Raw genomic sequence first — 144,179 nt, 5'->3', positions numbered from 1 at the left:
CACCTTTGGACTCTTGAAATGCTCTAGAATGCTTGATCGTTGTGTGAAGAAATGACTTAAGTTTTTCTTTTTTATCGCCAGTAACCCTAATTTTCATTGTCATAAATGCTACTGGAGAATCTGACCGGATCACATAATTTACATATAGGTTCTAATAAAAACTTGAAATCATTTGAGTATCCATCCATAATCAGAATTCCCTGATTATAGACCTAATCCCCCTAGGGAGGAGTGCCTTAGTTACCGGATGAAGTTCCTGCTTTTGGTGCAAGACCTGATGGCTCTACCAGTTGATTTGTCGGTGGAGTATCTGATTTCCTAATCCATCTTCTCTCATGTTGCTTTTTGATATCTTCAACCTTTGCCTTTCCCTTCTCGTTTGAATTTCCATAAGCTACCAGTGGATTCTTAATCTTACAATACTTAGCAATATGTCCACTCTTGTTGCATGCATAACAGACAATATTGTTCTTTTGAATTTCTTTTATGTACCCCTAATTTCCTTGATTTCCTTTTGATCTGCATTCGTTAGCCATATGTCCAAATCTACTACATGCATGACATCTGACATTTACAAGTCCGGTGAATGATGAATTGTTCTGATTATTCCTATTTCTACACAAACTTCCTATACCATATTTATTGCAAACAAAGCATGTACCATTGACATGATTCTGCTTCTGACCGTATGATTGATTTTGTTATGAAGTACCAGAGCTTTCTCCTACTTCATATCCAAGACCTCTCTTATCATCAACATCTCTCTGGCTCTTCAGTAGTTCATCAAGTCTTGTAGAGATGGCTTTGAACTTGTCTTTGTACTCATTTGCAGTGGTCAAATTATCTCTCATGGTTATGATCTATCTCTCAAGTTTCTATACATTATTCTAGGACTGAATCAACTCAAGTTTCAACATGTCATTCTCATGTATCAGTCCATTGCATTCATCTGATCTATCCTTCAAAGCATGAGCTAGGTTTTCTTCATTCTTCTTCCTGTCTTCAATATCCTTGCACATTATCATAGTTAGAGATTGCATTTCATTTTTCAAGGTAGTATTCTCTCAAGTAAGTTTTTCACATTGATCTTTCAAGGCATCTTACTCATCACTATTATGATTTTGCAATTGATCATAGAGTTCCTTCCTCTTGGCTTGAACAATTGATAGATTTCCTTGTAATGAAATGATGTGTTCTCTGGCTTGCCTCAGTTCATTCTTCAATTTATTGTTTTCCATCTGCTCATTATCAAGATCCTCAAGAGCAAGTTGAAGTGGTTACTACAAACCGGTTTGCATTGATTCCAAGTTCTGGATCTTCCTCAAGTTGTTAGACTTCTTCCGAGGAACTATACTCTAATACCAATTGTTGGAATCCAAGAACACTGAGAGGGGGGGGGGGTCAATCAGTGTTCCATCGGTAAATGAATTTCTGAACTTATTTCTTATGGACCGGTTAACAAAAAATAAAATTAAAGAGCATAAACCAAACAACACATAAAGTAGCAATACCATAACACCAATATTTATTCGTGGAAAACCTTGTAAAGGGAAAATCCACGGTGGGGCTGATACCCACAATATCTATATACTTGATCAAGGTATACAAATATTACACAGAGGGGATTACACATGCAATCCAGCTCACCACATAGAGTTCACTGCTCAACAAAACTCTCACTGATTCACAAAACTTTACACAATGATTACAAACAAAAATGAACTTATAAAATGCATTTGACCATGCTGGATAAGTTTTGGTTTAAGCTTTGTCAACCTCCTCCAAACTGGTTTACTGATAATCTGTTCTGCTCTATTATGCTACTGGTTGGGATTGCACATGTGAAATTGTGCACAAAATCTTCTCCTCACTGACCAAATCACATACCATCAATCTCTGACTGATTCACATCCAAAATTGCATAACTCCTCACATGAAATCCATCGCTAAAATCATATCCCTTAAATACCCTTTATCTTTTCACCATGTCGGCCTCAATGAAGAAAAATGAACATGTCGACTGTCGGATCATGAATCATGTGTAATGCCCTGCCAGGAACCCTAAAGGAAAACAACACAACTAGGCAACTAAAGGGTGAAATAATTTTTTTTTAAACACTAAGTGCACTAACTATAACCATTGCATGTTTAATAACACAGCGAAAGTCTAACATATGATTTCCTAAGGGTTACCAATGAAGATTAATTCATAGATTACATTAACACCATAGTTAATCCAATTGTCCATTTAATTAGATAAATTAAATGCTTAAGTTCAAAACTACACATACATCTAAATCTTCATATTGAAAGAAATCAAAGTATTCCAATGCATTTATTTATCCATATTTCATTTATACATAACATCAAAGCAACTGAATCAACATACATTCCACTGACATAATATTACAATATCCATAACTACATGGCTTCCAATAATGCCATAGATTACAAAGTTACAATATCAAGGTTACATAAAAGTCTGACACAATGAGCACAAGGTCTCAACTGAACAATGATCTCGAACAAGAGCTTGTACATGAACCACAAACCAAGAACACCAACGAAGCCTTTCTTCACCTAAAGATACAATCTAGAACATCCGATGGGAAGTGGCACTACCACCTGACCATGTGATCCCGAAATGGAACCACCCCACTGTGCTAGGAGATAGTAGAAAACCCTCAAGCAAGAAAAGTAAGACAAGTACGGAAGGACTACAAGACTCCGCAAACATCCATGTAACTCAACTCACAAAACACTAGTGACTCTCAGGAGAGAGTGTCATTGTATGTCTTATGGTGGATACCATGGTACAACCTCCATAGGTCCCGACCCCCATCCTGGGTTTCTCACGGTAACCTCTCTCGAGCCTCTGGTCCCGATTAAGTCTCATGCAGACCCTACCAATCCTTTCATGAAGACAAGGTGGTAAGTTTGCCATTCCAGGCCTTCTTGTTACATTATGAGCCTTGTACAAGCACTCACCTATGCACAAGATACATTATCTTAATTAATATTTATTCTACCCACCCCCTAATCAATTATTAGGTTATCACTTTTTAACTGACTTCCAATGGGTTATCCTGTCATCCACTTTGGGCATGACCCCTGCTTGAAAGCCACTCTCTCTCATAGGACACTAACAGGAAAGGTCTCTGTATGAGAACTCTATGGTGAAACAAACAACCATAACTAATCCTGAAAAAGCACAGGTGAAGGATACACAATCACTAACCCAAGATTGACCATTTGGACAAACACACACAATGGCTCACATCAATAAGGTTATACAACAACACTTGACCAAGGAGACATAACAACACATGACATAATGACAACACAACCAAAATTGCAATGAAATCAAGCTCGACTGAAAAACACCATTTACACAAGATCCTATTATAGGCAATCTTTTCTCAAAACAACCAAAAGCATAAATTACTTGCAAATAAAGATTTCCCAGAAAATAAGGAAATACAACTATATTAATACAAATAAATCCATCTTGTCATTTGTCCAATAAAGTTAAATAAATTCACATATGAATTAATCTCCTAATGTATTTCCAAACATAAATATTGAATCCAAAATTAGGCTTTTCCTGAAATAACTAAATTCTGAATTAATTATTTATATAAACAAAAATCTTTAATTATCAATTTCTCACATTTATATTTTACCAAGAACTCATTTTAAATCCCAAAACATAAAGAAATTACTTTAATTAAAGATAAGTTAAAGTAAAAACAACTATATATATATATATATATATATATATATATATATTTAAATATATACATATATATTAAAACATTATTATTATTATTATTTTTTTGAAAAACTAAAAATAAAATAAAATAAAAAAAATAAATAAAAATTTAATTTAATTCCTTACCCTAAGGTAGCGGTGCTACCATATGACAACCAATGCTACCAATGGTAGCGTTGCTCCCCTATGGCAGCAACCGCTACCTTTGGGTAGCATTGCTACCCTATGGTAGCAGCCGCTACCGTTAGGTAGTTGCTACGTGGGTAGAGGCAATGCCTGCCGACCTTTTTTTTTTATAATTTTTTTGTAAAACATAAAAAAATAAATTCCAATTTCATTAAAAACTCTGCAACAGAATTGACATAAAAATAAATTTTCCAATTCAATAGAATTCATTCACTAAATTTTATTCCAATTATATATATATATATTTTTAATTAGATAATCAATAAATTTAATTCACAATTAAATTTATTTCTGAAGTAATCAACTAATTTCATAGAGATGCCATTATTTAAAGGACTATCAGAACAAATCAAACAAGAGAGAATAATTTTTCCATAATAATTTTCCCAATGTTCTCAAAATTAAATTACTCCCACACACTAAAAAATTAACATCAAGCAAGAATTTAATTCAAAACCTGAATTAACCAGAAGAGGGTTTTGAAACTGACAAATAATTCACAAACACATCATTCAGAGAAAAATAGAAATATTTTCTAAAAAACCACAATCAAAGAAGTCATCCAAGCTGTTATAGCTTTCCTGGAAGAAATCTGTAGAAGAGCCCTAATCTTTTCAATAAGCTTCCAATAAATTTCTTCACCTGAATTTCCTGACCTGTTTCCTATGTGTTCTAAAATAATGACTTATTCCTCTTTTTAAACTAAAATTCTAGGTTCAATAGCTTTTTCTCAAAAACCTAAATTTAGATTAAAAGTAATTTTATTTTATTTTCTATTTTTATAACAAAAGATAAACTAACATGCAATAATAAAAAATCCTTATTCTTTCTTTTCTTTTCTCATGCAAATTAATTAATTTTCTAAATAAAGAAATTAAAGCAACACTTTAATTCTAATTAATTATTTTATTCATTCATTTATTTATTCTTTTATTCTTTTATTTATTTATAATTCTAGGAAATAATAAATACAATTAATTTGATTTATTTTTCCACAAAAACTTTAATAAAAATATATTTCTAATATCATGCAGCTTGCAACTTAATTTAATAATTTCTTTTAATTAACTAAATTTATAATCTTAATGCATAAACAATTCAACTATGAGATAATACCATAAATTTAATTAATTAAAACCACTAAACACACAAGTGAGCAAATCAAAGCAAAGACTCATAAGAAGATCAAAAAGACAAAAATACGAAGGCCGAACAGACTGACAGGATGACCAACTGATGACACTCACACGAGTATAACTGAATAAAATAAGGTCAACTACTATCTCCTCCACTTCCATTGGAAAATATAAGGCATGCTCAGACCTGTGAAGCCAGGTGGAGACGATACCCCGTACCTACCCGGTACTTCTACCTGCAATATCCTGCATCACCGAACCACACATGCATATATACTATATAGAAGACATGGCATACACATCGATGAAGGAGAATTGCGACGTTGCCTGTCTCATCGAAATGAGTGAAGAAAAATCGTCCCCTTACATCCACTAGAAATTATGTATTTTTTTGTTGAGTATTTGTATTTTTATGATTTTTCCTATCGAGCACATCCTAAAAATTAGGTACCTGTTCATGTGCGAAGTATAACTTACACCAAAACAATCGAAAATGCAATTTTTAATTATTTTTTTAAATAATCAAGTGCACTACAATAATATATCAATTTTTTAAAATTTGGATAATTAGATCAAAAGTTATTAAAAAATGGTACACATATGTCTCTGAGAACTATGGAGACACTGGTAAAAGAAATTCAATAATAATATGTTATTGTTGTTCAAATTTAAAAACAATTATATTGTTAGAAAGCTCAAAAGATGGGTGGAAATATGGTGGCAATTTTAGAAATACCCACTTGATGAAGTGTAAACCTGATGATGGAAAAGTCAAGAAACCAAGTTCATAAAACAAAACACATCAAAAAGAAGGGAAATAAAGGGAAATCAAACTTCCAAACCACAAATTTGTCATCCAAGCCTATTCACAAGCCTAAACAAACAAGAGCATATATGGGGTTTCTTTTGAATAAGAACCGCGTATAGGGTTCATTTTGAATAAGAACCACATACAGAGTTTCTTTCGAATAAGCATCATGTACGCGGTTCTGAGGAGGAAAATGTTGTGTACACGGTTCTGCCTATGATACTCTAACATAAAGAAATTAATGTGTATGTTTCAAATGTGTATGTGTGCATACATATATGTATATGTATAATATGTATATATGTATATATTGTATGTATATATGTATTTATAATATGTGTATATATATACACACACACATATGCATGTATGTGATATGTATGTATATGTATGTAATATGTGTACGACGTATGTATACATATATATATGTTTATAATAAATACATGTATATATATGTATATAATATGTGTACGATGTATGTATACATATATGTATGTTTATAATATATACATGTATAATATATATATATATATATATATATATATATATATATATAATATGTATGTATGTGTATTATCTTTTCATATTTTATGTGTATTATATATATGTGCATGTACATATACATGTATATTGATATATATTGTCTTTTGATATCTTATTTTACATTGTATTCCTCTCCCTCTCTCTCTCTCTCTCTCTCTCTCTCTCTCTCTCTCAGGACCCCACATAACACCTAATGACATCATGTAAGGTCCCTTAGCACACATATGACCCCTTAAGACCATATGATGTCCTAAGGGGTCATATAATTTTCTAATATATGTGTGGCCCCATTATGACCCTATATGACCCCCAATGATTGCATATGACCCCTTTGGACCATATATGATATCTTAAGGGGTCATTTGGTGCCTTAATGGGTCATATAGTGTTGTAACAAATGTGTGGCTCAATTAGGACCCCACATGACCCCTAACGACATCATGTGACATCTCTTCCTCTACCCCCATCTCCCTCCCTCCCTTCCTCCCCCATCTCTCTCTCCCCCCCCTCTCTCTCTCTCTTAGGACCCCACATAACACCACATGACCCTTTAGGAGCATATGATGTCATAAGGCGTTATACAGTGTCATGAGGTGGCAAGATGAACCATTATTACAATATAAAAATCATTGCCAATACTGCTTACAAAATTTGACACCTAAGGGGTCATATGGTGTCCTAAGGGGTCATAGGACACCATATGACCCCTTATAACACCATATGTTGTCGTAAGGGGTCATATGATGTCTTAAGGGGTCGTAAGACACAATATGATCCCTAAGGATACAATATGACCTATAACGACACCTAAGGGCTCATATGGTGTCCTAAGGGGTCACAGGACATTGTATGACCTCTAACGATACCTAAGGGGTCATATGATGTCCTAAGGGTTCATACGATACAATATGACCCATAACAACACCTAAGGGGTCATATGGTGTCCTAAGGAGTCATGGGATACCATATGACCCCTAAGGACAACATACATCCCATAACGACACCTTATGGTGTTGTAAGGGGTCATATGGTGTCCTAAGGGGTCATAGGACACAATATGACCCCTAACGACACCTAAGGGGTCACAAGCTACCATATGAACCCCAAAGACACCATACAACCCATAACAACACCATATGGTGTCCTAAGGGGTCATAAGACACAATATGACCCCTTAGGGCACAATATGACCCCTAACGACACCTTATAACCCTAATGTGGTGCTCTAAGAGGTCATGTGGTGTCTTAAGGGCTCTCTCTCTCTCCCTCCCTTAGGACCCCACATAGTACCACATGACCCTTTAGGAGCATATGATGTCCTAAGGGGTCAAGATGGCAAGATGGCATTACGGTGTCGTAAGGTGGCAAGATGAACCATTATTACAATATAAAAAGTAGTACCAATATTGCTTACAAGAATAATAAACCAGCATGCTCCCTCTCTCTCCCTTCCTCCATACTGCATCTCTCTCTCTCTCTCTCTCTCTCTCTCTCTCTCCTCTCCCTCCCCACTCTTTCTCTCTCTCTACCCCCTTTATCTCCCTTACTTTCCAACCCCCCCTCTCTCTCTCCCTCTCTCCCTTAGGACCCCACATAACATCTAATGACATCATGTGACCCCTTAGCACACCACATGACCCTTTAGGAGCATATGATGTCCTAAGGGGTCATATGGTGTCCTAAGGTAGAAAGATGAACCATTATTACAATAGAAAAAATAGTACCAATACTGCTTACAAAAATAACAAGCTAGCATGCTCCCCCTCTCTCCCTTCCTTAATACCCCATTCTTACACAAACTCAACTTGGTAAATAACTTCTTTATCTGAAAAATTGGATGCAAGCCTCACAAGTTGTTTATAATTGGCAAAAATTTCATTATCACCCACTTTTCTTCTATAGAGAAAATTCAGAAACACTTTCAACCTTTCTCCTCCTACCTCCTCAACTATCACTTCTACTCTTTCGTTCTCCATTAAACCTGCAACGTGAAACACAATAATTTCTCCTTCCACCCCTTTGATCACTATATTTTGTTTAACCATCTCGTTATATACCAGTTGGAACATAATAATCTTATCTCCCACCTCCTTTATCACAATCACTCCTTTCTTTTGAACCATCAGATCCCCTTCAAACATGGCCTGAAAAACATCAGACCTGTTCACCTACCAATATATTATAAAATAAAATATAATGGAATGTCCCCCCCCCCTCTCTCTCTCTCTCTCCCTCTCTTTTCCACCCTCTATCTCTCCCCCCTCTCTCTCCTTCTCCCTCTCTCTCTCTCTCTCACCCGTCTCACTCACTCTATCTCTCTCCCCTTCTCTCTCACTCTCTCTCTCTCTCTCTCACCCCTCTCACTCACTCTATCTCTCTCCCCTTCTCTCTCACTCTCTCTTACTCTCTCTCCCTCTCTCTCTCTCTCTCTTACTCTATGTCCCTCCCTCTCTCTATCCCTCCCTCTCCCTCCCTTTTCCATCCTCTCTCTCTCTCTCTCACCCTCTCCATCCTCTCTCCCACCCCACCCTCTCTCTCTCTCTCTCCTCCTCCCTCCCTCCCTTTACCTTCACATTTTATTTACTACAAGTAACACGCACATGGTTTTGATAAGTTAAAAGCATTTACGTGGTACTGGGAATATGAACATTGGTATGTTGAGCATTTTTAGGGACTAAAAGTGCGTATGGGGTTACTGAGCATACCACGTATGTGGTTCTTGGACATACTTTTACTTTCCCAACAACCTCAATGGACTCAAAAGAACTTTTTGAGGTCATTGAAGGCCCCATTGCAACTGTTACTATGCTTCTGTGATAGTTTTATATGTAGAAGTAAGTGAATTTCTTGTTTTGCCTAATTTCAAATGATTGAATTGTTGTTCTTATTAGTTTGGTCAATGTTATTGTGATTTCTAATATTTTTTATTTTAAAAAATAATGATAATTCTCAATTTTATGGTTATCTGATTGTTTAAGAACTTTTGTTTACATATATATGTAATATGATTCTATTTAGGACAACCAATATTAACGATGGGAAAGAAAAAGGGAGGAACGATAGAACAACGAGAGGCTGAAAAGGAAAGACAAAGGCAACGTATGAAGAAATTATGTGACATAGGCACAATGGACAAGAAGGTACATCATCCTAAACATTTCAATTCAATTTACCAAATGAAAATAATACAATTGAAGAAGAGATCACAATGAATAATCAAACAAACAATGAAGATGAACCAACAACATTTGATTTACTATATGAACCTAATGTAATTGAAGAAGATACCACATTGAATATTTAATAAAATGATGAACATACACAAACTCTATTTTATGCAATGAATTTACCTAATGAACACAATGCACCGATGTTAACACCTCCTAGAATCATTCGTAGGAAACCAAAGTATCTAATTGCCATAGATGAGAATATTTTGAAGCCAATGCCCGATAAAATGAATGAACGAACTTGTAGGAGAATGGTTAAATTAATATGGTAAAACTATTTTGAAAACTTAACTCAAACTGCAAGATGCCAATTAATTGTTGAAATTATTAAAAAAATTGAATTTTAAAGAGAAAATGAAAATTCTAGGCCTAAGATCATCTGAAAGTAATAGAGAAAGAACTATTGTGAGAAATATATTTGATGCATATCAAGATATTGGTTCAAAATCATGTACTAAAGATTCTTTTGTTACTCGACGTGTTATTACATCAACCATAATGAGCAAGAAAATAAAAAAAAGATGATTTGATAAGAAAAACAAGTAAGTCATTAAACATAAGTAGAACAACATTATGTAAAGCATTAGATAGGTGGGAAAAAATAGAGGATCCTAACAATAATTCTCTTTGGGCGTTCTTGGGTAGACTACCATGCAAAGACAGTGTTGTTGTTGATGCACTAAGAACATTAATTGAAACTTTTTTGGCACAAAAACACAATTTCCTTAATTGAACATTAATTGAAACTTTTTATGAAAGATTCCTTCAAAAGCTTCCTCAAATAATAATTAGTCAAATATTTTTTGAAATGGAAAAACCTTTTTATATTAAGATTAATCATGTATGCACCATGTATTGTTGTAGGATGCATATTGAATTTTCCATGCACTATGATATTTATCGTCATATATGTTGTACTTTTCACACTAACGATGTTTTGCAGGAATAAAATATACAACCACCTCCTAAGTCACCAAGAGAATTTATTTCAAGTGTGTTATGTAAAAGAGATGATGGTTGCATTTATTATAAGATGATGTGTTTGAAATGTTCTTGTGCTACATGTGGTCATTTGCAACATTTGCCAAGATGTCTACATTTGGATAGCACACATGAAATTGGTAAGAAAATAGTATCTTTTGGAAAGTACAAGATAGTGACATATGGGGTTAAAGATGGAAATGAATTGAAGAGATGTGAGTTAGTGAAAAACGATATATGTGTAGCTGATTTTATGAGAACGTTTAAAGAGAAACTAGTTTATGAGTACATAATGCATACACATAGAGCTCGGTGGTTAGATGAGAAATTCAAGTTATGAAAGGACACATTTAATCTTGGTACCATTGTCTCTATAGTTCATTTTGCTGAAAATTATACACTACAACCTCAAAATGAAGTGCAATCTATGTATTACCATTCTACACAAGTTTCTATTTTTGTACACATAAAATTCATGCATGTAGATGATAGCACAGAGGTAGATAGAAATGTTGTAAGAGAGTATCACTTCTACATAAGTGATGATCATACACATTCATCTAAGTTTGTGCAAGGATTATTTAAAGTTTTCTATGATATTTTAAGGGAAAGGAAGATACAATACAAGCAACACATAATATGGTCAGATAATTGCACCTCACAATTCAAAAATGCAAGGATGTTCTATTGGGTGAGTAGGATGCATGTGACAAGCCGTGTACAACATTTTTTGAATTTCACTGAGTCTAGACATGGAAAGGAAGGGTACAATGGTGCAGGAGCTTGCATAATAGGAGCCCTAGCTAGAGAAGAATTGAAGTACGAAGGTGGTGCTAAGTTGATAGATGCAACAATAATTATGCGATGGTGCAACTCTACAATGGGACCAGGTAATGTAGGTACGTCAATGGTTCATAGATATTTTTGGTTGATGACTGAATCTGACATTGAAAACTATCAAGATTGTTGTATAGTTATAGGATCCAGTGACATGCACTCATTTCAAAGTTCAAATGCAAGTTCACCGGTAATTTATAATAGACAAATTGTATGTTTTTTCTCTTCATGTATGTATTTTTTTTAGGAAGAATGTGAATCATAAGAGTGGGTTGAAAATGGTCTTGTAGACCATTGGTTCCCATTGATACCTATCAAATTCCTAGAGCACTACAATTGAACCATATGGAAGCATCAGTTGATTTCAATCATGTACTCGACCTAGTGGAACCAGGTGATTTTTTGGGTAAAATTTATTGTAGGAATTTTTTTTGGCTCATTTTATCACATCAAACATTATTTATGGTATTAATTATCATTCTTTAATATGCAGGTCATGTGTATACAATTGTTGCAGAAGAGAACAATGAAGAAGGAACGAATTACTTTGTGTCATTGTATTGAGCCTAAGAGAAAATTGACAACCACAATCATTGATGGAGAGGGTACTGAGTATCCAGTAGGGTCTGCTGTCATGACATGCACATGGATTAGGAGATACCCTATCAAGAATTTCAATGTCTGGTTGTTCGAGGACTTTGAAACACACATACATATTCTTTATTTCTCCAACCTTGTTGTTGCAACAAATATTCATTTTATTAAGTATCATGGTAGACCTCATAACAAGATTTTATGGAAAGTTCGTGAATCTAACCACAAGGCAATACTTGACACAATACGTGTTAGAGCTGATCTAGAAGGCTCACTTGATTTATTCTAGGGTTCACGGTAGAATCATTTTGAGAATTTTTTATATATCATCAGCGAATTGTTCTATATTCATTTTCTGTATATATAAATGCCCATGAGTTGATTCGTACATATTTAGGGGCCTAATTTTGTATATTTATATGACCATGAGCTGATTTGTACATATTTAGATGCCAAATTTTATATATTTAAATGGCGATGAGTTGATTCGCACATATTTAAATGCCAATTTTGTATAAAATCCCATGAGATGATTTGTAAAATATTGTTTGAATATATGTGACTATGTTTTGTGACTATTTTTTGAATATATGTCACTATGTTTTGAATATCTTAAGGGTTTTGAGTTTATGTGATGTGATAGGGTCAATCATGACCATTCTTGATTATACTTCAAGTTGCTCAAAAAACCCGTTAAAGTTTGACAATTTTTTGGACTTAGGGCACTTGAGAGATCGCACCGATAGGGTATAGCTCTCGACGTTCCGATGTGTTAGAAGGCACAATAAGAGTATGGCTAGTGTAAAAATTCCCACCTGAATGCGCTCATGATGTTGGTTTATGCCCACGACGAAAGGAATCAAATCTAGCCTATCTTGAAACTTTGCATTGCATGCCACTGATGGTTTTTGCAGCAGGTGAAAAAATGCTACCATTTGAAAATGGCCCCGAATCGTCAGAAATTGAGATAGGTCATTATAGATGAGTCTCACATGAACCTATAGGTTCAAATGGGTCAATCATATGCATCATGGATTGTGAGAAACTGTCCATCAAAGTTTGACAATTTTTTGGACTCGAGGTACTTTAGAGATCGCTCTGGTAGGGTATGGCTCTCAACATTCCGACGCATTGGGAGGCACAATAGGAAAATGGCTAGTGTAAAATTTACCACTCCAACGTGCTTGTGATGTTGTTTTGTGTCCACAACAAACGAAATTAAATCTAGACTATCTTGCAACTTTGCATTGCATGCCACTGACGGTTTTTGCAGTAGGTGAAAAATGCTACCATTTGAAAATGGCTCCGAGTCATTAGAAACTGAGATAGGTCATTGTAGATGAGCCTCACGTGATCCTATAGGTTCAAACATATTGATCATATGCATCATGGATTGCAAGAAATTGTCCATCAAAGTTTGACAATTTTTTGGACTCAAGGCACTTGAGAGATCATGTTGGTAGGGTATGGCTCTCAATGTTCTGACGCATTGGGAGGCATAATAGGAACATGCCTAGTGTAAAGCTGCTCACAATGAATGAAATTAAATCTATCCTATCTTGTAACTTTGCATTGCATGCGACTGGTGGTTTATGCAGCAGGTGAAAAATGCTACCATTTGAAAATGGCTTTGAGTTGTCAGAATTGAGATAGGTCATTGTAGATGAGCCTCACGTGACCCTATAGGTTCAAACGGATCGATCATATGTGTCTTAGATTGCAAGAAACTGTCCATCAAATTTTGACAATTTTTTGGACTCAAGGCACTTGAGAGATCGTGCTAGTAGGGTATGACTCTCGACATTTCGGTGCATTGGTAGGCACAACAAGAACATGCCTAGCATAAAACTGTCGACCTAGACACACTTGTGATGTTGGTTTGTGCCCATGATGAATGAAATCAAATCTAGCCTATCTTGCAACTTTGCATTGCATGTGACTGATGGTTTTTGCAACAGGTGAAAAAATGCTACCATTTGAAAATGGCCCTGAGTCATTAGAAACCAAGATAGGTCATTGTAGATGAGCTTCACATGACCCTATAGGTTCAAACAGATCGATCATATCTATCATAAATTGTGAGAAACTATCCATCAAAGTTTGTCAATTTTTTGGACTCGAGGCACTTGAGAGATCGCATCGGTAGGGTATGGCTCTGGATGTTCTGATGCGTTGGGAGGCACAACGGGGGCATGCCTAATGTAAAACTGCCCACCCAAACACACTCATGATGTTGGTTTGTGCCCACAAAGAAACTTTGACAATATTGACAACTTTGACAACAATTGAGCAACTTTGACAACAACTGAGAAACTTTTACATCTTTTATCCAAATGACCCCAAACTTTCACAAATGAAAAATGATCATTAATGGTCCCAAATCTCCTTTTAATTACTCGCCCTAAAATTCTATGGACTGCTTGCTTTCATGAATCTTCCATATAGAAGGAGGGTTGTAAAGGGAGAATGTTTCAGGTTGGTTGGGTGGGCCATCATCCCATCTTTGGATAGTAGGGGCAAGTATAGTAGGGGCTAGATCTAGGATAGGGGCTAGGGATGAACCAACCCCACCCCATTCAGTAGATGTTAGGGGCAGGGAAAAGGGCAACTATAGTTTTGGTTCTAGGGATAGTGGAGGGGCTAAAGCTAGTGCAAGTAGGGTTTTAGATAAAACAAATGGAAAACAAGACAAAAACCAAAATTTGACCATTGCGAGCATGAGGGTGCTCTCACACCACTCATATTCACAAATATAAATGAAAAGAATCAAAAGCATCCAGTGATCATTGCCACCGATCAAATTTGACCATTACCATTGAATTTCATTTTGATTGAGACAAGGAGTTTTGTAGGGTTAATTCAATATTTTAGAAAGCTTATTAAATCATATTCCACAATTGCAATTCTTTATATCATACATTCAAATCATATTCCACAATTGCAATTCTTTATATCATAGATTTTTGTTGTTTATATTCATATTATTGATTACATAGGAAAATATTTATTTAACTTTATAAATGGGCAGCCACCAAATACACCAAATAGTTTGAGAAAAAATTAACTGTATCAATTATAAATAATCTTTCATATATATCAAAATGCATAATAATCAACACAATGAAAAAATTCTTTATGTATCGAATATGCCTATCAATATCAATGATATGCACAATAATGAACACAATACACATTTATTGGATCAAATATCAACATTATATATATATCAAAAAAGGCAAATATGCCAAGTCAATACAAGTTTTACAAAAATGTGGCACAGGCCATGTCCAAATCGATATACAATAAAAATGTACAATATATCTACATGTATTGGTCATTCATGACCACAACTAACACTATATGATCCTATACTTGTGGTGGATCATAAAAATAGAGCCTCTTTGATGCAGTACGTGGTTCTATAGATGGATGCACAACCACAATTCAAAAGCCAAGTTAGAATCATTTTGTAGAAAATGATTCACAATTATCAACATATCTATGCATTTAACCATAATTTATTTACAATTGAAATGCATATTACCTCATATGTTGATCTAGGATCTACTGTCTTCTTTGTCTTCTCCTTGTTAGTCTTAGGAGTTTTCTTGAACACAAACTTCAAAGGATCCAAGTTATGGCCAAACCGTGAAGGGGCCCATTGTAGATTAAATACAATTAATACAATGTACTAACATATATAGATAAAAAACACTAGAAGTATACAATATAGAGAGAAAAAGTGTACCAGAGCCTTAGATGCTTCTCCAATAGAATGAGGAGTACGCACCATTCATGGAGTAGTTGTGGCTAGTATGTTGGCAATTGACACTCTACTGGTTAGGTTTCATTATATTGTCATTGATGGCAACATGTTTTTGGGTTCCGACTTCATATGGTGTACCGAAAGGCACTTCACAGACTCTACACCAGCATCGACACCGACAAGATAGAAAATTTCTTTGATCACCGACAATGCAGACCAACATGGTATAGTAAAGGTCATAGGTATTGGAGGCTGACACATCTTGGATCTAACATCAACAACTTGTTTTAATGCTTATTCATTTATGTTATATGGCCGAAATGTAAATGTAATATTGTATATATCCTTGTAAGCCGACATAAGGCATAAATTTGTATAGGGTATATAGGAGAGATTGATTAGATCATTTTGTGAGAATAATGATAGACATGTGGAATGGATATATGGATGTAATGTAATGTGAAATATATCAAAGAGACTACGTATGTGAGGAATTCATTGTAAGGGTTATTCTAGTACTAAGGTTTAGGGTTTTAACCGGAATAGACAGAGCTTAAACCAAAATTGTATTCTAGCATAGGAGATGCTATATTGAGCAGTTCAAACTTCTCCAGATTGTTTTCTAGATTGTTATGTAGTCAGTGAGGCTCCTATTGTGATAAGAAGTGTGCTCTAGGCTGTAAGCCTTCCTGCAAGTGTAGGCCCATCATATATTGTAATATCTCTTCATATGGGCACTAAATTGATACTGTGGGTCACAAACCCCACTGTAGTTTTTCCTCATTGAGGTTTTCGACGTATAAATTTGTATGTTATGGTTCTCAGTTATGTGTTTGGCTTATTGGTTGCATTACTTCTTTCAATTCTGTTTGTATGAATGTTTTGTTAAGGCTAAAATCTTCTATTATGGTATAACACTGATTCACCCCCCCCCCCTCTCAGTGTTATTGATTTCCAACAATTGGTATTAGAGACTTGTGCCTCATAGGAAGTTATAATAGCTTGAGGAAGATCTTGAAACCAGAATCATTGAATATGGCTTTGGAGAAGCAGCTTGAGATGGCACTTGAAGATTATGACATTGAAAGATTGAATAACTTAAAGCTACAAGATGAGTTGAATTCTGCTAAAGAATTTAATCTTGTCCTACAAGAGAGACTATAATCTGTTCAATCTAGTAGAAAGGAAGTTTTGCAAAATTAGGATGATGAAGATGCACTTAAGGAAAAATGTTAGAAATTGAGTTAGGAGAACATGGTTATAAAGAATGAAATGAAAACTATGACTATGAGGTTGTCCAAGGATATTGAGGACAAAAAGAAAAAGGAAGAAAATCTTGTTGTATCCCTAAAGAGAAAATTTGAAGAATGTGGTAGGTTGACTCATGAAAATGAGATATTAAGGTCTAATTCAGTACAATCCTGGAGAAATGAGAAAGAGCTTGAGAGACAAATGACGGTACTAAGAGATGACTTAACTGCTGCAAGTGAGTACAAAGAAAAAATCAAGATCAACTCATCATATCCTGATGAGTTACTAAAGAGATAAAGGTAGATTAGAGATTCTAGTGGACTTGGATTTGAGTAAGGACAGAGTTACGATACTTCTAATGAAGATAAAAACCATAAGGCACCGATAAGGAAATTCAATGCTTATAAATTCAATGGTAGATGTTTTGTTTGCAATATATTTGGTCACATGGCTAGGCAATGTAGAAACAAAGCAAATTAGAATCCTGATTCTGCTCCCGATAAATGTTCTAAGTGCAATAAAATTGGTCATAAGACAAAAGATTTCAGAATGAATGTAAAATTCTATGCTTGTGGAAAATTTGAACATATGGCTAATTAGTGCAGGTCAAGCAATTTCACTTGTTTTAGCAAGGAAATTCAAAAGAACAATGTTACATGTTATGCATGCAATGAAGTTGGACATATTGCCAAGTTTTGTAGAAGAAGAAATCCACTGGTTGGCAATGGAGGTTCAAATTATAAAGGAAAAGAGAAGGTTAGTGAAATCCAACAAGATCATACTCAGATGGGAATGTCATGGTTACCTATTTTGCAGAAGAGGTTGCTCCTGCACCGATAGTAAGCTCATCCAATAACTAAGGCAGATGGCTTAGGGGTAGGAAAATTTCATGGAAGATGATGCATATGCCCCTGGAGGAGATTCTAGAAGATGTACAAGATATTGGAGAGGATTATCCAACATTGATATATTTAGAATGAGATCCGGTATCATTCATTAGTAGTCATTTATGTCAACAGAAATTAGGGTTTTCTTGATGGATAAAAGGTCGATTACACTTAATTATTATTCACCCAACATTCAGAGTGACTTAGTGCAATTAGAAGCTATTTAGAAGCGATTAGATCTCATATTGAATGATCACACCGACATCTGGAAGGATTTGTTAGAGGTTTTCACTGGCAACGATTCAAAGGTATTTTCCTTGAATCATGGAATCAAGATCATCTTCTACTCCTATTTTTGTTGCAAATCCAACTATAGTAGAAGTTAAGGACCATCCCAGGCCAATTTTTAAATGCTATCCACATATGGCTACCAAGGAAGACTTGATTGGAGAATTTTATCATGTCCCAAAGGGAGTGGTATATGTGGAAGATGTTATGGCCTATATTCATTGTCATATAGAGGACTTAGGCACTTCGAAGATCAAAGGGATGTATATGAATGAAATCATGGGAGAATATAGTAAAATCAAACCGGCATATAAACACATCGAAGATCTAGGTTTCATTGATATTCTAGATATTCTGGAGTTCGAGGATGATATTGTTAGATATGTACTGAGCAGAGTACATGGGGAATTCATATGGCTAGACCGACCCTACAAAATCACTAAGGAAGCCATCCAGGCAATTACTGGTTTGCCATCAATAGGGCAACATTTGGATAAAAAAGTATTGAATGAATTCATAAGGATGATCACCGGTGCTACATCAGATAAGAGATCGATGAAGGTGAGCACCATCATCGACACCAACATCAAATTTAGAAGCATGGTCATAGGCTACAAGGTAACACAATCTAACCAGCTGAATTCAGTTTCAAGTTCATGTATTTTGGCAGCTTACAGAATGATGAGAGAAAATATCAAGTTAGATCTTTGTGAGTGGATGCTTGAGGAGTTATTGATAAATTTAGGGAAGATTAAGGGTGAGAAGAAGGGAACCTTCTGGTATGGAAATTTGTTAGTATGCTTAATGTTATACTTTTTGAATGATACTCCCAGTTCTGGAAGGAAGCAATGGGATTTTGAAATCCTAGTAGGAAGACAACTTAAGAAATCATTTGGTGCATTGGGAAGTCTTAGAGATGATAAGGTATGGGGTTACTTCAAGCCTTTTCAGAAATCTATGAGGTCTAGAATAAGGATACCTGAGAAAATAGTAGAGAAATACTCTACCAATATTTGTTTCATGGTTAAGAAGGATGTGACTCTCATGGAGGCATTCAAGCCCTGGAAAATTTGGATAGAGGAAATGGGATATGAGGTGGATGCATTAATTCTGGATGCATATGAAAAAATTCTAATAGATGCAAAAATAGATGAAGTAGAAAAACCTTGTGGAACAACACAACAAAAGACTTTTGAGGTTGAAACTAAGTTCAACCAAAAGAAGAGGAAAAAACAAGAAGGTAAGGCAAGAAAGTTTGTATAGGAAGTTTCTAAGGACATTAAGGCACTCATCGATGTTGTCTTGAAGAAAGGGAGAAAGAGGAAGGATCCGGTAGTTCACATTGAACCTGTGACTGTAGATTCTAAACCTAAAGATGAGACACCATTAGCTTTCAAAAGGGTTGTGAGGAAGAAATTAGAAGAACCTAAAGTGGAACCAAAGAAACAACCGATTAGGAAGGTTACCATCAAATTGCCGGCACAAAAGAAGGTACCCAAGGCTACACAATCAGCTACATCCACTACTACCAGAAGGAGGAAGAAAATTGACATTGATTTGGCACTAGAGACTGGTAATGTAACAATTATTCCACCTAAGACTTGTGCTGAAATTGTAGATGAAATAACTAAGGATGGGATGCTGAAAAATGTTAAGTATTATTATGATACATTTGAAGATGATGAACAGAGAGAGGTAGAGGAAGCAATTCTTATTTATTTAGATATCTATAAGAAAGCATTAATTAAAATAGAAAATGAAATACCAACAGAGCTATACAACATGTTAGATGCTAGAAGGTTATCTGCAATGCAAGAAGATAAACACATTAAGATGCAATAACTTTTAGCTATATGTGTTGCTATAACTCCAGATGAGATGGAGAAGACAATTGAGGCTACAGATAGAAAGGTTTTTAATAGTAAACATAGAATAACTAGCCTAATGTTAGGAAGGATGAATGAGATAATAAAGGAAACATAGAAGGGTTGGATAATTTTTTTAGGAGAGCATAGAGGTTTCTTCACTTCATTGGAGACAAAGACTGATACTCTAGATACACTGGTTGAAGGGAGAGGTAAAGGAATCATGGGTACTCCACCCTCAGTTTTGAAGAATATCAAGATAGTGGAAATTGAGCCACTGGTTAACACAAATGTACAAACAAATATAGGGACACCGGTTAACACAAAGAAAATTGTACAGGATACTAACATTGAGGACACTTGTCCTCCAGATACTAATGTACAGGTTGAGGATAATGTTCCTAGAGAGGAACCGATAGTTGCACAGACTGCACCAAGTGGCGAAGCCACCGATGCAAGTGAGGAAGTAATAAAAGTTAAATCACCAGAGAAAATAGGGGAATCCGGTAGGGAACCAGTTGCTAGCACATCATTATTGACAATTGACACTTTTCTAGTGGAAAAGAAAAACATCAAAGAGATGAGTTCCACATAACTGATAATGATGGCTACTCAGAAACTGATGAAGGAGGCAACCACAAACAAAGGGATTATAGATCAATCCATAATTGTTTTGCACAGATTGGTCCTGGAATGTAAGATTGAGAATGAAGCGAGCCCTTCTGACAAGCTTAAGATAATAACAAAATAGATCTCTAAAGGTTTTCAATCATTATAGGAGATCTCTAACCGGTTAGCACTTGAAAAATTCACTTTGGCTAAGAGAGCCACTTTTGATCAGATCATTGACAGAGAGAAGAAAAGATTGAGGAGAAGATAATTTTGATACAAAATTATTTAAAACAAGGTACTAATATATACAGGGTATGTTACAATACAAGGATTCTTACAACAAAAGTAGATGAAAAGATAAAAGAGGTACAGGACAAAATTTCTAGTATTGATAACTCTTTTGATGGACTAATTTCACTGACCACATCTATTGATGGACAAATTTTGACCTTGGAGAACCAAATTTATGCTCTTGAAAAGGAAAGAGATAAGATCATTCAGAGAGCCAGAAGTCTCAGAGGTTTGGTGAGTCCAAGATTGGATTCACTTGGTGTACATAAGAAGGAATGCATGGATATGCTTGGTAAAGCCCACACCGACAGAAGTTAATGAGAAAGAATCACTTGCATATTTATCAAGTAGACTTGTATCTATCTCTGGCATATTCAAAACTAGTTGGGATACTTATGTGGAGTTATTAGAGAAAGCTTACCCAAAAATCTTGAAATTGGTCAAGCTCCGGTAAAACATTTTTGGAGGTATTCAGTGTACAGTTATCATTCTTTGACATTCTTTTTACAATTTTTGGGCATTGATGTCAAAGGGGGAGTAGTATACATGTGAAAAATAATTAAGGGTTGCATACATTAGGGGGAGTTACATAGTTTTTGGAATTTTGGAGTATTGGAGCATTTTGAATATTCAGCTCAGGGGGAGCAGGGCAAGATGAAACCGATAGTCGAAACCATGACCATTTTTCACATGAGTGTTCCCATTAATGCCAAAGGGGGAGATTATTGGGAATTGACACTCTACTAGCTAGGTTTCATTATGTTGTCATTGATGGCAACATTTTTTTGTGTTCTGACTTCATATGGTGCATCAACAAGCACTTCATAGACTCTACAGTGACACCGACACTAACAAGATAGAAGATTTCTTTGATCATCGACAATACAGGCTGACATGGTATATTAAAGGTCATCGGTATTGGAGGCCCACACATCTCGGATCTGACATCGACAACTTGTTTTAATGCTTATTCATTTATGTTATATGGTCGACATGTAAATGTAATATTGTATATATCCTTGTGAGCCGACATAAGGCATAAATTTGTATAGGGTATTTAGGGGAGATAGATTAGATCATTTTGTGAGAATAATAAGAGAATAAGGATAGACATGTGGAATGGATATTGGATGTAATGTAATGCAAAATATATCAGAGAGACTATGTATGTGAGGAATTCATTGTAAGGGTTATTCCGGTATTGAGGTTTAGGGTTTTAACTGGAATAGACAAAGCTTAAACTGAAATTGTATTCTGGCATAGGATATGCTATATTGAGTAGTTCACACTTCTCTAGATTATTGTTTGGATTATTATGTAGTCAATGAGGCTCCTATTGTGATGAGTAGCATGATCTAGGCTGTAAGCCTTCCTGCAAGTGTAGGCAAATCATATATTGTAATATCTCTTCATATGGCTAGTGAATTGATATTGTGGGTCACAAATCCCACTGTGGTTTTTCCTCATTGAGGTTTTCTATGTATAAATCTATGTGTTATGATTCTCATTTATGTGTTTGGGTTATTGGTTGCATTACTTCTTTCAATTCTATTTATACCTGTATACCAGTTGATGTATGAATGTTTTGTTAAGGCTAAAATCTTCTATTTTGGTATAACACTAATTCACCCCCCTCTTAGTGTTATTGGTTTCCAACATATTACCTATACTAAAAATAATTAAAGAATAAAAATACAATTAATATAATGATAAGTATTGTAGGTTAAAAATAATTAATGCAGTATATAAACAAAAGTGTACTGGAGCCTGAGATGTTTCTCCAATACATGGAGGATGGCTTGCCATTGATGAAGCAACTATGGATATTTCCTGTATGAAAAATAATAAGATCATAATTTCTCACAAGTTCAAATGTACATGTGCATATAATCATAAAATCAATCAAATAAAGTAGAGATACATACCTCTTCCCTCTCTCGATCCTCGGGCGTATCAGTTGCATTCAACAATTCTACAAAGCTCAATGGCTGTTGTATATAAAATAGACAAAAAACACTTATCAATCTAAAAATTCCAATTAAGACAATTTCAACCTTTTCAAACAATTGTACAATTAAAAATATGTTCAATTACCTTCTTCCCACGTTTAGGTGTCGTCGAGGATTTTTTTCGCTGAGGACGAGACCTAAACACAGAGGGGGTACCCTAAAACAAACAAAATTAACACAATAGATATTAGTAGATAATATTAAACATAATTTAACAAATCTAAAATTAAATGAATTGCATATTCCATCAAAAGAATACATAAAATAAGGTATACAAAATATGATACCACATAGCTTTGTAGGCCAAAATCGATCGTTGAGAGTGTGAGATCATCAATGTGGGACATTTGGTCCTCTGTCAACGCCTACAAAACAAAAAATTGTCAAGCATTAAAGAGAGTTGGTATATCTTATAATTTTTTTTGAATTCAAAGTACTATTCTATTTTAACAGGTTACAAAATTTATACCTTAGGCGTCGAAGTTGTAGCTGCAATAACTGCAGGAGGAATATCAGATGGTTTATTAACACCAATTGCTACATCCTGAAATGTATATTGTTTGTATCCATTTAAATTGATCTATAAATGAAAATTTATTTACAATTACAAATTTTAAGTGATTAATAAATAAAATGTTATGAATTCAAATCAACACACCTATGTCTATGGCTGACTAGGAAACAACATGTCCATCAATTCATTCATCAGTGCCATATCCTTAGTCATGTGGGTCTAACATTTGCTCCTGCAAATCATGCACATATGGGATGTGGGAACCATCTACACTAGCCTCAACATCCATCCCTATGCATATGCCTGAGAAAGTGGGACATACATGCTCAATGGGCTAACCAATGCTATCTACCTCAGCTAATGGATCATCATCCGGGCCAAGAGGCTGTGATAACTATGTCCTGTGCTGGATGATCACATCAATCAATGTTGTGGCTGCCTAAGATTCTATAGCTCCGTCGACTCTTTCAAGGCTACTGGGACCGTCACATGCACCTTGGGTTTGGGTACTGGGGGGCGATGACTCAACGGGTCCATTACCCTAAGGGCTCTAGGTCTATCCTAGGCAGAGCCACCACCTCTACCATGGAACTCTCTCATATCAAAATAATTAGGCTGCTCATTGAGGACAAACTCACAATATACTTTCCTCAAAAAATATAATAGAACCTCAAAATTATTACAAGGTGGTTCATCAAAGACCATTCACCACCTATTCCAAAAAAGATTCTTCATCTGCACATTGGTAGACCAATGTATGAGAAACCCCTTTACACTAAGAGGTAAGGACTCATCAGTTCTAGGATCAACAAAAAGCGCACATATGTGTGCTTTACTTATGTTTTTATTTTTCATTGCATCATATGATAACTCATCAACATAATAAGTGTGACACCTATCCCTATAGTTTCCCCATTTTGTAATTTGACTCGAAACTGTAGTGGCACCACTAGCCAATGTTTCTAGGCTAGTGGCAAGGGATAAATGATGCTCAAGCTCAGATGCTTTAAATATATTAATTAGTCTAGTTATTTTAGTAGTGTTTTGCCCTAACTGATTAAGCAAATCCTCCTGTGTAGCTATTGTAGAGTCTAAAGGAGGAGCTGGAGGTGTATCCTGAGGATTTTGCTATGGGTTTTGTTGTGCATCTTGTTGTGGTTTTGGATTTTTGGAATCTGATATTGGTAACAAAAAACAAAAAAAATAATCAAAATCAATGAATTTAAATTGAAAACAAATAAAATTTATCAAATGTGCAAAAAAAAAATAAAAAAATGTGTAACCGACCTCTTTCCATGGTGTCTGGGTGTGAAAATATGGAGCTCGTGCGTGGTTTGCAACCCAAAAACCCTTTGAACTCCCTATCTGCTATTGTAGGAAATAATAACAGTCGACAGCAAATTAAAAATAAAAAATTATTGACAGGGACCGCATACACAGTCCTTTAGGAACTATAACTGCGTACGCGGTCCTTTAGGAACTATAACTACATACGTAGTCTTATTTCCTAAAGGACCACACACATTCTTATTTCCTAAAGGACCACATATGCGGTTTTGTCCCTTTAGGATTAGGCACAACAAACCTAACCATGCATGGGGTTTTTTAAAATTTTAAAACCACGAATGCGGTTGTTGTTTTTTCAACTTTTTTTTGGTGTGCGTCCACTTTTTTGCACACCATCTTGGTGCACACACTCCTATATTACAATTTTAAGAGAGTATAATAATATCAGATGGTGCATGTTATGACAATTTATGACAACATGTAAGAGCATCTTGTGGCAATTGTCATAAAGTTTTAAGTGCAATTATAGTGCTATTTTTGAACTTGTAAGATGGAATATCAATGTTGGGTTGGATGTATTTTTACCATGATTTTTTGGAAGCTTGTTTTGGCCCATGGTAATTTTCTAAGTGGTATTTTAGGACTCCACATGCATATATATTAAGGGATTGAGATGGAGATATTATGGGAGCTCATTCTTGTACATAGGTGCTACTATATTGAAGGTACAAGAGTTTAAGGAAGGAAGAGTTGCATGTAATCTCTATTTCATGAAGATAATACAAGCATTGGTCTCTCTTCTTAGTGGATTTTTTTCCTGAAAGGGTTTCTCCATGTAAATCTTGTGTTGTGAGATGTTCTTCTTGTGTTGTTGATTTCTACTTCATTATTGTTGTTATCTTATGGTGTAATAATGTTCATTTATGTGATATTTTATGTTCATCTAAGATATATTTATTAATCATGTTAAAATGGTGGTTTTTGGCATAACAAAGAAGATGAATATCTTCATGATTTTTTGTATTAAGGCAACTTAATTTTTTAGATTTAAATACAATCACAAATTTTTATTAGATTAATTCTAAGCATTGAATCTCATCAATATTTTTATTGGAATAGATATTTCCAACAATTTGTAGTAATTTTACCAATAGTGGCATCCCACATGGTAGGCACGACTAGGGTGACATGCAAGCTAATTATGTGGAGATAGGTATCTATCTTGGTGAACCCCGCTATGAAGCTAAACTTTTGATATGTGTCATGTCCTAAGATTTATTATGACTACTCATGATATATTTATTGATCAAATTATCAAATGATAGTGTTTACAAATTTACGATAGGTGGGAGCCATTTGATGTGGGTTCATATGTATGCAAGGGGTTTGTATACATGCAACTCTATTACATGTGTAAGAGGCCATATTAATGTTGAGGAATGCATTGGAATTGGATAGGATTTTGACAAGTGGGTTCCAATCACGATAGTGCTTTACATTCAAGGGTGTTGCATCTATGCAAGCATTGTGCATGTCAGGGTGGGATATTTAAGAGCATGCATGCATTTTATTCTTTCCATGTGGAATTCCTTGGCATCCACCTTTTATGTCTTCATATTTTTTTATTTTAAATCCTATATATTATATAATTTTGGTACATATGGAAATTGTATCCCACGCCTACAGATGCAAACTAGGATCTCAAATCTCCATAATATAGGATTCAAACACAAATAGGTTTATCTATTGTAGTACCCTTCCTTGTTTGAACTCATTAGACTCATATTTTATTATTGTTTGTTTTCAGTGGATACATTACCATGATATGTTATTAAGATTTATATCACATTATTTCACAGATGCATAATTTATTTGCAGTATTTCAGTACTTGTGATTTATGACATTTTATGGATTATTGCTATGTACTGACATTTTACTTTATTTATGCAATGTGTAATTATATGTTGTGTTTCTGCGATTGTATTGGATGTAAGGGGACGATTTTCCTTCACTCATTTCAGTGAGACAGGGAACGTCACGATTCTCCTTCATTGGTGTGTATGCTGTGTTTTCTATATTGTATATATATGCATGTGTGGTTTGGTGATGCAGGATATTGCAGGTACAAGTACTGGGTAGATACGAGGTATCGTCTCCACTTGGCTTCATAGGTCTAAGCGTGCCTTATATTTTCCAATGGAAGTGGAGGAGATAGTAGTTGACCCTATTTTACTCAGTTACACTTGTGTGAGTGTTGTCAGTTGGTCATCTTGTCAGTTAGTTCGGTCTTTGTATTTTGTCATTTTATCTTTTATGGGTAATTGCTTGAGAATTGTTTAATTTGAGTGTTTTAGTGGATTAAATTAATTAATTAATTAAGTTTATGGAATTATCTCATAGTCGAATTGTATATGCATTGAGATTATAAATTTAGTTATTTAAAAGAAATTATTAAATTAAGTTGCAAGCTGCATGATATTAGAAATATATTTTATTTAAATTTTTGTGGAAAAATACATTAGATTTATTATATTTATTGTTTCCTAGAAATTTAAATAAATAAATAAATAAAAGGATAAATAAATAAGTGAATAAAAGGATTAATTAGAATTAAAATATTGTTTTAATTCTTTATTTAGAAAATTAATTAATGTGCATGAGAAAAGAAAAGAAAGAATAATGATTTTTAATTATTGCATGTTAGCTTATCTTTTGTGATAAATTTAGAAAATAAAATAAAATTACTATTATTCTAAATTTAGGTTTTTTGTGAAAAAGCTATTGAACCTAGAATTTTAGTTTAAATAGGGGTATAGGTCTTTATCTTAGTTACACAGGAACAGGTCAAGAATTTTTGGTGAAAAAATTTATTGGAAGTTTATTGAAAGGATTAGGGCTCTTCTACAGATATCTTCCAGGAAAGCTATACCAGGTTGGATGATTTCTTAGTTGTGTGTTTTTTTAAAAATATTTCTATTTTTCTTTGCTTGATGTGTGTGTAAAATAATTGTCAAATCCAAAACCCTCTTCTAGTGAATTCAAGTTTTTGTTTGAGAATTCATGCCTGATGTGTATTTCTAGTTTGTGGAAAGGAATTAATTTGGAGAAAATTAGGAAAAATTATTATGGAGAAAAAAATAGTCAAGATCCTCATGATTGTGTGAAAAATTGGAAGGTTGAGAGAAATAGTATTTACTAGGGAAATTATTCTCTCTTGTTTAAATAGTCTTTTAAATAATGGCATCTCTGTGAAATTATATGATTACTTTAGAAATAATTTAATTAAGAATTAAATTTATTGGATTATCTGAAATTTAAATAAAGTATATAATTAGAATAAAATTTTGTGAAATGAATTTTATTGATATGGGGAAATTTATGTTTTTGCTGTCAGAAATTTATAGTAAATGGGGAATTTATTTTTAATGCTTTAAAAAAATTTATATATATATATATTAAAAAATGTGGGGAGGCTATGCCTCTACCCACGCAACAACTACCTTAGGTAGTGGCTGCTGTCATAAGGCAGCAGCGCTACCCAAGGGTAGCGGCTATTGCCATAGGGCAGCACCGCTACCCAAGGGTAGCGTTGGCTGCCATATGGTGCCACCGCTACCTTTGGGTAGTTGGTTGTTATTATTTTTTTATTTAAAAAAAAAAGTTTAATTTAATTTTAATTTTATTTATTATTTTATTTTGCTATTTAGTTTTAAAAAAATAATAAAAATAAATAATAAATAAATAATAATTAAATAATTATAATGTGATATATATATATATATATATATATATGTGTGTGTGTGTGTGTGTGTGTGTGTGTGTGTGTGTGTGTGTGTGTGTGTGTGTGTGTGTGTGTGTGTGTGTGTGTTTTATTTTTAATTATCAATTTAAAGATTTTTGTTATATGAATAAAGAATTTAGAATTTAGTAATTTTAGAAAAAAAAAAAAAAGCTTATAATTTTAAATTAGATATTCATGAGGAAATACATTAGGAGATTAATTCATATGTGAATTTATTTAACTTTATTGGACAAATGACAAGTTTATGTATTAAATGGTTGTAAATTCTTGTTATCTAGAAATTCTTAAATTGCATGTTATTTATGCTTTTGGCTGTTTTTAAGGAAAGATTGCTTGTAATAGGATCTTGTATATATTGTGTTCTCAGTCAAGCTTAATTTCATTGCAATTTTGGTTGATGTGTCATTGTGTCCTATGTTATTATTTCTCCTTGGTCAGGTGTTGTTGCAAAACCTTATTGATGTGAGCCATTGTGTGTGTTTGTCCAAATGGTCAATCTTGGGTTAGTGATTATGTATCCTTCACCTGTGGTTTGTCAGGATTAGTTATGGCTATCTGTTTCACCATAGAGTTCTCATAGAGAGACCTTTCCTGTTAGTGTCTTATAAGAGAGAGTAGCTTTCGAGCGGGGGCCACGCTTAAAGTGGATGACAGGATAACCCATCGAAAGTTGGTTAAAAAAGTGATAACATAATAATATATTTGGGGGGAGTGAGATAAATATTAATTAAGATAAGTGTACCTCGTGCATAGGTGAGTGCTTGTACAGGGCTCATAATGTTACGAGAAGGCCTGGAATGGAAAACTTACCACCTTGTCTTCATGAAAGGATTGGTAGGGTCTGCATGAGACTTAGTTGGAACTGGAGGCTCGGGAGAGGTTACCAGGAGAAACCCAAGGATGGGGGCCGGGACCTATGGAAGTTGTACCATGGTAGCCATCAAGCTATACAATGACACTCTCTTCTTAGAGTCACTTGTGTTTTGTGAGTTGAGTTACATGGATGTTTGCGGAGTCTTGTAGTCCTTTCGTACTTGCCTTAATTTGCTTGCTTGAGGGTTTTCTACTATCTCCTAGCACGGTGGGGTGGTTCCATTTTGGGATCACATGGTTGGGTGGTAGTGCCACTTCCCATCGGATGTTCTGGATTGTATCTTCAGGCAAGGAAAGGCTTCACTAGTGTTTCTTGGTTCGTGGTTTATGTACCAACTCTTGTTCGAGATCATTGTTCAGTTGAGACCTTGTGGTCATTGTATCAGACTTTTATGTAACCTTGATATTGTATCTTTGTAACCAGTGGTATTATTGGAAGCCATGTATTTATGGATATTGTAATATTATTATGTCAGTGAAATGAATGTTATTGTTTTCATCTTATGTTTAAATGGTTTATGGAAATTGGATACATTGGAATACTTTTATTTCTTTATTATGAAATTTGGATGTATGTGTAGTTTTAAACTTAAGTTTTCAATTTATCTAATTAAATGGATTAATTGTGGTGTTAATATAATCTACGAAATTAATCTTCATTGGTTACCCTTAGGAAAACATATGGTAGACTTTCATTGTTTTGTTAAACGTGCAATGGTTTTAGTTAGTGCACTTAGTCTTTAAAAAAAAAATTATTTCACCCTTTAGTTGCCTACTTGTGTTGTTTTCCTTTAGGGTTCCTGGCGGGGCATTACATCTATAGTCCTAATAGGAGAGATGAATGCTTGGATTTTTTTTTTTGTTGCAATGGATTTGAAAAAATGTGAAGTGCGTGTGAATGAACTATCTTAAATGAGAGAAAAATGATGACGTTTAGTGATAATAGTAAATTATACAACAAAAAACCAACATAGTAGGTTAGATCTAGAAAGATGACATAGAAAGGAACCTAGATCTACAATATGGAACTTAAAGATCTAGATTGGTGTGTTGGGCACCCTTTGGGGGTGTCCAAACTAATATAATGGATCAAAATATAGTTATAAGGTTCTACCAGTCTATCTCCCAAAAATCTAGCAAAAAAGTGTCAAACTAGTGTGTTGGGCACCTTAGTCCTAGTGGTTTCTCTAGTTGAAAATTGAGAACTAACTATCATTGTCTTCTTTGCACTCTTGTAATAGTCACTAATATTGGAAATAATGATTGTTTTGTATAAGGGCTTACGTAAGTCAAACCCTATGTCAGTGTTACCACCTCCACAACAACTATGATTGATGAAAAAGAGAGCTTTTCATAGGGAGGATATAGGCTAAACAATAATGGAAATGTTGAAATTAAATGATTATAACTTAAGCATAAAACCCTCTCATGGAATATCACATTTAGGTAGTGATGCAATGCTCTTTAGATAAGTCCCACAAGTGTTAATGTAATAACAAGATAAATGTAAATGAAAAACATGAAATCACAATTGATGTAGAGTGTTCTAGTCTATTGCCCAAAGTTGAATACCCAGATCTGAAGTGCTTGTTCAATAGAATTGTAACTTAGACCTCATGAATGATAGAAGATGTTCTTTATACAGGTTTCAAAAGGTATTTTTGATTAAAAAAAGTTGAGCTAAAATGATCAAGTACCAAAATTAATACCAATTTGAAAATATGAAGGCCAACACTTGCACTAGGTACAATTTTAGGAGATTTGGTGGGACTCAAGAGTTGGGTACCTTGATTTCCTTCAAAAGGGAGTCACAAATGTCAAGGTTTGTGATGTGAAATTAATAATGAAGTTTTAGTGTATAATAGGGTCGAAATAGGCTTAAAATGACCTAGGAAAAATCACACTTAAGTAGGTGTCAAATGGTATGTGAAATTGTATAGGGATACAACTTATGACGCTATAGATTATAAATTTTATGTAGTGATATTAAGTCTTTGAGGATACTATATGCTACCAAAATAATTCCAAAATACTTGACATTTTTGAAGATTCATTTGAATGAGCTCAACTCTAAGATTGTGTTGTAACTACTTTTGATTACCAATAATAGAAAGGGTTTTTCTTTTGGAGTGAGGATTTTTCACTAACATAATCTAGAGTGATATTTCTCATTAGTTTCTAAATGAGTAAGAACAGGATATCCTTGAATGGTTGAACAATGATCTAATTTTGATGGACCCCAAATTAATTCATCTTGCTTTTCTAAACATATTATTTTTTATTTTCTCTAGTGTTGTGAAGGATATTACATTCATCCTATGAAATGAGGTAATGATAAAAAAAAATTCATTTTAAATTTTTCATGACATCATTTCTAACCTCAAAGTAATCCTTAAGCTTACTTCCCTAGACTTCTTTCAAAATAGAGATAAATTCATAGAGCTCTAGAAATTTTGAGGGATGGTGTAAACCTTTCTAGGAATCTTCCAACAAATTTACTTTTTTACCATTATGGATAACCTATGTTAAATAAGGAAGGATAACCTTTCTACAATACACAATGAAATACTGGGACAAACATGAATTATGAAGGGAAATCCAAAAACTATTTATGGATTTATTATCACAGATATAGTCATTGGATTTCCCTTCATAAATCAAGTAGATTTTTTTATAGGTGTCCTACTTTGTCTACTTATATCTACCCTCTTTCTCTCTCTTCCTCTTTACTTCTCTACCTCTCCCTCCATGTCTTATTACACACAAATATCCCTCTCTCTCTCTCTCTAGGCCTCTCATCACTCTATCCTCCTCTAGGTCTCTCACCTCTCTACATCTCTCCCTCCCACCTCTGCATCTATTCTCCCCTTTCTCCCTTCTTCTCTTCTCTCTCTCACCTCTCTATCTCTCCCCTCCCCAATTATCTCCCTCCATCCTTATTTTCCTTTCTAGCTCATCCTCCCTATATAATTACACACATTTATCACTCCCCTCTATATATCTCACCTCACTCACTCTCTCTCACTTGGTTTATCACCTTTACACCTCTCTCCCTTTATCCCTCTTTATTGATAAGAAGAGAGTGAAGGAGTGAGAGAGAGGTGATATAGAAAGAGAGATATATAGACAAATAAATATGTAGGATAGAGGGAGAGGTACATAGATAAGTAGAGTATGGGGGAAGTCTAATAGAGGTAGATAGATATAGATAAATAGAGAGAAAAGGAAAAAGAGAGAGATAGAGAAATAGATAGGGAGGGAGAGAGATGTTGGTTGAGAAAGAGGTAGTAGGGAGGGAGAGTTGGGAGAGAGGTGAGATTGATAGAAGTGGTAAGGGAAGTTTAATGATATATATATATATATATATATATATATATATATATATATATATATATATATATATATATATATATATATATATATATATATATATATATATATATATATAGAAAGAGAGAGGGAGAGGGGAGATAGTGGTAATTTGAGTAAAGGGAAATAGATAGAGAGGTAGAGAAGGAAGGAGAGAGATAGAGAGAGGTGAGGTAGATAGAAGTGGAGGGGAGAGTCAGAGTGAAGGAGCGAAGGAGAGTTATTCAAAGGGAAGGAAGGTAGATAGAGACAATTAGTTTGAGAGATAGAGAGTATGGCAAGGGAAGAAGGGAGGGGGGAGAGAAAGGAAGGGAGAGGTAGGGATAGAGAAAGAGAGAGTGAGGTGAGATAAATAGTAATATGGAGGGAAGGAGATAAAAAGTTAAGCAAGATAATAGTAGAGAGGGATGGCAAGAGAGGTAGGTAGATAGAGGGAGAGGGGAGATAAAAAGAGTAAGAGGGAAGATGGATAGAGAGAGAGGAGATAAATACAGGGAGAGGTGATATAGAGAGTAGAGATAAATAAGTAAGTAGAGAGGTGGAGAGAGATAAGGGTGGAGAGGTATGTATAAAGAGAGGGAGAGGGGAGATAGATACAAGTAGAGATAGAAGGGGAGAGAGTAGGGAACAAGAGATATGTAGAAAAATAAAGGAAGGGAGTGAGAGGGAGGTATGTAGAGAAAGGGAGATAAATAGAGTAGAGAGTGAAGGGTAATAGATAGAGGTAGAAGGATAGAACTAGATCTTGGTGTGGAGAGGAGAGAGGGAGATAGAGAGAGGTAGAGAGGGAAGAGAGGGAGAGTGGTAGGGAGAAAAATAGGTATAAAGCTTGGGGGAGACAAAGAGAGAAAGATAAAGATAAATAGAGAGGGAAGGAGGGAGGGAGGGATGTAGAGGTATGTAGAAATATGGAGAGTGGAGATTGAGGTAAGTATAAAGGGAAAGGTTGAGAGTGAGATAAGTAGACAAGGGGCATGGGAGGGTGGGACATAGAGAAAATAAGGAAGAGAGAGGGAGAGGTATGTAGATAAGTAGAGGCAGGAAGGGAGTAATGATAGGTATGTAGGGAGAGTGAGAGATGAGATATAGATAAGTAGAGAGAGGGAGGAGAGAGAGAGAGAGAGAGAGAGGTGGGGAGGGGGAGGGAGAGGCTAGATGGAGAGGAGAGAATGTGTGAGATATGTAGATAAGTAGAGGTAGGGAGGGAGAGAGGAGATATAGATAAGTAGAGAGAGGGAATGATAGAGAGAGATGTGGGGAGGGGGAGAGAGAGATGAGATAGAGAGAAGAGAATGTGTGAGGTAGGAGAGATGAGAGGGAATGTGAGAGATGAGATGAGATAGAGAGGGAATGAAAGAGATGAGATAGAGGGGAGACACAAATTAGAAGGGTGGGAGAAGTAGGTTTAAATCTTGGGGAGAGAGGAGAGAATGAGATAGAGATATGGGAGAGAGGAGAGAATAAGATAGAGAGATGAGTGTGAGAGGGGGAGAGGGAGAATGATAGGTCTAGAGATCAAGGGAGACAAACACAGTGAAATGGAGACAAAGAGAGAATAATAATAGGAGCTCAGTGATTGTTGAAACTTGACTAATTCTGAGAAATTATAAGATCTAGAGCTTGGGGAGAGAGGAGAGAGTGAGATAGAGAGAGGTACAAAGGGAGGAGAAGGAGAGAGATAAGAAAATGGATAGATCTAGTGCTTGGGGGAGACAAAGAGCATGAGATAGAGAGATAGCAAGAGAATGATGATAGGAGCCTATTGATTGTTGAAGTTTTACTAAGTATGAAAAATTATAAGATCTCCTAAAATCTAGAATCTACATTATGAATCCTAGAGATCTAAAACCATTCTAAAACATATGGCTATTATATACATAAGATATAACTTAAAAGTATTATAAAAGACAAAGAAAATAAAATACAACTTATACCTAAATGTTATATTTTATGTATATATCCTAATAAAAAAAACTAAGGGAAGGGCAAAGTCATTAACATGTTAGACCAAAGACATTAGCATATAGGGGTATGTTCCTTTTCTAGCTTTATGGTAGCAAAAAACGTACATGTTTTTCTTGTTTATGTTAATGCGTACATGTTATAACATGGACATTTTTTTTCTCATAAAAGTATACACATTTTTTATTTTAAATAACACACACATTTTAAATTCAAATAACATATACATATGTTGGCTTGCATTTATCCTTGGATAACAAGCCTTAGTCTTGGAAGCTTCATTTGCCTCCTTTTAACATATTTTCTTCTTCCAATCTGGTTTCTCAACTTCCTCATCATCAGGTTTATATGTTATCAAGTATGTATTTGTAAATTACCACTATAATTTCACACATCTTCTGATCTTTATAACCATATAATTTTTTAAGATTTGATCAACATTAACATATTAATTTTTAATTTCTTTTACCAATGTTTTCATAGTATTTAAAGACATGTGTACATTTTTTTTAATAACTTCTGACCTACTTGCCCAAATTTTAAATAAATTATATATTATTGTTCTACACTTAAATCTTTACACTTTAGAAAAAAAATCATTTTTGATTATTTTGGTGTAACTTAGGTTTCTTGCACGAATACGTATCTAATTTTTAGAATGTGTCCACTTCAAAAAATCATTAAAAAAATACTCAACAAAAAAGTACAAAAAAAACACAACTTCTAGTACTCACTCTTAACTAAATTTCTATGAAAGGATTTTCCAAAATAATAAATGCAACTATAACCTTTTGATCCACACACTAGACACTATGTTATGTTTTGTTGAAAAAATAGGAACTGTTTTGTGTGCAATAGGATATGACCCTCTTAATCTTATCCATTTTTTAAAACAATTTGGTAGTTTAGAAACTATATTTAGATTACTACAATTATTATTCTTTTGGTATCTTCAAATTTTTAGTGCATGGGTCTCAAATTGCTCCTCCGAGTTCAAGTTTAGATGATTTAAAAAAAAAAAAGTGGTCATTTATACCCCCCTTTTTGTTCACCATCTTGATGCACATACCCCTATTTAATTTTTGAAAACGTAGAGTGAGTAACTTTCTTGGAACAATCATTTAGTGGTATACTAATACAAAGACCAAACAATTGATGGGTTTGTTATGCTAGGCCTATACAAGGCATTTTAGGGATGTCCTCAATATTCATAAAGGTAAATCAAACCCAATTGTGTAAAGATGTATATGTATGTATAATGATCCAGTATGAGAGGGTAGCCCATTCTTCTCCACTTGTTTAAGCTTAGTTCAAAATGAGAGTTATACCCTTATAGGAGTCTTTCAATTCTCTCCATTATTTTGGTATCCAATTAGAACACATGGGTTTGGTTCACAAATTTGTGGTGAAATCCAAGAAATGATGGTTAAAAAGAAACTAAAATAAAATGATTTTCCATTTTCTATTTCCAAGATCATGTTATGACACGAGGAAAGATCATACACAAATTGACATTTTGAAGAAAAATAAAAAATTACAAAAGGAATATTTTGTATCTCCAAAATAACCTAGTGGTGTGAGGGAAGAGTATACACATTCTTAAATCATGTAAGCATGAGAAACATTTCATCAAGGTTTAGAAAATGAAATGTAATGTGTGATGAGGATTATGTACAAGTAGTATTTATTTTTCCAAATATCGCCTCGCTTTATAACAAAATAGCATATAGACTATTTGGGGTAATGATCCTAGCAAAAAAGTTAATTTCCTTTAGAAAAAGTAAATGAAAGATGTCTTAGCCAAATGAACATACAACACATGTTTAGTTTTGTAATAGTCTTCCTCTAATGAACCTATAGAATGGTAAGAAATATGAAACTAAAGGAAAAAATGATCTCTACAATGATGTGTGTTATCACCAAAGAACCAAAACTTAAGCAAATGATAAATAAAGTGGGAGTGTGCTATTGCATACAATGTATGCACCATTAGAAGTGTGTATACACATTTGATAGAGAGCTTGAAATTGTCAGATAAATGTTGGGTTTTCTTTAATATAGAAATACTACTCTAAGTGTAGAAATGATAATATAATTGTGCATATGCTAGAAAAAAATTCACATACACTATACTGAAATAAAAAATAATAAAAATATCCTAAAAGTGCTAAAATATAGAAATAAGGAATAGAGAAGTGCATGCACCACAAGTGAGAACACTCATGCTACTAGGATTTGTAGGTGTGTCATAGAGTGATAGGACTAAACCAAAATCAAGTCAAGGACCCTTTATTTATCATGTGTTACACTAAATATCCATATGCTATATATTGATGGAGATGTGCTATTCTATAAATTGTCTACACTAAAAGCTAAGGGTTTAGGGATTTAGGTCTTTTAATTATTGTTTAAGGTGAAAATGAATCAAGGTAGGATTAGGGCCAATTTCTACTTTCACAAAAAAATAGGAATACGAAGCCACAATAAGTTGTGATTGAATTTGACTAACTCTTATCAAAGAGAGTCAAATGGTACCTTAGGGATTCTATTCCTTTGCCGCTTTGTAAAGTGTGTGGATTTGAAATGATATTGAACTAGGATGTAAGTATGATGTAAATGAAAGATTAAAAGGTTGTAACAGACTGATGCACAAACTGAATCTTTGTAACATGTATAGAATTGAACAAAAAACGTAGAGGTACACATGTGAGTGAAATCTAGGACCAAATTTGTTGGACCATATCACCCAAAGTATTTTGGTCTTCTAAATTTTTCTCACAAATTCAATTGTGACTTTCTGAGACCCTACAGTCTGCTCTTCCCAAATATGGTGCAGACTTCTGAGGACTAAGATGCCCAAAGTACCTTGGTCCTAGATAAGAGGACCCAAAGCACCCTAGTCTAGGGTTTTTCTATCTTGGTTCTGGGTACTAGTTTGTATTCGGTTGCTGATGGTCCACATGTCTTCCTATCTTTGTTGAAAACTTGTAGCTACACACAAGAGGAGAAAAATGGTATTTGGGTGATTTATAGGGCTTTGTCACTAGTCAAACCCTAGGTTTGGAATTAACCCTTTAATTGAATTGGAAGTTCTTAAATTGAAATGATTGATTGAATTGATTATACCTTCAATTGGTAATTAATGCAATGCTCTTAGGACAAGTCTTCCACATGTTGATGAAATAACATGATAAATAACATAAAATCCATCATAAAATTATAATAAAAATATAACTAAAGGTGCCTTGATGTAACTTGTTGCTCCTTGAATTAGATCTACTTGTGGAGAAGAAAAAATGCTCTTGAATTGGAGTGAAAATGCCATAATGAGATGAGAGAGTGAAATAAATTGAGAGGGATGCCTTATATAGGATTTTAATAATAAAATCACCTTTAGGCCAACTTAGAATTATCATATTTTCACATAGAGCAATATTTAAATAGGATAGGAATGTCTTATTATCCTCCCACAATTTAGAGAAAATAGCATGGGACTGAGATGCCTCAACCTGATAATTTCATCTTGACTTTTTAGGGATGTGAGATAATAGGATCCTAATTCCAAAAATAAGTTTGTGCGACAATATATAATGTTTAGGTGAAGAAAATGTGTCTTGAGATTTGAAATGGGGCAAGATTTATAATAAATCTAGATAATAAAAGATAAAGGGCACACCTAGAAATAAGGGCCCAAATAAGAGTGATTATTTATTAAAGCGGAATAGGACTCATAATATTGGATTAAATATTAATTAATTACAATAAAGGTCCTATTATGCATAAAAGAATGGGAAATACTAAAATAGGTGCTAAGAGAGTATAAAATTGGATGCCCTAATTAAAAGTATACAATTTATGATGCTACAATTACATATGCACCATAGGTGACTAAAGATATTCCATTTACTAGAGTGGATGTGTTTTTAAATTGAACACATATGCCGAAATAGAAAAGATAATTTTTTTTTGACATAATCTACTAAATAACCTTCAAAACATACTGAATAACAACATGCATTAGATTGGTTCATGGTGGCATTAGGAATTATGGAATGTGATTGTTAAATTATAGGGAAAATGCGTTATAACTAAGCATCAAACAAGAATCCTACAATGTTTCAAGCATGCACTTTTGATAAAGAAAAAGGAATGTAAATTAAATAATAAAAAGTATGTTGAAGACACCACATGACTCAGAGGGGGAGGGTGAGTCAATCCAAACCTCAAAATACTTTTCTTCTAATATTTTAAACTTCAAACAATAATTAACTTATTACTACACTAATACATTTGCCCTAAAATTCCGACGGAGGTTTCCGACGGAGAAGGTATATTGTGAACAAATTTGATTTTTTTTTGAAAAATTATCGGTATTCGTCGGAATTCTGACAATAATTCAATATATGTTTTCAACAGAGAAGGAATTGGCAATGACATTTGTGCTTTTTTACAAAAAGAGCCCGTGTTCGTCAAAATTTCGATGACAATGGGCATTACTTAAAAAAAAAAGAAAAAGAACAAGACATTTCAAATCATTTTCGTGGCCTCTTCCCATTCTCACGTTGCCGCCCTAGTAGTGTACTCCCACCCACAATAAGCGTGAACCATGACCTAGATTGGCTCTTCATAGTTCCACCTCTGTCAAACCCCAACAATAGAGGAGAGGTTGTGTCTGCATAATGCCACCGGTTTTTTTTGTGTCGAATAGAGATCATATCTATTCGAAATCAATGCTTGAGTCCTGCTAGAAATGAATGGTGATCCCGAGAAAAGAAAAGCTCTTCTTCCCCCTCCCAAGAATTAGATATGGAGTTTTCTGTAGATTGAAGGCCTGACGGAAAAGGGATAATGTGCAAAAATGGGAGCAATGTTGGCTCATGGAATAGGGCATGCTCTCGAGTATGAATCATATATCGTATGAATCGACATCCTTTTTGGGGAATTTTTTTTGTTGTCAAAAAATAGTTCATATGTTTTGTTTTATGCTCCCACATTTTGCAAACATATCTACTAGGGGCATTCACAGCTACAACATTTGAAAATCTCCCTTAATGTTTCAATTGATAACCATACCCTATTCCAAGGTTCCAATCTCGGATGTGTACGAAGAGGGTGCTGGCAATGGTTGTGGATTTTGGTTGTACACCTACCATGTGCATTTGCCTTAAGGTTTCAAAAATATTTTCAACAAATCTACTTTTTGCATATCATGGCATTCCATGAGACTCCATTTTTTGTGAGGAATTTTACTAGTTTGAATTCCTTGTTCATGTCTTCACAGTATTGAAAGTTTCTAAAGCATTTTAAAAGGTCTATTTTGTGCAATCCTAGTGATCATTGTGTTAGAAAACTAAAGACCAATAGGCTTCATTCCCCTTCTTTAATTCATTCATCGGTCACCCATTTATTTTGCACCTATAGATAGTGATGTTTCTAATTCTCCATTGGCGTCAGCGCAGGTGTAAAGCTTTGTCAACATCCCCTAGCCTATGCGAAAATGGGAGCTTTGAAATGGCATGCTGACTGTTTGATAGACTGCCTCATAGAAATTGGAAGTTTTTGAACAAGGTATGAACATCTATCATACGATAAATAATAGAGGAATTTTGTTACTCATCCAAAATAAAGCCATGTTAGAGTTATGATCTTCAATACTTTCTCTTAGACAAGAGATAAAATTAAAAAACCACATGATTACTACAATAAATTTATTTTCTTATTAAAAATATAAATAATTACATTAGATATATATTCCACATAAAGAAAAGAAATGATGAAAATCATTTGTGTCTTAAATAATGAGATCAACAACTAAAAATGGGAAAATAATATCCTAATTATGACTCCCTAATTAGTATAAGATACTATTTCCAATATTATACTAAGGATAAATATTCAAAAAGTATAATAATTACACTAATACATATATCACTCTCATGCCTTCCTTAATTTGATATAAGGTCCCTCTATCCAAATATGAAGTCTCAAGGGAGTTGTATGTGTCAATTATTCAAGCTTCTTCTAAATCTATTCCAACCTCTTCTTCCAACACATGTCTTGATGATGGTTGACGATCTTTAAACTTTGAAAATATGAATGAACACACTCCTCTAGACATGATTTAAATACCACATTTAATTATACACATGGATGCAATGGACATGATTTAGGATGTGTGAAATGAAGTGTGGAGGTTCATGAGAAATATACATTACATTTTCTAAAGAAGATTTAGGTTTCTATCCTCCTCCTTTGTTGACATTCCCTCCCCCATTGTCTAATATATCTATGAGTTTTCTAACAACTTTTAATCACAACAAGAGATAATTTTGTATGAGTTTCTTAAAGCCAACTTTATTACTCTCCCCTTGAAAAATTGAAGAAAAAACCATAAACAAAATTAGGACAATCCTTTTTTCAAGCATCATCAACTATTCCACTAATGAATGTCATGATTTGGAGATTAAAATCCAACAACTTATTGTAGTTCTAGTAACATTTAAATAATAGGTGACAATGAGTTATACACTCATCATATCCCTTCTAAATGACATTTATAACCTATTATGTTTTTATCTTGCTATATGACATTGGTAGCTTAATTACCTATTAGGGGCTCATTGTCATTCATGGTACTACGATTTCATGTGCAATTATACTTGGGAGGAAATGTAATAGCCTAGTTCTTCTTGTCTCTACATTGTGGAGCAAGAATAAGAGTTGTCAATTGTTCCTCTTTTTTAAGGATCCACTTTACCTTTGTTGATTTTTATCTTTTATAACTTGATATCCTTTCTTGCATAGAATTGTCTCGAATCCAAATTCTCTCCTTGCTTGGACATGTGTGTTACTTGATTAGGACCTCTTTCATTGTTTTGTAGGCAAATAAAAAAAAACACTGACCTCTCCTCTCTACTTATACACAAAATGGCTAATTGAAACCACTTCATATACACAAAATGTCTCGTTGCACTGATCGAGCCTCAAAAATGTGACACCCTTGTTCAACAAGGGTTGATACTCTACAACACGATGCCTATCATTCATGAGCTCAAGGTGGTTGCTTTCATTCTCAATAAAAATATGATCAAAACTTTTTGTAGTTTCACCACCATCATAATATCATTTTCCTATTGTTAACATCATACATCCTCATGCTACGCTGGCAATTCATCAGGCTCTTCAATTTATTCACTCTTTATATGTTAGTGACTACTTTTAACTTATGAACCTTCAAATAAATCATCATAATGACTCCTTCACTATCTTGTGTTGAATGAAAATCCTTCAACTGGACTGCATTGTATAAGAATTTGGTGTGGATCTTTCATTCTTTCCTTGATTTGCCATTTTTTATTGTTCCACCCTACAATTTTGTATTTGAGGTATGTAAAATAGTTGCTCTATAGAGATTTTTTATCTCTCTACATTCTTTTGGTTGCCTTCATTTTTATTATGTTTAATGTTTCCATAATATCCCTTTTACAACTATCTCTTCCTTTCTTATACCAATGAGGCATGTACAAGGATCTTTCTTCCTAGCTTGGAATGCATGTATGTTTATTAAGGGTATCTTCTTGGTGTTGAAGGTTCTTATCCTTGATCGCTATCTACCTTAAGATATCAACCTAGAGGTATGTTGACATCTTAAGGGGAGGCATATGAGCTCTCTCTTTTCTCGTGTTAATTCATTTATGTTATATCCTCAAACTAGAAGTGTTGTGGTACATAGCGCCCCCTAGGGCATGGTTACTATTTTTTTGAGATTCATTACTTGGAATAGCATGGATTAATGCTAGTGTGACCATTGTTGTTGTTTACACCTTTTCAAGTACTGGTTATTATTGTTGTTTGTGTTTTGTGTCACTACAACAACCATTTTGTAGTAGAGTTTTTGGATTTCCTTGCGAACAAATGGTTTTGTTTGTTAATCTTCACTATCATGGATCACCTAGCATAACACAACTTGCTAGCCAATGAAATCCATGATGTAACATGAATCACCCAACATTACACAACCTTTTAGCTAGTAGTATTCACGTTTCTTCTCTTTTCTCTTATCATATGACTAATAGTAAGCATCTCCTTAGTAGACCTAGAAGTCGTATCTCTTCTCCCATGATAGAGAGTTCAAGTAGAATTGTTGGGACTAGGAGGTGCGGATCGACCAAATCCTCCACTTGTTAGATGTAGACAAAATTAATTCTTTTTGGATTAGGATGGTACATAGAATCTACTATCAAAAGGTTGTCAAAAATTCTTGGGACTAGGAGGTGTGAAATGGCCTACTCTTATGCTTTTCATGCCATCAAAATTTGAGTTTGATTTTCATCATTTACTTTGCCAAATTCTTCACATGTAACTCCTGAATCAATTTCCTACACAAAAAAAGATGAAAAATAGGTTTGTTGATGGGGGCTTTCCTAGGTCAAACCTCGGGTTGTGAATTAACCTTGAAGTATAATGTTTTCCTTTTGAGGGAAATGATAGATCTAATCTAAAAATTCTTAAAATTGAACATGATACCTTGATGAATCTTTCTTGAATCCTCACACAAGTTTTAGGATGTCATGCAGAATGTTGTGCTTTAACTTGAATTCTCCTTCAATGCTTGATGAATTCTTTATTGCTTGTTCACTTGGAATTGAATTGATTTTATAATTAAGAGATCACTTGAATTGTAGGTAGACCCCTTCAAATGATAGGGTAGGCTTCCTTTTATACCTAATATATGTCTTGAAAGAATTTTATCTTGATGACATTAAATTAAAGTACTTTCTCATCTATCTGGTATTGGTGGAGCAGAGGTTGCATTGCATCGACCTAGGATACATATTTCCGCAGATACAACACAAGTTAAATGTATCCCAAGTCGATGCAAAGAAACCTCTTCTCCAGAGATCACCAGAAAATAGAGAAAGAACTTTAATTTAATGCCATCAGGATAAAAGGCTTTCAAGACAGATAAATGGTATGCAACTATATCTATTTGGAATGCATTACCCAAACAACGCAATCGATCAATCTCCTTTGAAAAGAAAGTGGTATGATGAAATATTTGGGTATAAAATAGATTAAATGCACTCCATACTACTGCTGCACAATATTTTGGTAGATGATATTTTTAAAATAGTAAAGGAAGGTGTATGGAACTGGTGTACTCTTCTGCTTTTCATGCCATCAAAATTTGAGTTTGATTGTCATCATTTACTTTACCAAATTCTTCACATGTAACTCCTGAATCAATTTCCTACACACAAAATGATGAAAATAGGTTTGTTGATGGGGGATTTCCTAGGTCAAATAGGTTTGAATATACCTTGAAGTGTGCAATATGGAAGGTTTGTATTCTTAATCTCCTACCCATTTCTTAATTTAAAAGATGATATCTTTATTAAATATCTCCTCTATTTTTGGAAGTAGACATCTTTAGGAAAAGATCTCTTCCTCCCTCTTTAAATTATTCCCTTTAGATCTAATCTAAAAATTCTTAAAATTGAACATGATACCTTGATGAATCTTTCTTGAATCCTCACACAAGGTTTTAGGATGTCATGCAGACTGTTGATCATGAATGTTGTGCTTTAACTTGAATTCTCCTTCAATGCTTTATGAATGCTTGATTGCTTGTTCACTTGGAATTGAATTGATTTTATAATTAAGAGATCACTTGAATTTTAGGTAGACCCCTTCAAATGACAGGGTAGGATTCCTTTTATACCTAATCATACATAAAGTGTTTGAATTTTTTCTCACACATGAGGCAAGAAATGAGGGGTCATATTTTGGGTCCCAGTCACGAGTACTAGGGCACCTAAGGTGTCCTAGTCTTGTCAATTTAGGATGTGACATGCTAAAGTGGGCATCAATGTCTCAAGATCAGATGGAACTTAAGTGATTTTCTCCCTTGCATATGATTTGTTTGGGTGATAAACTTCACCATTCTACTCACAAGAATTTTATTAAGTCTCAAAAATAGGGATCATAACTTATTAATGATGCAGTGAAAGTCCTTCATGAAGGACTTCTAGAAGTATTTTTGGATGAGTCTTTGTCAAGTGCAGAGAAAAAACAATTGATTCTTAATGGATTTAAGGAACATTCTTTCAAATTGGAAGCCAAAGTTTTGAATGTATTACCCAAACAATGCAATCGATTAGTCGCACACGAATTTCCACGAGTGTGATCTTTTTCAAATCCTAATATGATTTCTATCTCGTCAACCTGTAGAGGAGCCACTTGACCTAGCCCCACCCAAACCAAGATCCATTCTTCCCACTTTTCAAGAATGTATTTCTATTCACTATCTTGTAGTTTTCCTTGTGAATTTTCAATTATAGTGCAGAGTTCTTCACAAAGGACACCACCACATCGTCTAGAGTCTATGCTTCAATTTTTTTCTTTGATCCCATGGAGGCCAATAGTCCTTTGTCTAAGGAAGTTCTTCCTGAATAGTCATGGGGGGGGAGAGGTAATGCTTGAAATTGCCCTTCTATTGGGAGATTGTGTACATAACCTCTTGGTTTTCTGGAAGCTGAAAAGTGCTTCAAGTCTACCAACTCTGGTTCCACATTATATAAATTTTTAGATATTGCCTTCCAAATATCCTTTGGTGCAAAAGAATCATTCTCATAATAGAAAAAAGGTGGTCCTTGCATGAACACATTGATTTCCTCCAAGCATGGCCCAATAGGTTTCCCAGGAACTCCAAAACTAGTTAGTCCCTCTGGACATAAATTAGAGACGACACATCACACACTCCAGACATTGTTTGTTTGTATTGCATACTCTCTATGTATTTATCACCCTTTAACACTTTCCTCTGCTTTTCTCCAATTGCTCTCTTCTAGGCAACTGATGAGATTGTTTCCATGTCATTCAAGATAATGCTTACTTGCTTTCTTTTACAAAATTTACTTGCACACGAGTCTTTAGCTTGTATCTTCTACTTCCGCATAGATATAAATTAGAATTCACACTGAGATGATAATTAAATAAAATAAGCATTTGTAAAGAAAATATTTAGTCATTGGATGTTACATATTATATGATGGAAAGATCCTAGACAATTCTTGGAGAAAGGAAACATCATTGATAATCTTTTTTTGCAAATAACACTGAATCAAATAAATAAAAAATGTTTTATGCAATTTTTAAAAGCATAACTAGTTCAATGCTTTCATGCACTGACGACAAAGCCGTTTGACCCACATCGTCTGATATCGTTGGAATTCCAACAACAACTAAAGAAACATTCGACAAGGATGTTGTATATCCAATGTCACTTCCTTGTTGGACAATCATCAAGGATCAAACATAGCATCCATCAGAATTCTGACAATAATCTTTGTAAATTTTTGGCCAGGGGAGCAAATATAGCCGCTGTCGGAAGAGTTCATAACATTGTCGGAATTCTGACACCAATGACATTGTCAGAAAGACCAACGATGAGTTTTCGATAGTTAAATTTGTCGGAAGTCCGACGTGGTGTCGTTGGACTACCGACAATTGTCCATTGGAAATCAGGCCCAAATGTACTAGTGCTAAATTATGAAACATGAAAGCACAAAGCACAATAAACACCTGGACAACAAATTTATGTGGAAAATCCTAAATAGGGAAAAGTCACGATCATAATCACACTCATAAAATGAATAATGTATTACAATGTTTTAGGCTCAAGGCCAATGAGCTTATTGCATCTGATTGCACTTGCAAGACTAAGGTGTACAAGCTTATGGCAAGATACAAAGAACTTGCATTACTCAGTGTAGATGTAGTATCGTAAATTGTGCACCCTTAATTGGGTGGTACAATTCCACACTTAGGTTAGCAACCACTTTAGTGTGTTGCATTTTGCATTTTAAATTCCCTTTAAGCATTTAATTAATTAATTTAATTAAATCTAAAGTCATCTTTATCAATCCACATGTCATAAAATTGGGCCCTTAACCCTAAGTGTGCCCCTTTTTAGTATAACCTTTTAATTTAATTAATTCATTAAAGTCCTAATTAGGTCCTATTTCGACCTTCAAGGCCCGATTTTGCATATCTAAACACATTTAATTGTCACACCAAGTTGGGATTTACTTTGTAATCATGATACCTTGCATCCCTAATTTAAAAAAAAAAAGTCGGCCAGACCATGGCGATTCACCATGGTCCTGACTTTTTCTCCCCCAACTTAGGGATCATGTTTTGGCAGTATTATAATGTTTAAATCTGACTTTGTGCAAGATTATATCAATTCTAGGTCAACCTATAATCACAAAAAGTTAGGGTTTCATATATATAACCTTTCCTTTCTCGATTTAAAGGATCCAACAACTCTTACAATTGAAGGAGCCTCTTGTGAAGTGAAAGTGTAGGTTTATGTGAAGTTTTCAATAAAAAAATCAAGAATTCATCAAGTCTTCATCAATTATATTCATCATCAATTGAATCTTTGGAGATATTGGAGAATAATAGGAGATCGCCGACTGTTGACTAGCTTGTACCTCTCCTTTAGGGTTTGGTATGGTTTCATGTTATTTTCATGTCTCTATATGAGTTTCACAATACTTGGTTTTAGATTTACATTATTGCTTTAGATCCATTATTGCATTTATGATTTGAAGCATTCTCACTTATATTATGTTCATTTAGGGTTCATACTCAAAACATAGGGTAGAACTCTAATTTGCATTCTAGCTCATTAGGATCTTACAAACACATGGGATTCTAGGCCACATAGACATTCCAATATTACATCAACTATTTGTGAAAGTGGAAATCACCAAAACAAGGGGTTTGACTAAGGAAAAACCATATATAGCCACCCAAACACCATTTTTCAAGTTGCAGGAGCATGTATAGAAATTCGACAAAGCAGAAAACTTTGGGAAAGCTAGAATTTGCATGACAGGTCTAGATCCAGAAGAAGGAATCAATCTTTTGGGATCGGGGCACCCAACACCTTGTCCTCTATGTTTTTGGGCATCTTTTGGTATTTTTGCATCTAAGGGTCTCAGTTTGTAGATTCCAGAGTTTTAGATTGGTACAGTAAAAAGGACCAGAGCGCGAAATGCCTTGGTCTGGCTCAATCCAGTTTAGTTTTTGGTGACAGATGCACATCTGAGTTTCATTTCCTATTCAAAAATTTATATTTCAGTTTTATTTTTGCATTTCTTTGTTATTTTAGTTTATATCATCACTTTTGTTCATCTCCCTAGCTTAGTTTTTCATTTGTTTACAATTAGCTCATCTCCTCTTCATAGAAACAAATGAATAGAAACCCTAAAGATATTCCTTGACTCTCTTTCATAAGAGAAAGTTAAACTAAATCATCTCCTTAGGCTCTTTCATATTCCAATGTGTGACTAAGAGTGGGATTAGGTCTTAGTTTACCCAATTCTATTTTCACCCTACACAGTAGATTACTTTCATTGTTTTCACTATAAAAAATCCTCAAATTCTCAAAATTATGCTTTAGAATTATCAATTGGCTTGCATTATCTTCAAATCACCTTTATATACACTACTTAGGTTTGCCCAAATTCCTTTAGTAGACTTCAACCCCATAAATTTAGAAAATATTGCATCACTTAAGCAACTGATAATTGGAACTCTAGCCTTTGCATTATTCTCGTGTCTTGATCTCATCTGAAGTCTGAGTACCATTTGTTGTGCAACTGTATACCTAGTCTTAGTAATATCCCATGTTCCAATTAGTAGAGATTCTAAATGATGTTCCATCCTTTCCTTCCAATTAGAGTAGTTGCATGAAACTTTGGTGCTTTGTAATAACTTCCTACGCCATTTTGGATCTTCCTCAAGTGGTTAAGCTTCTCTAAGAGGAACCTTGATTTGATACCAATTGTTTAACATAACACAAGATTGAGAGGGAGGTGAATTAGTCTGGACCTCAAAATAATTTTCTTCAGAGCCCTTAAACTTCAAACCATAATTAACTTATTACTGCGATTATGAAACGTGAAATCACAAAGCACAATAAACAAATGAATACAAGATTTATGTGGAAAACCCTAAATAGGGAAAAACCATGGTGAGAATCATACTCACAATATGAATAACTGATTACAATGTTTTGGGCTCAAGGCTAAGGAGTTCACTACACCTAATTAGACTTTCAAGACTAAGGTGCACAACCTTAGGGAAAGATACAAAAGACTTACATTACTCGGTGTAGATAGCTTTCAGTATTCTCATCCTTAGACATCCTCAGATTCTCAAACTTGTGCTTTAGATTTGTCAACTTGTCTTGCTTTGTCTTCAAATCATCTTCATATACAATACTCAACTTCTCCTAGATTTATTTAGCAGACTTCAACCCCACAAATTTAGAAAATACTATATCACTTAAGAAATGGATAATTGCAACTCTAGCCTTTGCATTTATTCTCATGTGCCTTGATCTCATCTGGAATATGAAGACCATTTGTCAAAGCAAGATACCTAGTCTTGATAATATCCCATATTCCATTTGGTAGAGATTTCAAATGATATTCCATCCTTTCAATTAGAGTAATTTATTGCATCAAACTTTGATGCTTTGTAATTAACTTGTTGTGCCATACTAGATCTTCCTTAAGAGGTTAAGCTTATCCAAGAGGAACCTTTCTTTGATACTAGTTGTTGAACACACCACGAGATTGAGGATGTTAGGACCCGGAGGAAACTGAGAGAGGGGGGGGGGGGTGAATTAGTTGTCTTATTAATTTCAACCCAAAAATAACTTAACCAAACTTAATGCATAATACCGCTAAACCAAACTTAATGCTGGTAGACAATTTAATAGTTAATAACAGTACCGATAAAGTTTAATGTATGAAATAGAAAGACAAATAACATCCACAACACATAACACAGAGATGTGTACATGGAAACCCTGTAAGAGGAAAAACCATGGTGGGAAACCTTACCCACAATCAAATGATACTACTGCAGATAGTATGTGTGTACAAATGGGGTTTGCACATGCAGAAAGGCCAACTGCCTAGAGCTCACTGCTCAATCACAAAATGGGAGTCACACTGAATACAATTGGATGGTTAAATCCAATGATAATGTACTGCTCAAAATAGCATCTTCATATATTGGCTTTAGTACCGGTTAAGCTCTGATTGTCTTCTTCATACCTTCCTTGAATCTTCAAATGATGGCTGCGTGTGTAGTACCCCTGCCCTAATCAATTTCTAATCTCGGTTTAATCTTAGTTAGTTTATCATAATATAATGATTATAGTCAGATGTGTTGATTTAGTGCATATCTGTTAATGTGTTTTCGCACGAGTTGTATGCAAGTTGTTTAGTGTTCCTATTTCATGGTATTAATATCGAGCTAATGCTTTCATTAAGTTTATATATGTATGCATGTATGACTCTTGGTTGTAGGAGATTTCAGGTACAACGCCGCATGAGTGCGAGGTTTGTCTTCACCTAGATTTGTAGGTTTGAGTGTACCTCTTTAATCCTTAGAGTTGGATTAGGTGGTCGTAAGACCCTAGTTGACCATAGTCGTGCTCAAGTAAGCATCACCAGTCATCGTCGGTATTCCCTTTTTGTTTGGGTTTGCGAGTCGTCTGTCTGGTTGACCTTCTTGGTTTGCGTGTTTGGTGTGTATGGTTAAATTGATTAATTAGTCCTTAGTATTTAATTTGATTAAATATGTGTTTGTGCATTAAAGATTAATGGACTAAATTAAACAGGATTTCTTTATGTGATTTATCGTTAATATGAATTGCTCGATTTAAATTGGGAGCAAGTTCAATTAAATGGTTAAATTTAAATATTAAATGTATTATGTTTATGCCTACGAAAAGAAAGATTTAATTTTAATTGAAATAGAATTAATTTTATCTTCTTGGCATTTTGGAAATAGAAAGGTTAAATTGAATTAATTGAGAAAATCAATTTTGTATTGAAAAGCAATTTAATTTGTTGATATAGTTGGAAAATAGTAATTTTTGGGAATTATTTTAAATAAAAAATTTTAAATCCAAAAATGAGATTTTTGGTCAAACTTTTCCTTGTAACCTAGACTTTTGGAAAATATTGGGGATTGAATTTTTTTTTTGGAGAAAAATATATTTTTGGAAAATATTTTGGAGGAAAGATTTGGGGATTTTGGAAGGAGAAGGATTTCTTGAGCTGCAGGTTGGGGCTCTTCATCAGATCCTTTCCAGGAATGCTTACTGAGTTAGGAATTCTGGTTATCAGTTAGTTATTGTTTAAATTTAAAAAAAAATGGGCATTGGATGTTCTTCATGCTATTTGGTTTTAATTTCTCCATTGATTGCCTCAAGGTTATGAATCATTGTGGAATTAGTTGGTATTGGTTTATTGTTTGCATCCTTGCATGGAAAATGAGCTTTCTTATGCCCAAAAGGATTATCCTTTCAATTTTGAAAACCTCTCATATTCTGGAAATTTCTATGTTGTTTTAAAAATAAAATAAAAATTATTTGTTTTAAGTCTCTGGGAGACTGACTGTGTTTTTTATTCACAGTAAATAAATTTTAAAAAAAAATAATAATTCTTTTTAGTCTCTGGGAGACTATTTTTTTTAGACTGTGTTTTACACAGTAAACAATTTTTAAAAAAATGTTTGAAAGCCCAACCACGTGGGAGAGTTCCCCACCACGTGGAGGGGTGCTGCGTGTCCCTTTGGGCAACAACGCTTCCCATGGGGGTTGCGTGCTCCCTTTGGGAACAGTAGCGCTCCCATGGGGGCTGCATGCTCCCATTGGGAAGCAGCGCTTCCCCAAGGGGAAGTGTGAGCTCCCAAGGGGGGGGCCCACGTGGGGGTCCACATGGGTACCCTCCCCCATATAAATGTTTTTTTTTAGTTTTTTAAAAATGCATTTTTTAATGTATTTTTTTTTAAATAAAAAAATATATATATAATATTTTAATGTTAATTTTTAATTAAGTTTTTAATTATGATTAATGTGGCATAAATTATAATTCATGATTAATTTGATATTAATTAATTGTATAATGGAATATATACGTTAATTAATATTCAAATTTCATTTTATGATTAATGCACTTTTTCTAATTAAATTCTAGAATTGCTAATTTCGCAATTAAATATTAATTGGTTATATTTTATTAATCTTGGATTAATAAATATATACCTTAATTAATAGTTAATTTGGGTATTTGTCTAATTAAGGAAGTATTGTTTTTTAAAATAAAAATAGAATATTATTTTATTGGAAAATTGTTGAAATATGATATATTTACTAATTGATTATGTTAAATAATATTTTATTCAAGAACATATCATTTGAGTAATTGAGAAGTAAATGAAACATTTTATCATTGGATATTTTGATCATTTAAACGATATACTATTGGAAATTAATAATGTATTGTTTGGAATGTTGGTGAGTTAATGGTAATTTCAATTTGTAAAATAAATGGTATAGTTATAATCTTCCTCTGTTTTGAGACATAGGCCAATGGACCATTGAGATTGTGGTATTGTACTCACCTGGTAACGGTGATTTTTCTGTCAATGTTTTTTTGAAAACTTAGATCAATTAGAGAATTGGATCAACTTTTATGTTTAAATCAATATGGAAAAATATTGTCTTTTCCGATTATTGCCTATGCGAGTTTAATTTTTGTATTCGCTTTTGCTTAAGTAATGACAAGTTTTGATTTGTTCGATTGGACCCTATCGTATGGATTGATTTGGGTACTTGTTCCAGTTCTCAGTTTCGAGTTTGACTATTGTTTTGTGGTAGTGTCGTAATTGGTAATATCCTTTGTGTGGGTGTCGAATGATGATTCATGGTTGACCATAGTTGGTCAGGTCTCTGGTTAGAGTACCGTCAGTAAGTGTACCTCTTTTGAGTCATGTTTGACTAGATGGTTGTTCCCTCCTTTTGAACTTTGTTTGCTTGACCATGTGTGTTCATTGGTTTATGAGGTTGCTTGGGTATAGTCTAGTGTCATAAGGGAAAGTGGCTATTGGGTAACCCATCGAAAGTGAGTGTAATAATTGATAACCTAACAGTAGATTAGAATGTTAATCTCTAAGTAAGATAATTGTGCCTCACACATGGGACGAGTGCTAACACAGACTCGACATGTTGTGAGAAGGCCTGAAATGGCAAACCATCATCCTTGTCTTCACGAAAGGATGTGTGGGTCCACATGAATCTTGGATGGGCCGGAGGCTCGGATTAGGTTGCCAGGGTAACCAGTGTATGGGGCCGGAACCTATGAAGACCTATCATGGTAACCATACCAGGTTGTGTGATGACACTTGTCCCTACGTTCGCTAGTGTGTTGTCATTTTGTCTTGTTAGGAGCACGTTTGTGGGTCATCCTATTGTCTATACCCTTGTGAGTACTTGGTTTCATGTTAGACCTTGGGTGATGATGACTCAGTTTTGTGGATGCTCCAATGGACCTTTGTTTTAGCTTTGATTATGTTCAGCTGGATCCTTTTCTTTTCAGGGATCGTTTATATATTTATTGACCGATGCAGTCATTTGTATATTGATTATGTTTCGCCTTGATGGCCGGATTGTAATGGTGTAACCTCATGTATTCTTAACTTTATTAATTATCAGGGGGGTCTTGCAGTTGAGCAGACCCAGAGATGTAGCCCTTTAGGGGTGAACTCCAAGATCATCTTGGTGTTATGTGATGCTTTTATTTCTTATATTTCATGTTTAGTGTTAGCATGTATGAATGCCATTTTGATCGAATGCATAAGTGGTTTAGATGAGATTTATCGTAGATGCATGCGTGCAATCGTCTTTTAAAATGCAGTAAATTGGATTGTGAAAGAATGTAACTTAGAGTAATGGAATATATTCAGTTGTTGTTAAGGAAATTAAGTATGCATGAAAAGATCTCATATGTTTATGATGAAATTCTAGTGTGTTAGAATATTAGATGCATGGCTTATATTTCAATGAAAAGTATGAATGATGGGTATGAATAAATCTTAATGGATGAACCTTATCTTGTGAATTATATTTCCAACTTTTGAAAGAAATTATCCTGATTAAGAATTATCTCATTATTAAGATAATCAGCTTATTGGTTTAATTGTGTGAGTTAAGTGAATTGTGAAATTTAAGTAATCTCATTGGGAAACTCTTTAGGTGTTAGTTGATGTCTTCCGCTATGTAATCTAGATCTTTTATATCTCGTTATATCTCAATGTTGTGTTTATCTTAAAAAAATAAAAATTATTGCACTCCATTCTTAAGTTATAGCTTAATCCCTTCGGGGTTTCCTTGTGGGGCATTACAGCGTGTATAGCTCTACTTATACTCACATATACCTTATTGCAATCCCTTTCACACCTTCTCTCCTAATCTCACAAATGAGATCTTACACATATAGCAAAACCTAAGACCAAATGTGTAGGTCAGCTCACTATGAATATTACAATTAAATCAATTACAAATGAATCAATATGCAATGCATCATATCGGCTTAATGCATTTACAATAATAACCAATCAATAAAACATCTCCATAACGTGTCATGCTGATCTAGAATAGATAACGCTTGCCAGTCCATAACCTAGACCTATTTGCCGGTAACAACAAATATGCAAACTCAATTAGACCAATAACCAAATCACCAAAACCAAGTGTCCAAATGATGTCTTTGACATAACCAAGTAATTTCTAGATGATAACAGATCATCCTCAGTGTTGGTGAACAATATAACCTGCTGGTGAACCAGATACCGGTGATTGTGCATAAGTCACTGAACATGCTAGTGAACATAACCAAAGATCTCGAGAAGGATAAGTGTTGACATCAATGACAAAACCAATGCAACACATCCATAATACCAACAATCTCCCCCTTTGGCATTCATGGCAACACAAGATGGAAAAACCATCTAAGTGCCAAAGTAGAAATACCAAAAACAAAAAAACCAACAATCTCCCAAAGAGATCATTAACCAGAAATCAAAATACAGATATAGAGAGTAACAATCTCTCCCCAAAAGATAATGTGTTTTTCTATAGGTATCTCTCCCCCTTTGACATAAAATGCCAAAGCAATACAAAACCAAATACAATCAATTCATAGAATGTATTACAATTACCAATTGTTAGAACCAAATTTATTCAATCTACTCCCCCTGAGAAGTAGCTCTCCTTCATCAAAGCCAGAAAAATATTTCTCTATTAATTCTATCGGTCTAATGCCATGCTCCAACTATCTAAGTTTCTACTGGTGAGGGTATAACTCCAAGCCGCTCTCTTAGATATTCAAAAGTTTCCTTAGGAAAAGGCTTGGTAAAGATATCTGCAATCTGCTCTTTAGTATTCACATAAACCAATTTCACTTCTTTTGCTTCAACATTCTCTTTCTGAAAATTGAATTTGATAGAAACATGTTTAGTTTTAGAGTGAAATACTAGATTCTTAGATATATCAATTGTTGCCATATTATCCCAGTAAATTGTTATAGGTTCCTTGTATTTTACCTTTATGTCCTTCAACATTTGCTTAATCCATAATACCCGTGTACAATTAGTTGTTGCTACAACATATTCTGATTCTGCTGTTGATAGTGATGAACAACTTTGTTTCTTGCTCAACCATGAAATTAGTCTGCTGCCAAGAAAAAATGCTCTGCCGGTGGTACTCTTTCTTTCATCTACATCTCTTTCCAAATTTGCATCTATGTATGCACATAAATCAAAATTTTCATCTTTAGGATACCATAAACCAAGATTTGTTGTGCCTTGTAGATACCGAAAAATCCTTTTTACTGTTGATTCATGATTTTCCTTAGGATTACTTTGAAATCTTGAAACAATACATATTGCATTCATAATATCAGGTCTTGTTTGTGTCAAATACAGTAAACCTCCTATCATAGACCTGTATCTTGTTGGATTAATAGGTGCTGATTCATTCTTCAATGATAGTTTATCATTTGTAGTCATAGGTGTACTTACCGGTTTAGAGTTTTCCATGCCAAATTTCTTAAGTAATTCCTTCAAGTACTTTGATTGATTTATGAATATACCTTTATCAGTGTGTAAAATCTGCAATCCTAAAAAGAATTTTATCTCTCCAATCATAGACATTTCAAATTCTTCCTGCATCTTATTAGAAAAGTCTTTACACAATCCTTCTTCTCCTCCAAAAATGATATCATCAACAAAAACTCCAATAACCAAGATGTCATCATTAGTCACTTTGTAATATAAGTTGCTATCAGCATTACCTTTAGTGTAACCAAGCTTCAAAAGATATTTGTCCAATCTAGCATACCAAGCTTTAGGAGCTTGCTTCAATCCATATAAAGCTTTCCTTAACCTACAAACCATATCTTTGTCATCTGTCAAAGAAAATCCATCAAGTTGTTCAATGTAAACTTCCTCTTCAAGATCACCATTTAGAAATGCACATTTAACATCCATTTGATATACTTTATAGTTTTTGTGTGCTGCAAAAGCTAAGAATAATCTGACTGCCTCAATTCTAGCTACCGGTGCAAAGGTTTCATTGTAATCAATTCCTTCTTTCTGTGAATATCCCTTACACACTAATCTTGCTTTGTTTTTGATTACCTTACCCTCTTCATTAAGTTTATTTCTGAATACCCATTTAGTTCCAATTACATTTTTGTTTTTAGGCTGGGGAACCAATGTCCATGTGTTATTCTTTTCAATTTGTTCTAATTCATCTTCCATAGCCTTAATCCAATGTTTATCTTCACATGCCTCATTAATAGTTGTTGGTTCAATTTGAGAAATTAGACATACCTCTTCATTTGCCAGTTTTCCTCTTGTCATAACACCTTGATACTTATTCCCAATTATCTGACATTCAAAGTGTTTCAACCTTACTTACCTGGGTGTATTCACTTGCTTCTGTTCTTCAGTCACTCTGGAATTCTCAGATGATGCCGGTGTGACTGGATCAACATTCTGTACTAGTGTACTTATTGTAGGTTCATTTGTGATTATCTCAATTACCGGTTCAGAGTCCTTAGACCTTGAATTACCTCTAAACTATTCATCAATCTTCACATTTGCACTCTCAATGATTTTCTGCAATCTCTTGTTGAAACATCTATATGCCTTGCTCTTAGATGAATAACCAAGAAATATTCCTTCATCACTTCTAGGATCTAATTTACCAATATAATAATCTTTCCTAATATAACTTTTTCTTCCAAATATTCTAAAATATTTAAGAGTAGGACTATTACCATACCATAGTTCATGAGGGGTCCTACCAATTTCACCTTTGATGTGAACTCTGTTGAATGTGTAAAAGAGCTATATTGACTGCTTCTCTCCAATACACATGGGGTAGGTTTGCTTCTGATATCATGCTTCTAGCTGCATCCAAAATAGTTATGTTCTTCCTTTCCACAACTCCATTGTGCTGGGGTGTCCGAGGTGTTGATAATTGTCTTCAGATTCCATTCACTTCACAAAATGTATTAAATTCATTAGATGTGAATTCACCTCCTTGATCTAATCTCAAACATTTGATTTTCTTACCGGTTTTATTCTCTACCATGACCTTGAATAGTTTGAATTTCCCAAAAGATTCTGATTTCTCCCTAATAAAAGTAACCCAACACATTCTAGAATAATCATCAATGATTAGCATAAAATATCTATCTCCTTGTAAACTTCTAGTTCTTTCTGGACCACATAAATAAGTATGAATTAAGTCAAGAACATTATTGGATTTATCTAGAATACTCTTAAAAGTTGCTCTAACTTGTTTTCCAAATTGACATTCCTTACATACTGGATTGTGAGGTTTAACAATCTTAGGTAAATCCCATACTGCCTTAGTTGTACTTATTTTCACAATGCAATCAAAATTTACATAACAAATTCTTTTATGCCATAACCAACTTTCATCAATATGTGCAATCAAGCATGTCTTCTCATTGTTATTCAAATGAAAGATATTACCTCTAGTCTGATTACCGGTTGCAATTTCCAAACCAGTTCTATTCATGATTTTGCATTTACCATTCTTGAATTGTAACTGAAATCCTTTTTCAACTAATTGACCTACACTCAAAAGATTATGCTTCAAACCTTCAACATAATAAACATTATCAGTATTGTGCTTACCATCAAAAGATATAGTTCCTTTTCCTATGATCAAACAAGCTTTATCATCCCCAAATCTTACTAGACCTCCATTGTATTCCTGAAAGGTTAAGAATTTACTTTTATCACTAGTCATATGATGTGAACATCTTGAATCAATGATCCATTCATCCTTTTCTTCAATTTTAGCTGCCAGGGCCTGCTCTACCGGTTGAATAGTAGATGTCAGTTGATCTTCTGTTATTGCAACAAAAGCCCATCCATTGTCTGCCGGTTCCTCATCAGAATCATCAGTAACTCCTTCATCAACATAGTAACATGATTTGTCTCTATTCTTCTTAAATCTGTATCTCTGATATTCAGGGTTAGTCTTATATGTTCTTTTAGCTTCTTCTTTCAATCTTGCATGTCTATCAGGACACCTAGATGCCATATGACCAATTTTATTGCAGTTAAAACATTTAAATGATGCTTTTCCTTCATAATTACTTCCAACTGGACCTTTAGGCATTTTCCTTGCAAATAGTGCTTCAAGCTCTTCAAGTTCTTCATTCTCTCTTCTGATTTCTTCAAGTTCTCTAGCATAGAGTGCTTTCCAATCAGATTTTTCAGATGATGATGATGATGATGCAGATGATGAAGCTTTGAAAGCCAAATCTATCTTAATTGTAGCAACAGGACCATATACCTCAAGTTCAAAAGCTGAAAGTTTTCCAACCCAAGTATCTCTAGATAATGATGTATTAGGCATTGTTCTCAATTCATTAATAGCAGTTACTTTCATTTTGTATGCTGGTGGCAATTCTCTTAAAACTTTAGAAACAATTTCATCTTCACTTAAGGATCCTCCACACCATTGTATAGCCAAAACAATTTCATTAACTCTTTCCATAAAAGCAGAAATCCTTTCATCTTCTTCCATTTTCAGATTTTCATACTTGACCCGGAAGCATTCCAGTTTTGCCATTTTGACAGTGGTATCACCTTCATTCAATGTCTCCAATTTATCCCAAATAGCTTTAGTAGTAGATCAGTCTGATAATCCCATGATTTGCTGATCTGACAATGCGCTCAAAAGTGCTTCTCTTGCTTTGCAATCATTCTCCTAATCTTTAGCCAAGGTTGGTGGATTAGGTTGACTTTGTGTAGGACCAACATATCCATTCTTTGTAACATCCCATATGTCTTTTCCAATGCAATTCAAATGTGTCTCCATTCTGATCTTCCATATACCATAGTTAGTTCCATCAAGCTTCAGACTGTCATTCCTGAAATAGTTAGTTACCATAGAATCTCCTCAAGCTATTAAACTTCTACAAAAAGAGAGCTTATCTCTAATACCAATTGTTAGGACCCACAGGAAATTGAGAGGGGGGGGTGAATCAGTTGTCTTATTAATTTCAACCCAAAAATAACTTAACCAAACTTAATGTTGGTAGATAGTTTAATAGTTAATAACAGTACCGATAAAGTTTAATGTATGAAACAGAAATACAAATAACATCCACAACACATAACACATAGATTTGTATGTGGAAACCCTGGAAGGGGAAAAAACACAGTGGGAATCCTTACCCACAATCAGATGATACTACTGCATATAGTATGTGTGCACAAATGGGGTCTGCACATGCAGAAAGGCCAACTGCTTAGAGCTCACAGCTCAATCACAAAATGGGAGTCACACTGAGTACAATTGGATGGTTAAATCCAATGATAATGTACTACTCAAAATAGCATCTTCATATGCTGGATTCAATATCGGTTAAGCTCTGATTGTCTTCTTCATACCTTCCTTGAATATTCAAATGATGTCTACATGTATAGCTCTGCTTATATTTTCATATACTTTATTACAATCCCTTTCACACCTTCTTTCCTAATCTCACAAATGACATCTTACATATATACCAAAACCTAAGACCAAATGTGTAGGTCGGCTCACTAAGAATATTAAAATTAAATCAATTACAAATGAATCAATATGCGATGTATCATGTCGGCTCAATTCATTTACAATAATAACCAATCAATAAAACATCTGCATAACGTGTCGTGCTGATCTGGAATTAATAACGCTTGCCGGTCCATAACCTAGACCTATTTGCTGGTAACAACAAATGCAAACTTGATTAGACCAATAACCAAATCACCAAAACCAAGTGTCCAAATGATGTCTTCAACATAACCAAGTAATTTCCAGATGATAACAGATCATCCTCAGTGCTGGTGAACAATATAACCTACTGGTGAACCAGATACCAGTGATTGTGCATAAGTCATTGAACATGCCGGTGAACATAACCAAAGATCTCGCAAAGGATAAGTGTTGACATCAATGAAAAAACCAATGCAAAACATCCATAATACCAACAAAGGAGGGGGGGGACTAGACCTAACCTTTAAAGTAATTTTCTTTTGATCTTTTAAAATTTAAACCACAATTAACTTATTGGTAAAACTTTTATGAAACATGAAAGTACAAAGCAAAATTAACACATGAACATCAGATTTATGTGGACAATCCTAAACAGGGAAAAACCACAGTGAGAATCACACTCACAATATGAATATTTGATTACAATGTTTTAGGCTCAAGGCTAAGGATCTCAGTGCACCTGATTATAGTTGCAAGACTAAGGTGCACAACCTTAGGGAAAGATACAAAGGACTTGCATTACTAAGACTCACTATCTAAGGGAAAGATACAAAGAACTACACAAGTTGCCAAAAGGAACACATTGCTTTTTAGTAAGTATAGGGAATAGATGAATTGAAATGAACAAGATCTCTTAATCATAAAATTGTACTTGAACCACTGTGTCAAGTGACCAATATTATGGCAAACACATCTGACATCAAACACTGTCTCAAAACACTATGACATTGAAGATATTATCATCAAAGCTCTTCACAAACCAAATCACACCAAATCTACTTGCATGTAATTTACATCTACTTCACATAAATTCACTCACATTCCATACATAACTCATACACCCACACATCTATATATACAAGATCATTCATTAAAACCTTAAACTAGGTCGACCACAGACATAATATACAAGATTACATAAATTGGGCCACCTGGACCAATAACACATTATGTAGTCCACTCTAGGAGATAATGGGAACCCAAACACATCACAAAACATCTTTCTAAAATGATTCCAACAAACCACACACACTAACACATTCTCTAAGGTCAACATCAATAGAAACATGTAGATAAACAATAAAGCACGTTAACTAATCAATCCAAACACATCCTCCAATGTAAAATACACAATGTAGATCTACACAAACCATAGTGAGACTCATATCAGCATAAAAACTCAAGATCCACTACATATCTAGACCAAAATACCATGATCCAGTAAAAATACACCAACTTAATCAACCAAAATTCAACACAACTAAGCATACCAAACACATAACAACATAAATTCTCTTACCAATCAAACTAGCACTAGAGAACTGAACTAAAACACTTCACAAACCAAATAAACATGTCCTCTAATTGCAACACTTCAATCCACATATTCAAGAACTGTTAGAGTAATCTTTTATTAGCTAATAATTATTTATTTAATTATTAGTCTATTATACTCTATACTTAAGCTAAGCTTAGGAATCTTATAATTCTTTAGGGTTTTCACCTTTAGGGTTTCGAGTATCCTTTTATAAGGATTCTCTCTTTGGATTTTCATAACAACTATAATTATTGAATTGCATTCTTGTTGCACAATCAATATGAATCCTCTTTTCTGGATCTCTGAATTCTGGCCTCCATAGCTTTTTTGCTTCTCTACTTCTGTGACAGTTTTGCATGCAGGTGATCTTTGGGAGCTATAGAGTTGATTTTTCCTCAACTCCAATATGGTATCAAAGCTCCAAATCTACATGCTCCTATTCTCTTCATGAGATATTTAAGGCCTTGTTCTTCAGATCTATGTATTTGGGGGTTTGTGCAGTTGATTTTTTCCATTTCTGGGTGTAGCTGATTTTTTGGTACATTTTGGTGCCAAAAGGACCTCACGGTTGGATTCAAGAGGTTGTTTTCACAAATTTTGATATAAAATCCGATATATTTTGGTGTCAGGTCTTCGAGAGGCAAAACAAATTTTAGGCCCCAAGCGGTATGACCTTAGGCATGTAGATTGAGTAAAAAAAATATATGTTTTGGTAGTTTTATGGCTTGCCTAGGCCGAACCAGTCACAACCAAGCCATTGATGGTCTGTAACCCACCGAGGCCAGCCTCAAGGTTTCCATGGTGGTCTTTTCACCGCCAGCTCCCATGGTGGTCATAGTAACCCGTCGGTTACTATGGCGGTCTTTAAACAACCGCTTGCTGGGAGCTGCCAATTGTCGTCGCCCTCGTGAACCGCCTGCCGCCAATGACCAGCCTGTCGCCTGCCACTGCTGCTCCGCCGCCTAGCCCAACTACCACAATGTGCTTTGAAGCCTAGCCTAGTTGCCATCACCTACTCTACCTAGCCACCCCTATCAACCCTTTGGATGGCTACCCTTTGCCTGGCCACCACCCATACACCACCTCCCTGCCACTAGCAGGGGGGGGATTTCTTGACGGGTTTTTTTACAGGCTAATGGTTTTTTTTCCTTAACTTGGGCGAACGAAGTCATTTTTTGAAAAACCTTATATCATCGGAAAGCTCTTTCCAAGACCTATCTAGATTTGGAGGTTTGAATTTTTTATTTTTCTTTTTTGATGGTGTTTTTTTCTATCAAAGCCAAAGGTTCTTTTTTGCACTTCGGGAGACATAACTTGAGCATCCAAACTCCATTTTTCAAAAACTTTATATCGTTGGAAATCTTGTTTTGTGTTCTTTCCATTCATATGAGTTTTATTGTCATGGGGGGGTTGATGTTTGCCTTTTTTTCCATCAAAATGTTTCACTTGAGTTTTCCTTCCACAACATTAGCCTCATGATGTTTTTCAAGTGAGTGTTCCTTCCATGACACTATGTACTTTCTCTGCACCTTTGATGTTCCTGGTTCTTCGTCATGCAATTCTTATTGGTCGTTCTTTTTAGTGTACCTATCCCTCTCCCTTTTCAGCATTATGGGGAGGTTTTTCCTGTTGTTTTAATGCTTCCTTGGTTTGATTGATCAGCTCTTCAAAATTTGGTGTTTCATGCCATCTGTATCTTCGAGTTCAGTTGTTTGCCTTTGTTTTCTATTTGATTACAGTAGTGTCGTTTGAGGGAACTCATGTAGATTATAGTCTTCTCTACCTAGTCATATTCTATTTTAGAGGAGGTTCTTTAGATCAACAATTATTCTTTGACAGTGTTTGCAGCTATTTCATGCTTCAGTGGTGTTCTTCATGCTTTTTTTGTTCCTATCTTCTGGAACACTCTTGTTTTGAGGCTTCTTAGTCCTTCACTTGAGCTTTCATCTCTTCTTGGAGAGGATTTTTGTTCCCATAGGTTTTTCTCCTTTTTCTCCACTTTACAAATATTTTATTGTACTTGGGTACCTCATCAGGCCTAGTTGTCGGGACCCATTGTTGCTTTCATGCATTTTTTTAGATGCTTTTTAAGTCCTTAGTTGTTTTTTAGCTACTCCCTAAGTTCATCTTAAGGGGGGGGTGTTAGAGTAATCTTTTACTGGCTAATAATTATTTATTTAATTATTAGTCTATTATACTCTATGCTTAAGCTAAACTTAGGAATCTTATAATTCTTTAGGGCTTTCACCTTTAGGGTTTGGAGTATCCTTTTATAAGGATTCTCTCTTTGTATTTTCATAAAAACTCTAATTATTGAATTGCATTCTTGTTGCACAATCAATATGAATCCTCTTTTCTGGATCTCTAAATTCTGGCCTCCATAGTTTTTTTGCTTGTCTCTTTCTGTGATAGGTTTGCATGCAGGTGATCTTTGGGAGCTGTAGAGTTGATTTTTCCTCAACTCCAATAAGAACCACTAAGAATTATTTGGACCAGTTCTGATAGACAATCTCATTGTCAAAAATAACAACAACTAAATCTACCATCAAAACAATAGAGGACCTAAAACCTTGATAATGCAATATAAGCATATCATAAAGATTATATCCGAAACCACAAGCTATGATCTTCACAAATCGGAGGAATGCAAAATATTATTTAATTGAGACATTAAATACTCTTTCATGTATATAAGTATTATTTTCTGCATATTGAAACTTCCACTACACCAACCTTCCAAAAATACCTCATACTTACTCAACATCACCACTAGACCAGACAACAACATTTGAACACTTACTTCTAGACCATTTGACATCAATGACAACACTAGAAAGGATGACATCAACAAAAATACAACTCAATATAAGTCAAGTTTCCAACAAAGTAATCACTTCTTAAAACAAAAACCTTTGATGATGTAATTGTTGTATTCCAAATGATTAATTTATGGTTGAAGTTGAATGTAATTACCTAGTTCTTTATCTCAACCTTATTGCATCTAATCTACTTATTAAAAAATGGTTTATGAATCAATAAATTTATAGATTTTGGATAGGTTGGATGGATGAATGAAATTATATATTGTAATATGGAGGATTATAGTTGGTCCTCATGTAGAGAATAAGGAGAAGATGATAAATGACATCTTGTTATTTGTATACGTGATTAGGGAAAGGATTGAGGAGTAGAGGATGTGCATTTGGTCAAATCTTGATGAAAGGTAGAGATTAAAAATAATATTTTTGGAACCTTGTACACTTTTAATCCATGTATTAGAATGCATTCAAGATCATTTTAATTAAAGTGGCAAACAAATATGCAAATGATTATTTAAAATTAACTTGTGCTCCTGCTCCTTTTTGGTCCCACCTCTGGAATCATCTTCAAGTGCCCAAGATTAATATTTTTTTCTGGCTCCTCATGCAAAATAAAGTGATTTCTATTGATAATTTGTGCAAGTGTGGAATGTTGATCCCCAATAGATGCTTCTTGTGTAAAGAAAATGTTGAGAATGTCTCTCATCTATTGATTCATTGTGGTTTTTCCCAGGATATATGGTCCTAATTTTTTTGATCTTTGGGGGGTTATGTCGTGTTTCCCTATTTGCCTCTTAGATTGCTGGCTTCAATGGAGATTCCCTTTTGATAACCCGCCTCTTATTATTTTGTGGAACTTCATGCTTTCCCACATTGCTTGGGGTATCTGGAAGGAAAAGAACAATCATATTTTTAGGGACAAATAATCTTTTTCTTTCTCCATGTCTCATCGAATTCAAAATTCCATTGAGGAAAATTTTGTCTCCTCCTATTCATTCTGCTAGCTTGCTCCCTCAATCCCTACCTTGACATCAGACTGGGAGATCATTAACAGATGGTATACCAATTGGGATATTTCTAAACCAACTATTAAGCTTGAGAAGACCGAACCAAAATATCACTTGGGTTGTACCCCCTAGAGGGTGAATTAAAATTAATGTTGACAGGGCGGCTAAAGGAAATCCTGGGTTGATAGGTTGTGGGGGAGTTTCTCATGATTACAATGGTAGGCTTGTCTCAACAGTGGAAATCCCATTGGGTACTTAGACAAACCACTTTACTGAGGAAAACAAAACTTATCTTGGGCTCCAACTTGCTTTCCGAGGATATGAAAATAAGGTATGGCTCAAAGGTGACTCCCTGAACATTATTAATTATCTAACTAATCATACGAAGCCTAGCTGGACAATTAAACACCTAATCCAGGATTGCCTTGACATGATTTCTAAGCTGGACAAAGTCCGAATCATGCATGTTTTTTGGGAAGGTAATTAGCTTGCGAACTAGCTAGATAACTTGGGTGTGGGTTATGAGAAAATAAAATGGTGGAGGGAATGGGAAACTTTCCTGATGCAATTGTGTGAACTGGTATGAAAGGATGCTGCAAGTCTTGTGGATTCTCAATGACCAAATTTTAATGATGCAGTATTTTCACATGTGTAAAGCCACTCACAGCAATAATTGGTATCATCATAATACTAGGCCTTCTAGATTATTCTTGGTTTCTTGGTTTAGTGTCTTCTAGTTTTGGTCTAGTTTAGAGACAGTAATTCTCCAAATTGGCAAGGGTAGTTTGAACATGGGGGGAGATAAAAACAAGCTTGAACCGACCTTGTATCATAAGTGGGAACAAAATAAGTAATTATGGACTAATATTATGGATTGTAGTCTTGTTCCATTCATTTAAAAAACTACATGGTCATGATCCCAAAGGATGGAAGGGTTTGTTAATGGCTAGAATAATGGCATTCCTAGTACCTATGGTGTGGAATTTAGATTCGATGAGGAGCTTATCGTAGGTATTACCAAATTACAAATGGAGGGGTAAATTTTCTACAGAGAACACAAGGTGACAGAGGAAGCCCTCTCTATTTTCTTTGATAAGCAGAGTGAAAGAGATGGTTAGGAAAACAACTAATGGGGGATACAACAGAAAGGGCTTGATGAAACTATGGGCTGATGTAGCGGAGGTGATTATGAGGTACATTACCTTGTATGGATTCTATGTTAGTATATTTTCCTATCATTTTACTATTTTGAACAATTATAGACATGATAGGAAAATTTCTATTCCATTTTATTTGTTGTCTTATTTGGAGCATAGTCTTTCCAATCATGCAAAGATCTGTGAAAACCCTATTCTTAATGAGGGCCTTATCCTTCTTTTGATGGAATATTCCAAAAGAAATGAAGTTAAGTCCTCACTGGCCCTCAAATGTGAAAGTAACCTCAATTCCTTGACTGGTCATGATGTGCATGTTGTGTTTGATACTAAAATTGAGGATGATATTATGTCGGTTAAGATGGTTATGGATTGGCATGACCTTAAGGTGTTAGAAGATGATTCTGAGTAATAGCCCTTCAAGGATGAGGGTCCCCCCTCAAAGGTCACTCGGGGAACTAACAATAGTAAGAAGAATAAACCCCCCTCTATAAAGAAAGCTAAGAAGCACAAAACCCCTCTCCCCCAGGATATGGGCATTAAAATCCCTAAAAAGAAAAAGGTTGGGATGTCTGGGGATCTTAACGAAAAAGAGGATAAGGAGATCAAGTTGGATATTCCCCTAAACCTCGACCAGGGGGACCCAGATAATAGTAAAAGGGATTTGATGGACATGGAATATCTGAAATTATGTTTTCACTGGGTCATTAGTGAAATTCGAGTCATTAGACATGGAATATCTAAAATTATTAATACTTTCACAGAGACCCCGATGTACAATAAAAATGATAAGCTCCTAAAAATGACCCATAAATTAATTAAAGATGTGAAGGTAATGAAAACAAAGTATGAATCCAGAATAGCCAACTTGGAGAAAGAATTGGCAGACATTAAGGAAAGTCTCAGGAATTTGGTCGAGATCAACAAAAAAACAATGAATAATAGTGTGGAAGGCCTCAAAAAGTTTAATGAAAAAATGAAAATCCATCAAGTTCAACCGCTCAATAGTATTCTGCAAGTGAAGGCTTCTACATAGCTTTCTATGAGGACCGGGAGTAGGATTCAGAAGAAAAGTACCACGAGGAGCGTCATCGAGGAGTTGGAAGACATTAATAAAAAACTTTATTGAGAAAAATCAGGAGCTTTTAGGAGCTTTAGTTTAGTTTTTTTGGTTTTCTCAATGCTTTATTGTTAGTATTTTTGCAAATCTTTGTGGGGTTTTGCCCCTATTTTGCTTCTGGTTGGTTGTTGTTTCTAGACTTTATTGTTGATCTTTTGATTTTTCTGTATTTGTATCTGGGTTTTGGGTCTCTATAAAACCCATTTTATCTTTAATAAAAAATGATGAGAAATATTTTAGAGGAATTAAATAAACCATGGTGTATGTATATTATTTATGAATAATGTTAGGGAAATGATTAAATTTAATTAATTCTTATTTATTTATAAAATTAAGTTTGTAATTTTGAAAGAAAGGCTATATATTAAATTAATCCAATAACTAAAGGTAATTTAGTTAATATTGGAAGAAATGTTAGATTGGTTAATTAAATAGTTGAAATCTATTTAAAACTAACACTAGAAAAAGGATAAGAATATAAATAACACCACCAAAATTTACGAGGGACTTGCTAACAAAATTAGAGCTCAGTGGCAAGAGGACAATATAAATACTAAAGACTAGAACAAAAGTCCTAAGGTTGTTACTCTAATTGACACTAATAGGAATCTAAATAATAGAGATACCAGGTTGAATGAAGGGATTGCTATCAAAACAAGAGACAAGAGGTTGGAGACAAACGGTAAAGCTATAAAGGAAAGTGCTAAGGGGGATACTATAATTTGTATTAATTTACTCAACACTAAATTTGAAGCTATAAGGTGTTTAAGAAAAATTACTAATTAGTTGTTTTGATTTCTTCTTTGGCCCTCTACTATTATTTTTTATCACATGTGCTATTTTCTCTATTTTGTAATGATTTGTAGTCTCATCTCGCATGATAATCTTCTTTCTTTCCAGTTTAACTAATTTTTATATTGGGTCCAAGCCCTTTCCCATGCTTATAAACATAAAAAAAATACTAGACAAATGATTGAATAGATTATTCAAGAAACAATATTTATTTAATAAATAGAAAAACATGTACTTGATAATCTTGGCGTGATGATAATAAAAATATGAGAATAAATTTTAGGAATCTATAATTTTGAATAAGTTAATAGAAACACTATTTTAATAGCATTATGGTGGGACTTCAAAATAGAGTTTGGGGAAATAATTCCTACACAATATTAAGATCTTGCCACTAAATGGATGTAGATTATGGGCTAGGCTCTTATAGACCTTTAGATCTAATGCAGTCTTTTGTAGATAAAAAAGTGAGCCATTGTTTTCTATTAAAGATAAAGTAGATACATCACAGAGAGAATTTTTTCATAAGGCTTGCTAGGTTACCTTTCCAAAAAACCCGAACAATAGCAAAATCAGCATTACTGTAGTGTCATAAAATTGCGACCCCTAAAATTTTAACCATATTTGTGGTCCTCACCTTGGAAACAACATCTCCTTCCTTAACCAAGACCTATTTCCGCATTTTCACCCCTTCTCCCTTCCTCCTTTATGTCTTGTGGTTGCTCTGTATCTTGTCTGGGGACCAAAATAGGGCAGGATAGGGGTGTGGCACCCTTGTCCCCCTAGGAAAAGGGCATGGCACCCTTGTCACCCTAGGATAGTGGCATGGTGCCCCTATCCCCATCTCCTAGGGTGGTCCTATTTGTGGGTTGCCCGATCTCCTATGCACTTCTTGTCTTTGGGGTTTGTTATTCCTCTTTGTTGGCCTTCGGTGGTTGAAAGTTAATCCTTGAGGCATGTATAAAAGGGAATTCAATACCCTCATTCAAGGAGGACAAATGACAACAAATGGATAGCGCATAGATAGATAGAGAGCATAAGGAGAAGATACAAGATTTCAAGGTCATCATCAAGCATTCAAGTCTTCTTCATTCATCCATGGGAGAAACATTACAACATTCATTTGCAAGCATGTGTATGTGTTAGGGTTTTGTCATGTTACATGTCATTTCATACAACATTTGTGATTGCATTTAAGAAGCAAAGCAATCATCATCAACAAGTTGCAGATCTACAAGGTATACATCTCCATTGTTTACATTCAAGCATTTGCAATTAATTTCTTTCTAGGTTGATTCCTCAATCAGGATTTGACTAAGGCAAACCCCTATCCACAACCCCCCTTTCTTCTCTTTTCTATGTGTAGGTTGTAGGTGTGTAGCTGTAATTGCAGGTTTGGGCTTCATTTGCAGAGACAAAAGAACACTTTTCGTTTCATGAATTTTGTGGTGGACCATGTACATTCCCGCCACTATCTCAATGAATTTTATCCAAATTTACAGGGCATGTCTCTGTCAGTTTAATTATCTCATATCCAAAGTTACAACACGATATTGAACTAGTAGCACCTCACTTCATTTATTTCCTCTCTTTTCCACATAGTCAACAAGTCAACTTTCTCATTTACAAAAGGGGGTAAATAATTTCAACCACTTGCAATCCACTGAGTATTCCAATCCTTGCCTCTCTTGGATTGGGATCTAGTGGATTCAGCCCCTCTTTTGAATGTAAAGTTCCTCCCAAGTGAAAATCATCCTAGCGGCTTCCTTTCTTTCTCCAAGGTGGGGAGTCACTAGGATCCAATTTTTCACTTTACATTTTGGTGAACCTAACGTCTTACACATTAATTCTAATTTCTCATTCTTAGATCTGATTAATTGCAATTTGAATTTCAAATTTTAGAGGTTAATTGCATAAAAACCCTAATTTTTCATTTTGAGAAAATTAAGCTTGTGAAGTGTAAAATTTTAATTGCTTGTTTCAGATCTGATTTCTATTTCAAAATTGAAATTCAAATCTGTCTCCTTAATCTGAAAATTCAGTGGTTAAATCATAAAACTCTAATTTTTAAGATGTTTTCATTTTCAACCTTTGACTGCAATTTTGACCGATCTAGACATCTCCAAATCCGCTATTTTTTTTATTCCACATTAAACTCATAATCTCTACCATCCCTGAAAATTTTTAAAAAAATTGGTTGGACCATGTGCGTTCCCACCACGGTGCTCAACTTTTTTCCCTAAATTTTGGGAGATGAAATTGACTGTATTTTTCTACTCAAATTTAGAAAATCGGCATATTTTATCAATTTTAACACTCTCTAAGGTCGAACACAAATTCAAATTTCATCAAATTCAAATTTTAAATTAATTTTCATAAAAAGGTCCTAGTTTTAAATCTCTTTTTCCATATTTTAATTAAGAGACTCTCAATGGCAATTAATAAATTGGATTTACTTGCTTTTTCACATATGATTATGTTGATTTTCACATATATTTATTACAATCATGTGTTGGATAAGGGTTTCTTTCATTTCATGTTGCTTCTTTTCATTCATAGAACTTGGTCATATTGTGTTGTTAGGATTTCCAAATTATTTTCTTTTCAATTTGATCTCAAAACTTTCATGTATCATTTTTGTTGCATTATGGTGATGTTGTTAACAAAATGCATTTCCTATGTTAATCACCTTAAGGCTTTTGTAGATCCTAAACCTAGAGATCCTAACCCTTGTACCTCTCCTAGGGTATCTTGTGTGAAAGAAATGAGATCTAATGCTTTACCCAATGATCTTTCTACAAGAGAGCAAGCATTGGAATGTAATATGGATCCATCTTCTTCTTCTACACACACCCTTGAGAAAGGGGGGCAATATGACAACATCAACATTCTTACATCTTTAGATCCTCCTTATTCTCCTAGGACCTATCTTCAACATCAAAGTCTATGTAGGGAGGATGATTTCATGCATTTTATTCATGACCTTTCCCCGCACATAGAAATCACTAACAATGAGCTTTTGAATGATGAAGACATTCTTTCCCAATCTTCCAAAAATGATGAGCTTGATAAAGGTAAAGAGATTCTCATTCCACATGATACTCCTCCTTCATCTACAAATCCTTTTCTACCTTCTTACACATCATATTTCAAAGAAATTCATGATTCTATTCCTCCATCTAGTCAATTGCAACATTCTTATAGTTGTGGCTTTCATATAATCACAAAACAAGGTTTTAAAGGACAAGGAATTGGGAAATTTGAGCATGGAATTTGTGTCCCTATAAACCCTCCTACACAAACTACTACAAGAGGCCTAGGAAGTGGTACCCCTCTTTCTATGGATGAATTCCTTAGACTTCAAAACTTCCAAGATTACCTTAAAAAAAAAACAAATCAAGAGAGCCCACAAGAATGCTTCTTCTTCAAAGCGTCCTTTTTGTTCATTTCATCAAACCCATGACCATAATGCTGATGATTGCCTTGATTTTCAAAAATCTATTCAAGATGGCATTGATAGTGGCAAAATTAGAATTGTGGATAATGAAACTCCTTCTTCTAACAAACCTTCTTCTTCATGGGAAGATGATATTTACCATTCTGACATATTAGCTGCAAGAATCTAATGGAGATTGAAATATGACAAGAACATTTCCTTTCCTCCTCAAAATAGAAACAAAAATTTTAAGCAAGTGAAATGTATTGAATATTTCATTTTTCATGATTTATATTCACATTCTATTGGAAAATGTTATGCATTTAAGAAATTTGTTCAACTACAATATGATCTTACACACATTTGTCTCACAGAATATCTAGCTATCTTTCTTGGTAAAAACATTGTGCCTTAGTACTTCCTTTCCCTTCATGTTTCTCTTCATCCTATATCATAATTATCCCATTTCACGGGGGCTCTTTATCATTAGTGGTGGCATTGTTTCACTTTAAGATACTTTGGGGCAGCAACATGAAGTCCATTTTTCTTCTTCTTTCTATACATTTATCTCTATCTTTGTGCATCATTCATTATTAGATCTCTTTTCTTGCATATGGTTATTATTATGCGAGCATATAATTTCTCTTTGGTTTCCCTCTTTTCTTGGAGAGGGGCATCTTTAATGAGTACTACACTTCTTCTCTTTCCCTCATTCTCTTGGAAATCCTACCTCTTCTATGGTTTCAATTATTTGCAAGTATGATATTCCCCTTAGCAGGGAATGATCTCTTGGGAGGTATGTCTCCTTTTCTTGAGAGGATTTGTTCCACTAGGATGACATATCACTTGAAACTAATCACCATCAGAAAATGTGTAATGTTTCTCCTTGTTTTCCTCACTTGGGAGGAAAGGATTTTCATTCCTTTCCCTTGCATCATTATTTCCTTTAGGAGTTGCATTTTTTATATGTGATTATCATTTCTTACAATGGTGTGATTTTATGACTAATCTCCCTTAGGGAATATATGATGCTTATTCTTTCTTCTTTTCAAAGATTACCACTTCTTGAGATGTGTATTTTACATTTACTAATGTCTTTTCTTGCATGTGTTCATGTCTGTTCATTGCACATTTTCTTATGTTTAATCTCTCTCTAGTAGATTGTGTAAGCTCTTCTCATTGTCCATTAGCTTTGGGGGAAATGATCCTTCTCTCTCTCTTTCTCTAGGGATCCACTTTTCCCTATTAAGTGGATGGTGTGAGTTCTATTACTTGATGTCATTCCTTGTGAAGAATTGTTGGTTATTGGCTTAAGGATTTTCTCTTATATAAGAAGTGCTAATCCTTGACTACAACCTCTTTTACACTTGGTACTGTACATCTATGATAGATTCACCAATCCCTCTAGGGGCTAAAAGTGAGTCATCCCTCATCAAGAATCCCTTTCACCTAGAAATAGGAGGAAATATTGCATTCTTGTTCTTTCCTTTTCTTGTTCCAGAAGTTGTTATATTTGTGTAAGACAATTCCTCTTGGGGGTAGATGTCATTTTGAACAAATATCTCTTCTCCTCCAAGGATCACCTTTACACTTACATCAAGAAATCTCTTTTCAACTATCGTATCCTTGCTTGAAGAGTATTCCCTCTCTTGCTTGGATTTATGACATTGTTGCATAGCATATATCTTCTTTGTGATGAAGGTAGGTATCCTTGTTCTTATTTCCTTAAGATATAAACATCAACCTATGTTGACATCTTAAGGGGGGGCACCCACACTACTCATTTGTACTATACTTCTCTCGTGCATTGAATAGTGGGACATTATTGGAACTAGAGGAAAACCTCTTAGAGCAAGATGTTGTCACTTTTTGTACAACGGGTCATTCTCAGAACCGGAGCACAGTTTCTTAGAGCGAGATGTCTTCACTTTTTCTTGTCTTGTATAGTGAGACATTCTTGGAACCAGAGGGAAACCTCATAGAGAAAGATTTCATCACTTTTATCTTGTATAGTGGGTCATTCTCGGAACTAGAGCATGGTCTCTTAGAGAAAGATGACGCCACTTTTCTCTTATGCGGGGTGATTATTCTTAGAACCAGAGCATGGTCTCTTAGAGCGAGATATCACACCTTTCTTGACATTTGTACTATACATTCTATACAGGTTGTATCATACTCGGGCGTAGAATCCTATGAAGCACTTTGAACCTCACTTGGACACATGCACATGAGGTTAGGTGGAACCAACAGAGTTCTCACTCTCTCTCTCTCTCTTTACATGGATCACCTAGGCAAGCTCTAGGGGCGAGATTTTCCATGTCCTCCTCTCCAAGGATCACCTATTTTTAGGGGCAAGATGTCCATGGTTTCCTTCTCCTTCTCTTTTCTTCTCATGGATCACCAAAGTGTGTATTCATGTTCTCTCTCTTCTTCCTCTCATGAACTCATAGTTTTACTATTGATAGTTTATGGATGATGTCAACTTTTCTCTTTTATGTGATCGCTTGTGTTTATGCGATAGCATTGGTCTTTGTGTCTTGATTAGTTGTTGAGACATCTGAGCTTGAGATCTCTTCAGCTAGTTAGTTTGTCATTTTGTGTCTTGTTCTTGTTGTGTGTCTTTTTGTGCTTTGTCTTTGTTTTGTGTGTCTTGTGTCTTTTTGTTTTGTGTGCTCTTGCATTTATTGGCATGAGTTAAGACCCTAAGATTGGGAGATTTTTGTTCCTCGATATTAGTGATGTCATATGCTCCTTGTGGTTTTGCTCTACATGTCCCATCTTTGTCTCTCTTTTCTCCTACTTTACCAGCAGTAGTGGCATAAGCCATACTCCCGCTAAAGTGGGGGCTAAATGTAGTGTCATAAAATTGTGACCCCTACAATTTTAACCACATTTGGGGTCCTCACCTTGGCGACATCATCTCCTTCCTTAACCGAGACCTATTTCCGCATTTTCACCCCTTCTCGCTTCATCCTTTTATGTCTTGTGGCTGCTCTGTATACTATCTGGGGCGCAAAATAGGGCAGGAAAGGGGCATGGTGCCCTTGTCCTCTCTAGGACAAGGGCGTGGCACCCCTATCCCCCTAGGACAGTGGCATGGCACCCTTTTCCCCATCTCCTAGGGTGGTCCTATTTGTGGGTTGCTCGGTCTCCTATGCACTTCTTGTCTTCGGGGTATGTTATTCCTCTTCATCGACCTTCGGTGGTTGAAAGTTAATCCTCGAGGCATGTATAAAAGGGAATTCAATACCCTCATTCAAGGAGGACAGAGGACAATGGATGGATAGCACATAAACAGATAGAGAGCATAAGGAGAAGATACAAGATTTCAAGGTCATCATCAAGAATTCAAGTATTCTTCATTCATCCATGGGGGCAACACTACAACATTAATTTGCAAGCATGTGTATGTTATAGGGTTTTGTTATGTTACATGCCATTTCATACAACATTTGTGATTACATTCAAGAAGCAAAGCAATCATCATCAACAAGTTGCAAATCTACAAGGTATACATCTCCATTGTTTACATTCAAGCATTTGAAATTACTTTCTTTCTAGGTTGATTCCTCAACCAAGGTTTGACTGAGGCAAACCCCTATCCACAACCCCCCCTTTCTTCTCTTTAATGTGTGTAGGTTGCAGGTGCACAAGTGTAATTACAGGTTTGGTCTTCACATATAGAGATGGAAGAACCCTTTCATTTTGCGGATTTTATGGCGGACCATGTATATTCCCACCATGATCCTGATGAATTTTCTCCAAATTTGCAAAGTAGACCTGCGCTAGTTTAATTAGATCAGATCTGAAGCTATAGCACGATATCGAACAGGTAGCACCTCATTCACTCATTTCCTCTCTCTTTTCCACATAGTCAGCAAGTGAACTTTCTCATTTACAAAAGAGGGTAAATCATTTCAACAACTTGCAATCCACTTACTATTTAGATCCTTGCCTCTCTTGTATTTTGATCTAGTGGATTCAACCCCTCTTTTGAATGTAAAGTTCCTCCCAAGTGAAAATCATCCTAGTGGATTCCTTTCTCTCCTAGGTGGGGAGTCACTAGGATCTAATTTTCCACTTTACAATTACATAGATCTTTTTATAAACAACAAGTGTAAACAAGATATAAGATAGCTTTAAAACAAAAAAATGTGACCCTCAGTCAATAGCTGATCAAGAGCACTAGGGTACTATGTCCTCCTCAATCCACGTGGTCCATCCTAGTTGCCCTTCCATCCAGATCGGCTTCCTGGGCACTTGGTTAGCAAGAAGAATGGCTTTAGGGAACTCTAAAGAGGAACTCAATATAATAGTGTCTAGTGGAAGAGCTGCTATGGGTTTGGACTGCACCTTGCTTTCCTTCTCTAGCTCCACCATGAAATTATTGAGACCAATCTCAAAGTGGAACCGATCTTCTGGTGTTCTTTTCCATGTAAATCCATGGGATATCTCCTAGGTAAACATTGATTCATGCCCATCACTTAGTATCTTTTCAAACTTTTTCTTAGAAATCCTCATCACAACTATTACCTGCATGGAAACATTTAGAGTTATGAGCCTCCTGAGAGACTCAGTAAGGATTCTTTCAATGCCTTTAAATACATCATTATTTCTAATTTTCCAAATCAACCACAAGATCTTTGAGGAGAGTACAAACCAAAAGAGATTGACATATTTTGGTAGAACTGAAACATAACCAATTACACACTCCCAACTAGAGACATTACAATTGATAAGAACACCAAAAATTTTCCACACCTCCTTTGCAAAAAAGAAATCAAAGAAAATATGCATCACTATTTCAGAAACCCTGCAACACTTACACAGGCTGGGAGATCCATCATAGCATGGAATAGAGAGTCTATGCAGTAGAAGGCACTAAAGAAAGCACTTAAATTTTGGCTCATCAGGACTGATCCAAAGAAGACTTAAGAGTTTGTGCCAAGTGGATTCACTATGGGTAGTATTCCAACGAATGTTCAAGTGATCAAAGATTTCATTATTGTCCACCAGTTGTGAGTAGATATCTTTTGCTTTAATTTTGGTAATTTGTGCCCCATTGGGCCATTTATATTGAATACATCTTAGTTCATTGAATTATTGTTCGTTGGGGAGGTCGAGGGTGGAGTATGCATGGGTAAGTATAGTGTATGTCCTCCATTGATACTAGAGGATCTTGAACTTCTCACAATTCATAGACCAAGAGATCAGATACCTATCCCTGGTAATATCACTTAAGTAATTGATTCCTCTTGCTACCCATTGTTTTGCTGAGCATCCCTGGATGAGAGCCAAGGGTTTACCCTTATGGAATAGGTTCCACCAAATCAACCATTCCCCATAGATCTTACCATCTTTTTTTATAATGCTATTATCAAAGATCAAGTGTCTAACCTCTTCCCATGCCGTCCATAGGGTTTTGAAGATCGTTGATCCCCTAGGTTTGACAACAAAACTACCGACTACTAGATTATTGATAGGCAGATGTCTCCAAATTGAGCCTTGTTTAGGTACTAATTGAGAAATATTATGCTTAGTGAGGAATTTACAAGGCTCCTCCCCTTCTAGAGCCCTAAAGTTCCATTTGGCCACCAAAGACAACCCTTGCACTTTGAGGTCTTTAAGGCTTAGTCCTTCTTTGGAATTACTCATTGTGCACCATTTCCATTTAACCACATGCATCTTCTTATTCCCTTTGCCATTAGACCACAAGAAGTTCCTAACTTGTGTTTGAATGTGGTTCCATTGATAGTTGTTAAATAACCAGGCTGAGGTATAGTAAATATTGAATGATGATAGAATATTCTGACATACCTGTATTCTGTCTGCGAATGAAAGGTAGTGCTTGTCCCATTTCCTAATCTTCTTGTCAATTTGTCCTTTAATTCATTGCCACATCTCCTTGGTATTAGGATAGACAGAGAAGGGGATCCTCAAGTACTTGGTTTGTAACTCAGGGCCTCCCCATATTAGAGAGTATTTACTAAATCAAGAGGGTTGTTATCACAACCAAGCATGATATATTTGGATAGAGAAATCTTGCTCCCGGAGGCACCACAAAATATATCCAATTTGTTCATTAGGGATGATAGGTTGCTCTACTCCATTTTTAGTAGGATAACAATATCATTAGAAAATTGAATATTAGAGAGTTCCTCCTGATTAGGAAAGAGTACCCCTAGAGTCCTTCTGGATAAAAAGTCATTCCTCAGTAGATAATGAAGAGCATCTGCAGCTATAACAAATAAGGAAGGGGCTAATGGGCACCCCTGTCTGATGGATTTGGAGAGAGAAATCTTGTCTGGTCTGATACCATTAACTTCAATAAATGCATTGGCATTAGTCAAAAGGGTCTCTACCATTCCACAGAAGGCCCTAGGAAACCCCAACCCTTCTACTAGCATCATAAAAACAAAGCTCCACTCTATCCTATCATAAGCCTTTTCAGAGTCAAGGAGTAATATGGTAGGCTATTGTTTGGATTCTTTGGTCCAAAACATAGCTTCCCAACAAGTAAGAATATTTTCTAGGATGTACCTCCCCTTGACGAAGTCTATTTGAGTATGTGTTAAAACCTTAGGCAGAATGTCCTCCAATCTTCTGGCCAGAAGTTTGGCTAGTATCTTATATGAGACATTGAGGAGGGTGATTGGCCTCTAGTTTTTGACCAAGGATTTGTCCCCCTCTTTGGGGAGGAGTTTGATGATCCCACTATTGATATCCTCCCCTAAAGTTCTAGCATCAAAAGCTTCTTTGTATACTTTCCATAGATTCTCACTAATCTACTCTTGGTTTTTCTTGAAAAACTCCACTGTAAGCCCATTTGGGCCTGGGGCCCTATCATTATTAAGAGCAAAAATAGAATTCTTAATCTCCTGCACTATGATTTCCTTGCTAAGATTGTCCACATCTTCTTTGCACACTTTATTTGATACAATGGACTTGATTTTGTCTCTTAGTTTGGCCTTGTTGGGTTCTCCATCCTCCAACTTGAATAGGGCAGAATAGAACTTCACAAAAGATTTGAGGAAACCTTATGAGTCATTAATGAATACACCTTCATCTCAGATGCCTCCAATCCTCTCCTTAGCCTCCTTGTTCTTCAAAACACTAAAGAAGAATTTGGTACCCTTGTCACCATGATCTAACCAGTTCAATCTAGCCCTGGTTTTTAGACCTTGGATTTTGTAGTTCTGCACCCTCCTGAGAGCATATTAGCCTACCATAAGGCCTCTTGGGCATTGTCACTACCTGGGTTTTCTTGGATCTCAAGTTCAGTTGCAGCCAGCCTATTATGGAGAGCAAATTCTACCCTCCTAGAATCCTTGGATTTCTTTTTTCCTACTATTTGGAAGAGTGTTCTCTAGCTTGCCACATTTTGATTCCATCTGGCCCTCTCAGATGTTAATTACCTATTGCAGTCATTGAATAGTTTGATGATGAGGGCCGCTTGGTTGACATCCTCATCTAACAATAGTTTATAGTTCAAACAGAAATTAGAACTCCTAGGGGTGGAGTCAATAGAGGGGTTGCCCATTAAAATTATAGCTTGCACCGGGTGGTGATCAGAGAGAGTATATGGAATTACCCTCACGCTACTCCCAACTCTGTTCCTCTTGAATTTACTGCTTCTCTGTTAGCATAAAACCTTTCTAATCTATTGTATATCCTCTTGTGACCTTGCTGAAAATTGCACTAGGAGAACTAGATGTCCTTGTTCTAATCTTTCTTCCCATCAAGGGGGTCTAAAAGCTTGATTTTGTTCATCATCCTGCACCAGTAGAATATCTCACCCCCTTTTCATTCAAATGTGCCCCCTCCAAGCTTATCTAAGTGCCTCTCAACCATATTGAAATCACTACCAAGAACCTAGGGAATCTCTTCCAACTAGCAATCCACTTCCAAAGCTCTGTTCTCTCTCTATAGTCATTAAGGGCATAAATGGACCCTAACCCAAATTTTTTCTCTTGTACCTTAAACACCATCTAGACCATCCTCTTGCAAGGGGAGGAGCCCCATCTCTAGATAGCCCCACTCCATTTTTTTCTCATCAATATGGCCAATCCCCCTCTACCCCTCGGGTGATTGGTAGTGAAAGAAATGACATCCCTCCATATGCACTTAAGATTGATTTCGAGGGTGAACTAAACTGCCTTAATTTCCTATAGCATTAGAATATCCACATCCTTATATAGTTTAAGGAATCTTTTAACCACATACTTTCTATTAGGGGACTCTAGTCCCCTGACATTCCATGAGACACAGTTTAGCTCTATCCAACCTAAGAGGAAATATCCATTGGTACTCTAAATGACTTGTAGAATTTAGGATAATTCTTTTTATTTCTAGATGGGCCAGATGTAGTCCCACTTGACCCCTTAGGTCTACCTCTTGGTCTTTTAAACTCAAATATTTTCTCAACACCTAGGGAGGGTGGGGTTGTCTTCTTTTTGTTAGCCTTTTTCCTTTTGTGTGGTTTAGATTTGGTTTTTTTTTCTCCGTAAGCTTTCATGGCTTCCTCAAGAATGATCTTCTCAAGTGTTATTGAGTATGGGACAATGGCCCAAGTTATACTCTTGTCCTCTTCTCTCCCAGAGCCTTCAAAGTAAAAAATCCCCATCTTATCATAGTTTGAGTGTAAACCTACCCCTCCCAAGTCTACCTCAATACTATGGCACACCCCTACCTCATTTCTAACCAGTGCCTGGGAAGGGGTGCTAAGAGGTGGAGAGGAGGAAACATCTTTCACATTTGAAATAAGTCCTAAGGTTGGTGAGAAAGGCAATGGGGTCCTCTCTAAAGTAGAAACCCCCAAAATCCCCTTCTCAACATCCATTGCGTGCACCACTTTAGGGCTGAGGGAAGCATTAGTCAATGTGTCATTCACTAGCTTGGAAGGGATAGCTACCACTTCATATTCATTGATTAGTGCCTCAATCCTTTTGTGAGTGTTCCTAAGATTTTCGAGTTTTTCCAAGACAATCTAATGAGCATTCAAAGTTCTCAGCTTGGACTGAGGATCCATCGAATCCTTCTCATTGGTCTCTATGCAGGGAAGGGGGGGGGGAGGATTGGTCTCACAAGAAGCATCTTTAACTATAGCTTGGAGGGAATCAAGTTTGGAGATAAATCTCTTCTAAGGGGAACCATCAAGAGCCCCTTTCATATTGTTGCACTTCTTCTCCCCATTCTGGGAAGTAACTACTGCTGGAGGTGGTTTGGAGGGGGGAGTGAAATCTGGTGTTATAGAGGACCAAGTATACTCATGGGAATTATAGTTCGATTCCGATTGAATAATGGTCTTGGGGTTAGATAGGGCCTTGGCATAACCTTCTTTACAGGTTTTAAGAGACCTATTTTTAAGCAGATGGCAATTTCTATGAATATGCCCTTCCTTTTTGTAGAGAAAATATGCATTGATTCCACCCAGAAGTTTTATAGGGCACACAAAAACTTCATCTTCTAGTTCTATTTTAATTTCATTCGAGATATATTTACCTGGTTTAATGGAAACCAAAAGTCTGACATCCATATGTGGGAGTAGAGTGGAGGAATTATCCATTCTAATAGTGTTACCAATTGATTCAAGGGCTTTGGGAAGCCATTTCCACATGATGGGGGGAACATTTTTTACTGAGACCCATCTAGGGCATGAAAGGGTGAGGATTTCCTTGTGAATAGCTTTGGTTTCCCACCCAATAGCTCTAAAACACCCTTTGCCTATAGACCATAATTCTTTTTAAGCACTTCCTTTTGGCTTTTAGAATCTTTGAAGAAAATAATGAAGAGACCCCTCTAAACCATGCGAAATAATTTAAACTGAAACCCTAATTTATTAACCCAAACAGACTATAACCAATTATTCATGAAGCCTCTAGAGGGGAGTTTGGAAGGGTCGAGTACAACCAAGAATATGTCAACATCTCTGAGTCTATTACACTCCTCAGAAAACACTGCGTTCATTTTTGAATTAGGCATAATGATAAGGGAGGCATTGGAAGACTGCTTACCTCCTCCGGTTCCTCCTGGGTCCTCTCCATTTGCAGAAGATAACACGACTTCAAAGTAGGCTCCTTCAGGGATGACTCTATCTCCCACAACCACTTGCAGGAACGAACCGACTCTGTTCTTGTCCACCGTCAATGAGGAATTGTATATAGTAGAATTGTTCCCATCTCCCATAAACAAAAAATAAATCACGTGCGAGGGAAGTTGTAAAAAATGTGAATACAAGATAGCATCCGAAGTCCACCTCCGCCCGGGCCGAGGTTCATGAAAAGAACAACCTTCAAATGTACTTCTCAAGTTGCAGACCGCTCAAACCCTCCCAGTGTGCCGAAGTTTGGAAGATAAATAAAAGTGAGCCATTTGGAAGAAGGAGAAATGTATATAATCAAGTAATAAATGAAAGGACAATGGTATATCTCTAAGAGTTAATCCATAAGATACCATCCTCATAAGCAAAGGGACAACCCCATAACCTACTTAATTGGATCATTTGAAGAAGTGAGTCAACATCTATAGCATTTTTTAAGGATCTTAGCACTTATTATGAATGTGGATGTGGAAGGAGGATCAAGAAAAGAAAATAATTCAAAGGTCTCTACACCACTAGATATAATGCAAGCACTTATAGATGTGCACTCGTTAATTTACTGGAATGTGTCAAAATAATTACTTTAAAAAATAGATCATAATCATGAATTCAATTATTAGTAGGACTAGCCATGCACCACCCATCACATTTTCTTTGAGGGTACACCCAAAATTTATAGAAATAGAGCACATGTAGTGCCAACAAGAGACGCTCTTTAGTCCTAAGGATTACAAGGAAAAGACACATATATTAGGATAAAGTAGCATGTTGATTAGCACATGATTTCAATACATGTATAGAGTTACAACCTATGGGAATTCTTTAGACACCCGTTAGGAGTTTGTAAACGATAAAATTTATGGAGTATTAGATCAACTAGAAGAATTTGTTTATTGAAGCTCATGTGGCATGGGAAGATGAAGTTATCGTTTAGCTATATCTACATTGGAAATTATGTTTCTTTTAAGGGGTGGGATATGCACCACCCTTAACCTACAATGTGAATGAGTATAGTTACAATTGAGTATAACCCTTAATTAAGTTGTCTGATTATACAAGTAGTTAGGTTAGCCTAGGTGACATCAATGACATAAGTATGATATATATGAAAGGTGAAGGCTAACTACTTACATCACGTGTTGTGTATTGTGTTATCATGAAAGACTACTGGAGGTAGCCCCTTTAAAGTGGCCTACTTTTGAAGGTTGCCCCCTCCAAGTGAATTATTATTATCAAGTGCTTGCAATATATTTCCTATTATAATTCTCTCTTGTGCAAGTTATTTCATTACTAGAGGAAAGATATAAAGTATTGAAAAATAGATTCTTGACATTTGAAGAAATATTTCCACAACAAAATTAAAGCTAAGTATCTACACATTTATTTTGTTTAATTTTCCTATTTGTATTTACTTGCAATTTGTGGTAACAATTGAACTTACTTTATTATCTAAGCAAATTGTTATTCCAATGACACGTTTATTTAATTAACTTAAAACGATTAATTATCTTATTACTTTTCATAATACTTATTAATATAATATATTAATTGATATTATAGCATTTAAGTACTAAGTTATTAATAGTTATTAATTAATCATCGAGAAGAGGGCATTATCTACTTCTTAATAGATAAGTTTATATTGGTAATGATTCATTCCTCTACCACTTCGCTACTTAGACTTAACATCATTTGACTAGTGAGCACACAACATGGATACAAATTAAAATTATTATACTTACAAGTGCACCTAATTCCCATTCATTTTTTTTTAATATTATATTATGATTCTCTTGTTGTTTTCAAAGATTTCAATCATAGATAGCATAATCAAGAAACATATAATCATCATGATCAATTGTATTGAACCCATAAACTAGGACCCCTTTAAATAAGATTAAAAAAAATAGCTAATAATTTTTTATAGAAGTAATAATGGACGTAGAGATAAGTGCAAGATATTCACGTGCATATATATATACATGTGCGTGGCTGCTGGATAGATCATGGGAAGATATTTCTGTAAGATATTTTGACAATCATGGTCCAACGAATTTTTATGGTAAAATCTTGGGTTTCCTGGCATATATACACTGTATATTAATCCGCTTGTGCAGTTACTCATTTCTGTCCACTTCAGTTTGCTTGTTTTACTTTTGCATTTTCATTGGCTGAAAATAGTATCTTGTTTCCACTTAGAGTAAAACCAGATATTATTGAGCTTTGGGATTTTTTTCCAATAAATATCTAAGACTATGCTGAAAAGAGACCAAAACAAAGGCAAAGTAAGGATTCGGTGTTGTACAGGTGTTTACAAAACTTGGGATGTTTTGGGTGTTATATATGGTTGGATTGATAGTGAAAAAAGTTCAAATCTAAGCATTCAAGCTGTGACTCGCTCAAATCTAGGGATTGATATGAGGAGGAAATGCCCAAACCATGATACAGAAGAATGAGCAACCAGGGATTCATTCGCAACATGCCAACCTGGTAGAATGAAATCTACTATTGATTTTATTGTATAGGTTTCTGCATCTAGTCTATTCTTTTGATAGAGTTGAATCAGTTCTTGCTACAACACTGAGTTTGCCTACGAGTTTTATATTTTTGTAATTGTTTTGCTTGGTCTCATAGATTAGAGTTGGGTCAATTTATTTTAACAGTTGGTATGTGTTTACAGTTGATAGAGGATCCCACATCGTCAGAATCATCATGGACCAATGAAAAACACAGCTTCTATATTAACTCCAAGGAGGAAGCCTTTGTCTCAAGCCTTTATCAGCAAGGGGGTTATAAATATCCCTGTAAAAGATGGCGAGCAGATAGAGGAGAAATAACCTCTGTATTTAGCCTGGATTTTGACAAGGTTTGCAGTTTGAGCATCATTATGTGACCTATGGTTCCACTATATTTTCTTTTTCTTTGATTGAATTTGAATGATTTTGTATCTGAACTTAAGATAGTGCTAAAAGAGATTAGTTGTGGTTGCATAGGAGGTTGAATCTGGACTTTCCAATGGTCATGTACTGATTGGGTTTGCTGAGGAGATCCAAAGTGAAAGTGAACCAGAAAAGCCTAGACTTTATCATGATGTTCAAAAACACTCAAAAAAGTGTGGATTGAAGGAGATATCCAGCAGTAATGACACATTTCAGGAACAGGATAGGAATGGTTGGTTCTTTCCGCTTGAACAGATGATTTTGTTGATAGATCTTTGGTTTTATTTATATGATGTTGTAGATCATTGCATATCATGCTGACAGGGAGAAGAAACAAAAGGAAATTACAAGATCCAGAAAGGGAAACAACAGATGAATTCGAAGAAGTACAGTCTAAGTATAATGATAAACGTGCAAGCAATTTCTACGCAGGGGAAAATCGGTTCACTCAAAATAGAACTGTTTCAGAAGCTTTAGTGAAAACCTTGAGTAACAACCAGGAGTATCAGGTATGATTTAGATCAAAATTATTTTGAATTTATTGAGACTGTTGAAAATATTGATAGAAATTCTAACTGGGTTTCAGGTGATTTCATCTAACGATGAGACATCTCCCAAGGAAGATGGGAAGGCATGATAAGACTATTCAGTCCGACAAAAATATCCTCAACTTTTATGTCTTGGTATTGAAATTGGGGGACATTTATAACGGACGCTAGTTGTGCGGAGCATGATTGATATCTGTAATTTTCGACTTACTTTCTGTCGAATCATGATATTTTTGGAATCAGATTAGTTATAATCATTTATAATCACTTAATTAATTAGGTGAGACGTCAAATGGTTGTAATAGTTAATAAGGTTTAATTGATCTTGACATTTCTGAACAATGATTTTTTTGAGAATACTTTTAGGAAAATGTTTGGAATTATTTAGATAAGAAGATTTAATTATTAATATAATTATTTTAAATATATTTTTAGTATGCTGAAGGCGTCTAATATATGAAATGGATGATTTGCTTGAGATGATCAACGGCTAAAACGACCCCTCAAACATGCAAGACAATCAAATTGATCACGATTGTCCGTTTTCATTGCTGCGGAAATTTCTTTTACTGTTGGACTATTTTTAGGGGGCAGTACAAACTATTATTACCTGCTTGCTGCTTTTCCGATTGAATTAATCCACGTCCATCGAAGTTCTTTTATTTATTTTGGAATTATAGTAGTTATTAAATATATGTAGATATAAATTTTATGTGTTGTTTATTTTAGATCTTTAGTATTTATTTTTAAATCTTAAATATATGATGAAGTTATTTTATTTATTTTGGAATTATATTATTTATTAAATATATTGAGAAATAAATTTTATGTGTTGTTTGTTTTTAAATATTAATATTTATTATTGTGAAATTTAAGATAAAAGATAAGAGTTTTTTTCTACATGTTAATGCTATTACACCTCACCTTTTATTGTCATTGTAGAATACTAGTCGATATTAATAGAAAGTTCACTTATATTTCCATGTTGTAGTCATCCTATCCAAACATATTTTTGGCCTATTTATTTGATTTCTATGATTTATTGTATGTTAGCACTTGTATTTGTAAATTATCAACTTCATTGTAAATATGTTCAATATTACTTAGTTAATGATATAATAATACTTTTATTAAACAAATTAAATTATCAACTTCATTGTACAACAAAATTTCAATAACAAAAGATGTCTTAACTTCTTATACTTGTTATATATAAGAACATAACAATATTTATGATATGCTAAAATAAAAATATACCTAATTTATATACATTTTTTGGTGAATCACCCCATATCCTTTGAAGTCAATTTGTAGATACTAAAATTATTACCATTTACATCATTCTTAAAATAATAAATATTATTTAATCATCCTTAATAAATTACATTTGAATGAAATTAGTTCTTATTATTTAATTAAATTGAACTAATTTATTTCATTTATTTAAATAAATAAAATAAATTGTTAAGAGTTATCTTTTATTAGCTTATAATTATTTATTTAATTATTAGTCTATTATACTCTATGCTTAAGCTAAACTTAGGAATCTTATAATTCTTTAGGGTTTCGAGTATCCTCTTATAAGGATTCTCTTTTTGCATTGTCATAACAATTGTAATTATTGAATTGCATTCTTGTTGCACAATCAATATGACTTCTGTTTTTTGGATCTTTGAATTCTGGCCTCCATAGCTTTTTCGCTTCTCTCCTTCTGTGACGGGTTTGCATGCAGGTGATGTGAAAGGTTTTCATGCAGGTGATCTTTGGGAGCTGTAGAGTTGATTTTTCCTCAAATCCAATATGGTATCAGAGCTCTAGATTTGCATGCCCCTGTTCTCTTCATTAGATATTTTGGGCCTTGTTTTTTAGATCTGTGTATTTGAGGGTTTGTGCAATTTTTTTTTTTTTTTTTTCCATTTTTGGTGGTAGTTGATTTTTTGGTACATTCTTGTGCCAAAAGGACCTTAGAGTTGGATTCAGAAGGCTGATTCCATGAATTTTGATATATAATTTACCTATTTTTTATGACAGGGGCATCTGGGATGTGATTCTTTATTGGCACATTTTTCGAGGCATGAAAATCCGTAGATTGTACCTACAAATACGTCAAAAATTTATTCGTCAAAAAAAAAAAAAAAAATTCTTCTTAACCCTTTTTATGCCCTACAAGAGGAGTTTTTTTTTCTTTTGGTCATAACTTGGTCATACGGAGACGATTTTTAAAAAACCTTATATCGTCGGAAACCTCTTTCCAAGTTCTATCCAGATCTGGAGGTTTGAACTTTAGATTTTTCTTTTTCGATGGCGTTTTTTTCTGTCAAAGCCAAAAGTTTTTTTTTGCACTCCGGGAGACATAACTGGAACATCCAAACTCCGTTTTTCAAAAACTTTATATCGTTGGAAAGCTTGTTTTGTGTTCTTTCCATTCATATGAGTTTTTTTTCCAGTTTCTGCTCCAGGTATATTTTATTCTATTTTTTTTTTTCAGCACTTTGGTGAATATCTTGGATGTTTCAGGTCCTGGGATCTCTTTCTTTGAGTAGGATGTCTTGTCTTTGGCCGTTCTTTTTGTTTCCAGTATTTTGTCTCTTCTTATCATTGTAGCATTTTATTTATGCAAACGCGCTGAGATAAAGTGCCACCATGCATTGTATACTTGGGATCTTGCACATCTTGTGCCTTATTGTACATACACTACTTATAAAGTGTCATGGGGGGGTTGATGTTTGCCTTTTGTTTTCCATCTACCTTTGTCAAGTGAGTGTTCCTTCCACGACACTATGTACTTTCTCCACACCTTCGATGTTCCTAGTTCTTCGTCATGCAGTTCTTGTTGGCCGTTCTTTTCAGTGTACTTGTCCCTCTCCCTTTTCAACATTATAGGGAGGTTTGTCCTGTTGGTTGTAATTCTTCTATGGTTCAATTGATCAGCTCTTCAGGCTTTGGTCTTTGATGACATCTGTATCTTCGAGTTCAGTTGTTTGCCTTTGTTTGCCATTTGATTTGAGTAGTGTCATTTGAGGGAACTCATGCAGATTACAGTCTTCTCTACCTAGTCATGTTCTATTTCAGTGGAGGTTCTTCAGATCAACAGTTACTTTTCGACAATGTTTGCAGATATTTCATGCTTCAGTGGTGTTCTTAATTCTCTTCTTTTTGTTCCTATCTTCTGGAACACTCTTGTTTGGAGGCTTCTTAGTCCTTCACTTGAGCTTTCATCTCTTCTTGGAGAGGATTTTTGTTCCCACAAGGTTTTCTCCTTTTTCTCCACTTTACAGAGATTTTATTGTACTTGGGTACCTCATCAGGCCTAGTTGTCGGGACCCATTGTTGCTTTCCTGCATTTTTTACATTCTTTTTTAGTTCTTAGTTGTTTTATAGCTACTCCCTAAGTTCATCTTAAGGGGGGGTGTTAGAGTTATCTTTTATTAGTTAATAATTATTTATTTAATTATTAGTCTATTATACTCTACGCTTAAGGTAAACTTAGGAATCTTATAATTCTTTAGGGTTTTCACCTTTAGGGTTTCGAGTATCCTCTTATAAGGATTCTCTCTTTGTATTTTCATAACAACTGTAATTATTGAATTGCATTCTTGTTGCACAATCAATATGACTCCTCTTTTCTGGATCTTTGAATTCTGCCCTCCATAGCTTTTTTGCTTCTCTCCTTCTATGACAGGTTTGCATGCAAGTGATCTTTGGGAGCTATAGAGTTTATTTTTCCTCAACTGCAATATAAATACTTTTTATAAATTAAAATGTTAAAATTCACCTCATATTTTCACATTGCCTAGAATTAAAATTAAAATTCTTAGTTTTTACCCTATTTAGTTAAGTAATCAATTAAAATTAGTTAACTCATTCATTTAATTAATGTACTCACACATTGTATTTGCTTAGAGAATTGAAACAAACACATGTTATTATATGAATAATATAATATAATAGATTATTGTTAAGTTATCCATTTCTCTTTAATATAAAATTAATATTAGTATCTACTCTTTGTAAAATAAAGGTTTAAAAGAGTGTATTTTTCTCTTTGTAATTGATATTGTACTTTTGTAAATTGAGTTTGACATGAACTTCTCTTTTGAAATTATTGTCATTCCTGTAAATACATTGAAATAAAATATTATGTGTAATAATTTTTTATTAGGTGTCTCAATTCAATATAGAATATAATATTAATAAGGTCAAATCTTATTATTTTTTATTATTGCTTTTCTATCTATATAAGATAAATATTGTTATTGATTGGTTATTTTTTAATATTTTGTTTCAAAATATTTGTTTCAAAATAGAATAAATAAAATTATGAAGGCAAGGATAATTGTGAAATGTTGCAATTTATTTACATTATGTTTTGGTATTTTCTTTAGAAATAAGATATATAGAAATTTGTGGCTTTATTTAGTATAATGCCTTTTGATTTGCGTATAGTAATTGTCCTTGCTATGGATAGTAGTGTTCATCTATAATCACTTCATAATATAGGTTGTAGTACCATATTTTTTGGCTCTATCTAGTCCCATGGTGGATCGAATGTATTGTAATAAGATATTATTGAGATGTGTTATGCCCTGCATACTCACCCCCTCAATTTATTCTTAGTAAATGTGGGTGCCTCTTTCTTTTGTTTTCCTTTTTTATTTTTGCTTCTCCTTGTGTGTGCCTTTTATTTTGTCTTTCGAGATCTCACGATCCCGAGTTTGGGAGTATTGTATTTTCAAACTTTGGAATCTCAGGTTCTCGGGTCTATTTATTTGCCTTTGTTTATTTTTGTGTTGTCTTCGAACCTTTGAGTTTCTAGAACCTCGAAGTCTTCAAGACTTCAAATTCGTTAAGAATTTGAGATCTCGGGATCCCAAGATCCCGAAGTTTTCTTTTGTTAAAGTGTGTGGGACCTTGGAATCCTAGAATCCTGAGATCTCAAAGTCTTTTGTGTCCTTGCTTTGTTTCCCAAAGCGTCAAAATCCTGGGTTCTCGAGCTCCTAAGTTTCTTCAGTTCTCTTTGTTGGTTTCTCTTTAGAGTCTTAGAACTTCGAGGTCTTGAGGTAAGTTGTGGTCTGACCTTGAAACTTTGGAACCCCAAAACATTGAAGTGTGTTGCATCTTGCCTCAATTTTTATAGTTGTTGGTAGGTATAAATACCTTTTTCCTTTCTCATTGCACTCATTTGTGCATCTTGGTCATTTATGAGCTTTTAACATCTATTGATTTTGATAAATTTGTGGGCGTGCTTTGGTGTCTCCCTTCTTCCTTGTCAAGGTAGGGTTTTCTTTTTTCTTTACTTTTGTTCTTATATTAGAGTTTTGTTTTTCTTTGTCTTGGTTTTTTCTTAGTTTAGGTTTTGGATTTTTGAATATCATTATTCGAAATCCTAGTCTTTTGTCAAATTTTCTCCTTAGCACCCTCAGGGTTTTTGCTCTTCTGATTTTCATATTTTGTACCCTAGGGTTTGGCTTGATTTATTGCAGTGTTGAAAGTTTGAACCTTTCAAGTCATTTTTGAATCTCGAGTTTCTAGGATCTCGAAGCATGTCTAAGCCTTCAACTAATATGCTTCAGAACCTCAAGTCCTCGGGATCTTGAAGTATATTTTGATTTGTCCCTTTTGGGCTTGAGAACCTTGATTTCTCGGGATACCAAAGTCCTTTTGAGCCAATCCTTTCATGACTTTGTAATTTCGGGATCCCATAGTTTCGGAATCCCTGCCTTCCCAAGCTTCAGAACCCCGTAATAACCCCAGAATCCCACGATCCTGAAGTATAACTTTCAACATGACTATTTTCAAAGTCTAAAAGTGTTTTGCATTATAGATTTCAGGATCCTGAGATCCTGAAATTTGGATTTTACAGTTCCTTTCACTTTGAGACTTTGAGATCTTGAGATCTCGGAGTGAGGTTTAAAGAGATATATATGGGAATTATTTTGAATTTGGAATGAAGTTCTTTTATTTATTTTGGAATTATACTAGTTATTAAATATATGTAGACATAAATTTAATGTGTTGTTTATTTTACATCTATAATATTTATTGTTAAATTTTAAATATATGAAGAAGTTATTTTATTTATTTTGGAATTATATTATTTATTAAATATATTGAGAAATAAATTTTATGTGTTGTTTGTTTTTAAATATTAATATTTATTGTTGTGAAATTTAAGATAAAAGATAAGAGTTTTTGTACATGTTCATGCTATTACACCTCACCTTTTATTGTCATTGTAGAATACTAGTCGATATTAATAGAAAGTTCACTTATATTTCCATGTTGTAGTCATCCTATCCAAACATATTTTTTGCCTATTTGTTTGATTTCTAGGATATATTGTATGTTAGCACTTGTATTTGTAGGAGGTGCAAGCCATGTTCATAAGAAATTAAAGGTAATATTTAAATTTATTGTTTATTCTATTAGTCATATTAGTTTTATTAAACATATTAAATTATGAACTTCATTGTAAATATTTTTAATATTACTTAGTTAATGATATAATAATATTTATACACTTTGCATACAAATTTCAATAACAATTATTTTATACAAATAATCATTTTAGAATGAATTTGCACACATCTATATGTTTTGTTAGATATTGTACAACAAAATTTCAATAACAAAAGATGTCTCAACTTCTTATACTTGTTATATATAAGAACATAACAATATTTATGATATGCTAAAATAAAATATACCTAATTTATATACAAATTTTGGTGAATCACCCCATATCCTTTGAAGTTGATTTGTAGATACTAAAATTATTACCATTTACATCATTCTTAAAATAATAATAATTATTTAATCATCCTTAATCAATTATATTTTAATGAAATTAATTCTTATTATTTAATTAAATTGAACTAATTTATCTCATTTATTTAAATGAATAAAATATATATTTTTTTATAAATTAAAATGTTAAAATCCACCTCATATTTTCACATTGCCTAAAATTAAAATTAAAATTCTCAATTTTTAGCTTATTTAGTTAACTAATCAATTAAAATTAGTGACACATTGTATTCGTTTAGAGAATTGAAACAAACACATATATGTTTTTTATATTAAACACATGTTATTACATGAATAATATAATATAATAGATTGTTGTTAAGTTATCCATTTTTCTTTAATATTAAATTAATATTAGTATCTACCTTTTGTAAAATAAAGGTCCCTAAAAGACTGTATTTTTCTCTTTCTAATTTTTCGATAGGCAATTCCCTGTGGGGTTGTACCTCCACCGGAATTGTCTCACGCCGGATTTTTGGGGTTTATCGGTACGTTTTTCTCCATTTTAAAAGGTCAAATAAAGGTATGGCGGTCGTTTTCAAAGCATTTTCATGGAAATTGCATCTCTGACATGATAATGCTATTGTAGTCACGGTCCAACTATAAACTGCAAATAGATTATGTTATTCTCGACTGACATTATATGAAGTGCAAGTGTTCTTCCCGTGGGCTTTTTCCTTCAAAAATGCCAAAATTTTCCTGCAATTATGTACAGTTGAAATGAGAAGCTGGCTTATAATAAAATAATAATAGCAAAGCCATCTAAATTTGGGGAAAATGAATCTGAGTTATCGAATCTTGCTAGGACTCTCACTATGGCACTTCCATCCCTTTTTCTTCTTGTTATTTCATTCTTTCCTTAGCGTGGCAGCAAGAGACGAGTGATTTAAAGTTTGTATAAATACATACATTAGAAATTGATATTTATTCTTTAACAAATTTCAAATCAATTTAGTTTATTTTAATTTTTTTATATTTTATTTGAAAAAATGTTTAAATTTTTAAAATTTAATCTATTAGAAAATTTAACAATATTTTATAATTTGTTAATATTAAATTTATCTTCCATTGAATTAATGTTGATGTTGTTCGAAATAAATAAATTATATTTTTTAATTACTTATTTTATTACTATTTCAATTCTAATAAATTAATCCATTTGTTGTAGGTGGACAATGTTGTTCCTTCCCACGTGGTGCTTGCTACATCCCACAGACGTTTATATCGTGTCATAACTGCCCTGCATAACATTCAGTGGCACCGCCAAAAATACTACGTAAAAACTGACAAAATGAAGACAAGAGAAAAACAAAAAACAATATCAAGCTCTTTTTGGTTGTCTGGAACTTTCCACGATTTACAAATTTGCAACGTGTGTGCATTACAAACACACGAGAAAAAGAAAATCAGGCCATCAGGTATGATGCTTAATGAATGCCTGAACTTCATTCTGCTTGTTTGTGAATTGGCTCTTTAAAATTAATTGTAAGAATCTATGATTTGAAAAATACTATTTTTTATATTGGTAGATATTGATGACAAGAAAAACCAGCTACCCTGCAATGTGTTTGGCATGGTCAGAAATTTACCTTACATTACTGTAGAACAATGATGAAATCAAGATAGAAAAAAATAATAATTTCAAGCTCTTGCAGGCTTGGCTTTAATTTATTTCGTTGTGGTTTCTACATTTGTTTTTTTGTGATTGGAATTAGTGGGCAATTATTTTACAAGTCCCTAATTCAGGGGTGTCCATTACAGACAAAAGATAACATTAACGAGACAAATGACCACAAAGAACAACGAAATCAGGGCATTCCAAGTATGAGATCCCTCCTACACAAACCTATGGTTTTTATTTCACTCAGTATGAAATTTTTTACGATGTAAAATTTGTCTTGATCTGTATTATGAATCAATTTTCATGGTGTTGCAGTTAGTTTTCCGGTTCCATAGATGATAGAACTACTGATTAATTTGTGAAACTACCATGACAAAATTTTCAATCTGAGACAAACAAAACCCAATGCCCGTACAACCAATAATACAATCCTTTCATAGTAAATAACTAAGCGTAGTCTTATTGATGGAAACAAAATGAAAGATGAAATTAAAATTCTTCTAGCAATAATTTACAAACAACAATTTGTATTCATACTAAAAGCAACACCATGGCAATCCAAAATTTGTTTCATTGCCCTTGCCAAATGTGCATGGAGAAAACAACAAAGTAGCAATATCTTTCATGTCATCATCTGCCAAAGTTATGAAATTTAGCCAGGATTAATTGAAAGGAATCAACCCCAGGGCTACGAAAATAAAATTAAAAATAAGAATATAGTTAGGATTTTCATATTATTTAGGGTTCAGAGAATTAAATTAAAAAAATGAATAAATTTAGGGTAATCTTAGAGTTAGATTAGTGTTATAAATATAGTTTGAGTTAGGCTTAGGGTTATTAATAGTATTGTGAAATTTTTATTTTGTCTTATATTTTTCTAATATTGTAATTATGTTGTTATATCTCATAATCACTATAAAAGGGAAAACTTAAAATTGGATCCATCTACTAGCTTCTTGTAGTGAAAAACTGATGAAAAAACCAAAAAAGCCCAAACAGATTAGGCTCCCCGTAAAGATGCCTTTGTTAACTAAATTATTTTTAAAATTTATTCAACTTTTGAAAATAAATTAGTGTGGTTGTCCATCTACAACAGATAACAACCCATCCAGCGAGGGGAATCCACATATTGTACATACTTCAAACCAGACTAGCATATTCGCTTTAAAAAATTCTAGAATATTATCATGATACTTCTGAAGAAATATGGCTTTGACAAAGAAGAATACGACACAGAGAATGACTACCAAGAAACTTTCCATGGCCCAAGTTCATAATATTGTTCTAAAATTCCTTCAAAGCTTTGAAAATATATTCTACTATTTGGCTATGATGAACACAAAATTTTCCATGGCCTAAGTTCATAAATATTGCCAATCATGCTTGAACAATTGGGTCCTCCTTGTAACCATAAGATTATTGGTGTATGTGCAATGGATGTAGTGGGTTGTGTGGCTTCATAAAATGCATAGAACCTTTTTTTCTTTGGAAGATGCATTAACTATTATACATCTCTTGACTGCAAGGATTGAGGCAAAACCAATACCACCATTAAGATGCATGGTATTGATGAGGCCTTGCTTGCTACTATTACAGATTCTGTCATTTGCATTTTTTTGCCCATCATCCTCCTTTATGTTTCCATGGGCAATTGGCAACTGAATTTGACAAACTAATAAAGAAGATAGCTTCAAATGTACAATGCAGGATTCTCTAAAGGCTCGACAGTAACACCCTCTGTAATTGCACAAGGACTCACCACAAGTTTGAGGGGCTATACTTGTCTTCAAAGGAAAAATCAAGTTAAAAATGGGAAAGAAAATTCTAGCCGCTCTTTAATTTGTGTGTAAAGTGTTGCAAAGCAGAGGTTGCATGACTATTGGAGAATGAAATTTTTTATTATATCATGTTACACCCAAGTACCTTACTTTCATTAAGCTAAGTCCTAGCTTTTGATTTATGTAAGGAAGCTAATAATGGCTTTTGCATTTGGGGATTTATTTTCCTCCTCACAATCCTCTATTATGTGGGCACAAATGAAGAAAGAATCTATGGCAGATCCAAGCATAGAGATAGAGCAACTAGAAATAGAGGCCCTTAGATATGAGAATATGGAGCTAGAAAGTATGGTGGAGGAGAACCATCAATGTTTTTTGTTTGGGCATTCCACACAAATATTTTCCACATACCTATCGGCATTACACATTGGACCTTTTCCAGGTCCAAATGCTAGTTGATATTGTACTTTTACAGAATGAGTTTGACATGAACTCTTTTGAAATTATTATCATTCCTGTACATTGAAATAAAATATTATGTGTAATAATTTTTTATTAGGTATCTCAATTCAATAATAGAATATAATCTTAATAAGGTCAAATCTTATTATTTTTTATTATTGTTTTTCTATCTATATAACACAAATATTGTTATTGATTGGTTATTTTTTAATATTTTGTTTCAAAATAGAATAAATAAAATTATTAAGATAATGATTATTGTGAAATGTTGCAATTTATTTACATTATGTATTGGTATTTTCTTTAGAAATAAGATATATACAAATTTGTGGCTTTATTTAGTATAAGGTCTTTTGATTTGTGTATAGTAATTGTCCTTGCTATGGATAGTAGTGTTCATCTATAATCACTTCACAATATAAGTTGTATTAGCATATTTTTTGGTTCTATCTAGTCCCATGGTGGATTGAATGTATTGTATTCAGATTTTATTGAGATGTGTTATGCCCTGCATACTCACCCCCTCAATTTATTCTTAGTAAATGTGGGTTCCCCTTTCTTTTGTTTTCCTTTTTGGTTTTTCTTCTCCTTGTGTGTGCCTTTTATTTTGTCTTTCAGAATCTCAGGATCTTGAGTTTGGGAGTATTGTATTTCCAAACTCCGGAATCTCGGGTTCTCGAGTCTTTGTTTATTTGCCTTTGTTTATTTTTGTGGTGTCTTCGAACCTTTGGGTTTCGGGAACCTCAAAGTCTTCAAGACTTCAAAGTCTTTGAGACTTTGGGATCTTGGGATCCCAAGATCCCAAAGTTTTCTTTTGTTAAAGTGTGCGGAACCTTGGAATCCTAGAATCCTGAGATCTCAAAGTCTTTTGTGTCCTTGTTTTGTTTCCCAAAGCGTCGAAATCCTGGATTCCTGAGCTCCCAAGTCTCTTTGGTTCTCTTTGTTGGTTTCTCTTCAGAGTCTTAGAACTTTGAGGTCTTGAGGTAAGTTGTGATTTGACCTTGAAACTTTGGAACCCCAAAAATTTGAAGTGTCTTGCATCTTGCCTCAATTTTTTGTAGTTGTTGGTAGGTATAAATACCTTTTTCCTTGCTCATTGCACTCATTTGTGCATCTTGTTCATCTATGAGATTTTAACATCTAGCGATTCTGATGAATTTGTGGGCATTCTTTGGTGTCTCCCTTCTTCTTTGTCAAGGTAGGGTTTTCTTTTTGTCTTTCTTTTGTTCTTAGATTAGATTTTTGTTTTTCTTTGTCTTGGTTTTTTCTTAGTTTAGGTTTTGGGTTTTTGAATATCTTTTTTGAAATCCTAGTCTTTTGTCAAATTTTATCCTTAGCACCCTTAGGTTCTTTTCTCTTCCAATTTTGATACTTTGTACCCTAGGGTTTGGATTTATTTATTGCAGTACTGAAAGTTTGAACCTTTCGAGTCATTTTGGAATCTCGAGTTTCTGGGATCTCAAAGCATGTCTAAGCCTTCAACTAATATGCTTCAGAACCTCAGGTTCCTGGGATCTTGAAGTATATTTTTATTTTTCCCTTTTACACTTTAGAACCTCGAGTTCTCGAGATACCAAAGTGCTTTCGAGCCAATCCTTTCATGATCAGAATTTTGGGATCCCATAGTTTGAAAATCCCTACCTTCAGAACCCCAGAATCCTATGATCCTGAAGTATAACTTTCAACATGACTATTTTTGAAATCTAAAAGTGTTTTGGATTATAGATTTCAGGATCCTCAGATCTTGAAATTTGGATTTTACAGTTCCTTTCACTTTGAAAATTTGAGATCCTGAGATCTCAGAGTGAGGTTTAAAGCTATATATGGGAATTCTTTTAAATTTGGAACCTTTGGATCCTAAATTCTATAGCTTTAACAAGTAAAATATGATAGTTCTAATATTAAATGTAAGTATAGATCCAATAGACAACAAGATGAGAGGGGGGGGGGTGAATCATACAAACTTAATCTTCTATAAAAACATTAGATTCAACCTTAGTAACATATACTTTAGTAATAACCAAAACTGTTAAACAGGCAAACTCAAAAGCATATAAACATCATAAACCTCATAACACCAGATTTAATGCGGAAACCCAAATAGGGAAAAACCACTATGGGATTTCGGACCCACTAAGAAATATACTCTTCTAGAGTATGCTCGGTTCAAAGTAAATCTTGATAAAGATTACAAACACATTGCTAGATGTGACCCGGTTAAGGGATTTTCCTTTGATCTGTTAGGATCTTCACCTTGTTAGAAGTGACCTTGTTAAAGGATTTCAAACACTCAATCAGAATGTCACCTTGCTAGAGGGTTTTACAAATAAGACTATTAAGTCCACTCGGTTAAGAGATTTTCTGTCACTTTCACAAAATAACAGTAATAAAAATCTATCTGCAACTTCACATCTAAAATGCTAAAGCAGATTCTTATTTTCTCAATACAATCTAGACATAGAACTAATCTTGTCCATCTGCTGGGCTTCTATACTCTGTTATTCAAACAGGTCTTCAAGTTTATGTGCTCGGTAATCACTATGTAGCATCCCTGTGCATACACTTGCCCACATGCATTGTTTATCAACAATTCCCTATTTATAAACAATTAGCTAACCGCTTAGTCTCCTTGATCACATTTCCCATGATCAATCATAGCCATCAGATCTTCAATATTGTCCAGGTTCAATGCATCTTTCGATCTGAAAATGTTTTACCCCACCTAGGAACTGGCATATATTTCTTGGAACTTGTGCCAGGGTATTGCAGTTCAATCTGAGCTATAGATCTTCATGCTGACTTTCCTTTGCCTTAGATTCATTAACAAACTTCATGCATGGCATTTCAATCATTTAATCAGTTCCATCTCATCAGCTTCCTTCATTAAATATCGCATGTAAACTTTTAATGCATTCTGTTATAGCTCGGTTACAACTCAGTTACAACTCCGTAAATACTAAAATTTACTCGGTAGACATTCCGCCTTCATTAACATAGCGATAACCTTAGGGTTTACCGACTAGGTTCTTTGCTTGGTAACATAGTATAGTATTAACCTTACAATTTACAAGATATGTATGATGTTAAAACAATCTAAACATCATGATCTCATCATTGTCTGACTCGGTAATAGTTGCACATTGAATACCTTATTCATCCTCTTATTCATCATAATCTTTCATGTGTCTTTTACCAACATCTTTATACTCTTTAAATCATACTTCTCAAGATATGGCAACATCATACTGAATTAGAAAATCAATTTCTTGACATCAATGACAAAATAATAATATCAAGATAGTAAACATCCTTAATCAATTATATCCATAATCATCAACAACCTTCTCAATATCCTTATTGAAATGTCAACAATCCTTCATTGTCTGTTATAATGCTATATTGCCAACAATCTCCCCCTTTGGCATTGATGGAAAAACCAATTGATTTGACCTTAAAAGATTTGGATTGTTGTGATTCTGAAATGCTGAAATGCCCTCCCCCATACATTAGACTTCTCCTCTTTTCTCAGTCTTCTTTCCAAACTTCAGTCTTCTTCCCCTTTTTATTAGTCTTCTCCCCCTTTGACAACAATGCCAAAAAGTAAAGAACTAAAAGATAATTTCTTCTTGTATGAAGTGAATTCCTATTGTAATGTGTCAATTCAGTCTCGGTTAGAGCATTTTGTTTTCAATTCTTGCTCCCTATATTGGTTCCTGTAATATTTCCTGTACACCTTTAGAAAACATCCTAAAGTGTGTAAATCAACATCAACTCCTAAAAGATATTTGATAGAGTCATCGGATTGATGCTTTCACCGAACTCAGTCAGTGAGTAGAAGATAGGGGTAGGACCCCTAACTTACTTCTGAGATATTCAAAAGTGTCCCTTTGTAGTGGCTTGGTGAAAATATCTGCTATTTGTTCCTAAGATAATGATATTTGATAGAGATGTGCTTTGTCTTAGAGTGCATAATAGGATTCTTTGAAATGTTAGTGGCACTAGTATTGTCACAGAATATAGTTACTGGCTCGGTAACTTTCTCATTTATACCTTCCAACAGTTGTTTGATCCATGCAATGTTGGTACAATTCAATGCTGCAGCAACGTATTCAGCTTCTACTATTGACTGTGAAACACATCCTTGTTTCTTGCTAAGCCAGCTCACTAGTCTTTCTCCTAAAAAGAAAGCTCCTCCACTTGTGCTTTTTCTGTCATCAATGTTGCCTTCCCAATCAGCATCAATATAAACTTTTAAATCAAAATCATTTCCTTTCTGATATACTAAGGCATAATCCTTCGTGCCTTTCAAGTATGTAAAAATTCTTTTGATTGCTGTCATATGTGTTTCCTTAGGATCTGTAGAGAATCTTGCAACTATACCTACTACATGTGCTATGTCTAGTCTATTGTGAACAACATATTGTAGCTTTCCAATCATGGATCGGTAAAGTGTCTCATCAATAGATGCAGATTCATCATTCTTTGATAATTTATAGTTGGTAGTCATAGGAGTACTTACTGGTTTTGAATCCTCCATTCCAAATTTCTTCAAGATTTCCTTTATGTACTTGGATTGAGTAATAAAAATCTCATTTTTCATTTGTAGTATCTGTAAACCTATAACATACTTTATCTCACCGATTAATGACATCTCAAATTCTTTGCTCATTTCATTTCCAAAGTTCTTGCATAAAGAGTCATTTCCACAAAATATAATATCATCAACAAATATGGCTGAGATCAGTATTCCATTTTCATCATTCTTCATGTACATATTGTTGTTCTCACTTGTCCTTATAAAACCAATCTTAATCAAATAAGAGTGCAATCTTTCATACCATGCTCTAGGTTCTTGTTTCAAACCATATAAAGCTTTGTTCAATTTACATACCTAATCTTTATTTTTGTCTTCAACAAATCCTTCAGGTTGTTCAATAAAAACTTCTTCTTCTAATATTCCATGTAGAAATGCAGATTTGACATCCCTTTGATATACCTTGAAATTTTTGAAAGCAACATATGCCAACAATGTTCTTACTCCTTCAAGTCTAGCAACAGGTGCAAAAGTTTCACCATAATCAATTCCTTCTTCTTGAGCATAACCTTTGCAAACTAGTGTTGCTTTGTTTCGAATGACCTCTCCTTTTTCATTTAGCTTGTTTCTGAAAATCAACTTCGTATCAATTACATTTTTGTCCTTAGGTCTTGGGATTAGTGTCCATGTGTCATTCTTCTTGATTTGATCAATCTCTTCTGTCATAGCATTTATCCAATCTTCACTATTAAATGCCTCTTTCACTATTATCGGTTCAAATTCAGATATCAGACATGTGTTCTGTCTCAGTTTGTTCCTTGTCATCACTGGATCATTCTTATCTCCTATAATCTGACTTGGTGCATGATGTCTTCTGACATACTTGGCTAATATAGGCTCGGTAGGCTCTGTATGATCTTCTTCATCACTCAGTACCTGGATATTCTCTTCATTTTCTTCAACAGTCTTCTCGGTAAGACTTCTCAGTTGAACATAGACAAATTCATCATAGTCTTCTGGTTCCTTGGAATTTCCTTCATCATTTCTTTCTGCAAATTCATCAATTTTCACATTTGCACTTTCTACTATTTTGTTAGATGATTTGATTAGACATTTAAATGCTTTTCTTCTAGAAGAATAACCTAGAAATGTTCCTTCTTCACTTTTCTGATCAAACTTGCCATTTCTATCATCTTTGTGAACATAGCATCTACTTCCAAAGATTTTAAAATAACTTACATTGGGTCTCTTATCATACCAGATTTCATATGGTGTCTTCAAAGTACCTTTCTTCAATTGTACTTGGTTCAAGGTGTAAACTGTTGTGCTTATTGCTTCTCTCCAAAATGTTTGTGGCACCTTCTTTTCAATCATCAGTGTTCTAGCACAATCCACAATAGATCTGTTTCTTCTCTCAGCTATTCCAGTCTGTTGTGGAGTTCTCGATGCAGAGACTTGTCTTTTAATACCATGATCATTGCAGAATAAGTTGAACTCATCAGATGTGAACTCTCCTCCTCTATCTGATCTAAGACATTTCAGTTGTCTTCCTCTTTCATTTTCAACTCTTGCCTTGTACCATTTAAACATTTGAAAAGCTTCTGATTTTTCTTTTAAAAACATTACTGACATCATCCTTGAATAGTCATCCACAAATAATATGAAATATTTATCACCATAATAACTTTGAACTTTCATAGGACCACAAAGATCAGTGTGCACTAGATCTAAAGTTCCCTTAGAAGTGTAAGACTTACTTGTAAAACTTGATCTTGTCATCTTACCCATCTGGCATCCTTGACACATAGCATTCTTAGGTTTTTCAAGACTCGGTAGACCTCTTACTCAGTGCTTCTTACTTATTTTGATCAGATTATCAAAATTTGCATGACAAAACCTTTTATGCCATAACCAGGTGTCATCTATCTTTGCATACAAACACTTGTTACGAGTTGATTCAAGGTGAAATGTGTTACCTTTTGTTTGTGTCCCGGTAGCAGCTAACTTTCCATTCTTGTCATGAACTTTGACAATTCCTTTCTGAAATTCTATTCGGTAACCTGTGTTGTTTAGTTGTGCTACACTCAACAAATTGTATTTCAGACCTTCAACCCAATAAACATCATTGCATATTGCATTGTCAAGAAGTATTATAGATCCTTTACCTTTCACTGGACAGGGTGCATCATTACCAAATCTAACATAGCCTCCACCATAATCTTCTAATATAACAAACTTATGTTTATCTCTTGTCATATGATGTGAGCATCCACTATCTATGATCCAAGAATCATTAGTGTTTATGTGAGATATTAGGGCTTTTTCTTCATACCTTTCTTCATCTGATCCATCTTTGATAGCCACATAAACTACTTCCTCTGTATTAGTTTCATCTGATTTATCATCATTGGATTCCTCATCGGCTATTAAGCATGTCTTTCTATCTCTTCTTCTGAAGTCTCGATGTCGTCTGTAGTGATTATCTTTTTGTCTGTCATCTCGGTAATCTCTCTTTTAAGTAGAATCTTTGTCAGGACAGTTAGAAGCCATATGTCCTATTTTATCACAATTGAAACATTTCAAAGGTAGTTTTCCTTTGTACTTACCTTTACCTATCGGTAACCTTTTGGCTAATAGTGCTTCAAACTCTTCTTGCTTTCTGATTTCCTCATACAGTTTGTGTACTTCTTCCATGTTCTTACGAAATCTTTCACTTGCTCCACTGTGATCTCCTTCAGAGTACTTATACTTTCTTTCATTGAAATCATTAGATTCATCAAGACGAAAAGAACTAAATGCGGATTCCTTTATTTACTGAAGATCCACTGTTATCAAAGTTACTTAACTGAAATGCATGTAGCTTGCCAATAGTAGCATCTAAAGAAACTGGCATATTAGGTACAAACCTCAATTCATTGATTGCAGAGACTCGGATTGCATAAGCTAGTAGAAAGGTTCTTAACAACTTACTTGTTATATCCTTTTCTTCAATAGTTCCATCTGCTCCTTTGATTTGATTGACAATCTCCTTTAGTCTTGTACTGTACTGAGTTATGTTCTCACCTTCATTCATCCTCATAGATTCAAGTTGTCCTCTTAGACTATCTAATTTTTCTCTTTGAACATGTTCATCTCCTCCATATACTGATATGAGCTTATCCCACATTGCCTTTGCATCATTGCAGCCTTCTAGGTCATTAAACTCTGAATCGGTCAATGCAGATGTTATTTCAATCATTGCTTGAATATGTTCTTGCTTTTCCTTTATCTCTTCCATAGTTAATGGATAGGTGCTTGGTGTAACAAAATCATTCTCCAGATAGTATACACCATATTCTCCAACTCCTGATACATGCAGCTTCATCCTTTTCTACCATGTAGAGAAACTTGACTTGTTCAGCTTTGGTGCATCCCTCTTATACATCTTTGGTTCTTTAACTCAAGTGCCTTTAAACTTTTCTTCTAGAGTCCAAAGCTCTGATACCAATTGATAGTTCTGATACTAAATGTAAGTACAGATCCAATAGCCAACAAGATGAGAGGGGGGGGGTGAATCATACAAACTTAATTTTCTATAAAAATATCAGATTCAACCTCGATAACATATACTTAAGTAATATAACCAAAAATGTTAAACATGCAAACTCAAAAGCATATAAACCTCATAACACCAGATTTAACGTGGAAACCCAAATAGGGAAAAACCACTGTGGGATTTTGGACCCACTAAGAAATATACTCTTCTAGAGTATGCTCGGTTAAAAGAAAATCTTGTTAAAGATTACAAACACATTGCTAGATGTGACCCAGTTAAGGGATTTCCCTCAGATCTATTAGGATCTTCACCTTGTTAGAAGTGACCTTGTTAAAGGATTTCAAACACTCAATCAAAATGTCACCTTGCTAGAGGGTTTTACAAATAAGACTATTAAGTCCACTTGGTTAAGAGATTTTCTGTCACTTTCACAAAATAACAGTAATAAAAATCTATCTACAACTTCACATCTAAAATGCTAAAGCAGATTCTTATTTGCTCAATACAATCTAGACATAGAACTAATCTTGTCCATCTGCTGGGCTTCTATACTCTGTTATTCAAATAGGTCTTCAAGCTTCTGTGCTCAGTAATCACTATGTAGCATCCCTATGCATACATTTGTCCGCATGCATTATTTATCAACAGTTCCCTATTTATAAACAATTAGCTAACCGCTTAGTCTCCTTGATCACATTTCCCATGATCAATCATAGCCATCAGATCTTCAATCTTGTCTAGGTTCAATGCATCTTTTGATCTGAAAATGTTTTACCCCACCTAGGAACTTGCATATATTTCTTGAAACTTGTGCCAAGGTATTGCGGTTCAATCTGAGCTGTAGATCTTCATGCTGACTTTCCTTTGCCTTAGATTCATTAACAAAATTCATGCATGACATACCAATCATTTAATCAATTCTAGCTCATCAGCTTCCTTCATTAAATATCACATGTAACCTTTTAATGCATTCTATTATAGCTCGGTTACAACTCAGTAAATACTAAAATTTACTCGGTAGACATTCCACCTTCATTAACTGATAGCGATAACCTTAGGGTTTACCGACTAGGTTCTTTGCTTGGTAACATAGTATAGTATTAACCTTACAATTTACAAGATATGTATGATGTTAAAACAATCTAAACATCATGATCTCATCATTGTCTGACTCAGTAATAGTTGCCCATTGAATACCTTATTCATCCTCTTATTCATCATAATCTTTCCTGTGTCTTTTACCGTCATCTTTATACTCTTTAAATCATACTTCTCAAGATATGGCAACATCATACTGAATTAGAAAATCAATTTCTTGACATCAATGACAAAATAATAATATCAAGACAGTAAACATCCTTAATCAGTTATATCCATAATCATCAACAACCTTCTCAATATCCTTATTGAAATGTCAACAATCCTTCATTGTTTGTTATAATGCTATATTGCCAACAAAATATTCTAAGTGCTAATAACTAAAAATTCTCTTGTAGGTTAAAAAATTCATATGGAAGTAGCAGGTGCTTTTGGGACCTTGAGGAAGAAAACAAGGAACAAGATAAGGTTGGAAAAGGTTCCCGTCACAATGAAATACTAGTATAAAGGCCAAATATATTCTTCCAAATTTGAAAATGATGTGCAGTGGATCAAAGATACAAAAATATGACATATTTAATTAGAAGCGATCAAGAAAAAAGTATCTTCTTAGAATTTCAATAGTACTTACAAGAGGATTAGGAGGTTCAGGATTGTAGAAGCTACAGTTCTCCCCCGGGAAGTTCATCGCCAGAGTTGATTTTGGCAATTTCTCAACATTATGACAAAGACACTAGGAGGTGTTTACAGATACCAAGAGAAATGTAGTGGTGGATCTTTCATCTGATATGCTTGCCATGAATTTTGGGATCCCACAATATGAGGAGGTTTTGCAAACTATAGAGGAAGAAGCAATTAAGATCTTTAATGATGATATGGTAAACAATAGGGATCATATTTAATTCAGGTTTGGCTCAATAAACCAAGTAAGTCACACCTAAAAGCAACTGACAACATTCTCAAGGAATATTTTAGCGATGCTCCATGTGATCTAATTGTTATGCTTAGCAGAGCCTTTGAAAAAGAAGATGTTAAACACTATCATTTGTGGATGTATCATTATATCTACACCTTCCTCAAGGGAAAGTATTATTTTGACTGGGCACAATTCATATCAAATAACATCCATGAAAAAAATGTACAAAGTGATAGAAACTAATTTTTTTTTCATGACTTCCTATGTGATATAGACGGTCTCAAGGAGTGGAGTCTATTTGGGATTGAATATCAAAGGCAGATTAGGAGAAGGTCCTGATGAAAAGAAGTTTTGGGAATATTACACTCAGATATCCTTCTAAGTGGCCAAAGACCATTTAAAAAATTAAATGGTGCATTTGTATTTGCGGTTATATGCAGATTGATAGGTGATATGGGATACCACTTATCTACTAAGGAAATGAAATTGATTGAGAATTGTGGAACGTTGTTCATTCAAAACCAAAGGTCAACCTACATCAGGATAAGTGGATTCACGGGTAATCCTTTCCTTCCTCACTATTGTAGAAATAAAATTCTTCTTCTTGAGTATTCAAGACGGATTGTAGGGGTTCAAGCTTTAATGACTAAAAAATATAAGACAAGAGTAACTTTCCCACTTGCTCTTGAATACTATACATACAAACTGTAATAACAACAATCCATGAGTTGCAAGATTTGAATATCAAAGTTTTTCCCTATGCTTGGCAGCATTATGAACCATTTGGAAAATTAAAGGGCATGATGCCAGTATCATATGAAGGATATAAACCTATACTAGAAGACTTTTGTGCAGGATTATAGGATAGCTTTTAAGCCAAGAAGACGAGATACTATAGGTTATCTGCTTACTAGATGAGAGAATTTGAATTATAAACAAATATTCCTAAGGACTTTAGAGATGATGGAATAATCTTAGACCTGACCTATGAGGAATTAAAGGTAGATCAGAGACCTCTCTCTCCTATATGGTGGTAAAAAAAGGAGAATGTATGGATTGATGATATTTCCTAAGAAGTGGTTGAAGGAAGTAGATAGTGGCTTGGTCTTAGACTCTAGAGAAGCACTTCAAAATAAAAGAAGAAGAACAAATCCACTAGTAATCCCTAATCAAAAGCCACCCAATAATATGTGAGAAGGAGAAGGATTGATTCAAGGAAACCTACACCTGTAGATGAAGAAGCTCTCGCATTTGGCATTGAGAAGGAGGAGTTGCTAAAGGACTCAATTTTTAAAATCAGTAGTTGAGAAGGGTGTGACCATTGGGTTACTTTCTACACCTCAAGCATCAAATTCCCTCATTGTTCCCACTAATGGTATCACCTCGAGAGAAGGAACTTCATAAGAACCGGATCCAAAACAAGCTACCTCTTCCTCTTAAGCCCCTACAAGTATTTCTAAATCAAATCATGAATTGGTGATCAATTATAATGTTGATTTTGATTCTAATGAGGATAATGGGTCTATCTCCTTAAGGACTCATAAGAAAAGGGAAACTCCAATGCAAGAGAAAGTTACTTCAAAGAAAGGCTTGGAGGAATTAGTATTGGTATAAGTGCTTGTCATCCCTGAAGATGAACAATCAACTCAATCTCTTACTAATGAGCATAATGACTAGACTGTTGAAGCTACTCAAATGCAATTGTATGAAGCATGCAAGAGAAAGCAATGGAATTTTATGATCAAGATAAGTGGATGGTGCTCACCCAATAGGATCAAAAACAACTCCTCAAACATTTGGAGGAGGGTCAAGAAAAAAAACAAGGAGAGGCAAGTAAGGAGGCTTTTTAACAAGAGGTAGGTAAAAAATTAGAGGAACTTGCTAAATAGAAATAACATGACTCTAAAGAGTTGCAACAAGAGCATCCTACTCAATACCCCCCCAGTCACCATCATAGCATGAAGATTCTATAGGACAACAACAAGATAAAAATCCTATTGTAGGTGAAGAATAGTAAGAGGAAGAGAAAGAGCTAGAGAAGAAACCAGTGACTTAATCCACTCAAGTCACTTCACAAGGAGAGCAACATGATTCAAGTATACAACAATGGATAAGATTCAATTTTGAAAATAAGAAAAATATTATCTTACCAAGCATCTCTTTTCAAGATTTAATCACTAAATCACCGAGAAGAACCAATAAATCTAAGACCCTTCATCACCTAATGAGAAGTGACTCTAGAGATCTCATGGCCAACATAGTAGCTCTAGTACTAGCTAAGGGAGGTGAAGAACATGCTTCCCCAAGTTATCAAATCTCCCAGATAAATCTTGGCAAACAAACTAAATGGGGAGAGATATCCACCTTAGATGATACAACTATCACTATCAAAACAAGAATTAAAAAAGAGCACATTTCTAAGCAAGAAGATAAGGCACAAATGCAACAACATAAACAATTGCTCAAAGAGATAGTTGTGTGTGTGAAAAGTGGACCTGTATCTATATTTGAAATACACAATACTTCAATTAAGTCATTAGATGCATGGCTAGTAAATCAATAATCAATGAATAATAAACCATTACAAAGAGACCTATTGCCTTCTAGTAGATGCAAGTTTAGATTTCTCTTAGATTGCTAAGCTATCCAGTGACTAGACAACACTTAAACAAAGGAATTTTAAATCTATATGAGCATGAATATGAGCTAAATGGATGCAAGATTTAAGCTAGATATGAAAGATTAATCTAACATGATTTAAGCAATATATGAATATTTAAGATAAATGATTTAAGCAATATGAAATAACTAATATGCAATATCTCAATGCAAATTCTCAATGAACCTAAAGAAAAAACAACATAATAACAATATATTCTTTAGGATTTTTGAATGAGAGATGAGAGCCTGAATTTATAGAAAATTCAGAAAGAAATCAAAGGTTGAGATCAAATGATGATGAGCGGTCAAGATTTTCCAAGAGGAAGCACAATTTAGGTGAATTGATGTGATTGGATGCTTTTCTAAGTTTTAAAGGAAATTGAACTAAAATTAAGATAAAATCAAGAAAAAATTGAGTTATTCTCTATTTCATTCAATTATGAGATTTAATTGTTTTAATTGCTTTCTTTGAGATTATTTATCAATTTTTAATTTGTTTTTCGGGATTATCTCCAATTGATTTCTTTTCTCAAATTTTTAATTCTTTTTTTGTCAATTAATTCCTTTTTTGATTTATTTCCTTTTTTGAAGATTTGTGCTCATAATTTCCAATTCCTCTTTCTTGAATTGTTTCCTTTTTTGAAGATTTATGACAATTTTTATTTATTTTTCAAATTAATTCCTCTTTTTGATGATTTAATGACAAATTGATTTATTTAATTAAATATGCAAAAGATATTTAATTAAAATAAATAAGATAATTTTTTAAAATGATTTACTTGGAATGATTTAATTAATTAAATAAATATTTATTTAATATTGAGTGATTAATTTTGCCATGTGACATTGGTGATTTTAGAAATTAATTGTGTGCTCAAGATTAATTTTAATTGCCTTTGGTTAGGACCTTGGTGACGTTGTCAAGATTAGGGGATCATGGTTTAGATGAGCATTTTAGGGTATTACATTTGCCCCTGTTTGAATTAATGTGCGACCAACGCATTGGTTCAAAGAAAATTTGATGTCTATGAGATACTAGTTCTGAACTTGATTGATCACGAACCAAACAAAGAGCAAGGTGTTTAGCTTGATTTGAAGCGATGAAGCTGAACAAAGTTAATTAAACCAATAACGATCTCAAACTTGATTGAACTAGGAATGATAGAGACCAAAGATACTGAACTTGAACTTGATTGATCAAGAAGCAGATCTTATTGATCTAGAACTTGATTGAACTAGACACAGTGAGTGAAGATAAGACTGATCTTGAAGTTGATGGATCAAGACACGATGAGCGAAGATAAACTGTCCAGCTTGATTCGATACAATGAAACTAAACACCTACTTAGATTGAGTGTGATCAAAGATACTCTTTAAACCCTTGATTGAGTTTAAATGAATAATTGGCTTTATGAAAAGTGATGAAACTGATTAACGTTAAGAGACTGATTCAGACAAAGACAATGTTAGCTTGATATGAAGCAATAAAACTGATATACCCCTAGTGATTGATTTGATGAAGCTTAGCTGCTCGACTTGTAACAAAGATTTTTTAAATAAATTCTTGACTTTTAGGTCATGAGTATGCCCCCTCGGGAGAGAAATCAAAAGATAGCGAGGGTTGTGTAGTGATTGTAGGCAATTTTTTTTTTGTAGCGATGATAAGTTATTTGAGCACAAAGATTAATGTTGAAGATTAAAATCAGAGTTAATGCAAGAATTCAATTGAGATTTAGCGTTGATTAACAAGAAATTGAGCACAAATTGAAGAAGAGAATGAGTAGTTGATGAAAGCGCTAAGTGGTCAACGTCATGAAATCTTGATGAGAGAATTGACGTCAGATTTTGATTTTGATCTCGAAAATGGACTCAAGACAACTAATTTACGAGTTCTTGATTTGATTTCATCGTACTTGTGTTGATTGATTATGAGATGTTGTTCTATATGCTTTATTCTATATGTATGCATATCTTTTCAGTATAGATGAATGAATGCAAATGGAATATGGGTGTTTATTTTTGTTTCTTTTATGCAAATAAATGATGATGCAAATAAATGAGGAGAATGGGTAGCTAGTAATGCAAATGTTTATTTTTCTTCATGCAATAATATGAATGCAAATTAGTATAAAATAAAATGTATGGATCTATATAAGATGCTCATGTATGTAGCTAGCATCTCAATACACAAGTACTCGATTGGAGAAACAATGATGAAAAAGAGGCCACTTAGCTGAAAAATGATGAAGCTTCCAACTCTCATTCAGAAGATAAAGAGAGCATTGTTATTATACTGAAATCACTGTAAATTCACAAAATGCAAAATGAAATGTAAAATGAGATGCATAATGAAATGCAACCTAAACCTAGTCACTGGATTTGAAATGCTTAAGTTTCATCACTGAGTGTTTTGCAACCACAACAGGCAGATTAGAGTTCCTTTCTTTTCATGTGCAATATTAATTATCTTGTCCGCAATGACCCTTTTTTCGTTCATATCCTTGGACAGATTTCACAGGGACCTGGATTGCATGATAAATAAATTCCCTCAAAATAGACAAAGAAATGATGGGAACCTCCCTGTAGCATACAAATAAGCGAAGTAGAGGTATGTGTGGCAATTTCACCTTAATGTGAAGGCACTTATCATAAACACCCATTTGATTAGATGTTTTCAGATCATCAAAATCATTCCTACAAGCAAAAAACAAACAAAATATTATGCCCCCAATCCTTGCTCCTCTTAGTCAAGATAGACTTCCTCGAGTTACTCAAAGGGATAATAATTGAAAACCAATATTAAAGACAACACACAAAGAAAATTTCATGCATATCTCAAACAGTTTAGTGATTGTTTTCAGTTTTGTTTTGCTTGTGTACTTAGTGATAAAACTCTTTAGTAGTCAGGAGACAGGTGACTGATGCGGAGTGAATGACCGGGTATCATTGACGTAAAGATGACTTGGTTGATACTGCTTAGGACATGTAAATTGATCAGTCGATTACCCTAAGACTAAGTCAGTGATTGGTTTCAAGCCATGAGGGTTTTAAAATAACTAGGATTTCACAAAAGTGACTAAAAGTAATGTACAAACAAAATCAAAGAATTGCATGAAAATGGGAATGCCAACGTTGCATTGATAGATGGAGCACTTGAGTACTAGAGGCACCTATTTGCTAGGTTTTCACCTACTTGGCAAAGATCTTCTGTTTTTTTTAAGAACTTTTTCTGATTTCTTCAGGACTTTTTCTGATTTTTAGGATTTCTTCAGGACTTTTTATGATTTTTAGGATTTCTTCAGGACTTTTTATGATTTTTAGGATTTCTTTAGGACTTTTTATAATTTTTATGATTTTTTAATGTTTGCCCAGTCCCTAGTGTCTAGCAAGGCAAAAAGGATTTTGAGTATGTGAATGGATAAGAGAATGATGGTGGATTCTTTCAAGGACTATCTCACAATATGAATCTAGCATAGGGACCAGATATAGCAATGTACAACAAGGATTTTAGTGATGTAAAGAAAGGATATAGCATAATGAAGACATATGGTCCAAAGAAGTGGCCATGTCAAGAGGTTTGTGGAAAGCATGTTTTTGCATTTTGTCCATAGTGTTGATCAAGATCAAGGGATAGATTTGGATAGGAGGCAGATATGATAAGCAAGATCAAAAGGGAGTAATGAAGGATGTAAGTGAGAAATAGAGAGGAGCTAAAGGGTCTAGATCAAGTATAATAGATAGGACACATGAAGCCTGCAAAGATCCTTAACCTTGTAAAGATCAAAGGTGGAAAAGGGATATGAACATAGATAGAGCGGATGAGGGATAATGGAGGATGGAGGATAATGGAGGAAGAAGGATAATAGATGGATGTACATGGATGGAACTTGCCCCTAGTGTAAAGTGCAAAAGGATAATGGATTATGCATGATGCCGGTTTTCCAGGTTTTCATCATGGTACTTGCCCAAGGTGCCACATGAAGTGGTTTTCACACAAGGACGAAATTATTTCTCTTTACTTTTTTTTTTTCTGATTTTTTTTCACTTTTTCATCATTTTTTTTTTCTTTTTGAAAGATATTGGAGGCATGATAGGGGATCGAAGAGTGACCCCAATGTCTCACTACTTTGGATTGTACCCTTAAAATATGAGTTGCAATAGACCATGGCTATGAAGGTATGCTCAAAGATGTTGGCAGGATAATGAAATGAAACTAGGGCGAGGATTTATGCAAAGGATTGGATAAGAGGGATGGAAGGGTAGAAAAGAGGTTTTGGATAATGGATGGTATGTTGGAAGAATTGTGTATGGCTAGATGAAAATGTTGGAAAGATTAACATTGGAACACACCTTGAGGGATGGTGGACATATGGAAGAGAAGTGAATCTCATAGATTGAGATTTGGATGGAGGAAAGGTTACAGATTTTGGGGCATAAGAACCCAAAATGGATGAAGTAGGTGATGGAGGAATAGACTCAGAAGGTTTGGATGGAGGAACAACAATTTTGGATGCCAATTTTGATTTTTCTTTAGACTATTGTGCTTCAAGCAGCCGCTTAGGGATCCACATGGTTTTTGTTTTTTCATGCTTTTGTAGTTCCTTAGAGCTCATTGCTTGTACAAGTGCCTTAGGAACCCATATAAGTTTTGAATTTTCTTCTTTCTTTGTGGGACTTTGTGGCATTTTGTATTTTTCATTTTCTTTTTGGATCATATTTTTCTTTGTTTTTACATGTCGATTAGATGGGACATGTTGATCCTTGAATACATGTGGATTACTTGACTTATGACTTTTATGCTTGGCATCCAAATTGCTTGGAGGGAGATGCGTGGATAGATAGGAATGATATGGAGGTATTTTAGATGGATGGAAGGTACTTGAAGATGTGTGTCATTGTTGATCCTGCATAAGGGATGGAGGGATATAGGGACCTAGAATGGATGGAAGTGATGATGGGGAAAGTGTATATTTAGATTTAACTAGAGAAATGTAGGATTTAAGAGAGATACCAATATCTTGAGAAATGTCCCTAAGGCTGTGATCTTTAACATTTTCTTTAATATGGATGGGTTCTTGCTTGTGGAGATTTACCCCTTTGCCTTTATAAATATTTTGACTTGTAGGATACACTTTGCTTTGAAAAGAAGGCATGAGTTCATTATGAGATGGAGGTGGAATGTAGGGAATGAGAGGATCATGAGAGGTATTTGTAGGCATGATGGATCCTTGAGGTGAATATGGAGGATTATGACAAGGAGATGAAGGTATACTTGGATCTTGACAAGGAAGAGGACCATTGGATAGAGTAGGAAGGGTGTTTGACTCTTCATTTTGAATAGGACCATTTGAAAAGGTGGAAGAGGCATCATGGTCTTTCTTAGGAAGGATGCTTTGCTCTTGAGATGGAAGGGGACCATCTTGGAAGAAATGGAAAGGTATAAGGGGATCATCATGGGATTCTAGTGAAATAGAATCTTTTTCAATCATTAGATGGGATTGAGGAGTTTTGGTGTCTTGATCTTGATTTATGATAGGACTTATTTTTTCATTTTATAGATTATCCTCTTGACATGAAGCCACTTCTAAGGAAGGGGTAGTGTTTTTTATATGCATGGGGGATTCTTGGAAGGTGTTTATGTTTTTGCATGATGGGGAAGCATTTTGAGTGGGACTCTCTAGAGTGGGCACATTTGGAATTGAAGTGTATGATGGCATAGGATTTGGGATTTTTAAATCTTTAGAGGAACTTGTATTAGTATTGGGATTAACTTGGATTTCCATAGGAGATAGCCCTTGAAGGTAAACATGAGAAGTTTCATTGTTTGAAGGAGATGAAGACATCATAGAAGGGATGGAGGCTACATATGGAGCCTTGCTAGACATAGGTTCATGATTTTGATCATGCTTAGAAATAGTTCCTTCTTTTTCTTTAGGTGAGTCATTGGGATCATCAATTTCAATGACACCATTATCAATGAGATCTTGAATCTTGTGTTTTAATTTCACGCATTTCAAAGTATTATGTTCATTTTGTCTATGATATGCACAATAATTACTCATAAATTCACATCCCCATGTGGTCTTTTTAGGCAATATGATAAGATTATGCTCAAGAAGCTCTTTCAAAGTTGACTCAATAGATTTCCCTAAAGGTGTAAATTGTCTATCCAGAGGATATTTGGAGGAAATGTCTTTATGTCTTGGTGAAGGTGCCTTGTGAGATTGTTTGAGATTTGGCTTTTGATTGTCAAATCATATAATCATTTTAGCACTCCTTGAAGTTTCTCACTCTTGATATCATGCCTTTGTTTTTCAAATGGATTGATTTATTTTGTTGGATTTTCATGTCATTTATTTTTTCTTGATATCTTGAAGCATTTGAGCCAAGATAGCCATGGGAATTGGAGCTAAGGGAGCCATGGGCTTCCTACTTTTGTCAGAATTTTTAGAAGAGCTTTTGGTTTGAACAGGCATTTACAATTGATGGGATCGAGAGCTAGATGTGTTGTAGAAGTCAAGATCAAATTGTAGCTAGTTGTTCATTTAACATAGTGATTGAGAGAAGTAACTAAGATTTGGTCTGGTTTCAGGAATGATCTATCCTATGTAAGACGTTATCTAAGTTAACTTAGGTTTGATAAGATATTGTTTGAATAAGCTGAGAGATGATCAAAAAAATCATGCAACGCAACAACAGGGGTATACTATCAAGGTTGTTTATGCTCAGGAGGATGATGACCAGTTTTATGCTCGTTGTAGATTGATTTGGGCAATTTTGACTATTTTGACTGACAAGATCAGGAATTCGTACAAGAGAGGATTGGACAGAGATGAGATTCTGATAGACAGAGTTTCAATGACTGACAACTACCAGTTTTTGATAAGGGCTGATGTTTTGATGACTGACAGAGCCCAATTTGGACACTGATAGAGTTTATCAATGAATTGTTTGATATTGTTTGATTTGTTTTCTCTAATTTTAGTATTTCAGTTTTAGTTTCAAGGGTGAAAACACATAAAACATGCAAGATGTATAATAATTCAATCACAACATGCTAACCCTACAGAAGTTTAGCTTAGAGAAGAAAATCTTTGCTTCCTGACTTAGGTACACACCCAATAGCTAATTAAAATATGATCATTGAGTCTCACGCAATGGATTCTCAACGCCGTATTAGCTGACTCCAAATGCTAATGGGGGCATGATATGGCAAGTGTCTTGGGAGAGTTACTATCTCTCTTGCACAAAGATTATCCCCCTTTTGGAGGTGAACCAAGTAGCTTCTAATCTTATAGTTCTTAGTCAGGAATTCTATTTGAAATTACCCCTTGAAGTCACGCAAGCATGATTGAGGCCTATAGCCCGACAAGGTACCGAAACAAGTTGTAGTCACATAAACGTGATTGAGACCACGAGGCCCTACAAAATGCTTGATATGAGAGATCTCAAAGAGAAAAATCAAATAATCCCATCCTCTAAGACTTTAATCACCAAAGGCCTATTTATTATAGTGAGATGGAATGCTCATGTCTAGCTGTACTTACTTGGGTCATTCTCATAGGGTGATTACTTTTTCCCACTGTGATAGGCTCGTTAAAGGTACACAAATCTCAAAACTTAGAAAAAAGCTTCGAGGGTCTAGATTTCTGATTGTCTGTAAAAGACAAGAGCATACTCTCCTACCTCAGATTTTTCTGAAAAACACAAAAGACGGATTTTTTCTTTAACCAGATAGCAATTTAAGTGCCTAAAAATTAATTTAAAGAATACATGATGTTTGGTCAATTCTCTTTAGGCAACCTGCAAAACCAACTCATCAGTAATCATGTTGTTTTTCTATTCTTTGACAAGCATATGTTTGATTGATAAATTCTTTGTCAAGCAAACCTGAAAAAATTAAAAGCCCAAGATTAGTTTCCAAATTAACATAAAAAAGTCATCAAAAGAAAATTCTACCATGCAAATTGTAAATTAAACTAGTCTAACAAGAATTTCCATTTTTTATGACTATCCTAGTTATGACAGTTTTGATAGTACTGCACTTTGTTTCTTATAACTTTCCAACCCGACATAATTAGGAAAATCGTTTCGGTGGAAATGTGGAAACAGTAGTTTGACACAACATATAAAATTTTTGTGTAGATCCAACGGTTCAATAAAATGTTATTCCCTCCAAACAGAGACCATTTTTGATTGTCACAGAAGAATAAGTATAATGATAGTACTGAACTCTGTCATTTATAACTTTCAAACCCAAAATCCTTAGGCAAGTCTCTTCAATGACAATGTACAAATCTTGGTTTTAAACAACATATCAATAATTGGTTTAGATCCAATAGTTCAATAAAAATTTATGCCTTCCAAAAAGAGACCATTTTTGACTGTCATAGAAGAACAAGCAAAAAGAAAGATTTTTATTTGCAAATTTAACACATATTTATTTGTTATAAAAAAAAACATTAAATTTGTTCAAGAAACATTAGAAATATTGTAGTTGTGGGTTTGATCCCCACGGTGGGTGCCAAAAATATGTCTGTGAAAAGTGGACCTGTATCTATATCTAAAATACACAACACTTCAATTAAGTCATTAGATGCATGGTTAGTAAATCAATAATCAATGAATAACAAACCATCACAAAGAGACCTATTGCCTTCTAGTAGATGCGAGTTTAGATTTCTCTCAGATTGCTAAGCTATTCAGTGACTCGACAACACCTAAACGAAGGATTTTTTAATCTATATGAGCATGAATATGAGCTAAATGGATGCAAGATTTAAGCTAGATATGAAAGATTAATCTAACATGATTTAAACAATATATGAATATTTAAGCTAAATGATTTAAGCAATATGAAATAACTAATATGCAATATCTCAATGAACCTAGAGAAAAAACAACATAATAACAATATATTCTCCAGGATTTTTGAATGAGAGATGAGAGCTTGAATTTATAGAAAATTCAGAAAGAAACCAAAGGCTGAGATCAAATGATGATGAGCGGTCAAGATTTTCCAAGAGGAAGCACAATTTAGGTGAATTGATGTGATTGGATGTTTTTCTCAATTTTAAAGGAAATTGAACTAAAATTAAGATAAAATCAAGAAAAAATTGATTTATTCTCTATTTCATTCAATTTTGAGATTTAATTGTTTTAATTGCTTTCTTTGAGATTATTTATCAATTTTTAATTTGTTTCTCAGGATTATCTCCAATTGATTTATTTTCTCAAATTTTTAATTCTTTTTTTGTCAATTAATTCCTTTTTTGATTTATTTCCTTTTTTGAAGATTTTTGCTCATAATTTCCAATTCCTTTTTCTTGATTTGTTTCCTTTTTTGAAGATTTATGACAATTTTTATTTATTTTTCAAATTAATTCCTCTTTTTGATGATTTAATGACAAATTGATTTATTTAATTAAATATGAAAAATATATTTAATTAAAATAAATAAGTTAATTGTTTAAAATGATTTACTTGGAATGATTTAATTAATATTGAGTGATTAATTTTGCCATGTGACATTGGTGATTTTAGAAATTAATTGTGTGCTCAAGATTAATTTTAATTGCCTTTGGTTAGGACCTTGGTGATGTTGTTGAGATTAGGGGCTCATGGTTTAGATGACCATTTTTAGGGTATTACAATGGCATGCCCACTTGAATGAAGACTTGGGGACACTCAAACATATACTTTAGCACTCCCTCAACAAGAAGTTGTCTTTATATGAAATGAGGAAGAAAGCAACGATAGTGGATACTTGGGCCAAGAATTAGTTGAGAAAGGTAAAGATGTTCTTGATAGAGACTATGGAAATCTTTGAAGATGCCCACCTTCTTGAGAAAGGTATGATATTTCTCTCTAGCCAATGGAAAAACCAATCTAACAAGTTTACTAAAAAAATTAGGGTGCTCAAGAAAATCAAAAGTCTAGGTGAAGATGTGATCAGAAGGGAAGATTTTTTGGGAGGAGAAGACTTTAATGTCATATAGAATTGTCTTGATACGATGGGATTCAAAAGGGACATACTTGATCAATATAAAACCAAGGTTTTGGAAGGGCATCCATCATTTTTGAACCTACTAGAAGGATATGAGAAATATACAATTAGAGTGATAGGTAAATATGGGCCCATGGTAATCCAATCAGATTCATTAAACAATGAAGAATTGCTCAAGCAATGGGAAACATATGTATTTGAAAAATTCTCTCCATTTTCTGAATTTGGCACTACTGTCATGGAAAGGTACATGTATCTCATTCTCTAATCTTACCAAGCGACACAAGTAGTGGAAAACCTAGTTGACAAGATGGATGAACTAAGGAAAAATCTTAGAGTTTCCAAGTTGCGAGTTAAACATGTGTCGGATCCACCATAGGCTTCAATTGAATGCTACATGGGGAATTACTAGAGTTACAAGATGGATAAGGAGTGAACAAAATGGTTACATTAGATGCACTTCTAGTTTTTGCAAGTAAGGAGACACGACTTTGGTATAATATATAGTTTTGACAAGATTCAGGTGTACATTTTCAAAATGCATGATGTTGCTAATTCAAGATAATGCTCCCAGGAAATGTAACTGCTACTATAATTGACAAAGACTTACTATTAAGATATGTTCAGTGTTATTTAAGTCAGGTTCAGAAGGAGTGACTTGCAAGTCAAATTGCAACCTCCCATTTTTTAACTAAGTCATAGGCAGGAGTCATTCCAGGATTCTAGAGACCAAGGCCTATAAATGTATTGTATCAAGTCATTTGAAGGGTTCAAAAATTGAAGATTGGAGGCCACTAATCAAGAAGTTTCTTTGTAGCTTTCCTTTTAAATTTTTAAGTCTTTATTACTATTGAACATTCATAGTATCAGTGCATGTTGATACCTATCTTTCAAATTTATGCAAGTTATTTCATGGATCACCTGTTTCATGAGTTATATTGTCTGAAATTGGTATTTCATTGATTCGATGTCTTCTTTCATTCTAGATGGCATAAATGCTCTAAGTAATATTGTTTCATGACTCATGTTATTCATGGTAATGATACATAAAAACTAAATGATGATGTGAAAATTTGGTTCTTTGAAAGTCATCTTTTTTTGTATGTGAGATCATAGACCTAGCATGTAGATGGAAATTCGTACCTATTTATATCTAGTGTGTCATTAATAATATTAACTCACATGAAGTATTTGTTTCATGATTGATAAATCTTACGTAGTTAGTTGTATGTGTTCCCCTCTTGTAACCCTTTCTTTTTCAGTTTTGTTTTAAGTAAAGATCTATGTGAGTTTGTTTTGCTACCCGCATATAACCACCTTGACCAAACAAGTCACACAAACCCTAAACTATCCCTGCAGTGAGAATTTCCAAATCCTCACTCTTTTCAAGGTAATCTCTATTTCGCAGAGCTTGCATGCTAGTTGTGCATAAAAGGCCCATCAACAAGATGTTGTGAGAAAAAATTGGAGGTTTTGATTTGATGGGATACACTATATTTTTGGCCTCTCTCAAAGATCCATTGATAAACATGATGTGTGTTGATGTGTTCTTAGTAATACCTCTTGGGGAATTTTCCCATCACAATTGTCAATACTTATTTACATTTTGTGTATTGAAATACTAAGTGCAATAGGTAGATTTGGTAGTTCTAGCATTTTTTGTTGTGTATTGTAATTATCCATTTTATAGAAGATAAGTGCATGTTATTTATTTATTGTTGAGTTCTTGTTTATGTGGATCATTAATACTCTCTAATAATGGTGTATTGGTTCTACATTGTGCATGTTATGAAATGTATGACAAAATTAAGTTTGAAATGTATTTTCACCTTATTTTGTAAATATTATTTATAATATAGCAACTACAATAAATTATTTCTATAAATTTTTTATAATTGAGTGTCATACATAGATATATTTGTCCATAAATAGGTGGTATTTATGTTGGATGTTTGGGGATATTTCTATTAGTATGTTGTGAATGTGTGCTTTAGTGATATCTGAGAGATATGTTGTCATTAATGTCAACATATTTCTTTGTCTATGACAATGATTCAGTGAGACCAGTTAGTTGGTTTGTTAAACATGTTGATGATCAGAGTTTGTGGATTAAAGGGTTTGTAGATGATTCTATATAAATGATTCAATGCAATTTTTCAAGGGTTTGCATCAATATTTAAGTGAGTTATGGTTATCTGTGTTGTGACTGGGTTTTCTGTTGTTCAGTGGTGGCATAGTGTCGATATTTTGATCTACATTGCTTTGCATTGCAACATATTGATTTGTAGATTTTGAGGAGTGTTTGTTACATTCATGTGTGTCTTCAATTCAAGTGGTTCATAAATTGGAGTTCTGCAAGTTATTTTCCAAGTTGACAATCATTGTAGTTAGTGTTCTTGAAGTTCAATATGATGATGATGTGATTCTAGTAATTTGAGTTGTTGCGGTGGTAATTCATGATGTTTGTGGATTGTGTACTTTTTTAATTGGTGGTCTGAATTGATCATTGAGTTCATGATTAATGTTTTTCTTCAATTTGTTAGTGTTCTGCATTGTTTTGGTCGACTAGATGCTTGTAGCGTTTTGCGAATTTTTGATGCATAATTCTTGGAGGTGTTTTGCATTTGAGGCATGTGATATGGGTTTGTGCTATGTCTTAGTCGATATTTATTGGTCTGCATATGATTTTGTAGCGTGTGTGATTATATTTTTGTAATTAGGTGATGAGTGTAGAGCCGACCTTGTTGATCTTGCCAAGGTTGATGTCTTGTATAAATAAATGTAATATCTTTGTAATTGAGTGTGTTGTGTGACTAAAATTCTTAATGGTTCAACAACTAGACCTTGAAGTCATACCTTAGGGATTGAACATCCAACTAAGTAATTATCTTTCATCATGAAGGTTCATTTAGTTATCAACCCAAGGCATATACTTGAAATGGGTTTGCAAAGTATATGCACTAGAAAGACCAAAACAATCACCTTTCCTATTGTTAGAAATGAAATGTTGCTAAAGAAAAGTGTTGAAAGCAAGTAGCTAAAATGATTGAAAGGAAAACTAACTTCTAATAAACAACTAGGAAAGACAAGACTTTATCCATGATCAAGAAATGGGGTTTTGCTCAGTTTGCAGCGACTGCAGGAATAGTCATAGGAGTTATTCCAGTGGCTGCAAGAATAGTTTGTGATCAAGATAAAGAAAAGTACATAATGAAAAATAACTGGTAAAAGAAATCAAAGGAATACTCACTAAGTGGGCCCCCTTAGTAAGAATCTAAACAACTGAATCAAATTCCTGGAACTTAAAGTATCATCATCTTTATTAATCCAAAAGTACTTGATAACATAACAACATATTGTTGGAAGTTTGTTTCTTCAACTTAGAACTATATTACAATCACTAAAACTATCCTCTTCTCAACCACCATACAAGAGAAGGTACGAGATTATTTAAATCATGAAATTCCTAACTAACTAGCATACCACTGCCAAAGTACAAGGAGGATACTTTTATTGAACAAGGAGAAAAAGAAGGTGAATTTACAAGTGCTGAGAATTAGTCAAAATATGTTGGAAAAATAGAGAGAATGTAGCTTAACCTCAGTCCTAAATTTACTCCTTCAACAAAGGAAATCATTCAAGTCCTCAAATAAGTCATAATGAACCATTTTCAACCGCCAGTTGACTCCTTCAATGAAAATCCTTGTTGTCTCTTTTACCAGCCAGCAACTCCATGATCTTTATTGCTGAGCATCTTGGAGTGGTTCAACAATCTTCTTTAGTCCTGCATAAAATTGTTAACATGCACAAATATAGGCCTATTTACCCCTATTAGAGTAACATTAAAAATATACATGCAACATTACCATAGATATTCCTCATAGCATAATTACATATTATATTGCATAAAAAAGAAACATATATCAAATAAGTTCATGTCATATGACCATACCATCAAAACTTATAAAATCTTATAACTTAGTAGAGGTTCTGAACTCAAAAGACATATCTAGACTCCTAATGTCCTAGTAATGACACATAAACATAGATAAAATAGATCCATTCTTTTGGCTCATCATTCTCCCCAACCTGAAGTTTTGCTGGTTCTCCAGAAGATGAAGATGTTGCATTCCTGAACCTCTCACCTCAATCATGTAATCAATGACTTGAGTTTATCCCAAGCCTCCTCTAAGCCTATGACTTCTTCTTTGAAACATAGTTGGAGCACTCCTATGGGTTTTGGTAGGTTTAGATTTATTTAAAGTTTTTTTGAACCGAAAAACTCTCCAAGGATATTTTGTGACAATAACCTCTTTTCTATTTCTAGGAGATTTTGCAACTTCTTGGTTTCTCCTTCCAAGGGTTGAAGTTTCTTCTAATTCCTCCTCAAGTTTCCCTTTTACACCTTTAACACTTGAGATCCCCCTTTCTTTCTACCTCTACTGACATCTCTTAGGGATTTTTGTACTAGGGCTTTCTTCAATAGTCTCAGTTAATTTTTTCCTCTTTGCTTGTGAAGGGCACGAGGTTTCTTCTTAAATCTCAACCTCGGTTGACTCAACTACCTTACCCTTTTCCCTACGAGTAGAAGTCCTAGGGGTAAGTGCACCAAGATGGTGAACAAAAAAGTGGCCACATGCAAAAAAAAAATGAAATTTCTCATAACCCATGCATGTTCTATGAAATTCAAAAACTTGCTAGGCTTGGTAACACCAAGCCTAGCAAAAAATAATTAAAAAAAACCAAAATTTCCTCAAAACCCATCTGGGTTTTGAGGAAAAATTTCTCATAACCCATACTAGTTATGAAAAACTAGAAGTTTTGGCCTTAGTTTTGCATAATCCATATGGGTTATGTAGAACTAGGAACCAAAGAAGAAGTGTGGAGAGAGAGAGAGAGAGAGAGAGAGAGAGAGAGAGAGAGAGAGAGAGAGAGAGAGAGAGAGAGAGAGAGAGAGAGAGGGGGATAGGAAGAGAGGGAGAGAGATAGGTAAAGAAAGAGAAGGGAGAGGGGATGAGAATAGGATTAAGAGAGGGAGAGAGGGAGAGAGATAGGGAAAGAAAGAGAAGGGAGAGAGGGTGAGAATAAGATTAAGAGAGGGAAATAGAGAGAGAGAGAGCGGGGGGGAATAGGAAGAGAGGGAGAGAGATAGGGAAAGAAAGAGAAGGGAGAGGGTGAGAATAGGATTAAGAGAGAGAGAGAGAGAGAGAGAGAGAGAGAGAGAGAGAGGGGGATAGAATGGGATAAGGATAGGGGGAGGGAGAGAGAGTTAGAGACAAAGAGAGGAAAGGATAGGAAGAGAGGGAGAGAGAAGGGAGAGAGGTGAGAATATGATTGAGAGAGAGAGAGAGTAGGGGGTAGGAAGAGAGAAATAGAATAGGATAAGGAGAGGGGGAGGGAGTTAGAGAGAGAGAGTGAGAGAGAGAGAGAGAGAGAGAGGGGGGGTAGGAAGAGGGATAGAATAGGATAAGGAGTGGGGGAGGGAGAGAGAGTTAGAGACAGAGAGAGAAGGGGATAGGAAGAGAGGGAGAGAGATAGGGAAAGAAAGAGAAGAGAGAGAGAGAGAGAGAGAGAGAGAGAGAGAGAGAGAGAGATGAGGTAGAGAGAGAACAAGAAGGAGAAGAGGATGAGAGATCTGGTAGAGACAGAAGTGTGAGGGGGAGAGAGATGAGATAAAACTCAAGAAGGATAATTAGGTCTTAGAATAGACAGAGACGGTGATGGGGGAAGGAAAATGAGAGAGAGGAAATGAAGAGAGACATGCATGTATACAAACATATATACATATATCTATATAAATATATGTATATATAACTATAGATATGCATATATACATACATAAACACATATTATATATGTATGTCTATACATATGTGTAGTATATGCTAAGTTTATAAGCATACATTTTGATGTCTTCATAACCCATACAGGTTTTGTGAAACTCAAAATGATGTTTTTCATAACCCGTACTGGTTTTGTGAAAATCAAAATAATGGTTTTTCATAACCCGTACAGGTTTTGTGAAACTCAAAATGATGTTTTTCATAACCCGTACGGGTTTTGGGAAATTCAAAATGATGGTTTTAGTTCTACATAACTCGTATGGGTTACATGTAAAACTATGAATGGTACTTTTTATTTTTCAAAACCCGAGCAGGTTATCTTGCACTTCAGAACTCGTGCGGGTTTTGGCTTGGTAAGAGGGTTGGAAAACAACCCTAAGACTTGCAAGCCCATTTTCCCTCCATTTTTGTCCCTTTACATGTTTTTTCATCTTCTAACATGATTTCTCAACTTCATCATCATCATGTTTACAAATGATAAAGTGGGTATCTCCAAAATTACCACCATAATCTCACACGTCTTCTCATCTTTTTGACCATATAAATTTTTCTATTTTTAGACAACATTAGCATAGTAAACTTTAATTTTCTTTACTAGTGCCTTGACAGTCCTCACAGAAAAACGTCTACCATTTTTTTAATAACTTTTGATATACTTGACCAAATTCAAAATAAATTACATATTATTGTTCTACACTAGATTCTATACAATTTAAAAAAAAAGGTTTCATTTTCAATTATTTTGATGCAAGTTATGCCCAGCGCACGAACAGGTACCAAATTTTCAGGATGCAGTCACGTCAAAAAATCATTAAAAACAAAATACTCAACGAAAAATTACAAAAAAATACAAAACTTCTAGATCTCAATCTTACCTATCATCCTACCAAAGGGTTTTGCAAAATACTAAATCTAATTATATATTTTGTGCAGTGCATGAAAACAGCTATGTTATGTTTTTTAGAAAAAATTAGGAACAATTTTTCATGTGAGAGAGGTTTGACCCTCTTAATCTTATCCAATTTTGAAAAAAATTAGTAGTTTAGAAACTAGATTCAGAGTACTACAATTCTTATTCTTTTCTCAACTCCTAGTTTTGAGTGTGTGACCTTCGAATATCTCTTTGAAGTTCAGGTTTACCTGTTTTCAAAAGAAAAACAAAAGTTGCCACTTATACCCCACTTTTTGTTCACCATCTTGGTGCACTTACCCCTAGTTTTTCTGGAAATTTCCACTAGAATATTTCCACTGGTGACTACAGGAGTTGACTTAACATTGCTAGGGGCTACCTTTGCTGTAGGAAACTCTGCAGTAGGAACATCCTTAGAGCTCAAGGCTCTAGGAGTAGTTTTCCTTTTCTTTTTATAAACCCTAGTCTCTCTTTCAAAATCCCTTTGTTGACCCCTATAATCTTCTACCCTAAATTCCCAAAGTGAAACAAATTCCTCCTAGGACAACTGAGAAACATCCTTCAATGACCGCTCAACTAACAATTTAATTAAACAATGGTGAGAGAATTTTGACCTACCTTTTTGAGTTTTTGTGGCCATGATCATCAGAAGGTTATACAACACATTTGGGACATTCATCCTATTTACATGCCTAAGATGGTTGAGCAGCATAAAGTGAATTGAATGCAAACAGGATTGACTCCCTTCACAGGTCAAATATTTAATTATGTGAACAACAGTCGCCATCCATTTGTCTGGTAAAGAAATTATTCTGGCCCCTTGCTTGTCAACAATCAATGCATGATCTATAGGTCTTGTAAATTTTTCTTTGGCACTTCTGGCATCCTTAGATTCTGGGTACTTTTCTCCTACAACTAGTAAACTTGTCACTTGTAAAATTCTTTCTTTAGTGGCCAGAACTCTCAGACATTTAACATTTTCTTCACCATTAGAGAATGTCATGGAAAACTCAATGGCTATATCTTCATTAAAATCATCTAGCTTCAAAAATAATTCAACCATCCACTATGAACAAATTCTTGACCACATACTTGGTCTGGAAAAATGGAGGTATGGGCTGTAGGTTTGTGTCTTATCAAAGAACCCCCCATTATGCTCTTTTTAGCTCAAGTTCTATGATACTATGTAACCCTATGTTTCAACTTCTTACCAGTGTCTCTTGTAGCTCATAATTTTCTATCCTTCAAAGAAAATCCTTTCTAGATGAAAATAACTAAAAACAACAATTGTCAACTAAAAAGATGACAAGGCAGTGTAATTATGGCTGATAAAGGTGGCACAACATCCCAGAAAGGCAACTTGTTCAAGGCTTCAAAAATAAAAAAATGTGTGTATTTCTTATGAAGTAAAATGCCACAATCACTTTATTCGCTTAACTCAGATTTGATTTTAATTAAAAGTGACACAAGGTATTGATGACATAGGAAATGGAAAGGTCAAATCACACATGGGAATATCAAATCACAGTATACTCCCCCCAGCCAAATGTTAGCAACAATCAAGAAAGAAGACTAAGAGGGGGGGGAGTGAATCAGTTTTCACCGGATCTCAAAATAAATTGAACTTCAAAACATAAACTGATAAACCACAACAACAACAACAACAGATAAGAAAATTAACAGCACAATACACAACACCAATATTTTGATGCGAAAAACCCAGTTAAGGGAAAAACCACGGTGGGAACCTACCCACAATAAGATGATACTCTACAGTAGTATGTGAAAATATTACAATGGGGAATGCACATGCATTTAGGAACACTACCTAGAGATCACTACTTAGAAGGTATATGCCCGAAAGGATACCACCCTTATGGAAGTCTCTCTGACTTATAATATGATTCAGACTACAATCCAGAAGGAATGAACTGCAATAACAACATCTACAAATGCCTGATGACAGTTCTGGTTAAGCATAGTTATCTACCCTGCAACACCAAACTAACCACAACACTTCACTGAATGATATATCCTTTGTTCACACATTTACCTCTCTCAGATAATGCAAACACAATACCAACACCAAAATTACATGTATATCACCTATATATACAAATCATCAGCCTTGATAACAAGGTTGGCTAAACCCTCAACCCTCAACTCATATTTACAAAAAATATATTACACGATACAAAGTTCGACCACCGAATCAATATTATAATTTATTTTACATAGCATGGACCTAATTCAAATTCCCAAATTATTACATCCACCAATAATCCCACCAAGATCAACCTCAACATGCTACACTACCAGAAATACTGCATAAGATGCAAATTAACATCGGTTCAAAGAAATCACCAAAAAATTGCACAATGATCAATGTGGATTGCCAAAAAAATTAGGACATGACTAGACAATACTATCAAGCACGTTAGAATCATCTGTAACAGTTGCACCAACACCACTTTTCAAATCTTCATCAATCAATATCTCAAACCTCAAGAATACAACAAATCAACAACTATCACGAGGAAAGATAACTTGCAGAGTACCAAATCATGAACCATATGAAATGAAGATACACAAGATCATCCCAAACAATAATCCAAAATATTAGCACCAAATCTGATCATATCGGATTATACCAAAGGGAATACCGGATTCTACAAAATAGTGATCAACAAGACTAGAGAAAAAACCTTATCCAAACTCACAGGAATAACTCATAGGAATATGTTGACATCAATGATAGCAACATATTCTAGCAGCAGCAATGAACAACCAAATCCAACAATCTCCTCAATAATCCAACACCAAAAGTGTGCCAAGTGTTCGCACATGATAGAAGAGAAATAATAGGAAGGTGACGAGGAATATACATTGCAATGATGATGCAGCTAATGAATGAATCTAACAGAAGATAATGTAAGCATTAATTTGTGACATACCTAGAGTGATACGATGTCATGCATGTCAGATTCCTCTTTGAGCATACCTACACTTAACTTATTGAAAGTATTGGAAAAGAGGTTGCATGTGAAGTGAGGTGATGTGAAATGAAAGATATGAAGGTAAAATGGAGTGAAGTATGAATATTAGTATGAAGAAATAACTTCCAAAAATATGGAATTGTTTATTATGAATTATCATGGTTGACTAGTCAGAAAGAAGGGCTAAAAGCCCACCTTCATTGGTTGCAGGAAACTCAAAGGTTGTTGAAGCAAACTATTTCAGCAACTCTTCTTTGGATGAGGGCTTGTGATACAACTTCAAGCTATGCATGTTGACTAGCAATTTGAATCTTACAATATCAATTGTTGTGAGCTAAACAACTCCATTCTCAAACACCTATGACACCTCATATGGACCTATCCATCTTGTGTGAAGTTTACCTAGATTATCTTTGTACCGAGAATCATATAAGAGAGTCCAATCTCTTGATTGAAATATCTTGTCCTTAATGTACTTATCATGCCATCTGATTCGTTGGTTTTGCAAGATTTCTGTGTTTTGAAGGGTTGTTGTCCTGATTTCATCTAACACATTTAAGTGCACGATCCTTGCTTGTTGTGTAGTAATGATGTCCATCCCCAATTCAACTGTTGTTCTCGGAGTTTTATTTTCAAATTCAATGGGCATCATTTCTTTCTTCCCATATAGCATCTCAAAAGGAGTAAACCCTATTGATGTCTTTGAAGATGTCCTATATGCCCAGACTGCTTTGGGCAATATAGCTGCCCAATCTTTCCTACGAAGATCTACATTTTTGGTCGGGATGCTTTCAATATCCCTATTAGTAATCTCTTCTTGACCATTAGCTTGAGGATGGTATGGTGTATATTTTTTATGCCTGATATTATATTCATTCACTAATGTTGTAACAAGTTGAGATGTGAATTGTTCTCCTTGGTTTGTGACAATTTCTCTAGGAACTCCATACCTTGTGAATATTTCTTCATATAGAAATTTGGCAACCTTGTTATCTCTTGCATGTTTCATTGCCTTAACTTCTATCCATTTGGTGACATAATCAGTACAAACTAGAATGTAAGACTTACCATTAGAAGGTGAATCAATTGGTCCTACAAAATCAAGGCCCCACTTATCAAATGGTGTTACCACCACTTGAGGATGTAAGGGCATCTCATCTCATCTGGTTAGTCTTCCCACCCACTGGCACCTATCACATTTCTTTGTATACCTAGCTGCATCTATGAAGTGTTGGGCAATAACATCTCATGTGAAGTATTTTGATAATTGTTCTATTCACTGCAAAATGTCCCCCATAGGGTTCATCATGTCATGAATGCAATATGTCATAAGTCTCATATTCTTTAGTGAGGAGTGCATACTGTGGTGCTGAAATTTTACTGAAATCTTTGATGAATCTCCTGCAATAGCCTACATGGCCTAGAAAACTCCTTACATCTTTCTATTTTGTAGGTACAAGAAAGTTAGAAATAACTTCAATTTTTTGTTGGGTCCACTTGAATTCCTTTATGAGAAAGATAGTGGCCAAGGACAACACCTTACTGCATCATCATGAGACACTTCTCACTAAAAATTTTCCTAAAGAATCAATTGAGTACCTTAGAGACAGATTAGGGGTTTCTGTCCCTCCGGTAGAAAAATTGATTGATGCTATTTGGTATCAGTCTAGTATTCATTATCAGAGCTATTATTCATTCTGGATTGATGTGGTGATGCTACTACTCAGGGGGAGTAGTTAGTCTTGTGATTCAGTGGTTCATGATTTTGCTTTGATATTTATGTCATATTTTTGGCATTGATGTCAAAGGGGGAGAGATATTCATGTGAAAAACTTAAGGAGTTATATAAATTAGGGGGAGAAATTTGTAGAACTTAACTGCAATATCATCTACAGGGAGAGTATGTATTAGAACTTCATTGCTATATTCTTGTGTGGGAGATTTGTTTGGCATTTCTTGGCACTTCAATGTTTTTCACATCTAGTGTTTCCATAAATGCTAAAGGGGGAGATTGTTGGAAATTTGGAGGAACTGATTATGGGTTTCATTGATGTTTTGTCATTGATGTCAACACTAGCTGCTTTGTCTATTTACCGGTATCTGGTTGGTCCTGGTAGGATGATTGGTTTTTGGATGGTAAGATCATGCTGATCCAGTATACTCTGGTATGCTTTGGCTTATGGAATTGGCTTAGATCTTCTATTCATGCTATTCAGATACATGTTCAGTCAATTGGTATTGATTTGGTGATCAGATTCTATCTTATATGCCGGTAAGCCTAGTTTATTGATCCAGTGAGGGTTTCACCGACAGAGATTTGTTGAAGATCTTTTGATATTATGCATAAGTGGTATTGTTGTGGCTTCTAGTATGTTCTTAGGATGCTGATGGTTATCATGTTCATGTTCCAGTTGATCATTGGTGTTGCATTTAGCACCGGACCTATTCTGTGCTATCTAGGTTATGGACTGGCTTACATGTTGTTAGGACTTCTTGATGTGTTTCCGGGATGGCTTATGGGTTGGATGATATTTGTTTGGCCTTAGGCCGACATTTTTTATAATTATGTAATAGGTTTTATTGTCTAGGTGGCCAACCTAATTGTTTAAGGTCTAAAGGTTTGTATATATATGTGTATGATCTCATTGTAGATCATGGTATGCAAGAGAATAATGTAAGAATCATTCATGCAGAGGATTTAGTCAATCATAGGTGATTGAGTTGGGTTTATGCAAGAGGTTTAAGACCTCCAGTATTGAACTTAACCTGAACTGTACTCAGGCATGGGAGATGCTATACTTGCAATTCAATCCTCATTCTAGATTGTTGTTTGATGTTTTTTATAGTCAGTGAGACTTCTTTTTTGACAAGCAGTTTTCTCTAGGCTATTGGTCTTCCTACATGTGCAGGCCCCTTATTGTAATATTTATTCATCTAATCAATGGATCGATATTGTGGGTCTCCAATCCCACCGTGTTTTTTCCTATTTGAGGTTTTCCATGTATAAATATATGGTGTTATGGTGTTTATCTTTGTGTTTGCATTGTTGCTTATTGTTATATGCTTTTATGTTTACCAGTTGTTGAGTTGTTGTATTAATAAGGTTAAATTTCTCCATTCTGGTAGAACACTAATTCACCCCCCCCTCTCAGTGTTCTTGGATCCCAACAAAATTATGATCTTCACACCTTTGCAAAGTCTTGTATGGGTTACTCAATGCTTCTTCAAAAGTGCCACCATAGGTAGAGAAGTCATCCATGTATATCTCCATACAATCATGAGAAATATCTGAGAACATGCTTATGATTGCCCTTTGGAAAGTAGTTGGGGAATTACATAAACCAAATGGAAGTACAAAGTAGGCATAGGTCCCCCATGGGCATGTGAATGCTATCTTCTCTTGGTCCTCATGTTCTATTCTTATCTAGATGTATCCACTAAAACCATTTAAGAATGAGAAATATTTATTACCTTCGAAGGAATCCAACACTTGGTCAATGAAAGGAAGAGGGAAGTGATCTTTCTTGGTTGCATCATTAAGATTCCTATAATCTACACAAACCCTCCACTTTCCATTTTTCTTAGGAACAATAACTAGAGGCGATACCCATTCACTGTCAGAGATAGGATATATGAATCCTGCATTTAGTAATTTATGCAGTTCTTTCTTAACTATTTCCATTAATGTAGGTTTGATTCTTCTTTGAGGTTTCCTTACTAGTTTACAATCTTCTTTGATCTAGATTCAGTGTATGCACAACTTAGGAAGTAACCCTTTCATATCTGCGTAGTTTCATGCAAATGCTTCCTTATGAGACTTTAGTACTCTTGTTAGAGACATAGTTTGATCTTGAGAGAGGTTACTATTAACATTTAACCATTTATCTGAAGCCACTTCAACTTTCTTAGTTAGTTGTATTATAGATGATATAGGAAAATGTGGTATTGTTATTTCATACGATAGCAATGTATGTAGTAGATCTATGGCTGCAGGAGATCTTGCGGCAGACACTTGTAGTACTAGTTGTAAAGAACATGCATTTTGTGTATTACAATCATCAATTTGATCAGGGACTCCATATTGATTTTGCAAGATATTAGAGAGCACATCCTCTTCTTATTGAAGCTGCAAGAAGGGGCCCCTTCTTATCATCATCAACTATTATATTATATTGAATTCATCAGATTCTTCCTCTATATCTAGCCAAACTAGTTTCTCTTTCTCAAGTTGAGGTTTCACAGGTGAGTATAGTGCAAGTGTTTTAGTTTTCGTCCCATCTGAGATGGTCATGTCCCCTGACCTACATCCATTAATGACTACTCCTCCAGCATGACTCCCTAGGTCTGAATACATAGGTACATAGAATTTTACTAACATAATATCTACTAACTGGCCTACAACATGGACCATCTGTGGGTCTTTCTTCTTTCTTCCTAGCTTTTTTAAACAAGCTTCTTTAATTGCCTTTCCATATATAGGAACATCCTTTATTGCTTGAAACAAAGGAATATTGGCCCACACATTCTTTAGTTGGTCCACAATATCAAACATGGGTTCTTATTTTTGTTTGGTTGGCTCTACCTCCAATATTTGAGGGAATGGAGGTGTAGTGTTTGATTCTTGTTGCACTAGCCTTGATGGAATGGGTGGAGATATGACACTTTGTTGAATGGGGTCTTCAAAAGGAATCTCAGTTATCATTGGAGGTGAAGGTGTAGGAAGAGTTGTTCCTGACCTTAAGTGGATGTCACTAATACTAACAACATAGGAAGGGTATTGGTTTGGATCAGTAGTATGAACCTATTGTTATTGTGGTTGTTTAGTAATGTTAGGATTGGGCATAGGATGAGTTGGAAACTGAGTAGGTTTAGGTAGAGTAGTAGCATTTTGATTAGGTGGAGGCATTAGAGCTTGCTATTGGGGTTGTTGAGGATGCTGCAGGAAACCAGAAGACTGATTTGGTCATTATTGTCCTCCTCTCCACTGAGGTGTTTGTTGGCAATTTCCTTGAGGTGGCTGCCAACCTCCTTGATTTTTTTGCCAAGGAGGAGGGGGGTTTTGGTAATTGGTCCATGCAATTTAAGAATTATTCCAATGTTGCTGAGGGAAATTCTCATAATGAGTTGGATATGGATTTTTTGATTGATTATTAGGACAATATGAATTTGAATAAGGACCATTAAATGATAATGGATCAAGTGGCATACCTTGTCATGGAGCCCATAGTCTCCATTGAGAAACATAGAAGATTTGGTCCTCCTCCCTTTCAATAGGGGTGAATTCTAATGGAGCGTGTTGGTTTTCAATATTTGCTACCGTCTTGCACCTACAATCTCTTTTCTTTTGCCTGCAGTGAGGGCAATATTCAACTAACATTGTCTCTGCTTCCTCATGCTTCCTCTTTTCCTGAAGTGTGTCCAGCTGTGTGGCCATGTTGTTGATAATATCTTTCTTGAAGTTAGACAGTAAGTGAGTAATTTTCATCCTTGAAAATCTATTGGAAGACTTTCCCTTGGTAGCTTGATATCCTCTTCCCTTCTTTACACCTGCTCAGGAGTAGTTCTGGCATATCTTCTTAATATCATCCCAAGAAACTTGAGTGATATCTCCTCCTCTTATCAAGTCTAGGGTATCAATACAACTGTCATTGATCCCTCTGATAAAAAGAAACTTTTGGGACTCTTGATTAAGAGTATGGTTTGAATTTCTCTTTAGGCAGAACAAGAACCTTGAAATGTAGTCCTTCAAATTTTCATCATCCTTTTGCTGCATCCTGAAGATGTCATCCCCCCTATTACCACTTCTACAGTATTCTTTGTATTTATCAAGAAATTTGGTTTGCATGGCTTACCAACTGTCAACAACACCTCTCCTCAGACTCATGAACCATCTTAGGGCTCCTTGTTTCAAAGTAGCTGGAAACAACTTAGAGTCTGTGAGTATCAGTAGTGTATCATAGCTTCGACAAAGAACGTCAAATTCAAACAAAAAGGTATCTGAGTCCTTTGTTACAAGCCCATAAAACTTAGGGAGAACTAAAGTGGGTATATTCTTGAGGTTGTTATTATCTTGTTGGTTGGTGATAGGGAATTCAAAGGTAGCTTAGTTAGACAGATTTTGTGCAACACCAGCCATCCTCACCTGATAATATATCAAATCAAATGGGTTTTCAACAGGTTCTTGGTTGATGGATCCTCAATGTTGGTAAATAACTCAGCTAAAGGGTTTATCTCTTGGTCTACATCTTCAAATAGATTATAAGCTTGCTTGAAATGATTGTCAGGATAAGGGTCATTAGGAAGAAACCTCCCTAAAGTGTCTCTTCTCATGTAGTAGTATTCAGAAGTAATTATGGGTCATTACTCTATGAAGGTAAATGGAAACAAAACTTTTTAACTACTTAAAACAATGTACAATTATCAATGACTACAAAGGTTTCTAGTTTGACACCATCCCCAACAACGGTGCCAAAAATGACTGACCTTCTTAATGGTTCAACAATTAGACCTTACAGTCATACCTTAGGGATTGGACATCCAACTAAGTAATTATCTTTCATAATGAAGTTTCATTTAGTTATCAACTCAGGGCATATACTTGAAATGGGTTTGCAAAGTATATACACTAGAAAGACCAAAATAGTCACCTTTCCTATTGCTGGAAATGAAATGTTGCTGAAGGAAAGTGCTGAAAGAAAGTAACTAAAATTATTTAAAGGAAACCTAACTAACTTCTAAGAAACAACTAGGAATGAAAAAACTTTATCCTTGATCAACAAATAGGGTTCTACTCAATTTGCAGTGGCTGCAGGAACAGTCATGGGAAGTATTCCAGTGGCTGGATGAACAATTCATGATCAAGATAATGCTAAGTATAGAATGAAATATAACTGATAAAAGAAATCAAAGGAATACTGACTAAGTGGGACCCCTTAGTAAGCATCCAAACAACTGAATCAAATGTCTGGAACTTAAATTATCATCATCTTTATTAATCCAAAAGTACTTGATAACATAACATGTTGTTGGAAGTTTGTTTCTTCAACTTAGAATTGTATTACAATTGCTGAAATTATTCTCTTCTCAACCACCATATAAGAGAAGGTGGGAGATTATTTAAAGCATGAAATTCCTAACTAACTAGCATACCACTCCTAGAGTTCAAGGAGGATTCTTTTATTGAACAAGGAGAAAAAGAAGGTGAAGTTACAAGAGATGAGAATCAGTCAAAATCTATTGGAATAACAGAGAGAATCTAGCATAACCTCGGTCATAAATTTACTCCTTCAGCAAAGGATATCATTCAATTCCTTAGATAATTCATAATAAAACATTTTCAATTGCCAGTTGACTCCTTCAATGACAATCCTTGTTGTCTCTTTTACCGTCCAGCATCTCCATGATCTTTATTGCTGAGCATCTTGGACTGGTTCAACATTCTTATTTAGTCCTGCATAAAATTGTTAATGTGTACAAATATAGGCCTATTTACCCCTATCAGAGTAACATTCAAAATCTACATGCAGCATTACCATGAGTATTCCTTATAGCACAATTACCTATTATATTGCATAAAAAAGAAACATATATCAAACGAGTTCATTTTATATGACCATACCATCAAAACATATAAAATATTATCACTTAGCAAAGGTTCTGAACTCAAAAGACATATCTAGACTCCTAATGTCCCAGTAATGATGCATAAACATAGATAAAACAGAGCCATTCTTTTGGCTCATCACTATGGATAAGTGTATGAATGAATAATGCATACATCTTTCGAAGACAGTGAAGAGTGAGAAGAATTTGTTATGTACTTAACTGGAATTGTAATCAGGCATTACAAGATGCTATTCTATCAGTTCATGATCTTTCAAATGTGATATGAATCTGTTTGATATGATCCCTTCTTTTTTTTGCGCACTGAGCTCTAGATGGTGTGCCTAAATGCATGTGCATTCCCCATTGTAATATTTCACATACTTCTAATAGAGTATCATCATATTGCAAGTAGGTTCCCATCACGGTTTTTCCCTTGACCAGGTTTTCAACATCAAAAAACTTGGTGTTATGTGTGTTCTTGATGTGTTGTTGATTTATAATTTAATTGTTAATAATTAGATTTGAGATTAAGCTTAATTTGTGCAAATCTTTGAGACATCTGATTCACCCCCCCTCTCAGTTGTCTTGATGGAATCAGAGTTATTTCATCAATTGGTATTAGAGTAGGTTCTTCCAAAGAAGCTTAACCGCTTGAGGTGATCTGGGATGGCCTCTTATAGGAATGATAGTCTCAGATTTGATGGTACTAATTACTCTCTTTGGAAGAGTCACATGGAGTTTCATTTGAGATGGATTGACAAAGCTTACTAGATTATTAAAAAGAACAAGTATACTGTTCCTACAAATGGACCTTCAACTTCAGATGAGATAAAGGAAGTTGAATGCAATATTAGGGCTATGGAAGCATTATCGATTTCCTTGACTGATTCTGAAATGATGAACGTTATGGAATTACAAAATGCTCATGAAATCTGGAATAATTTGGAAACCCTATATGAAGGAGATAGCTATGTGAAGATTGATAAGTTGTAGAGCTTAAAAGGAAAGTATGAGATGTTAAGGATGGGAGAAGATGAGAACATTACTTCTTTTATGCAAAAGGTGAATGAACTTGTCTGCAATATCAAATATTCCGATGGAGAGTTCGAAGAATCAAAGATTGTTGCTAAAATGCTCAGATCCTTACTTGCATTCTATAAACACAAAGTTGTTGTTATTGAGGAGATTCAAAAAGTTATCAACCTTTGAATAAAGTGAATTTGGTAATTCCCTTCCTAAGGTAGAACATACATTAAAAGCCACTATTTGTGGTAAGGATAAGCAAATATATGAGAAAGAGATGAAGGAAATGGAAGAATACGAGCGAGATCTTGAGGATCTTGAAGCATTGTTTGCCAGAAGATTACCTAAAGGAGTCGGTAAGTATGAAGGAAACTTACCTCTTAAATGTTTTCCATGAAATAATATAGATCATTTTGATGAAGGAAAGTTGCCTCTTAAATGTTTTCCATGCAATAAGATAGGTCATTTTGCCCCAAGGTGTCTTGAAAGAGTTCCTAAGAAAACTTACAAGACTAAATTTCATAAGAGATGTTATTATATTGCTGATAAAGGTGTGTCAGATGATGAATTATATAAGGAAAATACAAGTGATAATGAATGGGTGTTTATTGTTATCAAGGAAGATGATCCAATGCCTATTGATTTTGCTAGTTGTATGAATGTGGAAAGAGTTTTGGCTGAACAAGTGAAGATAAATATGAATGGGTGATAGATAGCAGTTTATCTCATCATATGATAGGTGATAAGAATAATTTAATGATCTTGGAAAAGTATGAAGGTGGACTTGTAAATTTTGGAGATGACAAAGCTGGTATAATCCATGGTAGAGGTTCTATTTCTCTTAATGGTCAGCACAATACTAATGATGTCTTGTATGTAGAAGGCCAAAAACATAACCATTTGAGTGTTGATCAGATTGTTGAAAAGGGTGTTGGCGATTGGAGGAATTGATTGTGTTGCACTGATGTTTTGTCATTGATGGCAACATAGATTGTTTTGGTTGTTTACCAGTTTCCAGTAGGTTTCGGTATGCTTCGGTTTATGGAATTAGTTTGCATATGTCATTCATGTTATTTAGATGTGTATCAAGATCATTTGGTTTGGGATTTGATGACTCAGGAGCTATCATTTTTTCTAGTAAGCCTTTTGGTCATCGGTAAGGATTTTACGGGTAGAGCTTTGTTGAAGATATTTTGATGCACTTGATAAGTTGTGTTGATGCGGCTTCTAGATGGATTTTGGGATGTTGTTGGTTATCTTGTTTGTGTTCCTGTTGATCAGTGGTGTTGCATGAAGGACCAGACCTAATGCTATCTTATTTTGCTAGGTTATGGACCCATTTATGTAATGTGTTGGTGGATGATCCCGATGCATTACCGGTTGGATCTATTGATTGGATTAGGTTGTTTTGGTCTTAGGACAACTTGGTTGATCATTGGATTGCAGGTTTATGTTATGAATTTTTTGTATTATTTTTTAGTTGGTCGACCTAATTGTTTAGGTCTTGGGTTGGTATAAATATGATGTAAGATATCTTTATAGATCATGGGTTTGGGGATATAGGATTATCTATGTGCGAATAAGGTTGTAATCATATGTAGAGGTTTTGGCTGATCATAGGTGATCAAATTGGGTTGGTGAAAGAGGTTTAAGACCTCCAGTACTAAGCTTAACCGCAACTATATTTAGGCATAGGAGATGCTATTATTGCAGTTCACTCTTCTTTCTAGATTGTAGTCTGGATTTATTTTGTAGTCAGTGAGACTCCTTTTGTGATGAGCAGTGCGCTCTAGACTGTTGGCCTTCCTACATGTGCAAGCCCCTCTTTTTGTAATCACATACTTAAAGCAGAAGTATTATCTGATTGTGGGTAGGCTTCCCACCATGGTTTTTCCCTTTACTGGGTTTTCCACATACAAATGTTGGTGTTATCTTTTGTGGATGGTTGGTAAATGTTATGTGGTTTATATTTGTGCTTAACTGTTATATCTGCTATTCTAGTATTTGGTTTATGTATTCCGGTAATAATGTTTTAATGCTTAAAGTTCTATAATTTGTTGACAACTGATTCACCCCCCCCTCTCAGTTGTCCACTGGTTATCTAAGTTGTTTAACAATTGGTATCAAAACTTGGTCCTCTCTAAGAAATCTTAACCACTTGAGGAAGATCCTATGGAATCTAATAGTTCAAGTTCATCAAGTTCATCTGCAACTGTTTCCCAGAGAGAAATTCCTAGGCTTGATGGAAGAAATTACAAAGTATGGAAGATTCAGATGGAGAATCATCTGAGATGTCTTGGTAAGGAAATTTAGGAGATCACTGTGAAGGGATATACACCTCATAATCTGGCATATGGAAATCCTCCTCCGACAGGCTTGGATATGGACATTGAAAATGATTGTAGAGCTAGAGAAGCCCTTTTGTGCACACTTTCTAATCAACAAGTTATAAGACTAACTGATAAATCAACTGCAAAGGCTATATGGGATAAATTGGAGACTCTAAATGAAGGTTACCCTACTATTAAAATTTCTAAACTTGATGGTTGCCGGGTGAGATATGAGAACTTGAAAATGGAAGAAGCTGAAAGGATTATTTCTTTTATGGAGAGAGTTAATGAAATTATTCTGGGAATTCAGTGTTGGGGTGGATCTCTGAGCGAAGATGAAATAGTTTCTAAAGTACTGAGATCTTTGGCACCGGCTTACAAGATGAAGGTTACTACAATTAATGAGTTGAGAACAATGGAAAATACCTATGTTAATAGGGATACCTTGGTTGGGAAGTTATTTGTTTTTGAGCTTGAGGAATTTGGTCCTTCTGGAGTTGCAAAATTTGAACCTTCTTTTCATGCATCTACATCATCTACTGGCAAGAATGATTGGAAAGCCTTATATGCTAAGGAACTAGAGGAAATGAAGAAATAAGATGAAGAGTTTGAGCAACTTGAATCCTTATTTGCTAGAAGAGTAGCTAAAGGTCCGAAAGGAAGTAAGTATGAAGGAAAATCACCTCTTAAATGTTTTGCATGTAGTAAGATAGGTTGTTTTGCATCTACATATCCTGAAAGGAATTCAAGATTTGAGGAAAGAGATAGAAGATCTTTTAGGCCTAACCATGATTATCAGAACAAGCATAAGTATAGGAGGAACAAAGACAAATCTTGCTACTATGCAGATGAGGAAGATGTGACTGATTCTGATGATGAACTGACAAAAGATTCAGCTAGTGGATCCGGCAATGGAAAGGAATGGGTATTATTGGCTATTAAGGAAGATGATCTAGTACTTGAAGAAAAGGCCCTTGCTCCTAAAGTTGAAGGCAAGGATGAATGGGTGATAGACAGTGGATTTTCATATCATATGACTAGGGATAAAATGAATTTTCTATCTTTGAAATAATTTGATGGCGGTATGGTTATATTTGGAGATGACAAAGCATGCATGATCAAGGGAAGAGGAACTATATCATTGGATGCTAAGCATGATACTAATAATGTTTATTATGTTGAAGGTTTAAGGAATAATCTTTTAAGTGTAATACAATTGGTGGATAAGGGATTTTAGTTATAGTTCAAGGACGAAAAATGCAAGATTATCAACAGATTTGGATTAGAGATTGCAACTGGTACTTAGACTAAAGGTAACATCTTTTATTTGAACTCCAGTGAGAAGACATGTTTGATTCCACAAATTGATGAGAGTTGGCTATGGCATAAGATGTTGTGTCATGTGAATTTTGATTGCATTAAAAAGATCAATTCTACTAAGGCAGTTAGAGATATACCGAATTTTGTGAAGCACTATAATTTGATATGTAAGGAATGTCAAATGGGGAAGTAAGTCAGATCTTCTTTTAAGATTATACAAGGAAAATATAATGATGTTCTTGATCTTATTCATATTGATCTGTGTGGTCCTACTAGAATCAAAAGTTTTTAGGGTGATAGGTATTTTATGCTAATCATTGATGACTATTCTAGAATGATGTGGGTTAATTCTAAGGGAGAAATCTAAAGCATTTAAAAAGTTTAAAATCTTTAAAGTTGAAGTTGAGACAAAGACAAGATTGAAGATTAAATGCATAAGGTCAGAGAAGGGTGGAGAATTCACTTCCGATGAATTTAATAGTTATTGTGAAAAGAATGGGATATGGAGATAGTTATCTACACTCTGGACACCTCAGCAGAATGGAGTTGTGGAAAGGAAGAACAAAACTATCCTAGATGCGGCTAGAACTATGATGATGGAAGATAATATGCCTCATATCTACTAGAGAGAAGTTGTGAGCACAATGGTATACATAGTCAACAAAGTTCATATCAAAGGAGACACTAGAAAGACACCTTATGAGTTATGGTTTGGTCATACACCTATAGTTAAGTATTGTAGTGGTGGGAAAATGATGAGAGATAGATCAAGAGGAAAACCAACCCTTTCCCTCAAAGAGAGATGAGAGTTTCACTATTGATTATCCTTCAAGCACTTTTCACCATTACATTAGGATGATAAAGGATAATTTACTAGATTCAATCTCCACAGAAAGATGATGTTGGCATTATACACTCAGATGAGAATAGTTGATGTTGTCATTGATGGAAACCAACCAGTAACATGGTTCATAGGTTACACCAGTAGCAAACATCGTCTATCAGTACCGACAGACACTACAAGTTTATTCTCATTGGCATCCAATCTACACCAATAGCAAATTATGCCAACACTCTAAGCCGACTTGAAATAATATTGTTTTGTATTGTAATTATATTTATATAGCCAAAATTATGTATTGTAAAGACTCATATATGTATGAGATCTTGTAGGTCATTTTGAAATGTAATTAGGTAATGTAAGGAAGCGATATATGAGATGTGATAGGTTATGATAGTGAATGAATTGTATATGCATTTTGATTTAATTACCATATGAGCGAATAAGAGAAGAGAAGAGTGAAGCAAGGTTTATGGTAGAGGTATCAAATAGAGCTTAAATGGGTACTAAATCCAACATTGCAGATGCTATTTTGAGCATTACATTATTGTTGGATTTAATCATCCAATTATGTAGTCAGTGTGACTTCTATTTTGTATTGAGCAGTGAGCTCTAGGTAGTTGGCCTTCCTGCATGTGCAAGCCCCTATTGTACAATTAATATTTATTCATATTGGCCAGTGAGTAAATATTGTGGGTCACAAATTCCACCAAGGTTTTTCCCCTACCGGGTTTCCTCACCATAAATATCTGTGTTATGGTGTGCATTGATGGTTATACTTTTGTTTCTCTTTACTGCATTATTATTTGTTTACCGATATATTAATTTGGGTTGTAAAGTTGCAAATAAGTTTAAATCCTTCATCTACCAGCTAGACACTAATTCACCCCCCCTCTCAGTGTCTTTGGGACTGTCTTAGCATCTAACAATTGGTGTCAGAGCCTAGTCCTCTATTTGCAGAAGCCTAACAACTTGAGGAATATTTTGAAACCGGTAACAATGGAAAGTTTGAGACAACAGTTGGAAGGAGCTCTTGAAGATTTTGATGAGACAACAGTTGGAAGGAGCTCGGAAATTTGTCAAAGCACTTCAAGATAACCTGGTTATAGAAAAGAATTACATGTGCAATTGCAAAACCAAGATGATGAAGAAAAAGAAACTCTTAGAGATATTGCAGAAAAAATGAGACAAGAGAACAATAATATGAAGAATGAGATGCAAGATTTAACCATGAGATTATGCAAGGATATTGAAGACGGAAAGAGGAATGAAGAAGATTTGGCCAGAAGACTTAATAAAAGATTAGATGAATCTCTGAGGATCAGTTATGAAAATTATATGCTCAAAACAAATTTGATTCACATGGAACATGACAAAGAGGAACTTATGAGACAAGTTAGTACTCTGGAAGGTGAATTGGTCACTACAAATGAATACAAAGAAAAATTCAAGAATAGTTCAGATAAGCTTGATGGCATACTGAAAAGTCAGAAACTTGATGGAGAAATAGTTGGACTTGGATTTGAACATGGATAAAGTTCTGGGATTGCAAAAAATCATGATCACAGCAAACCGGTAAGGCAACCTAATGCTTATAAATTCAATGGAAATGTTGGCATTCTACACTCTTTATGAGAATAGTGGTGTTGTCATTGATGGCAACTATCTGGAAACCTTCTTGCAGTCATCTAGTAAAGCCACCGACAAACACTAGCATTGGCACAGACATCTACATACACTGATAGAAAACTCACCAATAGTGGCAACAATGCATACCGGCACCCCAGCTGACATGGCATATTGTAAAAGACTCATATATATGTGTGAGGCCCCATCCTGACCTAGTCTAACATTTTAGTGTTTTTTATGATGAGACTATTATGGATGCTTTATTTTTTTATGCATTATGGATTTAGAACTTATATGATTCCATGATTTGGATAACATTGCTATATGTTGATGTTTTATTTATATGCTTTATGATATAGAACACTACATGATTTTTGAATAGGATGAATTTGCAGTGATAAATGTTATTATTGAATTTGCAGGACTTTACTATGATAAAAGAAATATGATGTATGTTATAAGTGTGGATCAAAATTATGAGAATTAGGATGAATTTCTTATGTGAAATTGCTTGGATATAAGATGTATTAAATTGTTCAGATGTAAATTGTATGCAAGTGATGATGTGTATTATTATTCTTGTGATTTATATTATATGAGGTTACTTGAAGCTACTAATGTGTAAATTGAGATGCACAGGAAGTTATCCATGTGACCATGGAAATATTACGGAGAACCAAACCTAGACCTATGTATGTTTGTAAAGCTAGGGCTTGTCTATTTGGAGAGACAACACCCCGTTTGTGTTGTATTTTATTCGTAATAGTAAAGGATGCATGTGTGTTAAGTGTTATTTAACTGATTTATGTAAAATCCACAAGAGACACAATTTCATGTATAAATTTGTAAAAGTATTTTCTTTGTGTCACTTGACACATGTGTGGATTTATGTTTGAATTTTTAAATTTGTCTCTTGGTGGGAATTGTT

The 144,179-nt window shown here is 34.5% G+C and overlaps 1 protein-coding gene across 1 annotated transcript; it reads left to right on the top strand.

Annotated features, from left to right (window-relative positions):
* Positions 1–84,134: 84,134 nt before the first annotated feature.
* Positions 84,135–85,676, top strand: LOC131045011 (uncharacterized). The gene is made up of 5 exons (XM_057978508.2): positions 84,135–84,339; positions 84,530–84,715; positions 84,843–85,020; positions 85,113–85,297; positions 85,375–85,676. Exons 1-5 carry the CDS (start codon positions 84,289–84,291, stop codon positions 85,423–85,425), a joined length of 651 nt encoding a protein of 216 aa, XP_057834491.2. The 5' UTR covers positions 84,135–84,288; the 3' UTR covers positions 85,426–85,676.
* Positions 85,677–144,179: the final 58,503 nt, after the last annotated feature.

Source organism: Cryptomeria japonica, chromosome 1 (assembly GCF_030272615.1).
Source record: "Cryptomeria japonica chromosome 1, Sugi_1.0, whole genome shotgun sequence".
NCBI classification, from domain to species: domain Eukaryota; kingdom Viridiplantae; phylum Streptophyta; class Pinopsida; order Cupressales; family Cupressaceae; genus Cryptomeria; species Cryptomeria japonica.
This window is presented reverse-complemented; position numbering and strand designations above follow the sequence as displayed.

Excerpts from the sequence above, each read along its gene's own strand:
- LOC131045011 (XM_057978508.2), top strand. The coding sequence starts at position 84,289 with ATGATACAGAAGAATGAGCAACCAGGGATTCATTCGCAACATGCCAAC. Across the intron at positions 84,340-84,529 it reads ATTCGCAACATGCCAACCTG|TTGATAGAGGATCCCACATC; the intron begins GTAGAATGAAAT and ends ATGTGTTTACAG. Across the intron at positions 85,021-85,112 it reads TCAGGAACAGGATAGGAATG|GGAGAAGAAACAAAAGGAAA; the intron begins GTTGGTTCTTTC and ends TCATGCTGACAG.